Below are 144,179 nucleotides of genomic sequence, written 5' to 3' on the forward strand. Positions count from 1 at the left end.
AAAAAAACTCAGATTTTTAGCACTTTAGTTGGTATGTGCCGTACTTTCTAATCATTCTCATGAAGAAAAAATCTATGGAGTAGGGTTGGGAGAAAGAAACCATGCATATCTTATACAAACTAAAGTTTGAAATGGGAAAAGCTAGCTAGCAAGTTGCAGAGAAATGAAGTAGCTTTAACATATATCTCTAGCTAGCTAGTAAGAACTCAGAGATCATTTATAAAATTCTATGCATCATGGGTTTCTAACATCAGATAGTCATGATTAGCTTGGGGGGATAAACATGGAGTTCCATGCTACGTTGTAAGCTAGCTATACCCCCACCTTTTTCTCATAGGAAAAAATCATAAGCCATGCTTAAAGGTGACCTGCCAACTGCATAGAGGAAACATAAAATTCCAACTTTTAGCAAATTGTAATGATGGTTTTGTGATAACGATATATATATTAAGCCATGGCTAACTGCATAAGCATGGGTCTGTACGTGTTTGTCGATCGAGTTGGTTTGCTAACTCATGTTTGTCTAAAAAATATAAGAATAAGACAAGGGTACGTACGTTGAAGGGCCGGGGGTTAGATGCAAGAAAATGACCCATAATCAACCTCATAACAAGGCATGACGAGGATGCATGTCCCATGGGGTCCCTTAAGGACAACTAGTACTAATAGTGCTAGCCTTTCTGTAAGACATAATTAAGCTGAATCATGTAGTAAATAAGAAAGGAATGCACAAGATTTTTGTCGAGTACGTAAGTCAGGTTTTTCAATTTAAGTGGCTCCAAAACACACACACACACACACTCTCTCTCTCTCTCTCTCTCTCTCTCTCTCTCTCTCTCTCTCTCTCTCTCTCTCTCTCTATATATATATATATAAAGAAGAGAACGGTATTCTAAATTTATTGATTACCCTCACTTATAGCGGAGGAAAATCGTGATTACAAATTAGACACTTAGAGGTTATAGAAAAACCCAAACACAGGCATCAAAAAATAAAGATCATTAAAATCACAGTACAATATAATCCTAAATAAATCAAAAGAAAAAACCAACAAAGCAACCTACAAAAACAAGGTTAGCCCATGCAAGAAAAAGAAACAAAACAGAACCAAGCACAAAACCATTAGCAACAGAAGAAAAAGAGCAACAAAAGCAATAAAAATTAGCGGCAGTGTAACGAAGGAAGACCTAGCTTGTCCAAGCGGATTAAACCTCTTAGCAACCTCGGCACTTCCCTAATATAATCACTTGTTGCTCCATGTGATGATCACCAAGCGCACCATACTTTGCAAGCCAATCAGCAGCTTTATTACCCTCTCTAAATACATGACAAACAGAACAGACCATCAAATCCAAACAACCAAGAATCTTCTCCCAAAAATCTTCAAGATACCAAACCCCACATCTCCGTTGCTTCCACCACATAACCAATCCTCAGAGCTTTGCAAGCTTTAAGGCCATACAACAGAGCTAATAACTCAGCTCTATTATTCGAACCAACGCCAAGAGGAGAGGCAAAAGTATAAATTAAATTACCTTGACCATCTCTGATAATACCACCCGCCCCAGATGGCCCAGAATTCCCAAAACTACTACTATAAGTATTTAACTTAAAACGACCTTGAGAGGGTTTGTGCCAGGCCACCAAACATTACTTTGGCGGAACTAGAGGCTGGATAAGCAAGGATTGTAAAATCTGAGAATTATGCCTAGAGCATTTTGAAACTTTGTGAATGTCCTGACAAATGGAGCGAATCCAATGAACAATCGACTACCAAATCAAACTAAAAGGCTCAAGGCGACCTTTCGTGTGAGCTACACAACGACGAGCTCATTAGCTATTAATATATATATATATATATATATATATATATATATATATATTAGGAGAAACAATTTACATAGATCATCATCATTCATTAATGTCGACTTAGCAATCATAAATTCCAAGAATTTTTTAAAAAAAAGCCAGCAGCAGAGGGTACGACGATACATCGATACATGACAACATATATAATTATATCTTCCATTGATCTCTTGATTGTTTGCTGACACTAGATATGAATTTGTAGGAAAAAGGAAATGCCTTCCCATATTTATATTTCTCGTTGCTGTCAAAACCAAGAAGAGTTTAACCTTAAGTAGGCATCTCAATTATTAGTGTGTCGGCAGAGGTATACTGTGACAGCCGAAGCATTAATGGAGAAATGTTAATTTGAGTACTAAACCAATCTGTATGAAGACAGATACTACTAATTTGCAATAGCAGTGAAGAAAGTAACTAAGGCTATGTCATGCTGTCCTCATGTTAGCATCATTGATCTACTTTTTTAGCTATCGTTTTTTTTATTTTTTTTATTTTACTCTGTCGTTTTTTTCTTGTCTGAAAACTTTTCCTTTGTCGTTGGGATAGAAATATTGCCCTCAACAGTGTTTCTCATGCATTATTGCTCACCATTCTGCCAAGAGAACAGCATTAAGAAAGTTTTGAATAAGCGCTTGTCTCATATATGTATACGTATATGTGTGTGTGTGTAAATAAATATCATAACTCAATCATGACGTGCACATAAAATGTATTTTCAAAAAATTCTTTTTCTTTTTAACCTGACATTGCTTCATGTGGAAGAATGATGTTAATCCCTATCCTTTTATGTTTAGTTAAAGGACCAGTTAATTTAGCTGATGATCACCATACATACAGTATGCGCCCGCCCTTATTCACCTAACTCAATTCAGTCAATTCAATTCTTGAACAGAAATCAAGCACTCTCTCTCTCTCTCTTCCCCAACGCTATATAATATACTTGACCAAGAATTTCGAATCTCAATTGCCAAGACATTATTCTCTTTGGACAGCTTGCTTGCTTTATACTTAGAAGATGGGAGATGACAGTGTCAACCTTCCTCCTGGTTTTCGATTCTGCCCAACCGATGAAGAACTTGTCCTTCACTTCCTCTATCACAAGGCCTCACTCTTACCTTTCCATCCCAACATAATTCCTGATCTTGATCTTTGTCTGCATGATCCTTGGGATTTCATCAATGGTATGTTTATATTCAAAATTTATCTCATGTTCGTATATATTTTCTGCTCAAAGTTTCAGGTATCGTGTATACTATTAACTTATTTCTACCGTTTATATATGCACAGGCAAGACATTATCAAGTGGAAGTACATTCTACTTCTTCAGCAAGGTGACAGAAAATCGATTCACAAAGAAAGGGTATTGGATGGATTTAGATATTGATGAACCTGTACTCACAAGTGCTGGAAAGAAAGTGGGAATCAAGAAACACCTTGTTTTTTACATTGGTCAAGCTCCAGGTCAAGGTTATGAAACTGCTTGGATAATGCAAGAATATCACCTTTGCAACTATGGGGTGAGTGGTGCATTCTACAACAGAAGAGTAAAACGAAAAGTACTACTGACTAAACTCTTTTAACTATTCCATTCTACTGTTATTTCTCATATATGATATTTCGCACCTTATTTTCATCCCTCTTTTTGGTCAACTTAGGACCGTACCAAATGGGTTTTATGCCGAGTTCATGAGAGAACGGGCAATTTTGCTGAATGTTTCTGCTGCAGCGACGATGAAGATAATGGAACAGAGCTCTCAAGCCTAGATGAAATGTATCTGTCAACTATAGATGATGATCTTGATGAAATCAATTTTTCATAAGGAGTTTTAGTAACAAGGTTCAGATTAGACATTCTAAATACAATTGAAGTCTTTTTCTTTCCTCTCTCTCGGACTAATCAGCCTGCTCAACTTGTTATATTTAAAGGGATTCGTGTAACTACTCCAATGATGCTATTGTTGATCTGTATCATTAGTATAAGTCGATTTACTTTATAAAAAGCAGATATCAATGAATTTAATTAATTATTATTGTTTTCTAAGCTTTAGATTGCTATAAATTGTTTGGCCTCATCCCTATCTGCATATACAGACACACACACACACACAAACTGTTTTCTCAGCACATGAACCATGTATATTGTCCTTATTTTTCTGGTTTTGACATGGGGGGGTTCTTTGTATTGGCAAGCTAGCTCTGGCAAAAACTTCTCACTGAATGGTCTCTGAATCTTAGCCTACCATGTTTGTTGAACAATCCCTTTCTCACATGGGATTGATTATCCACGCACCTAAAAGACAAGACAATGTTCGAGTTGCCATTGTTTTGACCTTTGAACGGCCAAATACCCATCCTCCTCCTATATATTATGGTCACTTGGCTCTCCTTTTGGCCATACTCCTTATTACATCATTGAATTTGATAGCGCTAAGCCGCAATGCTGAGTCATTCATCCTTCCATTAGTAGTAAAATTCTTGCCATGATTTATGTATATATTAAGTACAGTTCGAGGCTTCTCACAAGTTACCCATGAAACCACTTCAGTTTGTAAATTTATTTTTATATAATCTTTTTGTATCTGTAACAGATTTCAATAGATTGGCTCATCAACATAAAATCAGAAAAACCAAATGGAAAATTCTATATGTCGACTTACAATATTTTTTATAATCTTTTATATAATTATGCTTTAAATTGAGGATATTTCTGTAAACTAATATTACTTTTATAAGTTACTTTACAAAAATGCCCATACTTTAAAATAAGATTATGAAAATGGTTGTACTCATATCATTTTCCTTTTTCTAAACTAATAGAGGGTATGATCCAATTGGTTTAATACTTTTGGTTTTAATTATTTAGTTAAATAATTTTTATTTTTTATTTTTATTTTTACGGATAATGCATGCTTCATATACTTTGCTAAATAAATTGTTTGCTATGATAAATATGGAAATGAGTTATTTATGGAGGAATATAAATTATAACCCTTTTATAATTTCCAATCGTAGAGTCATCGAGGAATAAAAATGTAATTACCTATACGCACGTAAGCTCTTGGATGGCAATATGATTTTCATTTGCTGAATCCGAGACGTCATAGCAGAGCCTAGAGGTACCATTCAAGAAGTACTTGTGGACAATGGTAACCAAACAAAAAATTACTCATTTGAAAGGATATAGCACAATGAGTTCTGTTATATATATATATATATATATATATATATATATATAAGGAAGACCCCATTTATCGTACAAGGCCACAAAAACGTCTCCCCGCAAAATCTTCATCCTGAAAATCTATACTTATACCCTTAGCCCCTTCATTCGCCAAAAAATAAGCCACCATGTTAGCTTCTCTATAAATTAATATGATGAATTCATACATTTAACAAGCTAAATAAATAAAGAGGATCTTCCCAAAAATCTCATAAAGACCAAAACTTACAAGTTCCTCATCGAAACCATCCTACTATCACCGTTGAATCTGATTCCACCAGAAAATCCCTCAAACCAAGTTGATGACACAACTTTAATCCATCAAAAGAAACCATCACACTGTAAAACTTGAAGAACAATGGATGAGAATATGCTCTGTTTTTCATATATCAGATATGCACACAGATGTTGCTATATATAATACAATTGGAGAGTCATCGTAAACATTCAAATTTTGAAATACAAAAAACCGAATCCCAGATTTTAAGCATCCGATTCTCTTGTGCGTGATCTGTTGTGGCTGATAATTACTTTACGATTCCTCATTTCCGTTACGTGAGTTTCGGTTCGGCTTGTACTTCGGCGTCAGGTGCAGCAATAACAGCTTTATGATTCCTTATGTCTGTTACATGAGTTTCTGCTTGTACTTCGGCATCAGGTGCACCAATATCCCCCCGCAATCGAAATGGCAGATCTTGCAATTGAAGATTGGCTCGTAACAGAGTGAATCGGGGAGCATTTAATGCTTTGGTGAGCAAGTCAGCCAACTGATCTGTTGAAGAGATAAACGAAACTTGAAGCTTTTTTTTGTAGGACTTGATCTCGTACATAATGAAAATCGATTTCAATATGTTTAGTGTGGGCGTGAAACACCGGATTGGATGAGAGATATGTTGCACCAATATTGTCACACCATAACATTGGACAGTGAGGAAGAGAAATGTTTAAATCATGTAGAAGCGATTGAATCCATTGAAGTTCCGCAGCGGCGTTGGAAAGAGATTTATATTCAGACTCAGTGCTACTTCTTGCAACTGTTTGTTGTTGTTTACAACTCCATGAGATTAAGTTCTTGCCATGAAAAATACAGTAAGCACTTACACTTCTTCGATCATCGCTATCCCCTGCCCAATCAGCATCACTAAAGCTATGAAGAGCTTTATTAATTTGTCTGGAAAAGTGAAGGCCGAATGAAATGGTATGCTTAAGATATCGAAGGATGCGCTTCACTGCCTGCCAATGAGGTTCTTTTGGTTGATGCATGAATTTGCTTACACGATGAACACTGTAAGCGATATCTGGATGTGTAAAACCAAGGTAATGCAAGGCTCCAACTGTACTTCGATAAAGCTGGGGATCATTGAAGTCAACACCTTCAAATTTAGAGAGATGGCAGGTGGTTGCCATGGGAGTTGCACATGGTTTTACGTTGTCCATGTTTACTTTCCGTAATAATTCACCAATGTATTTGCGTTGGGTTAAAAACAAATTAGCACCCATACGCAATGTTTCAACACCAAGGAAGAAAGATAATTGCCCAAGATCTTTAACTGAAAAAAATTTTGATAAGGTGCCAATTAATTGATCAATAGCCTTGGTGTTTGAACCTGTAATAATTATATCATCCACATAGATGAGAATGATTAATTGGACCTTGCCTTGGTGAAAAGTGTAGAGAGAGGTGTCAGCTTTCGAGGCTATAAAGCCAAGTGTTTGCAATTGATCCGTGAGTCGAGATAACCATGCTCTTGGGGCTTGCCGAAGGCCATAGAGACTCTTTTTTAATTTGCAAATATGATGAGGATAATCCGGATGAATAAATCCTTGTGGTTGTTGCATATAAACATTTTCTTGAAGGAATCCATGAAGAAATGCATTTTGAATATCTAGTTGGCGTAGTGGCCAATTATTAGAGACTGCAAGAGAGATGACAAGTCGTATTGTGGTTGGTTTAACCACTGGGCTAAAAGTCTCAGTAAAATCAACACCTTCTTGTTGATGGAAGCCTTTGGGAACAAGGCGGGCTTTAAATCTTTCAATGCTACCGTCCACCTTTTTTTTGACACGGTACACCCATTTATTTCCAACAAGGTTGTACTCTTGTCGGGGTGGAACTAGTTCCCAAGTTCCATTTTGAATTAATGCATTGAATTCCGAAAGCATTGCATTTCTCCACTGCGAGTGTTTATTTGCTTCGGTGAAACAACTTGGCTCAACGTAAGAAGTATTTACCTCGGCAAGAAGTGCTTTTGGAAGAGGATATTTGATATATCCTACGTACGGCAATTTTGGCTTGAGGTGATTAGTTTGGGACCGGGTGACCATGTGCTGGGTGGTAGCAGTTGTGGACACTTGGCGTGGCAAGGTATTGGGATGTGGAAGTGCAGCAGGTGTCGAGCTAGAAGCAGCATGCGGGTCCAAAGCGTTGGCATCATCTGACTGGTGCAATACCGTTGGAGTGGTATGTGGCATTATATCAAATTCAAGTGGCATGGGATTAGGTGGAGATATTTGAGAACCTGTATGTGGAGTTAGCATGTGCGGACGTGTGGAATGTAAATCAAAAGGAAGGGATGCCGTGTCTGACTGCGATTGACCGAGAGAGGGAGAATCTGATTTTTGATATGGAAATAAAGATTCATCAAAGACCACGTGTCGAGAGACATAGATTTTTCCTGTTGATAAGTCTAGGCATTTGTACCCCTGATGTGAGAGACTATAGCCTACAAAAATACAAGTTTTGGAGCGAAAATCAATTTTGTGACGATTATAGGGTCGTAGGTTGGGCCAACACGCACAACCAAAGACACGCATAAAATCGTAGTTTGGCTTTTTGTGATAAGCTTTTTCAAACGGAGAGAGGTTATTCAAAATTTTAGTTGGCAAACGATTAATAATATAAGTAGCCGTTTAAAAAGCATCTTCCCAATAGGATTGAGGAAGTTTTGAATGGGCTAATAAAGCAAGTCCCATTTCAACAATTTGACGATGGCGTCTTTCAACCGAACCCATTTGTTCATGAGTATAAGGACAAGCAATACGATGTTCAATGCCACAATTTTTGAAATAAGTATTGAGGCGGCGAAATTCACCACCCCAATCGGTTTGAACCGCTTTAATTTTTGTATCAAAGTGACGTTCAACATATGTTTGAAATTGGAAGAAAATATTTTCAACTTCAGATTTATTTTTGAGAGGGAAAAACCAAATGAATTTTGTACAATCATCCAAGAAACAAACATAATAATGAGAGTTATAGCTCGAGGTAACAACACTTGGTCCCCATACATAAGAAAAAATTAATTCTAAAGGTTGACTTGCATGATTGACTGAGTTTGAAAATGACAAATTGTGACTCTTGGCCATCTCACAATCAGGGCAAATAGATAGCCTCTTATTAACTTCAACAGAAATATTATTGGAATTTAACACATGATTGACAGTTCGAAAATTAGCATGTCCTAGTCGACGATGCCAATTAGAGATGGAAATACGAACACCGACAAAGGCAGAAGAGGCAACGTGTTGAAGTGGTGGAGAAAAGCAGTACAATCCATCTTTGCTATGGCCTCTATGAAGGACGTTCCCCGAGTAGTCCTTGATGAGAAAAAAATCATTGTGAAACTCAAAATAAACATTGTTATCACGAGTAAATTTTCGGACAGAAATTAGATTTTTTGTGATTTGGGGAACAACAAGAATGGTATCAAGAACAAAAGATTTCGAAGGTGTGGATAAGGACGTGGTGCCAGTGTGTTATAGACAAACCTAAACCATCACCGACTTGGATTTGATCAGTGCCAACATAGTTTTCTCCACGTACATTGAGATTATTGAAATTGTTGGTCAGATGGTGCGTTGCTCCAGAGTCAACATGCCACTCTTGGTCAGACGGCTGCTGAGTTTGGTTGGTAGAGAGGTTGGCTTGTCCAGTTCGACGTGGTGGTGGGGGTAGAAAGTGAGGATCATAACGCTTATAGCATCGAGAGGCAGTATGACCTGATTTTTCACATAATTGACACCACAAATCAGAATTACGGGGTGAGAAATTACCTCTACCAGTGCCACGATTTGAGCTTCCAAAGCCACGCCCTCTATTGGAGCTGCCACGGCCACGATAGCCAGAAAAATTCTGCTGGCGTGCAGCGACATTGGCTGTCATATTCATTATTGGAGTGGACTGAGAATGGTGTGAAATGCGGGCTTCACAAACAAGCAGCATAGAGTATAGCTCCTCCATTGTCAATGGCTCAGTGCGAGCAGAGATAGTAGTGACAAGGGAGTCATATTCTGGTCCCAAACCAGCAAGCAGATAAGTAATGGTGTCATCAGTATTCAATGGTTGTCCAGCAATTGCAAGGTTGTCCGTAAGACGTTTAATTTGCATGAAATATTCAGTTGTCGTCTAATTGTTTTTGTGAGCTGTTGAGAGTTGAGTTCGTAGTTGAATGAGTTGAGCCCTAGACTGAGAAGCAAAAGAGGATGTGAGAGCAAGCCAGACTTCACGAGAAGTTGTGCAGTGAGCAACCTGCGCAAGAACTTCATCAGTGAGAGAAGCATTGAGACAACTAAGAATTAAATTGTCTTGAGTGTCCCAAATGTCAAAAAACGGATTTGGAGTCGTGTTGCCATTGTCGGCAACAATTTCCTTTGATGGTGGCTGGAGAGACCCATCGAGGTAGCAAAAAACCTTTTGCCCTTTCAGATATGGAAGCATGGTGGCCTTCCAAGTGGGGTAGTTGGCACGGCTGAGTTTTGTAATATTGAGAGAGGAGGTGGGATTGAAGAGGGGAAGTTGAGTAGGAGGCATGATGAAGAGACGGGGGGTGGGAATTGCAAAGAGATGACGTTGGTCTAATGGCTCTGATACCATGTAAAACTTGAAGAACAATGGATGAGAATATGCTCTGTTTTTCATATATCAGATATGCACACAGATGTTGCTATATATAATACAATTGGAGAGTCATCGTAAACATTCAAATTTTGAAATACAAAAAACTGAATCCCAGATTTTAAGCATCCGATTCTCTTGTGCGTGATTTGCTGTGGCTGATAATTACTTTACGATTCCTCATTTCCGTTACGTGAGTTTCGGTTCGGCTTGTACTTCGGCGTCATGTGCAGCAATAACAGCTTTATGATTCCTTATGTCTGTTACGTGAGTTTCTGCTTGTACTTCGGCATCAGGTGCACCAATACACACCTACACCCCTGCGCTTCTTAATAGTTTCCAGAACAAGCTCTCTCCTAGATGGCTCAACCACCTTCTCCTTGGAACCCTCCTCAAGATTTTCATCTATCATCCAAATACCCACAGGCTTCCAAACTTTTTTCAATTTTTTTTCCCGCCCTCGCCAAGTTCAAATTTTCTTGTTCTTCACACCGATCATGATGACCACATTTGTTTTCTGAGTGCCCTTGCCTCCGACACCGAGCGCACTACAAGGGAAGATTTTAAAAAACAACCTCTTGAAAATGACTCGACGCTAGACCCGGAGGACCAATCCAAAATGAATGTCTCAAAGGTTTGGAGACATCCATTTCAACACAAGTACGCGCCGCCTTCGGACGCGTTACGCACATCGTTGTATTGTCTCGCTTCAAAAACCTTCCAAATCCCCCATCAATACTCTTTAAAATAGAGACATGAAAATAATTAGGAGGCAAACCAAGAAATGATAACTAGACCGACACCAAAGGAGAATCATCTTCTTCATTAAAATCCGGCGTCCAATGGAAAACCTTATAGGGAACACCCACAACGTCCGCATTCCCTCTAGCCATTACATTGATAAAATCTTCCTCATTCACTAATCGCACCAATACGTTCCTTGGATTTCGGAGTTGACCCACCACAGGCATAGATTGAAGACCCCACTGATTTTTTATGAAACCTCTAATATGATCTAGCGAAGTCCTCCTTCTAAGAAATTTCAACGCCACCGAGAATTGAAACGACTCTGCTGACTGCTTGATCTCTGCCTTGGAGAACAAAAAGAACATCTCACCATCATTAAACCTTGGTTCACGCCAAGGCAGATCCACTTCTGGAAGAGGTTGTGGCCTAGAGACCACAATATCCACCAAAGAACATCCAGACGAATCAACTCCCAAGTAACCCACGTATTTGCCATTGTTATAGGGCTCCTGCATGGCTGCGAACCACTAGCCTCCATTGTCTACCCAAGGGTGTCGACGGCAGAAACCATACAAAAAGCCCTAGGTGATCACCAATCCTGAGAGAATTTTTGGGATACGCCACGTCAGCTAAAAAAGAATGCCTCGAGTACTGAGTTATATTATATACAGTCATTAATTTAGCGTACTCTTTAAGTACTTCATTGATGTGATTGGTCAAATCAATTATTTTATATTAAAAAAAAGTGGCGCAACCAATCACATTAGTAGAATACGTAAAAGAATACATAAAAATGACTGTATATAAAATTTTTGTAGCATAATTTATTAGGAATCAGAACTTATTAATAGGCGAAGTAAATATTGCATATAACTTTTTAAAAATTTTGGATAAAATGAATAAATTTTGGTAATTTAATTATTTAAAACATAAAACCTGTACAAAGGATATAATATATGTTTTTCCATAATTAATTACACATATGGAACATGCTTACTTCAATATTTCACAAAATCAAACTTACAAATTAGTGTATTTTGATGTAGCACATTAGATTATTAAATTATATATATTATAAAATAGATCTAATATACGTTAATTTATAAATTTAGATTTTTACTTCTCTTTGCCCATACGTTGTGTTTTTTATTTTTAAAAAAAAAAACATCACTTTTTTTATTTTAAAAAAAAAAACATCACTTTCATTGTTGAAGAAGGACTTATCCAGTCTTCAAGGAGTAAACTACTAAACGTTATTAAAAAGCTGACGTGTCACTTTGATCTACCTCTGCCCCTCAAGAAAAACCGAAGGGATATGCTAGGATTGGCATTAACTGACAAACAGAGCTCTCCCGTCTCTCCATATCCATTTCGGTTTCTTCTTCGTATTGTGGAGTCTTTCCTCTCATGGCTCTCTGCATGAGAAAATCACTGAACCTTATCAACCTTCTCAAATCCAAGATAGGTTTGTTGGGAACAATCAATCCGAGTCCTTGGGCTTCTACTTTATCCCATCATCATGAATTTCCAGTTCCATCACCAACTATTCAAAATCTGGGGAACTCGGATGCAGATTGGATTGTGAAAGCATCTTCTCGCCGTTTCAAATGGACAAAAGCCGAAAAACAATTGAGTTCTCGCAATGATGATGATGATAACAAGGTATATTAGTAAGCTTACAATGGAACGTGTAGTTAGAAAAAAAGAAACTTGGAACTTTTTTTCGTTGCATCGTTCTCGTGTTGTTTTTGTATGGATTTGGCAATTTAGTTGTGTCCCTTGCCTCTTGAAACTCATAACAAGCAGACTAATTATTGATCCTTAATAATGCTTTTTATTATTGAATTAGCGTAATTTGAACTCTCATGATGTGATATTGTAAATTGAATAAATTCGATGTTTCTAGTTGAGTAGATAAGGCCTGAGTTTTAGATGTTTATCAGGCATGCATTTTGGTGGCTGAAGAGATCGCTGGCTAACAAAATGTTAAATTGAACTCACAAACCAGCAACGAATCTTGCTGTCCCATTAAGGTCCTGGGGGCTCAGCTTCTATAGTGGATCTACATTCATTTAATGGGCTATTGTATAAACATTCTCAAACAGATTTAATTTAAAAAAATTTAGTGTAGAATTATGTGTAATTAGGTGTATTAGGTACGTACTTGAATTGACGACTACTTGAAGGAAGCACTCTAGTGATAGTGAAGTTTAGATGTTTTCAAGAGCTAGGGGCGGGCTACCAGGAAGATGAACACTTTAAAATATTACATGTGTTTTGGGAAAAAAAGTTAATTTATCTGATGATGATGTCCCGGGATGTGATATAAGTTCTTCAAGTCGTGTTCTTGTGTGCATAATAAATATGACTTTTGAGTGTTCCGGGAAGGATGGGAGGGGAAGATGACTTATCACTCTACTGTTTATATGAAAGATTAATCTATTCAAATTGTTGTGTAATCGTAAATGGATATATCTTAATTGCTCCCAAATGAGCCCTTGAACGTTTAAACAGGATATCAAATCATATTGTTATGCAGGTGTGCTTTTATTTGTACTCACTGAAGCTATCTTGAATAACAGGTCTTGGATTTTCCAGGAGGAAAGGTCGGTTTCACTCCTGAAATGAGATTTATATCTGAATCCCCAGAGGAGCGGACACGCTGTTATCGTGTCCTTGATGAAGAAGGTCAGCTGATTATTGGCAGCAATTTTGTACAGGTACTTCGACTTGGACTCTCCCTTCCCTCTCTGAATTTCCAGAAGATGGAGTTTTCTTTTTGTTTTCCTGAATGTATATATCTGACACACAAGATCCTTATGACCTATGGTTAACCAATTTAATTAGGTCAGCAAGGAACTTGCTGTAAAAATGTACACTGACATGGTTACCCTTCAAACCATGGACACAATCTTTTATGAAGCACAAAGGCAAGGAAGAATTTCATTTTATCTGACGACAATTGGAGAAGAGGCCATCAATATTGCAACTGCTGCAGCACTTTCTATTGATGACCATGTCTTCCCTCAGGTTACAAGCACTCACATGCTGATATGTACTTCCCTTACAATTCCTCCTAGCAGTATGCACAAGCACATTCATTACCATCTCCATCCTTTTGAGTTCTCATAATGCTTGTAATTTGACATATGCAATTATTGAAAATGAGTTGAGAAGAACATTTTAATGATATACTATGCAGTACAGAGAGCCAGGAGTGCTACTATGGCGTGGCTTCACCCTACAAGAATTTGCAAACCAGTGTTTCGGAAACAAATTTGATTATGGGAAAGGCAGGCAGATGCCTATCCATTATGGATCTAACAAGCACAACTACTTTACTGTATCATCAACAATTGCGTAAGATATGATGAACCTTGTCTATGTAAGAGTTGTTGTGCAGAGATTTCACAGCAAAAATCATCATAGTCATGCCACAAACGTTGCCTACTTTTTTCCAGCACACAAATTCCACATGCTGTTGGTGCTGCATATTCTCTGAAGATGGATAGAAAAGAAGCATGTGCAGTCACTTATTTTGGTGACGGCGGCACAAGTGAGGTAAAAATCTGCTTACCGTTTGAATCACTAGGATAGCAAGATATTTGAAATCTTTTGATTCTGGTAAACAACATTTTTGGAATGACTCTTGGGGAGTTAGACAATAGACAAAAGCTTCCAGTGGCTATGGAAGACCTAAGGAAATCTTTTATTTCATTAGCATTTCAATAGCCTCCTCTATTTCAATGGGGTGTCACTTTTGGTTGTTTAGCTTCTAATACATCAAGTAATGTTAGGGAGATTTCCATGCTGCTTTGAATTTTGCGGCGGTCATGGAGGCCCCAGTTATATTTATCTGTCGGAACAACGGATGGGCTATCAGTACCCCTACTTCAGATCAGTTTCGAAGTATTCTTTTTTTCTTTTGAATTGTTCTATTTCGACAATTATCATTACCAAGAGTTTCATGTTATCTTTACAAATTTTCCACTTCTATTTACTACCAGGTGATGGTGCAGTTGTCAGAGGCCAGGCTTATGGAGTCCGAAGTATCCGAGTAGATGGTAATGATGCACTTGCCATTTATAGTGCAGTTCATGCTGCACGTGAGATGGCAATAAGTGAACTCAGACCAATCTTAATTGAGGTAAAGTAAGGATTAGTTTGTTACTCTCTGGCCTTTGAAAGGCATCATGTTAAGCCCCAGATGCTTTCACGGTAGATTTTTGGTCTGATATATATTTTTGGTTTAATCGTTTTCATTGATAGGCTCTAACATATAGAGTGGGACACCACTCCACATCTGATGATTCCACCAAGTATCGTCCAATCGATGAGATTGAATGGTGGAAATTGGCACGAGACCCTGTAACTAGATTTAGAAAATGGATTGAAAGCAAAGGTTGGTGGAGTGGCGAAGCCGAGTCTGAGTTTAGGAGCAGTGTGAGGACACAGGTAAAATTTGCATATCTTCCAAAGAAACATCAACATAACGTGTATAATAAAGTTCTGCACTATACAGTCCTTGATTCATGAGCATCCTGATCACAGCTTTTAAGAGTCGCATCCAAATGGTATTACATTTTGAAAGTTTTAGACAAAAGAATTTTGTTGATCAAAAAAGAAAGTTCTTGACTGATTATACTTTAGTACAGCTACTGCATGCAATTCAAGTTGCAGAGAAACTTGAGAAACCTCCAGTGGCAGACATTTTCACAGATGTATATGATGTTCCCCCATCCAATCTCCAGGAGCAGGAGAAATTGCTGAAAGAGACGATCAAGAGACACCTACAGGACTACCCTTCAGATGTTCCTTCCTAGACTTGGATGATTATGCATTTATATGGCATGGGATCTTGTATTAACGATTATTTCAGCCCCATGAATTGAAAGCAGATCCCACGCATACAGTTCCCCAACCTAAATGTAATATGCAATTGACCCTCTCCAAGCTATATTTTCTCTATGGTGATTCCTTGCTTCTCCAAAGATGGGAAATCATGCACGCATTGTCTTCAATCTATTTAATAGAGTTCTACTACTTATTTTTTTACAAGTAATAAGAGATTTTATTAGAGACGAATGTATAAGCAAAGCCCATATACACATGAAGTATACAAAAGAAAACACCTACATACATTCTAGGATACTGAAAACGATATCAGAAAATCATGAATGGATGATCAGCTATTCACTAATGCTGAAAACCAAAACAACAAAGTGTACAAAAAAATTCCAGATTTGTTCGAGAGACTGCTCTGTCATTGAAACACCGATGATTCATTTCCATCCAAATGCACCACATAAGATACAAAGGAGTAATCTTCCAAGCCACACCAACTTGAGAACAATAGTGAAGCCTGTTTTAGCACCCGAGAAGGTCAACCACTCTCAACAGCATCACCCAAGCCAAGCCGATTCTACGAAAGATGCCATTCCACAAAGCACTTGCCACCTCACAATACAAGAGAAGATGATCCATGGATTTTTCACTTTTTTTTGCACAAAGCACCACTCCATAACTATAATGCCTCGCTTTTTCAGATTATCCAGCGTCAAGATTTTAACAAGTGATGCAGTCCATATGAACAAAGCCACTTTGGAAGGCACATGAGACCTCCAAATACGCTTCCAAAGAAAAGGAAGACTATCCGGAAAAGACAATAGTTTATGGTACGAACGAATAGTGACTTTTTTGCACCCCTTCGACCTCCATAACATCATATCCACAGCATTACTATTAAATCTCAATGAGTATAAAAAGCTGAAGAAAGTTGAAACTTCATCAATCTCCCAATCTTGTACAAATTGAGTTAAACAAATATTCCACTGAATCGCACCATTAGAACGATAAAGCAAATATGAAACAACAGCAAACTGATGCCAATCGAAAAATAGCCAGGAACATACTATTGAGGGCCCAATCACCACTCTAAATGTCAAATCAAAAACGGATCCTAAATCCCTCACCCATAGTATACCTCACATAACTAACAAAGCTCTCACAACCCTTTCTGATGAACTTCTAAAGCCCCATACCATAAGTCCCCCGAACTAAATTAGAGTACCAATCCCCCAAGCACTACCATACTTCGATCAATGACCTCCCTCCAAAGCAACTCTCCTTTCAATTGATATCTCTATAACCATTTTCTCAGTAATGCCTTATTGAAAATCCTCAGATTACGAACTCCCAACCCTCCAACCAAAAGAGGAAACCAAACTTTGTTCCAACTAACACCTTTATGAAAATCCTCAGCTTATGAACTCCAAGCCAACCAACCGAAATAGGAGAACAAACTCTGTATCAACTAATAGACTTCTACTATTTACAAACCGGTTTGTAACACAATACTTATTATGGAGTTCATTACAATTATAAGAAAAGATGGAAGCTTTTTACTAAGAAAAATGATAAACACATAACACTTTATACAACAATGTTTTAAAAAGAGGGGTATTTTTATAAAATATCTTATAAAACTAACATCATTTTACAAATAAGTTTATGATCATTCAAATGACATAAAATCTAGTGCGTCCCAATTAAAAATACCTCACACCAAGCTTTGCGTCTCAGTTAAAGGTTGTTCTGAAGGATTTGGCAAAGAAAACACTTCAAGCTAAATGAGTACTCACTCCATCTGCTACTGATTAGAGAGATTATGCTTGAATATTAAACTACATTTTTTCAAAAATTAATGACAGTTTTTTTCTTTTCCAGTTTCGAATCTCTTTATCACAGGTCCAGAATATTAAGTTCTCCATCATTATATTAGAAAAATCCTTGAGAAGTTCATGTCACCACTAATGTTGCTTGTTCGGACCTCATTATATTATTTCGGAAAGGAAATTTTCAGTCTACTGTTCCTACATCTTTAACCTGCAAAATGCTGCATATCCAGGGAAGAGAATGCAGGGTAATCATTTTAGAACTAATTAATGATTTATCACAAAGGGTTACGAGCATCACACCTTTATTGGCAAAAGTATGAAAAACATATGATATAGAAGTCTTATTCTTGTGGCTGGATCTAAGCATTCTCGAACTCATCGAGGATCTGATCAAATACTCGATTACATCATATCGGAGAATTTTTACATTTTTGATAGGATAAAGGCATAGATTATTGCAATAGTTAAAAAAATCAGCATAGGAGATAACCGAATCATGCGGCCAAAAGTAATCACAAGGCTGAAGGTATCTCCTCCAGGGATTCTCTAACTGCCTTCAAGAGTAATGGCATCAATTTCTCATTGGTAGCAAGTATGCCTGTGTCAAGATCAAGGTATTTCCCTTTGGAAAAATCCAGAGGGTTCCCTGCAGCATCTGCCACCACACCCCCAGCTTCTGCAAAATTCACTTGAAGATATATCAGAAAAACAGGTACTAAATGCGAAATTTAATCAACTAGCATCACCACAACTATCAAGGAGACACTCATCTTATTCAGGGAATCCTATAATGCCTAATGCTTTCTTGTCAGAAAAAAAAAAGTTTTTTTTGGAAATTTTCCTCAAAACGCAAGTACTTAGAAAGTTCATCCACGCACTTTAGTTTTGCAAGCTACCCCAACACATAACTATGTTTCTTTCTTCTTCTTCTTTTGGATCAGCATATAAGTATGTTCTTTCTAGAACCTAAACACGTGATGAAACTAATGGGATTTACCATCATATAAGCATATTGGCGATTTGATCTTACATCCATTAACTATGCTTAATCCTCCAATCCAACATTTGTACTATAGCTAGCCTGCCCATGCAAGTCAAAATACACGATCATTGAGCATGTAATGATCTCATAATGCACTCTACTGTCACTATTTTGGTTTAGTAGTGATCAATAATTATAAAAAATTATAATCATTATGCCTCCGTAGATAGGGCATAATGACTTCTGTAATTGGCAGTTGTTGCCCATTCTTGAATTAATAATACTTGTTTCCTTATTAAAAAAAAAAATTATAAAAAAAAGGTGCTTCATGTAGCATTGCAAAGCACTTACAATGTATTGTATAGCACTCACAAGAAGTCCAGTAGATATATGCCCTAGAATAGGAGCATATTCTGCAATCATTTTAGAACATCCTAATAAAATAAGAATTTCATAATTTAGTCATGTATTTGATGCATGGAAGGACTACACTTCAGAGGCTTTTCTTGTCTCCAAATTGGTGAGGAAACAAAAAGGGAATAGGATCTCCAAATTTCAAGATCCCATTTAAGTGGGATCTTGAAAGGAATGGCTAAGGTACAGTGCTCAGCATGAAAAACCACTCCTAAGACTTCAACCCGTGCGCTGGCACTAGACAACCCAAGACCTGGACCTAGGAGGCTATTTGTAATATCCCCTGAACTACCGAATGTTTTACAATCAACACGTTAATTTTCAGTATGCACTACGTACACCCATCAATCCACAATGACAATACCAAATGCAACCTGATCCCCGTTAATACCCAACCATACCCATCCCAACAAGGGCAGGTTATCCATATCCAGAGAGAGAGACCTGCACTTTATTTTAACTTATCGAGAAGAGAGAGAGAGCGAGAGACCAGCACCAGGACAGAAAAAAAATAACAAAGAGAAAGGCCTGTTGCCATACCTAGCCTGCTTTAAGTGGAGAGAAGAAGAAGAAGAAGAAGAAGAAGAATAGAAAGATTTATCATTACCAGTCACAACAATGCACCCAGCAGCATGATCCCAGATTTTCTCACGGTATCCTTTACGAGGAAATCTCAGATATATGGCTCCATCTCCTCTGGACAGTGCCCCATACTTAGCCTGGCTATCAATTCTAACTGGTGGTGCTTTGACACCGAGTTTCTGTTCATGAATCAATATTAGGACAGGAAATTTGAAGGAACAGTAGAGAAAATATTATTGATAGAGGAAAAAATAACACAGTACTTTTGCAATGGAGCTAGACAAGTCATGCGAGGAGTGTGCTGCTTCAAAGGATTCAAAGAACGAAGCTTCCTCTGAATTGTCAGTAGTACTGACATTCACCTAAAGGGCAATAAAACAAAAATGATTTTAAGAGCAGAATACCTATAGAAATAAAGCATACTCTGATATTAATTTCCTATAACTGCGAACCTTTATTGGTGAAGAACCATCCAGTGACTGCATATATGTTCCTGCACCAACTTTGGCAAAGAAAAGGCAACCAACTTCATCATGCGAGGAGTGCAGTCTATTACCACCAATGGATGCTAAAGGAAGATTTGGACAAGCCAGAACGCCCAATACTACTTTCCCTTCATCTAGCAACGCCAGCGCAATAGCATATTGGTCTCCCCTTACAAATCTATTATGCCATCTCGCAAAGTATAAGCTATTTCATCATGGTTCACTCATAAGTGCATCAAAATTTAAGGAGCACTCAATTAGTAAGTGAATCAATGATAAAAAATTTTAATTTGGGAAATAGGAGGTAGAAAGTAAGCAATGAAAATTTCTATCATTTTCTTTTCAGCAAATTTGTAACCACCTTCAACAGAAGTGGAAAAGGGAGGTTTCATCAAAAGAGATTTACCATGACGTCACCATGGTTAAATTTATCATAATATTTGATGGGAACCAAGGTGGGCCTAATCTTAAAGATATGTTGCAAGTTCCAGATGAGCCAAATACAAGTTCAAGGGCTTAAACGATAAAGACTATGCTTTGATTCATTTCATAAGCTATGGAAAGGGCAACAACATGACTTATAGGCTTTGGACACTTGAAGGCTTTCAACTTATTTAATTAATTTCAATGACCTATTTTATTTGCTTAGAATAATTGGGTTTATGCCTATGTAAGGGTATGTTAGGAAAATTATTATTTAATTGAACTAGGGTTAGGGTTACTGTAGCCGAGTTACTGTAGCGCCGTACTGTAGCCGCGGTACTGTTCACTCAGGGGTATTTTTGGAAGATGGGGTTTTATTTTATCTAGAGTTTCATTAGGTTTTGCTTTAAATATTCTATGTAACCTCATTCTAATCAGATTATGAAGTTTATGAAATTTGATGAATTTATTCATTGTGAGTTGAGTTTTACTCCTCTTGTTCTTAATTGAACTTTTGAACTTATCAAAGGTAAATCACAACTTTTGTGGCGTTCCTCCTTTGTAATCTGGGTTCTTGAGACGGGTTCTTCAACGGGTCTAGATTTTAATATAATCTAGGTTCTTGAAACGAGTTCTCATCGGGTCTAGGTTCTCCATCCATTGACTTGATTTTGGCTTTCTTGGGGAGTTTTCAAATTGATTGTGGGTTCAAGGGAATTCATTCCCACGGGTTCATATCATAGTGAGACGGGTCCTTGAAATTAATTAAATAAGTTGAAAGCCTTCAAGTGTCCAAAGCCTATAAGTCATGTTGTTGCCCTTTCCATAGCTTATGAAATGAATCAAAGCATAATCTTTATCGTTTAAGCCCTTGAACTTGTATTTGGCTCATCTGGAACTTGCAACATATCTTTAAGATTAGGCCCACCTTGGTTCCCATCAATATTACTCATATCAAGCATTTCCATACATCAACTTAAGTTCCAAGTAACACCAAAAGTTACAGACAATTGGGATCACTATGAAGGGTGATGCAAATAAGAAGGGTATGTCAGCTTGAGGAATTAGAACACCGACTCACCATCTTCGGTAGCCTTCTTATTCCAATGGGCCAAATGAGAATGGATAGAAACGAATTTGACAGAATTTGGTAGCATCTATAAAGGATTTATTAGTTTAAGTGAATGCATGTCATATTAGTTTCTGTGACATGTCATCAAGCAGAAAATCAAAAAAGTCCTAAAGCAGAAAATCAAAAAAGTCCTAAAGCAGAAAATAAGATGCAACAAATCATGGGTTTCCCATTCTAGTATCGGCTTTATACGCATATAGTAATAGTTTCATGTCAAGATGCATGTAGACAAGAAACATCAAACTCAAGAGCTATCAACATATTAATCTATGAGTGCAAAGACTCTTTTTAAAATGAAGTTTTGACATAATTTTTGCAAACTTTAAACCATGAAACTCAACTATTTTGCTAGTTATTGTCTCCACGCTGTTACTGTCACAAGAATCCAGAAAGATTTATATACACATTTAACTAAATGCATATGGCGACTACAAGATATTTGAGAGACCTGATTCTTTAAGCCCAGGTACTAGGCAAATTCTAAGTTATGAAGCTTACCCTTTAGTACCATCAATTGGATCCAAAACCCAGTGCCGACCATGAGAACCACCATCAGATTTGCCACTGTCGATGGCCCTGAGCATGTCTTCCATGGTTAATGTAGGAACACTAAATGATCCATCATTGACAATAGTATCGTTCACAAGTTTTGTAATGCGCTGTAGAGTTTCCTGGCCGCTTTCCTTGCGAAGATCTCCCGAATCCTAGAAATATTAAAAAACTTGTTTAACTTGATTTACAGTTCAAGGAAAGAAAAGAAGACATCATATGCATGTCTCTGGGAATTAAGCAAAAGCATACACACTCGCCTCCTCAGCTACTAAGGAGAATGAATCAGATGGAAGTTCCCTCTCCAGCACAAAACTAACCAGAGCTTGTGAACCTGGGAATCACAGTTAAGCGATAAAAATAGAATGGCAGTCAGTTCCAGTAAATGTCAATTCTAAATGCTGAAATTGGTATAACAAGCACTGGAATAATCTATAATATGAATTCCTTTTAACATAGCCTTTAATCAAAAAATGCTCGAAACTGGAACCACAAGTGCATGCCACGTCCACACAAAAAAAGAAAATTACGTAGACAGTCTACTAATTTAGAAACATGACCTGGACAACATTGTACTCAAACAGGGAAGAATCAGATGGAGTTAATGTGAATCCACCAGAAGAACTAGTGCTTTAGGTACAGATATAACTTTTTCAGTTCATAGGCAATTCATGGGTGGTATAGATTCAACAAAACACAAACTGCCCCGTGGATATCTTTGCTTTGGAACAAAAGAATTAGAATTTAATTAATTTGCAGGGTAAGCAGATAGATCCAGTCAAAACCTCGGGCAAAGAAAAGGGAACTTGCTTATAAGATAACCCCTGAAAATATATAGCAATATCAAAACATAATCACCACTAAGCTCATGCACAAGCTTACCTCACAAATATTAAGTCAACACGGTCATCTGAATTAGGAGTACATGATCAATGACATGAAGAAATGTTCAGAAAATTAAAGCAATTATGATAAGGGATCACTCTACTGTTTGTCACTATTATGCCCATGAGATAAGCCAATTTGCAGGCAAAAGTATGTGACTGAAAAAAAAATGTGTGCAGCCATTTTCAATTAAGATTCATCTATAAGGAATCCAAAAAAGAAAACATCAGATAAATGCAATGCACGAACAGGAGAGTTCGGTAACAAACCATAATCGGCCACTGTGACAGGACTTTTATCTGATTTTGCTTGGACATCTGATTGCAAAAGTGCCTTTTGTACCTTCTGGAGGAAATAAAATCACCCAAAGGAATCACCCTACTGTAACAAATATATTGTATTTGCAAACTTTTAAAATAAAACAGCAGAAAACTTCCATTTGTGGCGTCAACTGACAAGGCATATACTAAAAAGGTAAAGAATTGCCACCAAACCAGACCAAAATAGGCAAGCATGACAGGGATATGTCCCAATGTGCTCCTCATTTAATTCTAAGAAACCCACAGTTCTATCCCACATTCCCATATTTTTGTATCCCACATTCCTATATAACCCAGGGAAGAACTTTACACCTGATACAAAGAGAAAGCAAGCAACAAACCCGTAACATTAAGCTGCAGTGTCAAATAAAGTTCATAGCGTCAAATTAAAGATCTATTTTCTCTTCTCTTTGTTGTGCATTTAAAAGTTTCTTGCCGACAAACCACATGCGTGATGCGTCTGGCAAATTTAGGGAGTGAAATATAACTTTGTTTAAAAAAAGGAGTTACTTGCCCAAATAAGCATAGGCCATGTAGTCATGCATGAACAATTTTTATATAAAGATTGAGTGTATATTTCCGTACCTCAAGAAATACACAAGTAATATGCCATTACGAAAGGGAGAAAATAAATAAAAGAGTTGTAAAACTCGCAGCTGAGAAAACTATAGGAGTTGTAAGACTCGATGCAATGTCTGGGCGAAGTACCAATTTTAGTTTCAGCGTTAACCAGATAAATTATTTCCAGCGGTCAAATTACAACATACACATAAGTACAAAAAATATAGTTAGCAACCCCCACAACCCCCCAAATCAGAGTTACATATTTACTGAATTCAGTGTATATTTTCATTACATTGCTAAGGATATTTATACACAGTTTTGTACAATATTCTGAGGTATCAAAAGAGAATAAAATCTGTTATACAACTTGAGAAAAAAACTGACTAAGAAATGCCTACGGTTCCTCTGCAGTAGCCTTTGTTTGGGCATCAATATTGTCTATGTTAATACGCCCCCTCTAGTCCAAGGGTGTGTCAAAAACATTGAGACTCGTTCTTAGCTTGAAAAATCTGTCAGCTACTAATGGCTTGGTAAATATATCAGCTAGCTGATCTTTGGAACTGATGAAGGAGATATTTAACATCTTGGAAGCAACTCAGTCTCTAATGATATGGAAGTCAATATCCATATGTTTTGTCCTTGAGTGATAAATAGGATTGGCAGCCAAGTAAGTTGTTCCATGTTGCACCACAATGTTGGAGCTTGACTGAGAGGTAAGCCAAGTTCAGAAATGAGTGTTTGAAGCCAAATAAGTTCAGCTGCTGATGAAGCCACAGACTTGTACTCAGCTTCCGTACTTGACTTGCAACAGTTCTTTGCTTCTTTGAACTCCAAGAAATGAGATGTTTACCCAAGTAGATGCAAAATCCACCCGTAGATCGCCGATTATCAGGGCATCCAACCTAGTCCGCATCCAAATAGGCTTGTAATTTAAAAGAGGATTGAGAGGAGAAAAAGAGACCCTTGTTGATTGTGGCTTTCATATAACGCAGTATGCGCTTTACTGCAACCTAGTCATGTGGCAATTTAGGTGTGTGCATGAATTGGCACACCTAGGATTACCCTGATAAAGAGCACATTATCTAATCTACCGACCTATTTCATGTCCTTGTTTCCCATTACAGCGGGACTTCTTGTGGGGTGGAATAGGCGAGGAATTTAAATTCCACCTAGTCAGGTGGGAGAAAGTTTGTTGTCCTCTCCCTAATGGAGGTTTAGGCATTCAAAATCTCAGAATTTTTAATCGGGTGCTACTTGGTAAATGGTTGTGGAGATACCATAAAGAACTAGAAGCCCTATGGAAATTGGTGATTGAGAGCAAATATGGTGGTTTATGGGGGGGATGGTGTACCAGCGAAGTGAGAGGGGCATATAGAGTGGGTTTGTAGAAACATATAAGAAGAGGAAGGGGGGGGGAGGGGGGGGGGGGCTTCTCTCATCACTCACGATTATGCGTAGGAGATGGGGCTAAGATCAAATTCTGGTATGATTCTTGGTGTGGTAATGTTGCTCTAAGAGCATTCTCATTGGATTAGCTAAAAGCTAAATCCAATGAGAATTTAGCTATTAGGTGGATAAATTGCTCACATTAAATTAGCTATATTCTAAATATTTGGAATATAGCTACAGTAATATCCAAACTAATTTTCAAATTTGGAACACACTATTCATTCATCAAATTATTTTTATATTATTTCTTTCTCTCTCTTTTTAATATTAATTATTTCTCTCTCCATTTTAAATGACAATTGAAATAATATAATTAGAATACAATTACAAATTAATATATAATATTATAAATAGTAAAATATGATAAAATAAAATAAATTCATAATTAAAAAAATTAAAAAATTTTCAAAATTATTAATTACTCATTACTATATAATGAATAAATGGATAATTCAATTTGGAGATTTAATGTAAATAGTCAAAATTAAATTCATCTTATATTATTTTATTATCATATAATGAAAAAATGGTTATTCCAATGTAGAGATTTATATAAATGAAATAGCTAAAAGTTAAATTCATTTTACATTCATCAAAAATGTACTTTAATTTAGCTATTCCAATGAGAGTGCTCTAAAGGATCTATTTCCTGATCTCTTCAGGGTTGCAAATGATATAGATGTTTCAGTGTCAGATGTCATGGTGATAGTAGGGGAACAAATCCAATGGAACATCAATTTTAGCCCGGCAGCAAATGATTGGGAAATGGACAGTTTTGCAGCCTGTATATGTAAAAGTTTGGCTAGGACTAGGTGATTAAGTTGATAAGTTTTGATAGGATTAGATGACTAAAATAATAAAGTTTATCCTATCATTAAGTTGGTAATTTTATATGAATGTAAATTATTTATTGACTTTATCTATAACAATATTAAGTTTATCTAAGATGTATTAGAGGTTGTTTAGATAAGTCATAAGTGAAAAAATCGAGTCCCAAGGAATCTGCACTTATCCAGAGAAGAGGTTGATCTGAAATTTGTTACTGCAGTGAAGAATTATCGCAAAATATCAGCATTCCATTAGGAGACGACTTCGCGACCGTCAGCATAGTCCTACTGCAGATCAAATTCTTACCAAACTCATTCCATCAGCAGAGTCCTACTGCAGATCAAACTCCTATCAGATTTGTTCCATCAGCAAAATTCTACTGCAATTGGAATTGATTTTCATATTGTTTATTTAAGGGATCCTATTGGTTAGGATCAATAGAGATTCAAATTTGCATATTTTCTAAAACACTTTCTAGTGCATATTTTGGTGAGAAAATTCATTGGAGAATTTTCATACTGTTTCTCTTAGAGAGTGGTACTTGAGTATGAGAAAATTCTTCTAGTGTTTTATCTCTCTTTTTTAGTGCGTGCATACTCCGTGTTGGAGTTGAAGTGATCGAATTCAGCCACTAGAGTTCCAGGAAAAAAATCAATATTTGAAAATCGTCAGAGGTTCTGATTGCTACTGCAGTAGAAAACAAATGGGTCATTTGTCTGGTCAAGTAAGAGTGTCAATTGACAAATATTTTGTAATTGAGTTTTACTACTAATTGATTTTCAAATAATAAAATTGATTTTTCTTGGTTTGGCTGCCCTATAGGGTTTTACCTTTGAAGAGTTCTTTAAAGGGTTTCCCTTCGATACCAATCTTAGTGTTACACACTTTGTTTATTTTATGTATTTGATTGTTTATCAAATTAATTGCATGTTTGACGACTAACCAATTTGTTGAGTGAATTGGTAGATATTCCCGCTGCGTTACAAGGATACTTGGGCAATTTCACAGCCTTTTTCAAACTTTTGTACTCTCTCAAACCGAATAACCAGCATGCCGACTCATTGTGGTGGATACCTTCAGGTGCTGTGTTTTCGGTTCGCTCGTTCTATAAATCACTTTCACATGAGCTCCCTATTTAGTTTCCTTGGAAAAGTATTTGGAGACATAAGGCGCCTCTCAAAGCAGCATTTTTCGTGTGGACCGCTTTCTTGGATAAGATCCTCACAATGGATAATTTGAGGAAACGAAGGGTGATCATCGCAGATTGGTGTTGTATGTGTAGGAATGGGGGTGAATCTGTGGACCATCTTCTATTACACTGTGAAGTAGCTCGAGGGTTATGGAACAAGGTATTTAGTAGACTAGACTTGGGTTGGGTAATGCTCGAGACAATAGTGGCGGTTTTTGCTAGCTGGACAGATCTAAGAGGAAATCAACAGATCAAGACTGTATGGAAGATGATTCCTATATGCATCATGTGGTGCATATAGCAGGAGTGCAATGAACGGACGTTCAAGGACAAAGAGAGATCGATGGAGGAACTTATTGCTTTCTTTTTTAGAACCCTTTGTACTTGGGCCTCTACCATTAATTTTAATGGCCAAGATTTCCATGATTTCCTTGTATCTATTGTCCTTACGTAGTTAGGGCATTCTTTGTACTACACATGGGTTTGCCTATTCTTTTATTAATACACTTTGATTACTTATCAAAAATGAATTGGCACACCTTATTAACTGCATAAGATATGTCGGGTCGTGTGAGGGACAAATATTGTAACCTCCAACAATACTTCGAAAGAGAGTAACATCATCAAAACTAGGTGAATCAAATTTGGACAGCTTTAAGGAGGTTGCCATAGGTGAGGTTATTGGCTTTGCATGCAACATTTTACTCCTAGTGAGTAAATCTTTAATATACTTCCTTTGAGAAAGTAATAAGCCATTGCTCAATTTTGTTATTTCCAACCCAAGGAAGTAGGATAGAGAACCTAAGTCTTTAACAGGGAAGGCCAAACTCAAGTAACTAATAAAGGTGGCAGAAGCTTGAGAAGCAGTTATTATCAAATCTTCAAATTAAGAACAAATAGAGATGCATCAGCTTGAGAGGCCAGAAAGCCATAATCGAGCAACCAAGAGCTCAACTGAGCAAACCACGCCCTCGGGGCCTATTTTAGGCCGTAGATTGATTTTTGCAATTTACAAACATAATTAGGATGCTGAGGATTGATGAATCCTTGAGGTTGATGCATATATACCTGATCAGTGAGTGTTCCATGGAGGAATGCATTCTGGATGTCAATCTGGCATAGGGGCCACCCACGAGCAACAGCAAGTGATAAAATCAGCCGGATTGTAAGAGCCTTGACCACTGGACTAAAGGTCTCGTGCAAATCTAGGTCAGGCTGCTGATGATAACCCTTGGCTACAAGCCACACCTTCCTTCTTTTGATAGACCCATCGGCATGGAGCTTTGTTCGGTATACCCACCTACAACCAAGGACATTAGAGGAAGGATTAGGAGGGACTACGGTCCAGGTATGATTTTGAAGTAAGGCTTGGTACTCTTGGTTCATGGCGTCACGCCATTCTGAGTGTTTGGAGGCTGCAGAATAGCTGGTAGGTGTTTCAGAAGGTGTCACCGTGGTAGCGAGACATTTCCGAGAGGGATAGGGAACTGTACCGTCCATTCGAATACAAGGCCTAGAGGAGTTTGTGTGTGCTCGTGTGATGATTGGGGAATGAAGTGGAGTGAGGATAGGAGGAGCAGATGTAGCTGGAGAAGGGGAATTAGGGATTTGGGATCGGGGAGAAGAAAGGGGAATTGGGAAAGATGCAGATGATGGGGTTTTGAGATGAGAAGGGTAATGGGTTGGGGCCTGAGTTGAGAATGGAGGGTAATGGGTTCAAAATGGGCAATTGGACGTGTGATGTGTTTTGAGTATGCTCCAAATTAGAGTGAGCAACTGTAACGGGCCAATGGGTTGAATATGGAAATGTTTCTTCATGAAAGATAACATCATGGGAGAAATAGAGCCTATTGGTGTTTAAGTCCAAGCACTTGTACCCTTTGTGGACTGAACTATAACCCAGAAAAAGACATGAGGTGGATCGGTAATTTAATTTTTGTTGATTATAAAGACGCAAATTTGGAAAATATTCACAATCAAACACCTTTAAAAAGTGATAATCCAGATCACGATGATGTGTAATTGGAGGGTAATGGGTTCAAAATGGGCAATTGGACGTGTGATGTGTTTTGAGTATGCTCCAAATTAGAGTGAGCAACTGTAACGGGCCAATGGGTTGAATATGGAAATGTTTCTTCATGAAAGATAACATCATGGGAGAAATAGAGCCTATTGGTGTTTAAGTCCAAGCACTTGTACCCTTTGTGGACTGAACTATAACCCAGAAAAAGACATGAGGTGGATCGGTAATTTAATTTTTGTTGATTATAAAGACGCAAATTTGGAAAATATTCACAATCAAACACCTTTAAAAAGTGATAATCCAGATCACGATGATGTGTAATTGGAGGGGAATGGGTTCAAAATGGGCAATTGGACGTGTGATGTGTTTTGAGTATGCTCCAAATTAGAGTGAGCAACTGTAACGGGCCAATGGGTTGAATATGGAAATGTTTCTTCATGAAAGATAACATCATGGGAGAAATAGAGCCTATTGGTGTTTAAGTCCAAGCACTTGTACCCTTTGTGGACTGAACTATAACCCAGAAAAAGACATGAGGTGGATCGGTAATTTAATTTTTGTTGATTATAAAGACGCAAATTTGGAAAATATTCACAATCAAACACCTTTAAAAAGTGATAATCCAGATCACGATGATGTGTAATTGGAGGGGAATGGGTTCAAAATGGGCAATTGGACGTGTGATGTGTTTTGAGTATGCTCCAAATTAGAGTGAGCAACTGTAACGGGCCAATGGGTTGAATATGGAAATGTTTCTTCATGAAAGATAACATCATGGGAGAAATAGAGCCTATTGGTGTTTAAGTCCAAGCACTTGTCCCCTTTGTGGACTGAACTATAACCCAGAAAAAGACATGAGGTGGATCGGTAATTTAATTTTTGTTGATTATAAAGACGCAAATTTGGAAAATATTCACAATCAAACACCTTTAAAAAGTGATAATCCAGATCACGATGATGTGTAATTGGAGGGTAATGGGTTCAAAATGGGCAATTGGACGTGTGATGTGTTTTGAGTATGCTCCAAATTAGAGTGAGCAACTGTAACGGGCCAATGGGTTGAATATGGAAATGTTTCTTCATGAAAGATAACATCATGGGAGAAATAGAGTCCATTGGTGTTTAAGTCCAAGCACTTGTACCCTTTGTGGACTGAACTATAACCAAGAAAAATACATGAGGTGGATCGGTAATTTAATTTTTGTTGATTATAAGGACGCAAATTTGGAAAATATTCACAATCAAACACCTTTAAAAAGTGATAATCCAGATCACGATGATAGACATGATAAAATGGTGTGTTATTTTGGAGAGTTGGTGAGGGTAAAAGATTTATGAGATGCACAGCCGTATCAAAAGCGTCGGCCCAAAAGGTAAAACGGAGAGAGGCTTGGGCCAGAAGGGCATGCCTAGTTTCGACTATATGCCTATGTTTTCTTTCAACAAGCCCATTTTGTTGATAGATATGTGGACAAGAAAAATGATTATGATGAATCCCAAGTTTGTGGCATATCGGCATAAGTGATTTGAATTCACCACCCTCATCCGTTTGGAGGGTGATGAGTTTAGTATTAAAGAGTCATTCAACATAAGGTAAAAAACTGGAAAATATATTTCGAACATCATATTTTAATTTTAAAGGATACAACCAAGTGAACCGAGTGAATTGATCTACAAATAAGACATAATACTTGTAACCTTGTCTAGAAACAGAATGGGCTGGTCCCCAAACATCAGCACAGACCAATTCCAAAGGTTTATGGGAATGGGCCTGGTTGGAAACAAAGGGGAGTTGGTGGATTTTAGCTAGAGGACACTCAGTGCACTTGAAACTGGAGACAATGGGAGAAACCTTCAAACATGTGGTATGCAGAATGATGGAGAGTGTTGTGTGATGAGGATGGCCCAACCAACTGTGCCACTGAACCACAGATGTTTTCTCGCCTAAGTTAGCAAATGGAGAGGAGAAGGAGGTGGAAGAAGAGTCCGACTCAGAGGGAAAGACATAAAGTATGTCACGGATTGGCCCTGTGAGGAGGGTCTTCCCCGTCGAGATGTCCTTCATAGAAAAGAAAGAAGCATGAAATTCGAAATAGCAAGCGTTATCGCTACAAAATTTGGAAACAGAAATGATATTCTTAGTAATGCTAGGAACATGAAGAAGATTTTGAAGTAAGAAGGAAGAAGAGGGAGAAGATAGAGAGGAGTCACCCGTGTTCTAAATGGGGAGGCTCGAATCATCCCCCACTTGAATTTGTTCACTACCACAGTACGGCTCAAAGGAGAGGATGACATTGTTGAAATCATGGGTTATGTGGTGGGTTGCACTACCGAGTTTGGGTACCAGGTGGAATCAGAGAAACTACTTGGCCATGTGAAGTTTGTAGAGGAGGTAGGAGCTCCATACTGATAGTTGTGGTCAAAGCGATGTCTGCACTGTAAGGCTACATGTCCAGCCTTGGGACACACTTGGCAGGTTAGGCGTTGATGGTAGGATGGGTTCGGTTGCGCAGCAAGGGAGAAACTTCGGCCACTACGATTTGGGTAGCTGGACCTGCCTCGCCCATTACGGCCATTTCGACCACCACGATATTGGTTGCAACCACAACCACCAGTGTTCATGAAATTAACAGAAAGCTTAAGGGAGATAGAACTCCGTGCATTATGAGCAAGCCTACTTTCATGAACAAGAAGCAACTGATACAGCTGATTAGAGGAAGTGGGCTCAGCCCATGTAGTCACAGAGGTAATAAAGGAGTCGAATGTGGAACCAAGTCCAATGAGAAGATATGTGACGAATTCTGGGTCAGGTAAGGGATTACCAGTGGCAGCAAGTATATCAGCAAGAGATCGAACTTTGCCAAATTAGTCGGTGATGCTTTGGTCACCCCGAGTCAGATTAGCTAGTTGAAATCGGACTTGAAACTGTTTGGCTTAAGAGTGAGATGCAAACAGAGAAGAGAAGGAAAGCCAAAGCTCACGGGAGGTGTTGGATGAAAGAACATGGCCGATGATTGATTCAGAGAGGGACGAAAACAAGATGCTAAGAACTAGTTGATCATTGCGTTTCCAGGAGGAATAATCTGGGTTAGGCCGGGATGAATTTGTTAGTGATTCAGCAGGACATAAAAGAGTTCCATCAACATATTGATAGAGGTCTTGACCTCGCAGGTAGGCAGAAATCTGCACTTTCCACAGTGGGTAGTTGTCTGTGGTCAGCTTGGTTGTGACTATGTGAGAAAAGGAGGACATGACCGAAGGATTTGGAGAGGGAAAGGACAAAGAAAAAGCCATGGATCAGAGGGGCTGTGAGTCGAAAGCTCTGATACCATATCAGAGTGACATATTTACTTAATTCAGTGTATATTTTCATTACATTGCTAAGGATATTTATACACAGTTTTGTACAATATTCTGAGGTATAAAAAGAGAATAAAATCTGTTATACAACTTGAGAGAAAAACTGACTAAGAAATGCCAACGGTTCCTCTGCAGTAGCCTTTGGGCACAATATTGTCTATGTTAATACCCCCCCCCCCCCCCCCCAAAAAAAAAAAAAAAAAAAAAGGGAAATGCATAGTAGGAATAACCATTTTCAGTTCTCTTTCTGCTCCAAAAACAACATACCACAGTAATAGCGGTATCCTAATATTGCCAAAACAGTCATATCCTGTACTCATCTAATATAATAACCATTGTAGGTTCTGGGAATCACTCAAGTTATATACCATACTCAGAATGTTGCTGAAATTCAGATCAGGGCTTTAACTCCTCTCCCGTAACGATTCTTAGGCTATCACCAAATAACACCCCTAGGCACCGAGTTTTGCTCAAATAATGATTTTTAGCTTCTGGGTTCCTTTCGAATAACAATTTCATATCTTCAAGTGAACTGTTTTCCGAACGCAGACAAACACATCAACCAGGCTAGATAACATGAAACATTGTATGCCTATCACCAAATTTAAGAAAAGCGAGAGAGTGTGGGGGAAGAGATGCCTGGCAGAGTCGAGCAGCGAGAGAGGCAGCTTTCTTGGCAGCCGCGAGCTCCCTGTCGTAAGACATCGAGGAAAATGCAGATACTGCAACTGCCGCGACTATTACTGCTCGAGAGGCCCTTCTGGAGACTGGAGAAACAAGGGGTTGGGTGTTTGTGAATTTGGGTCTTGATAAAGAGGTGATTTTGGGAACCACTCTAGAGCAATTTAATATGACCATCTGTCTGTCTCTCTCTGTAATAACTTCCCTCTACTCTATGTTAAGCTCACCCAAAAATACTTGGGATTTTCATGGTGTGGCTAACACAGGTGCGTGGGATCCTATTGGTAAGAACAGTAGTATTAGATTCATTAAATTCATCTTTAAATTTTGTTGAAAAGTATATATTTTTCATATCTATAAAATTTCGTTATTCATAATTTTACATTAGATTAACTATTGAATTCATCAAAATAATAATATAATTTTTTTTTAATAATAATTTTTTTTTCATATTTTATAATTACATTAATTATATGTTAATTAATAATTTAATTTGATTTTTATATTATTATTACAAGACGGTTGTAGATTAAACGTAAATAAAAAAGATTATTTGAGATTAAAAATAAATAAAAAATAAATTTGATGAATGAACAGTAACCCTCCAAATTTGAAGTAATATATGTATTTATTGTAGTTCAAAGTTTCATACTTATCTCTTTAACTAATCCAATGCAATTGTCTTATAATAAAATTTATTATATTTAATATTTAACTAGACTTTTAATGAAACCAATACAAATGCTCAACCCTAGAGCAACAATTAAAAAAAACAAAAAAAAAACAAAACAAATCTAGTGCAATTTAATGTGACCATTTGTCACTCTCTGTCTCTAATAACTTCCCTCTACTTTTGTGCGATTCTAAGCTCACACATAAATACTTGGGATTTTCATGGTGTGGCTAACGGTAACAAGTGCGTGGGAAAGGATTTTTTTTTTTTTTTAATAATATTATATACTACACTCTCATTCTATTTTAATCATATTAAATAGTATGTAACATATTTATTATCATTAGATGATAAAAAAATATGTAATAAATAATCATTTAATGATTATAAATATATCGCATCTTATTTAATATGATAAAAATGAAATAATAATATAGTTTATAGAATTTTTTTATTTTAGCGCTTCACAGCCAACACTTGACTCATTTTTATAGTATTTTCTTTTGTTGTCTCTCTCTAAGACTCATATTTATTGAAAAAATGTTTTAAAAAAATGTGAATTTATTAGCCATAGTTGAATACTTGTAAATCATTTTATTTTTGGATAAGTTTCCAGTGAGGTAATAAATATAGTTTTTGTGCCAAACACTTGAAAACATGTTAGGTCCAAACACAGTCTCCTAAAAACGTCGAACTTAGGTATTGGACATTTTGGCATCACTTAGAATCATTCTAATTTTCATCATTCAATTTCTTTGAAAATCGTTTGGATGTTGAAGTGAGTTGAATTGAGTTGAGTTGAGATAATAAAATATTGTTAGAATATTATTTATTATTATTATTATTATTTTGAGATTTGAAAAAGTTGAATTGTTTATTATATTTTGTGTTGGGATTTGAAAAAGTTGTAATGATGAGTTGAGAGAAGTTGTGATTCCAAACGAAGCCTTCATCGTATTTCCTTCTACAGATCAATATCATAAAACAGTTTGATCCTTCTCAAGAAGCATTTACAAATAGCAGTACTAACTAGTAGTTATACAATCCAAGCATTACCGATAAATCAAAGACAATTGCTTCTGATATCCTCTATAGGCAGAGAGACAATATCACAAGTTAATTATTTTCCACAGAGTATTCCCTATAAGTATGATTGTGCTCCAGACAACGGTAGAGGTGTCTTGTTCACCCTGTTCCTTGTTGAGCTAAAGATAGACAATAAAGTTATCCCTCACCATACAAAGGTCATGGTCGTAGCTTCTGCTCATACATTCTTCCGCTGCACTTCAACTTGGACACTCGTTTCTCTCATTTTGCATGGGAAAGAACAAACATGACAATAGTAACTTATCCTCTTGGCATTGCCCTCCCTGTCATACCCACCCAAAAGTTTGCATGTACACTTGAAAAGCTCAAAGTCATCAACACCGGGCTTGGCAGGATTGCCTTGTTCTCGCTTGTGCTTTGTTAGCCCTTCCCAAATAGATAATGGAGCAAAAATGTGTGCCATCTGCTCTGAAACTTGATGACAAAAGAAGTGGTAGTGAGGAGTCATAAGAACAGGTGCGTATGCAATTGATGGGTTTCATTTGCTTTGCATTGCCAATATGTTAACATGCCTATAAAATTTTTAGCCATGCAAAGAATATTATATTTCGCATTATATGCAAATCTTCAAAACTGAGAATAACAGGAAATCATTAATGCTCAAAATTCTAAACAAAGCTCTTACTGGAAACTACTTAAAAAAAAAAGATCTTACCAGAAACCATATCATTTTTTATGCTTCTAAGAGTATATGATCCAAATAGTTACCTGAGAAGGTGACTTAGATTTGGATGTTTTCCACATTTTCTTCGGGTAGCATATCAAACATTTGATCTTCCCCTGCCGATAATTGGAAACTGGCACACCAACAGAGTCCTTGGCACCTCGAATCCTCTTTTATGGTTTCTACATCAATGAATGGTCAACAGTCCATATATACTGCAGCCGCACAATTCTCTGAATTCACTGAGTTTTCAGTTCCAGGCACCAAAATCGATGGACTGAAGTGATATATTACCGAGATATAAGTCTTTTAAATGCTGCTTACACAGCCCAATCCGCCTTCTATTCAAGCTAGGATGAATACAACTTGAGAACCCCGTCTTCCAGCCGGGGAACTTCTGCCTCTCCATCACATGAAGAGTATAAACACTTGGTGCTGGAGAAGGGCACCCCATAACAAAACAATTGCAGGGCCGTGACTCAGTCACCATTCTTGCTAGAGAAAGTAAACACAAGCCACTATAAGATATCCCATACATTAAAGCCTCGTCATTATCAAAAACTTGGTTATTTGATTTCTCATATGCCATCTCCTGCTCTATTTCTTGGGTAGATGGAATCCTGCTCAATTCTGAATCAAACCGTTTTTCTATCTCATTTTCATGTATCCGGTACTTGGCTGCTAAAGTACGAATGCAAGATTTCCTAAGTTGATCAGAAATTAAGAGCTTTACTTCATTAACATTATCACACTCACTCCACCATCTAAGCCAGCGGCGGACAACACCAGAAAACCAGTCAATTATTTGGATGTTATCTTGTAAGATAAGCAGAGTAGTTGTACGGGGGTACCCATCATTTGTGGCTAGTCCATATCGTAAAAGCCTCTTCTTTATGGCATTAACAGGAGCAATAATTTCAGTGGTTGTTTCAGAGTCACATGACGAGCTATAATTCGGCATAAGAGCAAGAGTAGAAGCTGTCTCAGCAGAAACATATTCTTCTGCACACCTCTGAAATTCATAAAAGGAGTCCTTCAGTTCTTGTGGAAGGGATGGTTCTGCAACATACTTGGAAAGGATAATTTCTTCACTCTTTGCAGCTTTGGCTTTAGCATCTTGCATCCATATCTTTAGTAGGTGCTTGTACCAATGATCAGTTTCCATCCCAGCCTTACGGAGATGGGAAATTTGGCCCAAAACAGAATTACTATCAGCCAAATGCTTGATTTCAGACTCTTTAACCTTCTTCAAACCATGGCCCAGCCATTTCTTCCCAATTCTTATGGTCCCAGCATCCCACGCCTCTTGTTTTTGTAGAGCAAACAACTCAACCTTTTCTTTTAACTTGTGAACTGCTTTTACAGCGGGACTTTCTTTTATACTTCTTCGAACCAAATATCCCAGAAACCGTATCTCCTGAGGTCCCTCACATGGCAATAACTCTGTTTGATTGTCAATGTCCAAGTGCAAAGAATTCCGCAAGTAGTTTAGAATCTCAGACTTAAAACTAAGAGCAACTTCTTCAGAACCAGAGATTGCAAAAAATATCTCGTCCATGAAGCGACAAGAATGAACTCTTATACCAATGTTATTTTCACTTTGGCAGTTAAGATCATTGTCTTTCAGCTGTCGCCTAAACCAACTACGCAGCATGGAATAGGACCCATCACGATTGCTATGAATAGAGGGATCCAAAGCTTCATATTTCATTGACAATCTGTAAAATTCACGGTCAAAAAGGTCAAGATATATATTTATTAGTATAGCAGACAACACTCCCTCTTGCGGCAATCCATGGCCTTTTGGAAAACCCCCAAATTCCAAATTGAGTACTTGGGCATCAAACATGCTATGAATGATAGCATACAAGCTGGGATCTTCTATCTTGCCCTCCATTATAGATATGAGTTTAGCAAGGACGCAAGCATCCAGCTTTTTATTTATGTGTACTGTAAACCACCAATCAGGATTAGAGATCTCTTTACTGATGTACTTCAGTGCTGATGAGTGTCCCCTCCCGCTTCGACAGCCATGAGAAATCTTAGAAAAGTAGGGCTTGTAAATAACTTCGAGAATAATTCTGATGGCTTCCTGGACAATCTTCAACCTTAGAGTGGGAAGGACAAGGGTTTCTTTATTTGCACCCTTCGTAGAGATAGAGAATGTATTGACCTTGACATCAAAACTCCCACTACAAAGCTCTTCAGCCATGGATGAAAAATCGAATCTATCATTATTAATTGATATATCTACATTTGAATTTAGCCTTATACAATTATAAGCATCCTGAAGAGTGTCTGGATTGGCAATCACTTTTGTCATTAGGTCTTGAAATTTCCCATCCATATATTGCTCCTTCACCCTCTTCTTTATGCGGAGTTCACAATACCGCTTAAGCTCCATTCGACTCTTGGGTTTTCTCTCATCAACACAAGAAGATTCTTCAACAACACATGCCAGGTTCATTGCCAATGTCATCTTTCCAGCACCCTTATTAGAGTCATCATTAACTGCTGTAGCAGAAGAATAATCTCTGAAAGATTGTGATGTTTTAGAAGATTCACCTGTTACAAGTTATGAATGTCCTAATTTGGTCATGACAGTCTACATTCTCATGCAATAAGCTCAATAACTTAAACTTAAGGAAGCCCTTTTTTTTTTTTTACAATTATTATTGTTTTTTTTTTTTCTCTTTTTTTTTATGTTGGGGAACCTCTCCAAGGCAGGGCCCTTTAGACCCACCCCTGCAGAGTAAACCCTGGTCCCGTGCACTACACCCTGGAAGTTTCCCTACACAGAACTGGTTAAATCGTTGGTTTTTCACCAAGGGGTGTGACCCTTAGAGATTGTTTGCACCCAAGGGGATTTGAACCTTGGACCTGGGGGGAGCATACCCCCAAGCCCAAGGCCTTTAGTGTCAACTGAAATTTAGTGTATTAGTTCATGAAATTTAGTTGTATAGTTTTAATTGTATTAGTTCATAAAATTTAGTGTCAACTGCAAAATATCTAAATACTAGAATCCCATAGGTTTGTGTGGCTTGTGTTGTAGCCCATTCAACAAGAACGCCATCTGCAATCGTGGCCTGGATTATAGCCACATCAAACGATTCAACTCAACTTAACTATTCATGTTGGCATAAAGAGGGAGGGGTGACAGAAATATATAGAAAGCATACCTGCATCTTGTTCCCACAACATTTACTGGCATGATAGCCAGAACATTTGTCAGAATGAGGAGTAAATTTGAAATGAGAGCATGGGAGCTAACATAACATAACAAACCAGTTCAACTTAAAAGAGTATTGTCCCAATAACCTGAGGAGACTAATTTCAAGATTCGTATGCATACATGTATAATAAGCCCAAGGGTCAGCTTTGCAAAGGATAAAACTCCAAATATGCAACAAGAGGAGTTCGTATAGATGAAACAGTTTTACGTCTCAAATCTTAAAAAGTGTTCCTTGCGTGCAAAAATATCATTTTCAACTAAATTTTCTGCGACACAGACAATACACAAGCTGAACTTTAAGCAACTATATGAAGCACTATGGTATCAGTATGCAATGGCTTTTGAACACCTTGAAGATAGCTGTGAGGCCAAAAATAAGAAGTTACCTATATTTATAAAAAACGACGAAATAATCTGAGTAAGGTTCGCACTTGGTCGTATGGCACATTTCAGCAAGTTTGCTTTGTAAACACTTGGCAACCCCACAAGCCGCATTGTTCTTTCAACTGGCAGAGTACGTCAATTCTCATAGAGTAGAATTTGCATAGCTTGACAAAAGAAAAACATCAAGACTCAATACTTCAAAGCATGATCTAAGCACATACCAATGAAGGGAAAAGCAGATCTGCATGCACATAATGATATAGCAGTGTTTCTGCGCACATCAAGAACGTGGCAGGGGAAACTGCTTAAAGAGGCACTTCAACAAACAGGTGATGTGCAGTAAAAATGTAAAATACCTATATAACTATTATGTTTATAAACAGAAACTTAGGGAACAAAGACATAAGGTGGAAATTAAGTGCCTGTTTGGGATAACTGCGAGTAATAGAGTTTTTGTCTGTAGAGCTTTGCAAAAAAGCTCCACTACAGAAAACAGTATTTGGAACTATTGAAAAGTCTATGATTGAATACACAGACAGCGATGATTTATGCAAAGTGCTGGACTTGAAGGTGGCAACCATAGACCCAGATATAGACGAGTATGGAACGCAAAAGAGAAAAATGACAAACATACAAACTAAATCGAATTCTTTCCCCTCAACTTAAAAATAAATAAAAAGATATGAACTTGTTTGGAACTTTCACGTGCAAAAGGTGGAATTTATTGCACGCGTAAATCCACTGAAACCAGCCCGAAATGAATGTGGTTATGGACTTCCAAATATCCTGCATAAATAGGTTTCATTGGACTCTCCATCCATCACCGTCGGCTTCAAGTTGGGCTTCCCAGCTTGTCGACTTCCCGGACTGCATAAACCGAACTAAAAGAAATTAAATACAAATGTTGATAAATTGCTTTAAAATTATTCAAAAATAATAGGAAGAAAAAAAAAAAGAACATAAAAAGTCTAGCTAATAAGTAAATGCTGATGATTAGTGTTTTACAATTTTTTGAAAATTTGTAAGTACTATCTATGTTGTTTAGGTTATATATAAGTTAAATTACATAGATCTCGCACATTTTTTTAAAAAATATTAAATTTTTTTTGTAAAATAATTGATTTTTTTAAGTCGATCTTTATTTTTTTAAAAACAAATGTAAATATCCATTTTTATGAAAGCAAAAATTGGCATAACAACCTAAGAAAAACTTGAGCTAAATTATTCAATTGAAAGTTTGAATATTTATTTAAGTTTGGACAAACTCGTTGGAAAAATAGATAAAACTATAGTGATGAAAAAGAAGGAAGAAAATAATGACAGAGAGAACACTGTGATGGAGGTTTGAGAAAATGTTCTCATTTCTATGTCTGTTCATTACAGGTTTCATTTGCTTTATATAGAGAGAAAATAACCAAAAGAAAAAAAAAAAATTGATACTTCTATACAAAGGAACGTAAACCTTTATTTACAACAAAAGAATATTTCCTATATAATTTTGCGAAAGGACAGGAGCAGCCTGTAGATTACTGTCATATGCTCATTCCACTCAATTTCCATCTCTTTGTGTAAGCTGTATGTTTGTCTGGTACAATAGTAGCTGCATTCGATTCCTGCTCAATGGACTCCAATTTATGCAATTGTTGTGACTCCCCCTCAAGATGGACATAGATATTCAAAGTGCCCATTTTGGATAGTAGGAAATGAAAGGTGGCAGTGGACAATGCCTTAGTAAAAATATCTGCAAGTTGGAACTTCGAAGATATATGTATTGGTGTGAGGGCCTTGGCTAATACCTTCTCTTTAACAAAATGACAGTTTAATTCGATGTATTTGGTCCTCTCATGGAACACTAGATTTTTAGTAAGGTGCAAACTGCTTGGCTGTCACAATATAGAAGTCCAAGCTTAGGATGTTCAGTGTTGAAGTCTTTTAGCAAAGAAATGAGCCATACAATTTCGCAACTAGTGTGAGCCAAGGCTCGATATTCTGCCTTTGCAAATGAACGTGAAACAATGGCTTGCTTTTTAGATTTCCAGCTTACTAGAGAATCACCAATGAAAGTGCAAAAATCAATGATTGATCTTCTTGTTTCTGGCCATGCTGTCCAATCTGAATCACTAAAGGCTTTGATGTGTGGATGAGACTGAGATGAGAAGAATATGCCATGCCCTATAGAACCTTTCAGATATTTCAAGACTCGGTGAGCAGCATGCATATGTGTTTCTACTGGTTTGTCCATTTGGTTAAGGATATTGACTGCATAGGTGATGTCAGGTCTGGTTAGTAAAAGATAAATGAATCTCTCAATCAGTCTTCTATAACTCGTGGAATCAACCAATAAACTTGAGGAAGAGTGGGTGAGTTTATGGTTAATTTCCATTGGGGTACTAACTGATTTACATCCAAGAAGCCCTGCATCCTCAAGGATCTCGAGCTTCTACCTCTTTGACACAAGCGGATGCCAGCAGCTGATCTAGCAATTTCCAAACCCAAAAAATACTTCAAATACCCAAATCTTTGATCTTAAACTGAGAGTGCAAGTAAGCTTTCATGTTATCAACAACTTCAAGATTGGAACTCCTTATGACTATGTCATCAACATAAACCAAGAGGGCCATAAATCCATTCTCATCATTTCTTGTGTAAACAAAGAGTAATCGGATTTAGATTGTTGGAAACCAATATGAGTAAGAGAAGCAGAAAATCTGGAGTACCATTGACTAGATGCATGTTTAAAGCCATAAAGGGACTTATGGAGTTTACAAACCAACTTCTTATTTGCACAAGATGACTCCCCCTTATCGTAAAAACTAGGAGGCAAGTCCATGTAAATTTTCTCATCCAAATCACCATGAAGGAAAGCATTGTGTACATCCAACTGATAGAGGTGCCAGTTATGGATGGCAGCCAACGCAACAAAAAACCTTAACAGCGGTGAGCTTTGCTACGGGGCTAAAGGTTTCTTGATGATCAAATCCTTCCTTCTGAGTGTATCATTTTGCCACCAACCTTGCTTTATGTCTCTCTACTGTCCCATCAGATTTTAATTTGGCTTTATAGACATACTTGCAACCAGTAGCTATTTTTCTTGGAGGTAGAGTAGTAATTGTCCATGTCCCACTTGCCTCCAAAGCTTCCAACTCAAATTTCATTGCATCTTGCCAATGTTTAGAATTCACAGCTTCATGGTAGGTCTTGGGCTCATGAAGCAAGGAGAGAGAAAGGGCATAGGACTTATGATGAGGAGACAAGTGATCAAATGATAGGTATTGATGTTAAGGATGTGCAGTAGAAGTGGAGAGGGCACAGGGATTGGTAGTGACATGAATAGCTTGGCAATGGTCATTGTGTAAGTATGTTGGTGGCTAGTGAGTTTTATGTGATCTTAAAGATTGATGGGAGGTGTGATATCAGCAGGAGAAGTAGCAGGATTTTCATGAGTTGGTGAAGATGGAGCATGATTTTCATGGAGAATAGAAGAACTGGACAGAAGGTCGTGAGCTTGATCTTGTGAGGTGTGTTGTTCATTGGGACATGGAGGCATGACATGAGAGGGATAATAAGAATGGGATGATGATGAATCTGGTAGGATAGGAGAAAGAACCAGGCCGTTTGTATTATCAGGATGAAAGATATTTGGACTTGAGCTATGGAACAGGAAGATAGATTCATAGAAAATAACATCCCTTGAAATGAAACAAGAATGATCTTCGAGATCATAGAGTTTATAGCCTTTCACACCAGCTGGATAGCCTATAAAGATGCATTTCTTTGCCTGAGGACTCAGTTTAGTTCTAGTGTGTTTGAGAGTGGAGGCAAATCACAAACATCCAAAGACTCTTAGATGTGCATAGGAGGGAATGGAAGAGAAGAGGACCTCGTAAGGGGACTTGTTGTTCAAAATTGGGGTTGGAACTCTGTTGATAAGGTGAATTGCAGTTAAAACTGCATCTCCCCAAAATTTGAGTGGAAGTAAGGCTTGGTAAAGAAGAGCTCGAGCAACTAAAAGAAGGTGTTCGTGCTTCCTCTCCACCACCCCATTCTGTTGTGGGGGTATAAACACAAAATTTTTGAAGCAAAATACCATGAGAATTGTAAAAATCATGCATCTGAAATTCCAGTCCATTATTAGATCATATTTGCATGATTTTTGCATTGAATTGAGTCTTAACCATATGGATAAAATTTTGCAAAAGAGTTATAACTTCATATTTGAATTTCATTAGATATAACCAAGTGACCCAACTATGATCATCCACAATAGTTAATAAATAATGGTGATCTTAAATGGTTGGATTAGAGTATGGATCCCAAATGTCACAATGCATTAATTCAAAGGGAGAACAAGCTAAAGATATACTCAAATGAAGCGATTTTCTCTTTTGTTTAGCCAAATGACATATAATGCATTGAATATCTTTATTATACTTTACATTAGGAACATTGGACTGGATTACATCCATTCTTTGATGAGATACATGTCCTAGTCTAAAGTGCCAAAGATCAAAATTCTGTATTTTATTTGCATTGAAGACTTGACTAATGGCAATTTGACTGGAGGAGAGAAAACTCTTGACTGCATTGCAGGAAATGGAGTGATGATTGAGAAAATAAAGACCATTGCAGATCTTAGCAAGACCAATCGTCATCCATGAAGACAGGTCCTATATGAAACATAATTTTTCCAAGAAAACAAAACAAAGAGAAGATTTGTGAGTGAGTTTACTAACAGAAATAAGGTTGAAGGTGAAAGTAGGCACGCAAAGAACATTGGTGAGGGTGAGGGAATCTGAAATTCTTATGGCACCAATGTGACTAACTTTAACTTGTGTTTTATTAGGCAAATGAACATAAGCTTAAGTTTCACAAATGATGGTGGTGAGAAGGTAAATTGAGCATACAATATGGTCTGTAGCCCCAGTGTTAAGAATCCAAGGAGTGAGTTGTGGTTCATCAAATTTGTGATGCATCAGAGAAAGACATTGTTGATTATGACTAGCAAAAAAATGGAACTAACTGGTGTATCAGAGGCAGTCGACATGCAGAATCTTATACCTGCCATGTTCTAGGAATGATAGGTGCCAGCTGCAACATTGGTTGGCATGGTGGAGTGTGTCTTAGGCTAATTTACTGAGGGGATGGATTCATTGAGGTTGACTTGAGAAGACTGGGCATTGACAAGAGCAACAAGCTACTGAATTTGAACTTCAGTTAAAGACAACTGTGAACCACTTGGAGACCATTTTTCCTGGCCTTGAGAAGTCACTTAGTTGGCTGAGTGCACAGCTGAGGATGTGCCAAAGAAGTGTCCTAGTTTAGTCTTGGTGAATTTGAAATTAGGAGGAAAACCAATCAATCGATAACATTTTTCTTTGGTGTGGTCAATTTTGCCTCAGTGGTAGAAGGTGATTTTAGCTCTCTCCTTCTTCTTAACTTGATTGTGAAATGTAGCCAGAGCTGAAGATTCAAGACTAGCATTACCAAAGTCCTAGCTTGTCTTTGTCTTTCCTCTTGCAAAACCAGAGAAAAAATCCTATCCAATGTAGGCATAGGACTCATAAGAATAATTTGTCCTCTGATACTATCGTAAGTGTCGTTTAGGCCCATTAAAAACTTGTATACATAGTCTGTTTGCTGAGTCTCACCAAAGGGATTTTAAGGTTTTATAGGTGTAAAGTCCATAAGAGCAATAAGGGAGAGGCCTATAGTTGTGAAACTCTTCCAAAACATCATTAAGTTGGATAAAATAATCACTTACAAACTGAGTTCCCTGCACTATTGATTCTAGTTGTTGTTGAAGCTTATAGATGCGAACATTATCAGGTTGTGAGAAACGTGCCTTAAGCTTTTCCCAGACTACTTTGGCTGAACTGATATACAAGACATTAGATGCAATTTCTTTTGATATAGAGTTGAGAATCCAAGAGATGATTAGATTGTTGCATCGTAGCCAAGGAACATAAAGAGGACTAACAAGGCCAGGTGTCCCAATGGTTCTATCAAGGAACCCAAGTTTGTTCTTGATTGAAATGGCTAGAGTAAAAGATTGATGCCAAGAGAGGTAATCAAAACCTGTCAGGTGTGGTGTGACCACTGCAGTGTTGGCATTGTCACTGTAGTGCAGATAAAATGGGTTGTTAGGATTCTCAGAAGGAGAGGAGTTTTGAGGAGAATAACTAGTGGACTTAGCCATTGAGGGTTGGTATTATTCTAAATGATATTGAAAAAAGGAAGTAGAAAGCATAGGTTTTTGGGGAAAAAAAAAAAAAAAAAAAAGATGGTCGGCAGCAAGAAAAGACATCACAAGTCACAAAACCTATCTCAGATACCATGTTGGAAAAATGGATAAAACTGTATTGATGAAAAAGAAGGAAGAAAATAAGGACAGAGAGAACACTGTGATGGAGGTTTGAGAAAATGTTCTCATTTCTATGTCTGTTCATTACAGGTTTCCTAAGCTTTATACAAAGAGAAAACAGCCAAAAGAAAGGAAAAAAACAAAACAAAATTGCTACTTCTGTGCAAAGGAACATAAACCTTTACGGGTAGTGATAGGGTTACTATCCTGTTACTACCCATCTACTACTCAAGGGCATTTTAAATTTTTTTATTTTTTTTATCATTTTCTTTTAAGTATTTTTTTAACATCCTTAATCACTAAGAAAAAATTAAAAAATATATATAACTTTATTAATACTCACTTCCTTAATCATTAAGTAAAAATAAAAAATACAAAAAAATCAAATACAAAAAGAGTAGTAGATGGGTAGTAGTAGGGTAGTAACCCTATCATTATTCAACATTTATTTACAACAAAAGAATATTTCCTATATAATTTTGCTAAAGGACAAGAGCAACCTGCAGATTACTGTCGTGTGCTCATTCCACTCAATTTCCATTTCGCTATGTGTAAGCTGTATGTTTGTCTGGTGCAATAGTAGCTACATTCGATTCCTGCTCAATGGACTCCTATTTATGCAGTTTTTATGAAAACCAAATGAAATACTTTCATTTAAGAAAACATTAAAAATCCCAAATATTTATAATTATTGGCAAAGAAACATAAATGTTGGAGATTGGTTTGGTATTATCCATTTGGTGATTATCCTAATTGGGTCAAGATTTTGCAAATGTTGGTCGTCGGTCTAAAGTTTTGACCATTTCCTATAAATGTGCACATGGACACTTGTGTGTACATAAATGTATAATCTTATCTGATAACTAGAAGAAAATCCATTTTGGATTGAAAATAAGACAAAGTTCAGGTATATATAGTTAAATCCTATTTTTAGGGCTACAAACGTATAGTGTCGAGTCAAATTCGAACAAAGGTACTCGAACTCAATTAATATCTTTGCTTATTTGAACTCGACTCGGACTCGAATAAAACTCGAATATCCTTATTCGAACTTGGCTCGTTAACTATTAATGTTGCTCGAATTCGGCTCGAGCTCGAATAAAAATAAACAAATGACTCGAACTCGAACTTGATTTTTTATTTTGAAATTTTTGAATCTTATCTTTTGATTAATAATTTTTTAAAAAACTTTTACCAAAAAAAAAAAAAAAAACCTTAAACCATTTAACTATTCAACCAAATAGTTTTGATTCAAAATTCTTATGATATAACTTTTTATAAATTAATACATAAGATGAATGTAATAAACTAAATTATTTAATACATATAGATAATATAATAAATCAATAGTTGTAGTTGTATGATATATTATTATACAAATTATCTTATACGCATTTTGGGAGCGTAACATATATATATATATATATATCAAATAAGGTAAACTATAAATAAAATAATAACATATAATTAAATATATAAAATATAACTAACATGTAATAAATATAACACATATATATAAATAAAACATATTACGAGCTTCAAAACGAGTTCAAACGAGTCAAGTCGAATTTATACGAGTTTTGTTCAAGAGCTTCAAACGAGTCGAGCCAAATTTATATGAGTTTTGTTTGTTTAATATTCGAACCTATATTAGAGTTTACGAACATTTCATTTATTAAATTAACCGAATTCGAACTGAGTATACATGAGCCGAGTTTGAGCTATTCATGAGCTGCTCTATTCATTTGCAACTCAATATATTTAACTAATGTTAAGTACTATCTATCGTTCTTTTAACTATTCTTTTTTCATTATTATATTTTACTTATTTGCCAATCAATTGATGTTACAACGAAGATGACAGAATAATAATAATTAAAATGATGATGGATGGTGTTTTCCTCTTTAAATTACCAACTTAAAAAAAAGATTATTTGTCATGTGTATTATTAAAGGACCGAGAAATAACTTATTATCAATGGTCTCAATCACAACAAATTTATCATTGGTGGATTGTTCAAAAGCCGTCCTTGTAAATTACCTTCTCTTGGACTCATGCTAATGATATGGGATAAACCCAACTTAGCTGGAGATAATTTCCCAATTGGTGCATTTTAATAGTTTTACTCTCAAGTAACTATATTAGGATGCTTATATATATAATGGTGATTATTATAAGGGTCCCTTTTCCCACCTTTTATATAGCTTTTAATCATGTTAATTAATATATCTACACCACATGATTTGCCCTAAAAAAAGGTGTATATATATAAAGTATCTATATATATATATATATATAAAAATATATATGTACCATCGCGGACATCAAGGGATTCTTCCACATTTTGAGGGTTCTTTTTCATTCATCTTTGTCTCAAAGTTGTGGTAAGAGGTCGTCGTTGTTCCTTTTAAAAAGTACCTCTTTTAAATAATCCATCTTTCTTTTTAATTAAGTCTATAACAAAGAAACAAAAAATAATAATATATAAACAAATGATATTTGCAATATTATAACGTCGGTGGATTATCATTTTTCAATTGAAATATACGAAATTTGTATATCTTAAAATTATATCTAGTATTATCCTAATATATATTACTTTACACGTATATCATGTGTGTATCAAGGTACGTAGATTACAGACAGGATGTCTATTTCATTCATATTATATATATAAGTTAAGCAAACAAAAAGATCATTAATTTTTTTTCTCCTAAAATGCTTCCATGGTGAAAAGTATTATGCAAATTTGGACAAATAATTGATAGTGAAAACATGGCCGGTAAACAATCTAAATTTATTTTTTAAGCAATATTTCAATAGAATTAAATACACAAGATTAATACAAAGAGAAGTGAGTAAAAGATCCTAATAAACATCTCATTACAAAAAGAGAAATAATATTTACAGTCATAGATTACACAAGTGGCGTACACTTCTTTTTAAAAAAGTGAATAAATATAGAATCTATATAAATTAAATTAAATTTTTAATGATAGACTTTGTTTTTTTTTTTTAAAAAAAAAAGTGCGTCATGCTTATACGTAATTTATAACTGTATCTAACATTATTTTAAAAAATAAATACAATATAAAAAGACAATAAATAAACAGATAATGAGCAAATTATTACCCGATTTGCTCATTATCATTACTTAACACCTGAATCATTAATGTTGCCTACTTTTCTCTCTAATGATAAATTGCACCTCGCCATAGCCATGGATTAGATTTTTGGTAAGCACATAACATCCACATTTTTATATATAAGTGTCATTATTTCTTTGGCATGTACAAACACATGGTTTGAGATTACAGTGGGAACCCACCCATAAATAGATCATGATGGACCATTTACGAAGAAATTAACTCAAAAGTTTCATCATAATTGGTGTAGAGGGTAAAAGTTCACTTTCGATAAATCACGTAGAAGACTTATCATCAATTGATTGATGAGATTTTTGAAAATTAATTAATGGAAGGGAGAAAATAGAGATCCTCATGATCAGATCAATGACCACGTAACTAGACCCATCTAGGAAAAGGGAAATATAAAAACCCTCCTACTCAAGTTTGATCTATAATTTATTAATGAGTAAGGTTAGATTATACAGTTTTAAGGCATAAGTTTCACGCCCTTCTCTTAAAAAATGGAGGGATCTATTATTAAAAAAGTAATTATTTCATGAGACTCTCATATTTACCTATTTTTCTCAAAAGGAATCTGAAAACTTACACACTTTAAGACTGCAAATATCAATATTTCTTTTTGAGCTTTGCTATTCATAAGTCTCACACATCATACACCATACTTTTTTTTTATCTTTTTATTTTCTATTTTTTAATTTTTTTTGTTTTATTCTTCTTAAAATAATTGAATTATTCTACTCATTATCCATATACCACACATTTAATAAGAGAAAAAAATTAAAAAATAACAAAAAAAATACTGGTGTATAGTATATGAGACTTATGAATAAAATTTTTCTTTCTTTTTACCGATTTACTGATCAAACCAAAGAGAAATAGAATAGAGAAATTTTACTAGTATCATAATATTCGACGTACGTAATACAGTATAATTCGCATCATTAATTTTTTATTGCATGATTTACGTACGTATAATTTTCATATTACTAGTATTAAATATTGCGGAATTTCCGGTCTAGAATATTATGAATGGTTGGACTCAATAGAATAATTTACATTAATTATCTGAGCGTGCACGAATAGCATATATATATTATATATATAATTTCTTATTATAATATATATATATATATATATATATATATATATATATATTGGTATGGTTGTGAGTATCAAAATTCAATAGATTGCGTATGCTCCTCATCAATTACATTGCCGATCGATGATTTTAAGATGGTTATGATCGATATTTGACCACCATATCTTACTGTGATAATTACCAACGAATTAAACTCTATTATTTAATGGATGAAGTTGAAATGTTCGAATGGCAGACAAGATAGTGTTCAAAGGCCATAATTTCTTCATATCAATGTATGGCCGGTTTTAAAATTTCATTTTTGGCCTTTGTTTTGTCTTCTCTCTCTCTCTCTCTCTCTCTCTCTCTCTCTCTCTCTCATTTGCATCATATTAGTGAAGGAACGCTACTCAAATTTGTTCCTTGACTACTTATTTGACATATATATATATATATATATATATAGATTTATATATAATGGGTTATGATGTAATGAAGAGAGAGAAAGTTTGGCAGTCATTTTCTTCCACATTAGCATTTGTGTTTGTATATATCATGTAGATATTCAATAAACTATATTAAATTGTAATTTCAGTACTTCTGTTAGGTTTGGAATTAGGTGACTCAAACCACCTATATATAATGGCAATAATAAAATGAGACTTAATTATATATTTATTTATTTATTTTAAGAAAAAAAATAAAAATTTCAACCTACATATATATATATATATATGCTCATCATGATTGAAGTTAAAAGAAAATCTAAATATCAATGGCCTCCATTGAAATTAAATAAAAAAAAGTACTTCTACATGATGTGTATATATATATATATATATATATATATATATATATATATATATATGTGATAGGGTTACAGCACCCATTATAACTATCTATTTATCATTTATTATTTATAGTGTATTTGAAGTTTTCTATTTTTTATTATTTTTTATTAAATATTTTTTTAAAATTTTTAATCATTAAGAAAAATTTAAAAAAATATATAATTTTATTAATAATCACTTTTTTAACTATTAAATAAAATAAAATATAAAAATATAAAAAAATATTAAATAAATAATAAGAAAATAAATAACATATATATTTATATATGTAGCTCATCACATGCATTGTGGGTGGGCCCTACGATCATTATATTGGATGTAGGAGGACTTTTGACCCCACAAGCTAGCTAGCTGCTATAAATTGACCAATTGGGATGGTAATATGAAAGTTTGGCACTAGCTAGCTAGCAACAGTACGTAGTCAAAAGTCAAAGAAATTTTAGCAACTAGATGGAGGCCTGACTCTATATATGCTTGCCTTGGTTGGGAAGGAATCCCTCCTCAAATGATTTGGATTCATGCACATATTAATTCCCTTGTGCGTGCATGCATTCAATCACACGCCAAATTAGAAAGATGAAAAAAGAAAAGAAAAGAAAAGAAAAGAGTAGTACTACTTCTGCATGATCAAGTCAAATATATATTAAAGTGCCAGATTCGATCAAAAGGGTGAATTAATTTAGTGAAAAATTCTATATAAAAAAAAAAAGATTAGGAGAGAAAGTGGACCAAACTTTACCAGAAATTCGGCTAGCTAGCCGTTTATTCTAGAAAACTAGTATGCACACGACTTTAGAATTATATATTGAGTATTTAATTAGCAAAATATATATTTGAAACGTATCCTAATTAGTCTCATGTTCAACTGATGATGCAGCCAAACTTTGGATCGAATACCTTATAAAAAAAAATCATAGCTATTATTTTTAAAAGATATTATGGGGCTTGATTCAATATCAGAGATGCATGCATGATGCCTTAGATTATTGTCATTGATTTAGAAGACAAAATTAATGGTGGAATTGCTTTGATCACAGATATTGAATAATAATATATGGAAAAGATGATCGATCATGATCATACTCCAATTAGAAATAGTTCGAAATCAAAGTATTCTTACATAAAATATAATAAATAATTTAATTTTTTTAAATTTTAAAATAAAAATAATATTTTATTTAATTTTTAATAAAATATCTTATTATCTCATCTGATTTTATCTTTAATTACGTAACCAAACGAGACTCTTGACTCTTAAAAAACCATGAAGAAGTGTCTTACGTACTTTGTTTCTGTACGTTGTACTTGTACATGATTTTATGGAGGAGAGATCAGAAAATCAAAGAATTTCACGTATATATCTTTAAATTATAAAGTTGATCAGAAAACATAGCCAAGACGCAAACAATCTTCTATCTTTGTGAGGATGATGGAGACTGACTTTTCAAAAGTACTGTACCTAAACATATTTATTTTGTGCTCTTCCTAGCTGTGTTCAAAGTGGTTTGTGATGTAATAGTACTATAAACTGTAGTTGTATATAATGACTTCATATCAAGACCAGGTAAAAGGAACTATGAATAGAGTACTCTAGTTAAGTTATAATATTATATTATGAAAAATTCTATTTTATGTAATCTTGAACAAGAGATTACGTGTGCAGTCTCATTAATGAATAGATATAAAAATAAAAAAAATATCATTTTAAAAAATGATATTATTGTAATTTTAATTTTTTTTTCAACATAATTGTATGGACTTGCATTAACACTCTTATATTATTATTATTTAAAAAAATTATATTATTTATTATTGTTTAATCATTATTTTACGTAATATTTATTGATTAAAAAGCTATATATTAATTATTAAGAGAAACACGAAAAAATAAAACTAATTAGGAGTGATTTCAATGGGTGGTTCTGATCTTTCAATTTCATATTAATTTCATGAGCCTTGTGAGAATCGATCATTACTCCCCACTTCTAGATAGTAGTTTTATTTTTTTCTCTCTTTCAAACTAGTGTTGATGGATTCAAAGTTCAAAGACAACAACAATTATATTTTTCTCATGGTGGGTCAGTTTTGACTGAATTGATATGAACGAGAAGAGAGAGAGAGAGGTGGGGGGACCATTCTATATTATCTATCAGCTGCAACCTTTTACTATCTTTCACTAAGAATAGGATAAGGCCTATTCTTTGGCCATTTCCAGTGTTTGTATGTAGTTGTTCTCTTCTGCTTCTTCCCAACTAAGATTGCCTGCTTTGCTTTGCTATGCTATTTCCCCTTAATTTCTTTCTGATCATGTGCTGTCCGTCAGTCTGGACTGAGTACTACAAGCAAGTTGACACGACTCCCTTGCTCTCCTACTTCTCCCATTCTCTGTCAGTATTATATGGACTGTAAATCCTGCGCTTTCTGCTCATCCTTTTCATCACTTCCTTTCTCTGCTTGCATTTCTTTAACTACGTACTCCTCTCTCTTTCTCAATCTCATGCTATAATTCATATTCGAAACTTTTCTCTTAAGGACTTCCAAATTAAGGTTTGTCCTTTAAAACCCACATTTCCATTGCAGTCTATATCAATATTCTTGCTAATTTCTAAGAAGTACTATTTGTTGTGTATCCGTAGCACCCACTTGTTAGATTCTATATTTAGTCGATTATTCATTGCATTTCACAAGCCGGGTTCGTTTATGTGTTCTTCAACTATTACTCTTCGTTCATGAAAGAAGCTGCTGACATGGCCATTCCCCACTTGTTCAGATGTCCAATTAGTCTAGACTTGTTCAAAGATCCAGTCACTTTATGTACAGGCCAAACATATGACAGATCAAGCATAGAGAAATGGCTGGCTGCTGGTAATCTCACCTGTCCTGTCACAATGCAGAAGCTCCATGATCCATCCATTGTTCCCAATCACACTCTACGCCATTTGATTGATCAGTGGCTTCATATGGGTGACCAGTTTGATCCCGATTACTTGGCAACGATTGATTCTTTAGCTTCTCTCAAATACAGCCTTGAATCTCATGAAGGCACCTTGGAAGACAAGCTCCAAACACTCAAAAAGATTCGAGAATTATCCGAAGAATCACCATCTGGGAATTCTTGTTTGCTCCAATTGGGTTTCTTACCTTTATTTCTAGAACTAGTTTTTGGAAGAGTAAAAGCCAAACTCTCCCAAGATTGTATTAAGTTTGTTGACCTTGCACTTTCTTGTGCTGTAAGATTGTTGCATCTGAGTGGATTGGAGTCTCTGAATATGCTAAAAGAAGAGTCTAAGTTAGCATCATTCCTAGATTTATTAGAGCACGGCACTGACGTGGTCAAGATAAGCTTGTGCCATCTTTTAGAGTTAATATCATCATCATCATCATCATCATCATCATCATCATCTTTGGAGACAAAAGAGCTTTGTGAAATGCTTGGAAGAACCCGCGAACTCTTGCATGGATTGGTTCTTCTCGTTAGACATGGTTCTGAGGCTTCTGAGGCTGGAATCAAAGCCTTAACAGCATTATCTTCCTTGCAGTCTAATCAACAGAACTTGGTTAGAGAAGGTGCCATAGACGGACTCATAACATATATCTTGCGTGCTGAAAGACGTGAAAATAACTTGGCACCAATGGCCATGGCAACACTAGAGAAGCTTGCAGGAATAGAGAGTACAAAAGAAGCATTGATTAACAACCCAGATGGGGTGAATGCTCTTGTTAGGATGGTTTTCAGGGTTTCAGACCACGAAGGCAGTGAGAGTGCAGTTAGCTTGCTTATGATCATATGTTATGATTCCTTGCGAGCACGGGAAGAAGCAATTGGTGCTGGAGTTTTGACTCAGCTGCTGTTACTTTTGCAAAGCCAGTGCAGTTGTAGTACCAAAACAAAGGCGAGAATGCTGCTCAAGCTGCTTAGATCCAAGTGGGCTGAAGACTCACATCGGGTCTAGATTACATGATAAAATTATATATGGGTACTCGACGTTTGTCGCCTATCATGTGGGGTCTTAATTATATTCTATGTGGTCATGTATTGGATTCTCTGGAATTTACATGTGTATGTATAGAAGAATCAAATTCCTGTTATATCATCAATAATTGAAAATTCATAAACTTTAAAAGCATCCACTTAAATTGGATATTCATGCGAGCCAACTCAAAGGGACTGTACGTTTTATTGAAATTTTTATTGCTTTTCCTCGGGAAACAAAGAAAAACACATTCCATAATAACTTAATTAAACTAAACAAGAAGTGTCAGGGTGCGTTTGGATGTTGAATTGAGTTGAGTTGAGTTGAGTTGAGATAATAAAATATTGATAGAATATTATTATTATAATTTAAAAAAGTTATAATGATGAGTTGAGATGAGTTGAGCTTTCAAACGAAGCCTAGTGATCTCATCGAATTAAATTAAATGGATTCTAGAAGGCAATTGAGGAGTACTTTCGTGATGTTATTAGAGGCCTAGCCTCCGATTATTTATGGAAGTAACTGTCTGAATATCTTGCATATATTCATTCCTAGGAATCATGTATTTGTGCCTTTAAAACAGTAAAAAGAACAATATTTCATCTTCGTACTGCGGAGTGAAAACTGAATAGTGCCAACTTTACCCGAGAAATGACCTAAACATGCAGGTTATGAATCATGATAGACATTGCATGACTGAACAGGGCTGCTGCTGGTGCTCAATGCTCATCCCATTATTACATGTCTGGTCAAGAAAGCAAAGCACATGCTCCTGACCCACCCATATTGCTGGAAAGAAGTTTCTTCTTGCCTATTAGGGATGGCATTTTCTCTAAACAGAACCAAATTGGCAACAGCACCATTGTCCGGATCCTTCGGTAGTTGATGGGACTTTTGGGTCTTTTGGATATTCCAATTGTCAGTTGATATTTAGAAGGATTACAGTCACACGCACACAGAGAGGGAGGTTGGTAATTGGTATGCTTTTCTTTCCTAATTACCATAACCAAGCTATCACAGGCTGATTCCTGCGCACATTGTTTCGCATAAAAAATCCATCTGGATTTTGGAACATAGTTCATGCATGCCAAACTAACTGAAGAAAATAGTTGATATGCATTTGGAAGGACCCCACAAACGGCTATACAAGTCAAGGACCAATTGTGGGTGTTCTAGCTTTAAGAATAAATTAAAGGCTACAGGCATGCACTCGAGTGGGACAATGGTCCATGTTTTCGGCAAGATGACACCTCCTTTGGCCCAAGAATAAGGTGAAAGGTGAAGACTGAAGAAATTTGCACCACCACACTGGACTGTGTTAGTACATCACCAAATGGATGTTCCGTCGTACCTTTTGATGAGGGTCAAAAGTAAACTGCTGCTGTTTTCAGTCAATTCTAAAGTTCTAACAGCAACATTAGTTGATTGGTGGGATTGATCACTAGCTTAGACTAAGCTACTTACAGACATGCACAAAGGTCTTCCACGTGAAAAGTACTGCTAGAACTTAAGAGGAAAGACACGGCCAGCTTGAGGTAATTTTGGCACGTGATCAACCAAATGAAATTGCTACAACATATTAAGTATGGTCATTGACTCATTTTATAACAAAAGCAGCGATTTATTTTACTCAAAAGCAGACGTAAAGATTTGTTTTGATACACACTGATTGGTTAAGCCGCGCTAGGATTGGTGACAAAAGACAAAACTCTCACACCCAACACGACACAAGCTATGGCCTTCCAGACCAGTGAAGCTGCATACTCCCTAATTGATATAGACAACAGGGCAACCGACCTGTCCCCACCTCCCGCACCCCACTAAAAGAGAGGGAAAAAATAAGAAGAAGAAAAAATGGGGAAGAAAGAGGAGGTTGGGGGCGGGTGGGGGCAGAGATTATGAACAGAGTGGAACCATAAGTTGGTAAAGATGGAGAATGATTAACCAGGGACCAGGGTCGCGAAAATTCTAAGTAAATTTCTTCTATCATAATTAATATTGTTGGTACTATTGGTCCCGGAGGAAAAACTTTCAACTAGTATTTTACTTGGGTGGTTCCATCATTGAGTTCACCCGTAAGTCTGTAACCGTGCTATTGGCAAACATAGGTACACACCTGTGGGCCAAAAGAAAGGAGAAAAGAGAAACAGAAAGAAGCAAAATGTCTTTGGTTATCATTGATATGGAGAGGCTAAGGACCTTGTCCTTCGACCACCCACAACCCCACAAGAAAAGAAAAAGAAGATACAGAACAATAGAGGAAGAGCAGAGTTTCGAGGTGAAAGAGAAGGAAGAAGATGAGACATGGGTGCGTGTTTGCAGGGTTTTGGAGGCAAAATTTGGACTTGTTGCAATTTAATTTGATTATTTCGTTCTCTTACTTTCTCTATAATTTTCTGTGGCAAGGCAGAGCTGCAACTTGTTATTTGACTTGACGAATTTGGCTGGAGATGGTGAAATAAGGTACCATAATACAGCGCTCTACATATATTGCTTTGCTGACTTTTACATTCCTAGTATTAATCCAAATGTTGGAGAAGCATCTGCAGCAAGAATGATTATAGAGGAGGCCATCTCGATGGGTTTGAAGAAAATTCTAGTAGCAGGTGACTCTAGCTTGGTAGCACAGACCATCAACAATCCGACTGAGTCACTGAACTGAAAAATGCAGCCTATTATAAGAGATATCAAACATCAACTTTGCAACTTCGAAGATTAGAAAGTCATAAAAATTCATCAATCTGAAAATCAATATGCGCACAATGGACAGCTTCAACACAAGCCCTTGAAAATATCCCTCTAATCTTTATCCCTCCTAGTTTATTGAACTTCCATAGTGGGAAAGACCCTCCCATGATCTTGTAATATATAAACGGGATCTATTGTACCGCTTTTGCTATATTATATGAATGCTTGCTTACAAAAAAATATATATATATTCATTGTACAGATAATGGTGAATATGGTAATGAGTAGGCCAACATTCCGTACAAATGAGGTGTTTAAGATTCTACATTATTAAATAGCCATCGCCCTTGAAACTAACCTCTCACCTGGAACCAATGTCACCAACCGAAATCACAACCCTTCGGTACAAATAGTATAGAATCACATCGACATCATATGCTCAATATACTTCAATATTGAAATATAGTCTCCAACGCTAGCTTCGCTACTTTACAAGTAATTTGAAAGCAATACAAATTATCGAACATAATTATAACAACAAAACAATTTCTTTAAATAGTTGAAAAAGGAAACAAGTAGGTTAGAGATCCAGAATTTAGAGAAATTAGGGGCATAATCAGTCTCAACAACAACTGCTCGTGGATGCATCGGACTGTGGCAGCTTCTCTTTAAAGATGTTCTTTTTCATCCCTTTAGAACCCTCAGCTAGGAGGCTAGGTGTATCCAATATCTACATATGATTGCATCATTCATGCTGTCAATCATCATGTTAACGAGATAAATCATAAAAATGCCCCCCCAAAAAAAAAAAAAGGAAATGTGTCTATCGTATGTAGGTCCTATATATAGGGTTGAGCAAAAATCCGAAAATCTGACTCTGAATCTGGCTCCTCTCCGACTCCGGAGTCGGATTTCTTTTTAAATTTTTAGTCGGAGGTGTCGTTGGACCAACTCCGACTTTATCCTCCGACTCTGACTTCAACTTTGCCCTCTAACTCCAACTTCAACTCTTTCCTCTAAATCCGACTCTGATATTGTACATATGTTATAAAAACATGGATTTATCTATATATCTATCATATATACTAGTATAGTTATATAGTTATATAACTAGAACTTATATAATTAAATTCAATAACATACTACTATGAGCTAACTATTATAAAATAATATACTTATACTATAATATAAATAGACTAATGATAGTTTAGTATATGTAAACATCATAGTATTACTACCATATATAATCAAGTATAGAAATAAGTTATAAATAAGTTAGACACTAGTATAATATAATAACATGTAATTAGACACTAAAAATAATATGTAATATTATAGTATGATAATATGTAATTAGACACTATAGTATAAATCTAGTATAAAAATAAATTAGATTTTAGTATAGAGGTAAATTAGCAGTGAATGATTTAGTTTTAGTTTTTGATCTTTTCGAAAAATTGATATTTGAAAGCCCACAAAAAATTCTTTTTTAAATGGGCTAAATATGAAGCTAAAAAAGAAGAAGCCCAAAGTTAAAAGCTTAAATCCAACTCCTTCCGACAAGTTGGAGTCGAAATCGGAGTCAGAGTCGGAATCAGGTTGGAGCCAACACAAGTTGGAGTCAGAGTCAGAGTCAGATTTACAGGAATCCAACTCCGACTAAGTCGGTGCTCACCCCTACCTATATATTTGGACATAAAATGCAACTAACCAACCATAAAATAAAGCTAAACAACAAACAAGCTCGTCAACTTTCAATTTCTTTTCAAGAATAAGGTAAAACAAGTTTATCACCATACATACCTTTAAAACAAGCTCTTCAAAGCACTGCTGTACATTCGCTCGAGTTTTAGCACTGCATTCAATAAATAGACACCCGCATTCCCTTGCAAAGCTTATTCCTTCTTTCTTCGTTACAACCCTGTCGCTTTCCTGTAGAAGGAAAATGAGCCACATATGCATGATATCCTCAATTGTTGCAAAAATTTAACTTGAAAGTTTACTAGCTACTTTTCCTGCCATATCTAATTTTGGATATACCAATACACTCAGGTAGAGAAAAAATAATGGCAAAATGAAAGAAAATTATCAAGAACAATTAAATCTGTAGATCTTCCTATGAATACCTTATCAACCTTGTTTCCAACAAGCATCTTGATGCAGTCTTGATTTGTTGAGTATAGGTCTACTTCCTTGGCCCATACCTCAGAGAGGTTTGTAAAGGTGTCTCGCCTTGTAACATCATAAACTGTTGCATTTACGAAAACAGATCAACAGTTAAAAAACAGCTGTTATAAGAGAGTAAGAAGGAAAGGAATGAGAGGTGCTGCAACGACAAGGAGTAAACTGTTGAGGATATCTGGAAATTGTTTGTCTTCTTTGCTGCAGTGGTTTTCGGCTATTGTTTCTCAAGGAAGGGAATGCTCATGAGTTTTTGTTTTCTTTTCAGGTTTCTAGAATGTAATTAGGTGCTTCTTTTGTATACTTCATGTGTGCATGGGCTTCGCCTAGCTTCGTTCAATAAAGTTTCCTACTTATAAAAAAAAAAATATATATATATATATATATATATATATATATATATAAGAGAGTAATGCCATAATAGCCATTGTGACAGGCCAAGAAACCATGTGACTTTAAACTTTCTGAGCTTACATATTAACATCTTCTAAATACTTACGGAAAAAAAAAAAAAAAAACATATTAACATCTTCTCTAACTAGCTATTGTCACCACTTACATAGGCTTTTTTTTTTTTTATTATTGGCACCGGGTGTCTGGAACAGCATCCCAACTAATCCGGGGGGTGCATAGGCCCTCAGCAAGGAATTTCCCGCAAGTGCAACTCAGGTTATTCAAGGAAAAAATCACCCAGTCCGATAGCCCCTAGAGATTGTTTGCAACAAAAGGGATTTGAACCTTAGACTTAGGGGGAGCCAACCCCAAGCCCAAGGCCTTTACACATGCTTCTTTTTTATTATTATCATTAGCACGAACACATATATTCCTTTTGACAATTGAATTATTTCCGCCCCTTAATCATGAGATACCATTCGTTAGTTTGGCAAGGCACCATGGGCTTGCGAAACAACCAAGTCGCCCTTCGTTTCAATAAGGTCGGCTATTCCTTATCTCAAAGTCCTTGTTGTGTATTTTATATTTTTGTACAATGAAAAAGGGATGGGAAGTCAGTTATGTGTCAAAATCAGGTAAGAAAAGGCTATGTACAAGTATATATTACCAAATGCCTGGTTCAAAAACCAAGCATATACCTGTCAACCATATATTGAGAGGACATTAAGCAAAAGTAAAAGCATGAATCCAAAGTTGACGGTAGGGTGATTCGAGCCAAGCATACTCTTAGCTGCTTGTCAATGAACAATGTATAGAGGATATATTCTACTATCTACGATCAGATCCCAGATAAGGAGATATAAATCCCATTAACAGGGTCATCTTTCACATGTTCTCCAGCCAAAATGGTGACCTCTTAACACTACAAGAAAAATAAGTATTTGAAGATTTATTGGACGAAATTGCCCTTTACGTGCTCTGCTAGGGTTTCCTGGTTTCCAAGGTTTCCCTGGGCCTCTGCTTCGCTGTGGATGCATGGCAACCGTGGATGGCCACTCTTCTGGCCGTCCAACCTTCGCCGAAATGGCTGTTGCGGCTCAGCAACCTCTCCCTGAAATCACTGTAGCCCCTCGTGCTCCCAAAGTTATGGAAGGTGAGATTTTTTTCCAGTTCTCCAAAGAAGAAATCAACCGATCTACGGAGCCATTCCGCTTTTCTATAGTGATCAAGTTCCTTCGACAACGTCCCTCGTTAGACGCTATTCGTGCCTTCATCACTAGTCGGTGGGGTCTGTCATCTACCCCGGTGGTCTCCTCCATGAAATTGCCTCGCAACGTCTTCGTCAGAATGGCTACGGAAGCAAATTTTGTGAAAGCATTGTCCCGTGAATCCTGTGAAGTGAATGGAGTGGCTTACCATGCTTTCCACTGGTCTCCTGATTTCAACAAGGAACATGAACCTTCTAATGTTCCTGTGTAGATTTTACTTCCCGGATTACCTCCTAACTTTTATCAAGAATCCTTCCTTCGGATTTTTACTACACCGATTGGTCGATTTATACGCAGGGATAACTCCACGCGTTGTTTGGAGATGGATGCTGTTAAGGAGCCGATCTCGTATTTCTGGATTGGTACTCCTGGTCTGGCTACGAGTAGGAAACAAGAAGTTATATATGAGACGTTGCCGGCGTATTATGGAAAATGCAGAGTGCAGGGTCATAACCCTAAGACCTGTCGTGCAGGAAAACCTAAGCATGAGGAACAAAACCGGGGCCATAAGAAAGGAGATCATCGACCGGGTGGAACCAGTTCTGATAAGAAAGAGGGTGGCGCGATAAACAACCCTCTGTTTATCCTTCCCGAAACAGAGTCCGATGAACCCGTTGTGCCAAGTGAGGATGCAGGAAAAGCTAAGCATGGGGAGCAAGACCGTGAACGTATAGAAGGGGATCATGAACCTGGTGGATCTAGGTCTGATAATAAACAGGGTGGTGCGATAATTCCCGTGCCTATTCCTCCTGAGACTGAGTCCGAAAAAATAGTTGGTGAGTTACCGAAACCAGTTGGTCCTATTCTGGAACCGCTTGTTAACAATTTGGAACCATACTCTGGCCTGGGGACTTCTATGGAGATCAATGCTCATGATGATGGAGGAGTGCTAGCGCCAAGTAAGGATGCAGGTACTCTTTTGAACCAAAATAACATCTTTTCTTTTAATGTTGAAGCGCCCTCTCCTCTGATAGTGGAGAACTCTACTATCATTGATATGGAGGACAATGAACACTGTTTAGCTACCGAGATTCTCAAGGAAAATCTTGGCAACTATCCTGACGATATTACTTCTGAGCCGGACCCTGATATCCCTCCAGAAGTGCTCCCTCAGTTTAAGGATTACCATTCGGAATCTGAAGGCAAACAGGTAAAGAAACAATATCAAAAAAAAAAAAATTTGAAAAAGTTAGAATCTCCACTTGGGTCATTACCCGTCCCTCTACCTTATCTTTATGAATAATTCGATTATTGTGTGGAATGTCCGTGGCATTGGTACCTCTTGTCAAAGACTAAAGAATTTAGTTTGCAAGTTTAAGCCTCAAATGGTTGTGATTCTGGAACCTTTTCAAAACGTGGACAAAGCTATCCGGTTGCAACATTATCTACATTTTGATTCCTTTACTTCAAATGTGGATGTTGGCGGTAAAATCTGGATTTTTTGGGCCAATTCTCTTGATATTCAAGTGGTGAGGTCTAACTTGCAGTTTGTCTCTCTTCGGGTTAACACAGGGTCTTTTCAGTTTTTATGTACTATCATCTATGCTAAGTGCAATATGTATGATAGGAAAATTATGTGGGAGGATCTTAGCTCTCAAGCTATGGGGTCGGCGCCTCGTCTCTTTGCTAGGGATTTTGATATTATTCAGAATAATTCGGAGAGAAGGGGTGGATCTCCTAGATCAAATGCGGCGATGGCGGACTTCAATGATTGGATCCACCAAGGTGGATTGGTTGAGATGAAGTCTAAAGGCAGAAACTTTTCTTGGTGTAATGGGCGTTCGGGTCTTGCTCGGTTTTGGGCGAAGCTAGATTGTGTTCTTATGGATTTCTCGTTGCTCTCTTATTTTCCGAATGCTGTTTGTTCTTACTTGCCACGCACCACTTCTGATCATTCTCCCATGGTTATTGAGTTCAAGATGGACCCTTCTTCTTATGGCCCTTCGCCTTTTCGCTTTCAACAAATGTGGATGGATCATCCTCAATTCTTGTTATGTGTTCGGCAGGCTTGGTCTGCTACTTTTGATGGCCATGGGCTCACAAAATTGGCTTTTAAATTGAAGAACACTAAGGTCGCCTTGCGTGAATGGAATAAACAGATTTTCAGTCATACTAAGATGCATATTAATTCTCTTGAGCAGCAAATTGAGGAGTTTGAAAAGAAACTTCAGCAAAATTGGGATGAATCTACGGAGCGGGATCTTATGGTTGCCTCCGCAGAATTGGATAATTGGCTCCGTCATGAAGATACTAGATTGGCTCAAATGTCTAAGTTAAAATGGCATATGGAGGGTGACCGTAACACAAAATTTTTTCATGCCTGCCTTGCTAATAAACGGCGTAAAAAAGTGGTGTACATGAGATCATCGAATGGCATGGTTTTTAATTCGCCGGAGAGTATTCATCAGGGAGCTGTGGATTTCTTTTCTTCTTTTTTGCAGGGCACGCAGACCAAATTGTTACCTAATTTATCGACTCTTATCTCTCCTATTATTTCTGATTCTGACAACTCGATGTTGTGTGCGGTGCCTTCTATGAATGAAGTGTTTTCTGCTCTGTCTTCTATTCCTTCTAACAGCTCCCCGGGGCATGATGGTTTTAGCTCCGATTTTTTCAAAAGTTGTTGGGATATTGTGAAAGAGGATGTCTTGGAAGCCGTTTCTCATTTTTTTAATTCTAAACATCTCCCAAGATTTTTCACTGCATCCTTTCTGGTCTTAATTCCAAAGGTTGATACTCCTTCTGGTTTTGATAAATTTAGGCCTATCAGCCTCTGTTCGGTGCTCTATAAAATATGCTCCAAAATCATTGTTAATCGTCTGACAGGGCTCCTCTCAAGAATGATTTCGTGGGAACAAGGCGCTTTCATTCCAGGGAGAAGTATCTTTGAAAATATTAGTATTACGCAAGAAATGATTCACTCCATTAATAAAAAGGCCCATTTTGGTAATATCATGATTAAATTGGACATGACTAAAGCCTATGATCGTGTGGATTGGTTGTTTCTTCTGGAGGTTCTTCGTTGTTTTGGTTTTTCCTCTAATTTTTGTGATCTTATCAGAACATGCATCTCGACCCATTGGTATTCTATTATGATGAATGGCACTATTAAAGGTTTCTTTCAAGCTGGCCGAGGTTTACGTCAGGATGATCCCCTTTCCCCTTACCTCTTTATTATTCTTCAAGAAATTCTCTCTAGATTGATCAAGCAAAGTGTGGAAGCTCAAAAATTTGGTCAATTCTCCCAGGCCCGAGGTACTCCCATAATTTCTCATCTTATGTACACTGATGATGTAGTGATTTTTTCTAATGGTAGCTCTCAAGCCATAAGGGAGATTTTATCTGTGCTTCATAAATATGAGAGTTGGTCGGGTCAGTGTATCAATCACTCTAAATCTGCCATTTTCTCTCAAAAAAACTAACTTGTAAAAGCTTATTATTACGGAAGACTGGATTTTCAGAAGGATCTTTCCCTTTAAAAATACCTTGGAGTGCCTATTATTTTGGGTCGTCTCAAACAGGTGCATCTAGAAGATATGCTTGCTAATATTCAAAAGAAAATTTCGGGGTGGAAGATGAGATTTCTTTCGACGGGTGGCCGTCTTATCTTACTTCGTCACGTTCTTTCTAGTATGGCTCTTCACCTTTTTGCTGTCCTTCAGGTCCCTCAATCTGCTATTAAAACCATTCACCGTATGATGAGTACTTTCTTTTGGGGGGAGGAGAATGGCAAAGGTAAGAAAAAATGGGTGGCCTGGAATTCTATCTGCCGTCCCGTGGAGGAAGGCGGTTTGGCTCTTAGAAACCTTGATGATATGCAGAAAGCCCTTCATGCCAGATTTGCTTGGAATCTTAGTCAAGGTAATTCTTTATGGGCTAATTTTTTTAAGAGTAAGTATGTGGGTATTAAACCTTGGGCCCTGGTTGATCCAAATAAGGGTACTAGGTTCTGGAAGATGATTGTTAAATCCCTCCCTTTGGTCTCGGAAAATTCTAAATGGCGTCTTAAGGATGGTAAGGTTTTTTTCTGGTATGATAAATGGAGAGACAGAGGTCCTTTAAGTAATGATATGAATATAGTGGGGCATCCCAACCTTCAAGTGAAGGACTGCAAATTAAATAATGATTGGGATGTGGATTTTATTCGTCAGTTAGTGGGGCCGGATCAATTTGATGGTATTTTAGAGGATATTTGCAAGGCTAAACCAGGTTTGGATGTTCTGATTTGGACCAAAAATGATAATGGTTTGTTTTCCACTAAGTCGGCTTGGGATTGTGTCCGTATTAGAGGTGATACTATTGAGGGGCACTCTTGGATTTGGCATAAGAGTCTCTCTCTTAAAATGTCTTATCTTATGTGGAAAGCTTGGTATATGGCCCTTAGTGTCGATCATCATCTTCGACGTATTGGCATCTCTATTACCTCTCGTTGTGATTGTTGTGCTAATGGTCACTTTAAGGACCAAAATTATGTTCTTTTTGCAGGTGATATTGCTAATAATACTTGGCGCTATTTTGGGGCTTATCTTGGGATCCAGGTAGGCCGTAATTGGAAAGACACAATGAAGATGTGGTTTCGCCACGCGACTCTAGCGTCTCAAGTTGGCATTATTGTGGGAATTCTCCCGGTGATTATCACTTGGAAAATTTGGCGGAGGCGTTGTTTGGCGCGTATGGAGGGTCGCTTTGAACCTGTCTCTGACATTATCCACTCTGTTCGTTGGTGGATTAGCCTTATTTGTCGTGATATGCATGCTAGTTCTCACATTTCTAGTTTTGATTTGCAGGTATTGGAAAGTTTGCATGTCCAACCAGTTTTTACCCCAATTCGGCGTTGCAAAATTATTACTTGGCAACGTCCTTCGGCGGGATGGGTCAAGCTTAACACAGATGGCAGTAGTTTGGGTAACCCAGGTGCCTCAGGTATAGGTGGGATCATTAGAAATAATCATAGAAAGCTAAGTCATGCTTTTTCCTCCTTCATTGGTACAAATTCTAATAATCGGGCAGAACTTTTAGCTCTTCTTCATGGACTCCAGGTTTGTAAATCCTTATCTCTAAATTATGTGCATATCGAACTTGACTCTATGACTGTTATTTCCTGGTGGAGGAACAATAGATGTAGGATGTGGTACCTAGAGGATTTCTGGGAGGAAATTATGGACATTATGACCTCCATGACATGCTCGCTCCATCATGTTTTTCGTGAGGGAAATAAAGTTGCAAATTGGTTAGCCAAACATGGGGCTTCTGGTAAAGATTTAGCTGTCTCTCAACTACTGGAGACCCCCCGTGAGTTGCGTGGTCTTATCCGCATGGACTACTCCGGGTTACTGTCTTTGCGTTTTAGTTAGTTTCGGGTGTCTTTTGTTATCTTTTTTGTTTGTTTCCTTGGTTTTGTTAGTTTTTTCTGGCTTGATTTTTTTCCCGTATTCTGGGTTTTGTTTGTACCACGGATGCTTGTTTTGTAACCACGGTTTTCCTCCGCCATAAGTGAGGGTTATTAATAAAATTGGGGAGGAGTCACTAGTGGACAGGTGGCCCTAACTCTTTAATAATAAAAAAAAAAAATTCCTAATCCATTCCCCAATATGGCCATCAGTATAAAATAAGGGTGCAGAACTAGAGATAGCCATTATTCGTGAAATGATCAGCCAGTATGATTCATAAATATAACTTAAAGCTCAATTTGAATAACCACCCTTGCTTCAGCATAAATTTTAAATAGATTGGATGAAATCCACTATATTCCCCTGCACAAACACCACAGTGATGTTTACGTAGCTGGCAATGCCTTTACACTATAGACTATATAAAAAAAGGTAAGCGAGAACTATCACATCGATTACAACTTTCTGCCTATGTGACAAACACTGGTTGTCAATGCAGTTAATCCAATACCAATGCAACCTTGTTCTTTGAGACATGGAAAGGTGAGTATATATCTAAAAAAATGAGTAGCTTTTTTTTTTTCAATAAGTAATAAGAAGTTTTATTAGGACAAGTAAATAGGCATAGCCCAAGTACACAAGAAGTATACAAGTGGAAACGCCTAAATACAAGCTAGGAACTAGGAGCTAGAAAAAGCTATAAGAAAATCGTGAAGATTATTCCCATTCAATACAAGAACATTCGCCCAAAGACATAAAGTATGGAAGAAAAACTTTTTTTGATCAATAAGAAACAATGAAAGTAACAAATGTGGACGAGCAACAATCGAATCGCCAATGAAAAAAGATGACAACCCAAACGATATCTCGGCCATTGATTTTTGATGGAAGAAAAACTCTCTGAATTCTCCCAACAAACGTTCTCTATCATCAAAACACCGCCTATTCCTTTCCAGCCATAGGCTCCACATCAAACTCCCCCAAGCCCTTCCATGTTTAACACAATAATATTCCTCCACAATGCATCCCTCTCTAAATGATACCTAAAAAGTCATTTCCCAAGAAGAGCTTTCTTGAAAAGCCTCAAATTGTGAATCCCCAAACCTCCACAAGAAACCGATGAACAAACTTTATCCCAACTTACCAAATGGAACTTTCTTTCTTCCCCAATACCGCCCCCACAAAAAATAAAGGAAGATTCTCTCAATTCTACTAGCCACCCCAACGAACAAAGGAAAAGGGGATAGAAATATGTTGGAAGATTAAACAGCATACTTTTGATCAGAGTAATTCTTCCCCCTTTAGATAAATAAATCATTTTCCATCCAGCCAACCTCCTCTCAATTTTGTCGATCGCTCCATCCCAAATCGACAAAGATTTATAAGGAGCTCCCAAGGGAATGCCTAGATATCTCAGAGGAATGAGATCTTGCAACCCACAAAAGGGCTCTCAAAGATAGAATATGATCTTGATTAGGCTCACTGAAAATTAGGGAATCATCAGCAAAAAGGAGATGTGAGACCTTTAGGCTACCAAGAGAGTCATCATTCACCAAAAAACCCAACAAGAAACTCCCATTCACAGCTGCTTCAATCATTCTACTCAAAGCATCCATGACACGAATAAAGAGTTTCTAGGCCATTGCATTGGAACACATCTTACAATTATAATATGTTGTTGCTGCTTTAAATTTTTGGTCCCTAGGGCTAGACTTTCTTTGAGTCCATTGCATTGGAACACAAGGACGCATCAAACAAGTATTGGCATTTTTTTATGGGAAATAACTTTATTAATGAGAATGTAATAGGCGTTGCCCAAGTGCATTGGGAGTATACAAAAGAAAACACCTACTACATTCTAACAAGTATTGGCATTTTAGTTTCTAGTATTCTTTCACATACACATTTTATAGGAAGACACTACAATGCAACTTTCGAGCTTTAGAAGCAATATCCTGTTAACAAACTTGTGAAGAGGCACTAGCCAGAAAGTTCTCCATATAAAGCCAACACAAAACATTTTTAGGAAAGAAAATAACATAGAACTTATGGGGAAAATGATACTTACCCATAATGACCCCTTGTGCACCTCGGTAGTATGAACTTGTCAACGTTCTGAATCTCTCCTGCCCAGCTGGGTAATTAAACAATTACATCAGTTACATTTGGTCAAACCCATTCTTCTCCCCTTATGAGAAAGTGATAAACCAAATTCTTTCCCGAAGGTCTAGTATAAGGAAAAACAAGAACAAAAGATAAGAATAATGCATCCTACCTAATTGATCAGATAAGTTGTCTTATTAGAAACTATAAGATTAGTTCTAATAACAGTGATGTAAACAATGCAATTATATAATTCTGATACTCAAGGCCAGGCATCAATACTCTGATCAGAAGCACAAGCAAAATGATGCAAGAGGGGGATGTAATAATAACCCACAACTTCTTTCATCTTCTGTAGCTCTATAAAACTTTATGTCAGGCTCAATGGACTTGTGCATGCATATGCTAATTCCAGTCTACAAATATTTGGATATATAAATGTGAAGGAATCTAAAATTATACCATCAGATGAGCTCCCTCCGCCAACTTCATTATAATACATTTTTTGATCAGCAACTTCAATGTCAAAAATAAAGAAAGAGCCTACCATTTATTTTTATTTCATTCTGGATTCACATAATAGCAAATTAGCCATTTGGTGAATGCATTTTAAAACATTCTTAATATAGCTATACTAGTAGTGACTTCCAGAATAGAGCTTGACACAATTTGTCTAAAATGAAAACACAAGTGCTCAACCATATGCACATTTGAATGGATAAAGACCTGTATCTGTGTATCAAAACCATAGATTTTGGACAATAAATAGATAAATGGCCATTCGCATGAACACATTTTGAAGTTACCTGTATCCCAGATGGCAAGCTTCAGCTTTTTGCCACCAACATCAACGTATTTCACCTTGAAATCAACACCTGAATAAGAAAATAAAGAAGAGATGTATATAGAGACATAAAGGAAAAGTGACCAGCAAAATAAGTGGATTTTATATTAATGAGTTTGGGGTCATTATAAAACGTGATGTAATAATTATGTTATTGTTCTCCACAAGCAGAGAATATTAGCCATGACCTGAGAAACAAAATAAAATGGGCAACGATGACTGAATCTTTTTCCATCAACCATCGTATGTACATTTGATTTCCAATAGATAAGAAAAGCAAATTTTCTATCACGCATTCACATTTCACTGAGCAAAATAAAATCATGCCAAATAAAGTAAAAATTATCACTTTGGTGGCACCTTATTCCAGCTAAGCTATCATTTCCTTACACTGAGCCAAAACAAAATTATACTATTTCCAGTTTCTCCGCATCAATATTGAAGCAAAAAAGCAATGCTGACCCATTGTTCCATTACACTTCAAATACACATTTCCTTATTCCATAAATAAGCTTTAATGTCAAAAATATCAAAATCCAACACCTAATATGAAGTTTTGACTGAAACGACTCACCAATTGTGGGAGACATATCTTCAAAGGTATCGGATGTAAAACTCAAAAGCAGACTACTCTTTCCAACCCCAGAGTCCCCAATCATCAACAACTTGAACAAGTAATCAAACTCAGGCTGATTCAAAGATGAACCCATGGAAGTTTACTCTTAAACAATGCCCAACCCAATAGATAGAACCGGATTTCCACCAAAACCACAACCAGCAATCGTGTACCTAATCGAAATCTGGGAACAAAAATAGCATCAAAACCATATCTATCCCCGCTAGAGATGAAACACAAAAGACACAAAATTTAAACCGGAAAAGGGAAGAGAGAAAGAGACCGAGTCGAGAAAAATTCAAATAAAAAAAATATTGAACTCACAACACAGGAAAATCATGGCTGAGTTAAGACATTAAATGGGATTCAAATACGTCTTTCAACTCAAGAAGGCAGAGATATTGCTCAAAAGAGAGATAAAACGAAATTCAGATTTCACATACACACGTCAAAGCATGAGACCTAAAATCAAATATAAGAATTTGCATCAATCAATTGAAAGGATGGGTTGCAAACTTGTATATAAAATCTTCAATAATTCAACGTAGCAGTACACCTTTTTGGAAAAGGAAGATCGCATGCACAAATGCCTATATCCACATATGCAGGTAACTCTAATACCTGAAATGTGAGGAAATCGTAAGGGGGTGTTGGTTCGAAGAAAAGAGTGATTGATCGAGAGAGCAGATATCAAAAAAAAATATTGCGAGAGATGAAACGGCCGGTAGAAAACCAAGAAAAGCGGGGGTAGAAGCGGAATTAAATAAGAATTTCCGGGTCTTCTCTCAACTCCGAAGTCAAGTCGGAACTTTTTTTTTTTTTTGCCTATTTTTCCTTTATTGACTGCTATTTTCTTTTTTTTTTAATCTTTTTATCAAAATAAATATACAATTTTTTACAACTATACTACAAAACTACAATTCATTTTAAATTAATCAATATAAATATGCTACTTCATTAAAAAAAAATAGTTTTTAATTTTACATAACTATCCTTTATTCTAAATAAAATTATAAAATAATTATAAACTAATAAGAAATTTATCATTTTTGTTTATAGAAACTCTACATGCAACCGGGCTGGGAAACCTTCACGCAACCGGGCACTACTATTGATGAATTTTGTTTTTTCTATATTTCTTTCCTTCATTTCGTCCCCTCTCTCTCTTTTTTTCTACTGTCTTCTCTCTTCTTCCTCTCATTCTCCCTCTACATTTCTCTCCTCTGGTAATACAACTGAGGTTCTTGGAAATGGTAATACAACTCATTGTTTTACTCCCACTATGTTATGGACACCCCTTATAGAAGATTCCAAACAAGAGGAATAGAAGACCTGTGGTGAGGAAGATAACGCTGTAGGTAGCAGATCGGGCAAATATGCTTGCAGGTGAGGAAGATAACGTTGGATCCTTCTTAAACGGAACTAAAGCGTAGAGAATGAGTTTCTCGTTTTAATATTTCGGGTGACGATGGAGATACCCTGTAGAGCGTAGAGATGGAGAAAATTAGTAGAAATTTAATAAAAATAGACAAAAAGTGTGGGAATTGAAGATATAGTACATAACAAGCTACAATTCACTCATTTTCTTGTATTTGGCATATTAAAAACTTCTTGTTGGTTTGGTTGCATCAAGGAAGAAACGGTATAAATGCAGAAGAGCTGCTGCAATGGAGGCTAAGAATGCTAGCAAAGTGTTTGATACATTGTTGAAGAGAAAATCACAACTGCTTTAGCCATGGAAGACTCACCGAGAACACTCAACCTCACAGTTTGCATTAACTGGGCTACTTGCTCTTCTCTATGTTTCGTCCAGGTTTTTTTTTTTTTAAATCATCCGACGTGGTAAAATACCACTTCAGTCGATTACACCGCAGTTTCCCACCGCGGTTGTATGTAGCAATTCTAGTTTCTTTATCAAAATCGGATTTTGCGGGTATAGGGGAAGCTACATTGAATCTTGTAATTGCACCAAATCAACAAACAAACAAAGGACAAATAAACGAGGTAGCTCTGAAATTTGAGTAACCAAAGATAGCAAGTAAATCGAATATGTTTGGCCAAACATTGACATTCCATAACCATCAACGTCCATGTAACATATATGTAACATTTTTCAACCTCCTCCATAATTTTTCGATCTTAAGTTGTGACATGAGTTTCTGCTCATAAGCCCCTTCATACTCATCATATAGAACCTTGATCTTCGATTTTGCACAAAATAAAAGGATGCATTCAGAAATCTTTAATTTGGCACGAAACTTGCATACTTCGAAGTGAACAAAATTGCAAATAAATGGTTTTGGCTTGCACACCAAATCAATATATTGTGTATTCATTATGTAGATGATATAAGCCAATGAAAAATCGAAAAATACAATCTCAAGTGATATACATTATCTTCTATATATACAAGGTAATATTATCGAAAAATTGATATGATTCTAAGTAAGATTGAGAGCAACTTACCAAAATCATTTCATGGTACCATTAAATATCCCAAAACAACTTCATTATTTAAACATCCAAAATACAAGAGGGCAAAAAAATCTATAGCCCTTTTCCTTCTTAAGAAATTTCCATGTTTCTTCTAAAAAAAAAATTATATAAGGCCTTCTCTATTTTGCCTTGTCCTGATTGATAATTTTCTGCAGGTCCTCAAACAACTTAAGCACTTCACAGATGAATTGGTCAGCCGCTTCTAGCCTTTCTTCCAAAGATGGCTCCGCTAAGCGCTCAGGACTCTTCGGGACCTCTTTGACCATTGGGGGATCCGGCTTCTTGCGTTTCACCATGGTCAGCCTTTTGACTTGTCATAACTTCTACAATTTCGAATGAGGAATGATAGTGAAAACTACATCAGTAAGATTTTAGAATTAAAATAAAATAACAAGTGAAGGTTTTTTCGAAAAATTAAAAAAGGGTCTTCTTCCTTTTCTCGGATCTAAAATTAAACAGTCCATGGATCTAGAGTCCAAATAAATAAATTCATCTATGGCTCGTTTAAAAAGTCAACATATAATAGATCCACTAATCACACACCACTCACCAAGATCTAAGATCAAAGTGCACTGACAAGAAGATTTTGGAAATAAAAAGACTAACAATGACGAGAATTTGTAGAGAAAATCAAAACACAAATAGCATATGCATCCACGAATTTGGCATCTTCTTGCAGCATATCCAGTTTCACTTCATGTTTGCCCTGCGTGCGCTGAGCTAACCCCTTGGCAATGGCGGCCTGTTTACAACAAGTTGAAATTTGCCTAACAGATCACTACAAGAACTTGTACCGAGTGCAGTGGGAGGTGGAGCGAAGGGGAGAGTTTAGGTTTTAGGATGCACATAGGCATAGATGGTGTAGAAGGTCTGCAAAAACGTGAGCACTAGGAGCACAAAGCCAGCCATTGCTGAGATGAACGTCCATGGCGTGTTAAAATACGTACTCTTGAAGCTCGCCCACTGCCAATTGAAGTCCTTCCTATAATAGTCCTCCACGCCATTGAACAAATTGGACAGATAAAACTGATCAAAACCAAACAACAAGGCCCTGCCCAAGTGGCTGACGTATTTCTCAAGATCGCCGTCGGACCCAACGTAATTGTCGAGTACTCTGCGTTCGCTAAGGTACTCGACGTCCTTGTCACTGTTCACAAGGCAATTCAAGAAATGAGCGTACGACATGAAGTGCTTGGTGGTGTTGTTGCGTTCCTCCTCGAAAACGACGCAGTTAATCAACAAACTGATCATGAAATCGTCGACGCTTATGTCGGGCATCTCAATCACTCCGCGCTTGAATCTCACCGATAAGAAGCTGTCCTCTTTGACCGGATTGACCTTAATTCCCGAACGGACGAGCTTCGAGATGCAGGGAATAATACGGAGGTCCCGTCCGCTGCCCTTCTTCCGTGGCTGCTCTTGTTCGGGTGGGATAAAACTTGACCGAACCAAGTCCAGCAAATGCAAACAGCTATCTTTGAAATTGCGATATCTATCTATAACCTTCTGAGGCCGGCGCAACACCTTGTTGAAGAATCGCATAGCGAGAAAGGGCAACGGCTCGCGGTACTTGCTGTAAACGGAAGTGTCGTACAACTTCTCCAGAACGAAGAAGGGGATCTGATTGTGGAGCAGAAGAAGATCCCCGTAGAGATCTGGAGATGTCCATAACATCCTGGAAAGAGGGTCGTCGGCTTCGAACTGTTTCAAAGAATTAACCCTGAGAAACAATTCTATTATAAAACAACCGTCAAGAACCAAACCTTGGAGGAAATCAACGGATTCCATGTCGTGTTCCCAGTCATCAGATTCATAACACTTTCTGGCTTTCGTTTCAAGTGGGCGTATGCTGGTGACAATGTCCTCTAAGGCTATATATTTATTATCGCTCAACGAGGAAGTGAGGTACCTCCATTTTTGCTCCTCCGTCTTGATTAGGCAGTCACTCAAGGGCCCGATGGAGACAATCCGAGGACAGGGCCACAGGCCCTTCGCGACGCGATCACTCCGGAAGATGCAAGCCTCTCCCCTGCTGGGTTGGCTTTGTAACCGTAGCTCAATCACCGACCGCTCATCCATCCGGCTGACGAGTCCCTCGACGACCCTCCGAGTCTCAACGAGGTGACTGTCAGAAGTGCTTTCCATGGCGGATTTTGGTTTCAAAGAGTTTGAAGCTGGGAGCTGGGGGCGTGGTCACTTGCAACGAAACTCTTAACAGGGCGTCGAGGGGGAATATCAAGCAATCCTAAAATCCTCAATCATCGACAACTTGAACAAGTAATGGATTGAAGATGAACCCTCCAGGTTCACTCTCAAGAAAAGCCTAACCCAACAGAGAGAACAGGATTTCCACCGATACCACACCAGAAACAGTGTACCCTATCCAAACCCAGAAAAGGAAACACAAAAGATACAAAACTTAAACCCAGAAAAAGAAAAAGGAAGATATTCCAGTCGAGGCTTCAAGTTAAAGGTCTCTCGAGTGGTAAAGAGTCAAGACACTTGAGACTGCTCAAAAGAGCGACGGTGAAGTGAAAGTGAAAGTGAACGCCTATAGAACTAGAGTAGCAGCACGTCTGTTTCACTTTCTCGGCTAGAAAAATTCTGTTATCATATGTAGATGTAGATGAAGAGTAAAATAATTTAATAAATTTAAAAAAATAAAAAAATGTGTAATTTGTTATATGTGAGAATGAAAACTTGGTTGGCTTACCCCGTTTTCCGTGCATCTGAACGTTTTTGAAATTGTGTAATATTTAAAATGATCACGGACACCAGTTCAAGTTCTCATATTAAAAGGAACATATTAAAAGGTTACTTGAATGGTCTAATATGAGAACTTTGATGTTCATTTTTAAAAGGAATTTGTTAAATACAAGTAGTTTGGCGTATCAAATTGTATATTAATATTCACATAATTTTTTTTTATTATAAAAAAATAAAAGAAAATTTTTTTTGAAAAAAGAACAAAGTCTTCTATCTCACGAAAATTATTTTTATCTTTAATTTATATTATTTCATTAAATGAATGTCTTATATTTAATATTGGTGCAGAATTTGATGCATGAAATCAATTGCAAGAAGACTTTTCCTTTTTAAAATGAAAACGTTTCAACTTGAAGTGGTCTAATATTAAAAGGTTCATTTTTAATATTGATGTTCTTCGTTCTCATTCTGGCCATTATACTCATCCCAATAAATGAACAACACTTCAAGTTCTAAAGTACCAAACTAGGCCTGTGAGCTCTAACCAGTAACCATTCTTTTCAAATTCAATTAATCATTCAAAATCTCAAATTTCAAATCTCAAATGTTTCAGCAGTAGTAAACTCATTTATTCCTATTTATTTTGACTTTTTAAAAAATGCCGTTTCAATGGCTCGAGGAGATTGAAACGTGTATTTGCACCCATATCTACACACGAAAGAACCATAGATGAGCCATCTCTGAAGACTGAAATCGACCCAATAACACAGGCAGCATTCCATTCAATCAATTAGCTAAGCCTTGCCATCCACATTTACCACACACATGTTAGATAGGCAAAACCAGCATTCAAACAAGTGTGCTAGGGGTTCTTTACTTGTAGCAGATGCACAACATGTTTAAAGTGGTGATAGGATTTTTAAGGTTGGAAAGGGTTGGTTTTGCCTACCTAAGATGTAAATGAGCTTTGTATAGGGGTAGATTTTCTTTTTCCTTTGTTACTAAAACAAATAATTACATATTACAAATTCTTCAAGCTCGTTCAATCATCCATTATTGGCTATTGCCAGTCATGTTGTGGCATTGTGGCAAGAATTTCAGCTCATGTTTAACGACATGAAGCTGATGCTATCACCAAGATAAGCCCTTAAGCTAGAAAATTAATATTCAGAATATAAATAAAGTAACAGAACGTCATCATATGTAACAATATCTTCCCAATAAAAAACTTGGTACAGCTTCATGTATTCATTACAATTTAAGCCAGAAACATATATATGAGAGCAAGTGAGGAACTCATACAGTTCGAAAGTACAATACTAGAACAGGTTTAGCTAAACTTGAACCTCCCCAAGTTGGAAATTATCCTTGGGTGCCCTTAGACGAACATACTCCCCTAGATAACCCTCAAGATGATCCGCTAAGGAGGACTTGTCGATGTCTTCATGGTGATACGATTTGCAGACCAAGTAGACAACAGTTTGGACAACGAAACCAAAGAGACTCACCATGACCAGAAAAATGAAGCTAAGAATCCCAACCATAATGCTAATTGCTATATTGGGTACCATTTCCAGCACAACAAAAAACTCAAATATCAGTTCAATTGCAGCAAGGCAAACAGAAATCAGGATAAAGAAGGCAACTGCAATTCCCATCTTTCCCTTTATTAAGGCTTTGCTCTTAATCATGGCTTTAAGTCCATACACATCCTCCAACACGGATACCACGCTCGCCAAATCCCAAACGATGCTTATATACACGAACCCAATCAAGTAAAAGATCAAAAGAACTATTACGATCACAATTCCAACTGCAGAAGCTCCAATAAAAGCCACCCACAAGATGAAGAATACTGCTGCAACAATGTGGTACACTATAAAAAAAAGAAAACACCATATGAAAGTGACCAGAAGCCTTTTCCAAACCTTTGGGACAATACGCATGACCTTCTTGAAGGTAGTTTCTTTGCCTGTGAATATGCATGCGATGGTATAGACGATTGCGGCGGTTGAAAGGAGGGAGAGGATAACAAGGAAGATGAAGCAGGCTGCTCTGAAGAGCCAGAAATAAGTCCAATCAGAGGAGATGATACGAGAGCGCTTATCATGCTCGTAAGAATTCTCTGGGGTGTTTTCCAAGCTGTACCTCTCGTCTACAATATCGGAAAAGAGGAGGTATGAGATTTTGATTTGAGCAAGGAAGATAAAGGAGAGTGGGACGATCAGAACTAGGGTGATTTTGCTGAAGATCTTTCTCCATGAAAATATGATTTTGAAGGATTCTTTGAAGATGCCAAAGAACCCCAGAAATTGAAGCTCGTGCTGTTCTCTGTCCATGATCTTGTTTTTCTTCTACACCAAGAATGAGTGGTCAGAGTCTGTGGATCGATGCTCATCTTATAGCAGGGATGAATTGACGCGAAATTATCAGACTACCCTTTGTCTTTGCTTGAATTACCAATGGTCCAAAAGTATTCATTCGTTCTAACTTCTTTCCAGGAAAGCGCGGAGCAAAAGTTTATGACCCCAATTACCAAACTACCCTAGTACTCTGTAATTCTCTTGTTTTTGGAACCAATGGTCCAATAAAGTTATAAACCTCAATTAGTTAGTTTTAGCGTTTTAATTTTATTACAAAATGTATTATTAGAAAAATAAAAAAATAAAAATCTTGGTGAATATTTTATGTGAAATTGAGTATCATTAATAGACACACAACGTCACTTAAATTATATTAAAAATTCAAATTCAATCTCAACACACATGTATTACATATAAATATATACACACATCAATATTAATTAATGTGTCAATTATCAACCTGAAAATAAATTTTATATTGATATTTTGGTGACAATTACGAAGATATTATTAATTTAAAAAAAAAACTATATAATAAGAGGATAAATTAGTAATGAAACCCATGTTCTTCCTGGGGTCCAACAATGAAAGATGGAGGGACCCCTTCTCCTTTACACCGGTCAAGATTGCTACAAAGTCGTGCCAGGTCGTCCGGGTAAGTCTCCAGAGACGACTTCGAGTGTGTTTGGAAGATGGGATGATTTTATTTTAAATTAAGAAATAATTAGATTAAAAAATTAAATATTTAAGATTAAAAAATATTTGTATGCTAGTTGATGTTTAAGAAAAAATCTCTTTAGATTCTACTTTTTCAGTCTCCTTTCCTATGTTATTATATATTAATGAGATTTTAAAAAATATAAAACTTTACAGAAAAAAAAAAAAAAAAAAAATCGCAACGCCTGAAAAATCCTCCGTGAGATTGGTTATATAAAAATTTTTTTATTCAAAGTTTAAGATTTAAAATAAGAGATGATGGATATACAGAGGATGATTGAGAAGAGACCAAAAGAAAATTTTAAACCTTTCGGCACGCAAACGCCAGCAGAAACTATTGACATATTTGGAAAAGGGGATTTGTTCTCATCTATATATGCATGTAGTTTTCCTATGAAGTGGACATTGTTGAGCAGAAGTCACGTTTTGGCTACTTTGAATAAGACTTTGATATGTATGTACATATAGCAACGTGATGAAGTTAGCGATGCTTTATTACTTAGATAAAGCGATGGAACAAAATGACACTTCCTCCTAGATATGAAAAAGTACTCAATACTATTTATTATTTTCTTATAGATATGGAGGATATATGATATTAAATGAGTATATAAATTTAGAAAATAATAATATATGAATCAAAGGGATACATAAATATGAGAAATAGGGATACATGAATATGAGAGAATTCTAATGATCATCCATCAAATACATTTCATGTATTTACAACACTTTCTATTGAATGACCATACACAAAAAATATGTCTCGTTAAAATCTTGCCAAAGAAAATCTAGTGGAAAAAACTTGTGGCGAAAGAAAAAAGAATACAAAATTTTAATGTGTCTTTGAATGTTTTAAGATTGTCTCATTAAAACCTTATAAGAAAAACCTTAGCAAAGGAAAAATAGTATAATCCAAATCATAATTGACTTCCCCTCGTAGGTATACAAATTTTCAATTGTTCATGATGAAATATCCTTGCGCCGTCACATTCCAATATTGTGTACCAACTTTTTGAATGTTGCAGTTGGTAAAGTTTTAGTGAATAAGTCTGTCAAATTATCACTTGACTGTATTTTCTTGACATTAATGTCACCACCTTTTGAAACTCGTGTATATAAAAAAATTTTGGTGAAATATGGTTGGTCCTATTACCTTTGACGTAGCCGCTTCTTATTTGCATAATACATGTCACATTATGTTCGTATAATATTGTTGGGCCGCCTTTGATTGTGGGTAAACCATACTTTTCTTGAATATGTTGAATTACTGATCTTAGCCAAATGTATTCACGGCTTGCTTCATGTATTGCAATAATTGTTTAGTAACGGTAGAGTGTCACCTTGACATGGTGGAAGTCATCAATTCGAGCCTGATTATCTCTAACCCCAATGTCAATTTTTCTATTTTGACTTGCTTTCCCGATTGGAAGAAGTACATTCTATTGTTTGTTTAACAGACTTCCATGAAATAGTTGTACCTCCATATATAAATAGGTATTCTGTTTGAGAAAACCCTTTATGCAGATCAAATAGATAACCTGCATGTGTATATCCAATTAATTGTGTGCTTGATTCTTTTGGATAAAATAATCTCTTGTCGATCGTATCACGAAGGTAATGTAGAACATGTTTGAATCCATTCCAATGTATTCGAGTTGATACAAAACTATATATTGCTAGTAAGTTGACTAAAAATGCAATATCATGTCTTGTAGAATTTGTAAGATACATTAAAGCACCAATTGTACTAAGATATGGTACTCTAAGACCAAAAATTTCTTCATTTTTTCCTAGAGAATGAAAATGGTCATTCTCAACATCAAGTGATCGAACAATTATCGGAGTGCTCAAAGTGTGAGCTTTATCCATATAAAAGTATTTTATGACTTTTTCTGTATATGTAGACTGATGAACTAAAATTTCATTTGAAAAATATTCAATTCGTAAACTAAGAAAAAATCTGGTTTTTCTAAAATCTTTCATTTCAAATTCATTTTTTAAATAAGTTGTAGTTTTCGTGAGCTCTTCTGGAGTCCCCATGAGATTTAAATCATCTATATATACTGCAATAATTGTGAATTCAGACTGACTTCTTAATAAAAATACAAGGACAAATTAGATTATTTTCAAATCCTTTTTTCAATAGATATTCACTAAGATGATTGGACCACATGCGTCCGGATTGTTTTAAACTATATAATGATTTTTGTAACTTAATAGAATATATACTTCTGAATTTTGAATTATATACTTTGGTCAGTTTATATCCTTCAGGGATCTTCATGTATATATCATTATATAGTGATCCATATAAATATGTAGTAACTATATCCATTAAACGCATATCCAAACTTTATATTACTATCAAGGTAATAAAAAATCTAAATGTAATTAAATCCATTACAGAAGAATATGTTTCTTAAAAATCAATACCAGGTTTCTATGAGAAACCTTGTGCAACAAGTCTTGTTTTATATCTCACGATTTCATTTTTCTCATTACGTTTTCTTACAAATACCCACTTATATCCAACATGTGTAACACCTTTAGGCATTTGGATTACAGGTCCAAGTACTTCACGTTTTGTAAGTGAATTCAATTATGCATTAATTGCATTTTTTCATTTTAGTCAATCATTTCTACGTCGACATTCTGTGACGATTGTGGTTCAATTTCATCATTACTTCTGGTAATGTCAATTGTAACTTTAAATAAAAATATATTATCGATAATAATTTTATTTATATCCCATAATTCTCCAGTACTTACATAATTTAATGAAATCTCATTATTTTCAGGTACCGAGGACACTAATACTGTGAATCTTCTTTCTAACAAGTATTTCATCTTCAACTTACTAACTACAAGTTCATCCCTAAATTTGAAGGCTCAAATGTGAGAGATAGATATATGAGACGGGTTTTGCAATATTCGTTGTTGTCATTTTAAATTTTTTGGACAATAATAAATGTTTAATAATTGTTGTACGACTCATTTTATATTTCTCTCTCTCTTTTGAGAGGCACTCGGATTTTTTATTTTTTAATAATGGAGATGCATTAAAAATAAATGAGAATATATGAGGAGTGGGTGGGGATGAATAGTGTCTAGCCAAATTTTGTCTAAGTAGCTTAAAAATGGTCTGCATTAGAGTAGTCAAAAGTCCAACTCTCCATTTTTGAGCTATAATAAATTTATCAATTTCTCCAATTTTTGTCAGCCACTATTCATCTCTAAAATAATATTTTATTCTAAAATTATTTCCAATAGCTACTATTAGATAATTAAGTTGAGGAAGAAAATAGTTGGAAAACAATAATTTTCAGTAAAAATTAAATTATTAATTAATATATGGAGTGTATTTTTAAAATATAAAAAAAATTAAAATATATTATTAAATATATAATATTATATTATTATTTTAACTTTTGGATGGATAGTCCAATGTGGATTAACATCTCAAATGGTTTTAGTTAAAGTCAAAACCTCAACTTTTAGTCAAATTTTGGACTTAGCTATACCATTGCAAATGCTCTTAAAGTACTCTTATTGGATTATGCAAATTCAAATAAAGTGAGAAATTTAGCTAATAGAACATAAAAATGTGATGCATTAGATTATGCAAATGTAAACAAAAATGAATTTTAGTTATAGTAAAACATAGGGGTGCTACCCGCCCCCGCATGGGCGGGGGTGGGGTACCTCGTCCGTTCGACGGGGGGCGGGGGTAAACCCCCATCCATCCGCCCCTACCCCTTACTTGGCCTTCGGCCCAGCTCATTTTTCTGGGTCCTAAATGGCCCAAAAATAGATTTTGGGCCCAAAATTTATTTTTGGACACAAAATTTGTTTTTGGACACAAAATTTAACTAAAAAAATTAAATATATTTAAAAATTGAAAAAATATATATTATATACATATATATAGATAGAATTATTAATTACTAAACTATTACAAATTACAATTTACAATTATACAAATTAAGACTCTAAGAGAACTAATAAACTTAAACTATTACAATATTACAAACTCCTCTAAAAATATTAAATATTACAAATTGTATTATTAACTATTGTAACAACATTACACTTAATTGTAAATTAACAATTATAACTCATAACTTTTCAATTTGATCAATTTGGGATGGTGGTGTGGCGTTGTATAAGGGTGAATTCACTGAGTGGTGAGTTGTGTCGACTGCTGCGAGACTGGAAATCAAAATCATAAATGTTAATAAGTTATAAAACCTCAAAGGCTAAAATATTAATAAGTTAAAAATAAAACAAATTAGAATTATAAAGTTATAAAATGAAACAAAAATTAAAAAAATTAAAATACAAAATATTAAAAGTATTAACCAAGATGAGATTGAGATTGTGTAATTAGAATTTGAGATGAAGATGAGATAGATGAGCATAGATCGGTCATTAGGATTGAGCATATGTATAATTGTATATTGAGAATATAAAAGCTAAAATAAAAACAAGCAAAATAATTAGATACTAAAATATGATATAAAATTATAAATGCAAAAAACAAATAAATGACAAATTATACAAATCATGACAATGGTGGGTCCAATACAAAGTCTTACTGCATCGGAGGTAGCCGTAACATGAATTGGAGTTCCCTTGATCCAATTCTGTGTGCAAATCAAAGCCTCCACAGTGGTAGGAGCTAATGAACTCCAAAATGAATCCAATACACACTCTCCAGTGCTAAAGGCCAACTCGAGGATATGGTGCTAACAGGGATGACCAAAAGACTGCAGGCTATCTCTCAAAGGATGAGATACTTCACGGTATTTATCTTCCACTAACTTAATATATCGAAGTCTCGTCAAAATGGTATTACCTCTGCTGCTAAGTATCCGTCTATTTCTGACTAAGCCTCTACATAACTCCGCATCAAGGGGGTCTGCTCAAACCTCTAACCCAGTCCAATCTACGTCTTTTCCCACTATCGACTTCTTGAACTGGTGTGGGGTAGGTATAGGTGCACAATATTACCACCTCGTAGGACAGTAAACTCATCAAATAATCTACAAAGGGTTTCCTGAATCATTGCTGCAATAATCTCCGCCCATGTTTGCTTGTACGCAAGGCCCAATCTAAATACCATGCCATTCACCTTAAGTATCGGGTCAAGGACGACAGCTACATATAACAGCCCTAGTAAAATCCCCCCAATACTTGTCGTACTTTGACCTCATAAGCAATGCCATCTCTCATAGCCTATAGTGACCACCTGCGACTATGTCATCTAATTCTTCTTTTACCTTACATATTTGTTGACAGAATTGATGGAATGTAATGTACAAAGTTCCAGATATTGTCGTGGTGACCTCATAAAAAAGTCTACAAAAGTCTACAAAAATATATACAATTTCTCAATTATCATCTATGGGTTTCCCCAATCCCCTGTGATCATAAAAATATTTAACATATTGGATGTCTTCATCACCCAATAGTGCAAATGCCAACCTATATTCTTGGGCCACCTCCAACATCAAATATGTTAAGTTCCATCGTTTAAACATATCAGTACAAAGACCCTTCTTAGATGTTAAACCTGCAAACCTTGAAACAAACTTGAATTTCTCCAACCTTGAATGAGAAGATCTCACCCATCTCACAGCAGTCTTGACTCGAGCAATCGAGTCATGAACATCCTTCAAATCATCAGTAACAATAAGATTCTGTAACAATAAGATTCAGAATATATGCCGCACATCTCACATGCAGACACTCACCACCCAAGATTGTCTTATTTACCTCTCTAAGATAAGTCTTCAAATGTCTCAATGCGATATCATTAGACAAGGAATTATCAACTGTGACTGTAAGAACTCGGGTCAACCCCCACTCCTTTATTGTTGCCTCTAAGGCCTTTCTAATTGTCTCACCCTTATGATCGATGATTTAACAAAATTTTATAATTTTCTTATGCAATTTCTAATTACAATCAATAAAATGCACAGTTAAGGACATATAATTAAAATTTTGGATTAATGTCCAAGTATCAGTGGTAAGACAAACAAATTGACCGGCCAATTCACCCCTCAACTTCTCTTTTTCAGACCAAAAATGTTTTTTTATATCCTTTGCCACCGTGTGACTAGAAAGAATATTAAACATTGGTTCCAAGTAACGTGCAAACGCTTGGAACCCTTTCTCATCAACAATTTGAAAAAGTAGCTCGTCCATGATGACCATACGAGCTAAGTGTCTTCTACACTCATCGGGATCATATTTAGTATACCCCTTCAAAGTTGCACCCCCACTAGTCCCATCCATCATTTTTTGAAGTCCAATTTTTAGCCTAGATTGGTTTTTCTCTTGTAATGATCGTAATATTGAACTTTTTTTACATTGGTCTTCTAAGTGCACCTTTAATTGTAAGGTGCCATGTTTCCTATAGTGGCATCCATAGATTTTTCCACAATAGTTATACTTGGCTTGGGGTTATTGGGGTCATCACCCTCTAATTTGGTGAAAAGAACCCAAACTATAGAAGCAGGTTTCTTGTTGGGTTTAGGGGCAGGGCAATGTGCCGTAGGGGTAGGTGTTGGGCCAGGGATAGGGGTATGAGTAGAAGTAAGAGTAGGGGTATGGGTACCCTGGACATGGAAATGAGAGCTTGCACTAGAATTTGCTAGTATATCCATGAACAACCAAACAAGAAATCTGAAATTAAAGTAAATATAGCAACATGCCAAACAATTGCATCCAAGCATTAACATATATATTGGAAATTGGAAGATGAAACATCAATGATCAAATATCAAACATAAAAATTAAAAAAAAAAAAAAACCCAATGAAATACCCAATTAAAATGGGTAATACAAGGCTACAAGTTGTAAAAAAAATGAAATACCCATTACCCAATTAAAATGGGTTATACAAGTTGTAAAAAAAAAGAAATAGAAATACTCAATTAAGATAGTTTATACAAGTTGTAAAAAATCTGAAATACCCAATTACAAATTAAAATGGGTTATAAAAGTTGTAAAAAAAATTGAAATACCCATTACCCAATTAAAATGGGTTATACAAGTTGTAAAAAAAAATGAAATAGAAATACCCAATTAAAATGAGTTATACAAGTTGTAAAAAAAATGAAATAGAAATACCCAATTAAAATGGGTTACCTCCCTCATGCATCTTTTACTTATTAATTAGGATTTTTACCGTTTATATCTACCAATTATATGTTAATTATAATTAAGATTTTTACAAGTTGTCTCTATCTTCTTTTGTCTCTATCTTCTTTTGGTATAATTGTAAATATTAAAAAAAATAAATTAGAAAAAGTATTATTAAATTATTAATATTTTATTATTATTTTGACTAATAGATAGATAATACAATGTGGAAATAGATTTTGAATGGAATAGTCAAATGCAAAATCATGAGATATTATGGAAATTATGATTTTGCATTTGCATAATCCAATGAGGATACTCTTAGCATTGGTTTTTCTAAATGCAAATGCAAAATCACATGTTTGGGAGATTGTCTTTGCCATTCAAGAAAAACTCTAACATTGGATTATGCTCTTTGAGTCAAAATAATAATAAAATATTATTATTCTTTTTTTATATATTGTTTTACAATTAGCACTCACTACATACATTTGGCATTAATAATACAAATATAATAATAAAAAAATATAATTTTTTTTATATATTATATTAAAAATATGATGAAATGATAAAAAAAAATATAATATATTATAATAATAAAATGAAGATGAAGTTGAAGGTGAAGGTTCCAAGTTGTTGAGGGAGGGAGAAGATGAAAGGGTTGTAAGAGAGAAAGAGAGAGAGAAAGAGTGGGAGGAGAGAGAAAAAAATCAATAAAATAGCATTTGAGGAGTGAATGGTGCATCTCCAAAGATGTATTGACACTGTTTATAGCTATGGAAATATTTCTATATGCATAATCTAATATAGGTAATTTAATGGTCTAGTTATGCAAATATGTATTTGCATTTACAAATAGATAAACCAATGCCAATGTTACAGCAACTATATAATATATATATATATATAGTAAGTTGGAAGATTAATGAATAAGATATAAAGAAAATAGCATTGAACCACCCTGGGGTCTGGCAGTGCAGAGATGGTGACAGACAGTGGCAGGCAAGTGTCTCCACGAATGTGCAACGTGCGTGCATTCACTATGTTCTAAATTTACTGAAACAGGGCCTCGTTGATGGCGGTTTGCGATGTAGGGTGGCAGTGATGTTTGTGGTTTTCAACCTACCGTGGCTTGAGGAAAATAACACTCGCCGGAGCGAAACCATGGAACTACTGGTTTGCCGTGGGCCGTGGGAAGAAATTGAGTAGCTGAGTGGGTTTTCTATGGGTTTTGGCAGGGTTGTGGTGTGTTGTCATGTTTGTTGGGTGGTTGCTGGATGTGGAGACGTCCGTGCATGGGCTAAGGGTTAGCTGACGTGGGATATAGCCTTGGTGTGTAAACATGGGATGCAGCTAGTTGTTGACTTGGTTCACACTGGCTTGTGAAAGAAAAGGCTATTCTCTATGGGATTAGTCTGAGAGATATAGAGGGAAAGAAAAAGAAAGCTTAAATTTTGACTCCAAAATGAAGTGGTTTCTTCAAGTGGGCTGGGCTTTTCCACGAGCTTGGGTTGACTGTTACATTCCCCCCCCCCCTTTAAAAAAATCTCGTCTTTGAAATTTGTTCCATCCAAAACAAAGTCTAAAAATATTTATCCATCTCATGCATTCCATGCTTATTTTAATCATTGATCATTATATCTAACCTAGTATTCTAACTTTCCAACTTTATGATATTTTCGCTCGATGCCTCACATAGCTCTTAATCTCCTGGGTATTCACATTTGTGCATATAGTATTGGTCGTCATATGCTCTAGGTCCAGTTCATGTCGTAAACCTCAATGCCGACTTGATTAGAAGTCTAATTATAACTTCATCCAAATTCTTAACTTAACTTCATGTGGCTCATTCCATTATGATGCAAATATGATTTTTATACTTATTTCCTTTGGTTTGAGAAGTATGTTGAGTCACAATTTGGCAAGAAAATAAAGCTTTTCCAATCGAATGGTGGGGGAGAATTTATTAGTAATGCCTTTAAAAACCATCTTCATCAAAATGACATACTACATCACATCTCTTGCCCACACATACTAGAGAAAAATAGCCTCGTTGAGCATCATCATTGAATTATTCGTGAGCTTTAACAATGTTGTATCACAGGGGGAACACCCAAGCAATTTTGGGTGGAGGCCTTTGCCATGACTTCCTTTCTCATCAACCGATTACCGTCAAGACCACTTGACAATATTTCTCCATATTTTGCATTACATGGAAAACATCTAGATTATCATTCCTTATGTTGTTTGGCTCTAGGTGCTTTCCTTACACTTTGGGATGTCAAGATGAATAAGTTTGATCCAAAGTCATTGCCTTGTATTTTCTTCGAATACAGTGAACACTATTAAGGATACAAATGTTATCATCCTCCCACACAACGTACTTTTCTCTCACATCATGTTGTGTTTGATTAACCGGTTTTTCCATTCAAGAATCCAACAAGTCTTTACTCCAAATCCAACTCAACTACACTGGAAACTTTTAATGACTAGTTGGATCCATCTCCTGTTGTTTCCTCTACTCTCCTATCTGGTCTCCCACTTGTACAAGATGGTGATGCATCTGCTAATAATTATTATTTGCCTAAAACCGATCATGCATGCTTACCTTCTCCTACTCCGGATATGCCATCTATAATGCCTAACTCTGCTCCAACTTGCACCTACAACTTGTTGTCTTTCTTGGATTATGCCTCGTTTCTATCACAATCAGATCATGATATGAACCTTCCAAATGGCTCCTGTGATTTGGTTTCGAGCACCTCTATCAAATATAATGACACAAGTGCTCCCATTGAATTGTCTCCATCTCTCGATCATGTGGTTGCCCCTGACCCCAATAATAGCTCTTCATTGTCACATCCTATGATCACTCATAGTGGTGTTGAGATTCATAAACCAAAACCCAACTATACCAACCTTCATCAATCCATTTCTATTCCTCAAGAACCCAAGATAACATGCATTGTCATACGACATGAAAGGTGGTGCAAAGCTATGCGTGAGGAGTTAAGTGCCCTCCATGCTAACCATACTTGAGATTTGGTACCTTGAACTCCTAAGATTCATGTTATTGGGTGCAAATGGGTCTTTAGACCAAACTCAAAGCTAATGGCTCGGTTGAATGCCTCAAGGCCTGCTTAGTCGCCAAGAGCTATCTACAAGTGGATGGAATTGGTTTTTCATAGACTTTCTCCCTAGTCATTAAACCTGGTTCCATTCGGATTGTTCTATATTTTGCATTAGTAAAGAAATGGAGCATTCGATAGCTTGATGTAAAAAATGCCTTCTTGCATGGGCATTTGTCTAAAATTGTCTTCATGGAACAACCTCTTGTTTTCATTGACCAATCTTGACCAGATCATGTCTATAAGCTTCATAAGGCCTTGTATGGCTTTAAGCAAGCTCCATGAGCTTGGTTTGATCGTTTCAGCTCGTTCTTATTTAACTATGGATTCTTTTGTAGCATTTCTAATCCCTCATTATTTATTTGTCATCAATCTCATGGCTCAATGGTGCTTCTCTATGTGGACATCATCCTCACGTGGTCTAGTGATCCTCTACTCAACAACTTCATTGCCGTTTTACACTCTGAGTTTTCTATGAAGGACTTGGGGCATTACATTATTTTTTGGGCATTGTGGTGACTTCTACTAATCAGGGTTTATTTTTATCACAATCAAAATATGCAATGGAAATTCTTGCTCAGGCACATATGACTAATTACAAACCTTTATCTACCCCTTTATCTCCCAAAATGAGCAAGTCAGTCTCCACTACTCCTGATTCTGATCCAGCTCACTACCGCAGCCTCGTGTGAGTCCTCCATTACCTTACACTTACTAGTCTCGATCTTGCTTTCAAGGTAAGTATGTTTCTCAGCTCATGCAACAACCCATTGATGAATAGTTCAAACAGAGCTTCTTTGGGCAGGTGGCACCGATAATCGGTAATCAACGGAGACGAATCACGAGCTACCACGTATACAGTCAATAAGTAAAGCACGGTACACGCATAGCAGGGGATCACTCCCTCTCCCCTTCCCACTTGACGAAATCGATCAGTCTCGCTCTCGCACTCTCTGTGCTCTCGCACTCTCTGTGCTCTCTCGGTCTCTGTCACTCTCACTCTCCTTCCCTCTCCGAACCGAGCTTCATAATCTCTCTCCTTCGATCTGTCTTCTCCCTCACGAAAACCCTAAACCGAGCTTCTTTGGGCTCTCTCCTTCCCTCTCTCCCCTTCGATCTCTCTCACGGAAACCCTAGAAGAAGTTCAGAATCTCTCTCTCTCTCATCTATCTCATTCCCTCTCTCTACCTTCGTTCAAGAACCTGGAACTAAGACCCCGAAACTGTACACCAACTTCACCGTCGGAGGACCTCACTCAGGTACCAATTTCCCCTGCTATGTTCTCTGATTCTTAATTTTTTGGCACATGTCTAATTTTTTGTAATCCCTAATTCTAATGGTCTGTGTTTTGTGTGAATTTGTTGTAGGGTTTTTGGCTTTGATTTATCACCATCTGCTCAACGACAAACCAGTCAACCAGTTTTCCATATGGTGTGTGTTTTGTTGTTTTTCTCTAGTTTTCTCTAGTTTCCAATTGTAATCTAGAATGAAATGAAAAATCTGTGTTATGCCTATACACTTTGTCACCATCTGCGCATGCTCCTTTGCCTTGCGCCAATGTATGATGCATGAATTTCGAGCATTACCCATACCCAAAAGCTGCCATTATTGGGCAAAGATAAATATTGGCCGAAATTAAAATCTCATTTGCTAAACATTTAGGTTGATAAATTTGACCATTTTGAACGTTAAAGTTTGTGATTTTAAAGGTAGTGCTTGAAAGAAATGGGAATAGATCACACATGAGTTTCTCAATGATAATCATGAGTCTAAGATAATGTAACTACATGATACGTTAGCTTGGACCCATTATTATTAAGTAATGTGAAAATTGAAGGAAAAAAATATGCATGGGATTCGTGATTTTTTTAAAGGTAATGTAAGACTTATTTTTTCGAAATGCATCCCAAGAAACTATCAGATTATCCATGTTAGAGGTCCAATTATAAAAAAATAAGTTGCAAAACTACTTCCAGTAACACTCTCGGCCACTAGTTGATTGATTACATTGTTTTAGGGATTGATTTAATATTGATTACATTGTTTTATACTCTCTAATTTTTTAGGGATTAATTTAATATTGATTACATTGTTTTATGTTGGGATGAAGGATTTTGGGTGGAGTTCGGATAGTGATGATGTTCAGATGGTAACGACTAGAAACTGTCCACAAGTTGTAAATGAAACTGTTGAGGATGAAACTGTGGATAATCAATGTGATGTGAATTTGGGAGATGGATTGAATATGGGAGATGGCGTGAATTTGGGAGATGGTGATGGAGATGGAGTGAATATGGGAGATGGAGATGGAGTCAATGCCATTTCCACTTCTAGTAGTGGACTTTTTGAACCGTTCATTGGGAAGGAATTTGATGAAGTTGAGGATGCCCAAGCATTTTATAAGGCTTATGCAAGACGAAAAGGTTTTGCAATTAGGACCAACCATACACAATTATCGAGAGGAGACAAAAAATTAATTAGTGTGCACTATGTTTGTACAAGGGAAGGATTTAGGCGTGAAAGTCTCAAACAAAAAGAAAGACAAATTCCCGAACCAGCTGAAACAAAAATTGGGTGTAAAGCTACCATGTGTATAAAAAAAGATGGTGAAAGGTGGGTAGTTTGCAAGTTTTACCCTCAACACAATCATGAGCTACTCACACCAAGAAGTACCAGTATGCTACGTGGACATAGAGGAGTTACACGCGTGCAAAAAAATCTCATTCAGACATTGAATGAGTCTGGTGTACCGACAAGGAAGATAATGTCGGTGTTAAGTAAAGAAGCAGGTGGTGATTTTAATATTGGTTGTATTGGAAAGGACGTCGAAAATTATTTGGGAAATAAAAGAAAAAAATTGTTTGAAGAGGGAGATGCACAAAGGTTGTATGCATACTTTCTTGAACGACAGTGTAAAGAACCTGGGTTTGTGTACTCAATGCAGGTCGATGAGAATGGGTGTATGGGAAGCTGTTTTTGGGCAGATGCTAGATCTAGATCTGCATATCAATATTTCGGAGATGTCGTCACATTTGATGCGACATACCTCACAAATGTTTATAAGATGCCATTTGTGCCGTTCTCAGGAGTTAATCATCATCACCAAACCATAATGTTTGGTTGTGTGTTGTTAGTAAATGAGACAGCTGAATCCTATATATGGTTACTGAGAACATGGCAGGAAGCAATGCTTGGGCGTGCCCCTGCAACCATTATTACTGATGATGACAAAGCAATGGCCAAAGCCATTTCAGAGGTACTCCCAAATACAACTCACCGGTTATGCTTGTGGCATATTTTACAAAAATTTCCAGAACATTTGGCACATGTCTATCACAAATTTCCAGACTTGCAAAAAGAGTTTCATCATTGTATCCATGATACTATAACGGCTGATGAGTTCGAGGAGGAATGGGTTTCAATACTAGTGAAGTATGATCTAGTAGGTAATGATTGGCTCCAAAATCTTTACAACCGAAGGGAGAAGTGGGTCCCGGCTTACTTGTGCATGACATTTTGTGCCGGGATGTCAACCACACAAAGGAGCGAGAGCATGAATAAATTCTTCAAGGATTATGTGCGATCAAGCACGATGGTGAGTGACTTTGTGCATCAGTACGAGAAAGCCTTAGATGCACGTTATTTTAAGGAAAAAGAGAAGGATGTGAGAACAAAGTCGAGTAGGCCGGTTTTGAAAACATGTTGGGAAATTGAAGAAGAGGTAGCCAAAGTGTATACAAGGAAGTCCTTCGATATCTTTCAAGACGAGCTATTCAATTGCCAACGATACAAAGCAACAAAGATTCAGCAAGAGGGTGAGAGTAAAATGTATGAGGTGGCACCTAAGGGCAAGGACAAACGTATCTATTATGTGACTTTCAACTGTAAAGAAGCGAAGGCAATATGTATATGTCATATGTTTGAGTTTGTGGGTATTCTCTGTAGGCATATTCTATGTGTATTTATGAAGAAATCAAATTTAGATACTTTGTCACATCAATATGTTCTAGATCGATGGACCATCAATGCTAAGAGTCGAGCTATCCTTGAAATACCAAATCCCCGAGGGGCATGTTTCAACACAAGAAGATCCGATAATGCGAAAAAGTCATTTGATGATGAAGTTTTACGATATTGCTGAACTTGGGTCACAATCAAGGTTTAAAATGGACCATCTTTCTCTTGCCTTGGACAAGGTACACAAGGAGTTGCTTCTCATGGATAGTATTGAAGAACAAAATTTGGAAGGCGGAGATATGTCACGTAACGATCCCCCTGTGTTAAATTCACAAGTAATATCAAATTTTTCGCAAACTATACAAGATCCTCAACGGGTATCAACGAAAGGAAGACCAAAATCTTTGAGAGCAAAGAACCCAAGAGAGACTCAATCAGTGAAGAAAAGGCGTTGTAGCATTTGTAAGATTGAGGGTCATACCAAGAACAGCTGTCCTTTATTGGGGTATGGTACAAATATTCAAATTTTTGTTTGTATTTTAATCTAATAACTTCACTTCATTTTTACGCTTATTTTGTCTTTCATGTAGGGATGTTGGACATGTAAATGACAACATGTCACAAAGGGTGAATCTTGATGAAGAAGTATGAGGTTGGTGTTCTTTTGCTTGTTTGGCAGTTCTGTGTAAACCTCATGATGGTAGTCTTATTGTGGGAAGTTAATTTAGTTTTTATTTTTGTTAATGTTACAGGAAATGGCTGGTTCCGATAAATGCATTGTTTCCATGGGCATAATGTTGGAGATGTTGAATTTATGGGCTTAATGTATTTGGAGCCCGAGTAGCATGAATGAGTCGATCTCAAACCTGATCAATATTTATAAATTGATTGTATGCATGAACGAGTTTGATATGCAGTTTCTCTTATTGATTCGGTCGAAAACTTTTGTAATGGTTTTACTTCTAGATATATTTTGGAAAGATTTTACTGCGGTTATGGATTTGGATTTTACTGCGGTTACTGAGTTTGTAGCTTTCAATTTGTTTCTGTTTATGTCATGGCAACTTGCGTTATACACGGAGATTTTGATGTTGGGCATACCTTATCAAAGTAATTGATGCGTGCCATGGGAAATGCTATATCGCGGGTGTCCTGTGTAATGCTAATCGCCAGCAGTGTTTTCTGTATCTATTTAACGTGAAATGCATGAAAACGGGAATATCTTGAGTACTTATTTAAGTCATTTCATATAGATATTCGTGTTGAAGGTAACCAATAGCATTTCAATAGCATTTCATATATCAGCATGCAACCAGCTGCTTATAAATTTATTATCCTGATCAATATTTATCATTATGGTTTGCTTACAGCATGCAACCAGCTGCATGATTTCAAACGCGCTCAGATCATTGACCAGAAATCATTAAACAAAAATCATTAAACAGAAATCATCACATTGAAAAAATCCATTAAACTGCATAATCATAACTAGATTAAACTGCATAATCCATTACATATACATGACTATTGTTCAAACCATCACAAAAATTACAGCACAAAGCAAAACAATACAAAACCATGACAACAATAGAACTTGTAATATTTCCTTGTACTTCTTTTCCATAGCTTTGAATTTTGCTTATTCAGCCATTACACGTGCTTGATTGATCCTGTTGTTCCTTCTTTGAGCTAACTCCAATGTAATTTTGCAACAACTGTTTTGTTCCATTTCAAAATCAATCCATTGAAAAAACCCGCATTGTTTGTCCATCTTATACTTTGAACAATTGAAAAACCGTCTGCTAAAACTAGTATCTTTGGCAGAAATCCTTAGCTTTGATGGGATCCCACAGTGGCAAAGTGATATATCCAACTCAGCTTCATCTTTTGATCTTGAACTCAAAGAACTTGAACTAGAACTAGCTGGGTTGTTATACTGCATTTTACACATCAGTTATGGTGGCAAATACCGAATAAAAGCAACATTTAGATGAATAATTCTGGGGTTGGACCCCTGACCGTGGCAAAGTGGTTTGGAGGTGAGAGACAACAAAACATCCATGAAATATGAGTTATTCTACAAGGAAGCCTTAACATAACTAATCTCACCTCCAAGAATTTTGTAAACAACCAATCTCACCTCACTAATTCGGCAAACAACCAATCTCACCTCCAAGAAATGCATAACTAATTGTTTAACATAAAACTTACACTAATCTCACCTCACTAATTCGGCAAACAACCAATCTCACCTCCAAGAAATGCATAACTAATTGCTAAACATAAAACTTACACTAATTGCATAACTAATTCGGCAAACAACCAATCTCACCTCCAAGAAATGCATAACTAATTGCTTAACATAAAACTTACACTAATCTCAACTCACTAATTCGGCAAACAACCAATCTCACCTCCAAGAAATGCATAACTAATTGCTTAACATAAAACTTACACTAATTGATTTATAATAATATTAAGTATACTGAAAATTACCTTCATTCCCAGGTTTGCTTGAGGGAGGGTTACGGGTTTTCTGGGAAATATATTGTAAAACAAAACCTACAAAAATAATCAAACGAAAATTAGGGATACGAAAAAATAAAACCCTAATCTACTGTGACGAGAAGAAGAATTTCAATCCAAATCCAAAATCAACCGAAAATTAGGGATACGGAAAAATAAAACCCTAATCTACTGTGAGGAGAAGAAAAATATCAATCCAAATCCAAATGGCACTACCTCAACGTCTTTCTTGCAGGTTTCGTGGCGGCACTACCACTTGGGTCATTCCTGGGTCACGAGAGGGAAGGAGAGTGACAGAGATGGAGTAAACTTCGAAATCACAGATTCGGAGAGAGTGAGGTTCCGTCGAGCGAGAGAGCACAGAGAGAGGGAGTGTTTTCGTCTATTATGAAGGTTTTCGGGATCGACAGAGCGAGAGACAAGAGAGAGGGAGATCTTCGTTTTCGTTTTCGTTCGAGAGAGCAGAGAGAGGTTTTCATTCGGGCTTTCGTTCGAGAGAGCAGAGAGAGGGTTTCGGGTTTCATTTGGGTTAGGGAGTGTTTTCCCTGTAACACGCGTGTCTTCGCGTCTTGATGTGCCGCATACGTGGCAACTGGCCATTGGTTTCCGATAAACGCATGTTATAGGAGACACCTGCGATAAGGATTTCTCTAGTTCAAATGGTCAAATGCATTCTTCATTATGTTCATGATACTCTCACTTTAGGCATACATCTTTATTCCTCGAGCATTATGGATTTGTATGCCTTTTCTGATGCAGATTGGGCAAGTTGCCCTATGCTACGTCGCTCTTTGATGGGTTATTGCACTTTTCGGGGCAACAATTTTATTTCTTGGTATGCCAAGAAGCAACTAAGTGTGTCTAGGTCTAGCATTGAGGCTGAATAATGTGTCATGGCTCACATTGCTGTTGAGTTTACCTGGGCTCACTTTCGTACTTTAGGATCTTGGAGTTCCCTTGCACTCTCTACCAACCCTCTATTGTGACAATTTAAGTGCACTCTACAAGACCATTAATCCTATTTTTCATTCTCGGAGCAAGCATATTGAGCTTGGTTACAATTATATTCGGAAGTGTGTTGCTCTTGATCTCTTGCACACTCAACACATTTCTTCTTCTTCCCAACTTGTGTATATTTTCACTAAGGCATTACACACTCAACACGTTTCTTCTTCAACTAAGGGACAAACTTAGACTTGTCTCACGGAGAAATGATACTTGCAGTCGTGAGCATGCAGTCGCCGTGCAGTCGCTTTGAAAAAAGTGAATAAATAAGGGATCCACCTGAAAAGAAATTAATTTTTTAATAGTAGACCCCACTCTTTTTCAAAGCGACTGCACGGCGTTTGCGCATTCCACGACTGTATGTAGCATTGCTCTGTCTCACGACTTACGCCTTGTTTGGGTACTGTTTCAATACATCTTTATTATTTTCTGCTTTAAAGAACAAGAGAAGAATTTCCGGAGGCATTGATCACAAGAAAGATTCTAAATTACAACCTTATGAGCTGACCTATTTAGTTAAATTAAATTAACTTAATAAACATAATATTTAATTGAGCATTTTCTTGGAGGATGAAGTCTGCACTACGATGATCTAAAGTGATCCAAACATTCTTTTACTATGTGATCTCTGTTTCTCTTTTTTCTTTAGTGAACTCAACTCAAGCCAAACTCTAACATCTACCAATTTCAATTCTCTCCCCATTCTTGCATGGTCGGAAATGGCAAAGTCTTTGTTTTAATCCACCATTAGAAGTGAGATATAGCGATAATCCATTGCAACTTGCAACTCTCGTCTAATTTTCAGGTAATAGTAAGGTGTTATTCTAATAGGATTTCCATTTTGCGGTGTTCAAGACTCTGTTCTTTGTCTTTCGAGTTTTTTAGCTTCAAAAACTCTTCACTTTGTTTATCAACATGTTTTTGAGCAACATAATAGAACCCAGAAAATAATCAAGGTGGGTACCTAACTAAAATATTCAAGGGCTACGGGAAAGTCACCCTTAGCCTGTAAACTCCCTCACTTAGTGCAACAACTTCACGATTTCATATACTCTACAACAAATGGCAGCACTTTCTTCTCTCTTAACGGAATTCACCGGATTCAAGCTGTTATGAGCGTAATATTCGCTGGGTTGAATTTTCTTTGTAATAGGAATGTCATTACCTGGACGAAAAAAGGAGAAGGGTCGGCACTCGGTAGAGCGAGAGAGAAAGAGGAACAAGTGTTTGCTGGCTTGTGGGTTTTTAAATAGCTTAAGGAAAGAAAACATGATATTAATGTTTTTTTTTTCAATAGACACATGGATGTTTGAGAAGTGAGATGAGATATAATTTTGCTCATAATATTGAAATGATTTGTGAATAATAGTGAAATAGTTTGAGCTAAGGAGTTTTATTGGGTTTTGGGAAATTATAGAGAATCTTTTGAATAAAAATATTATAAAATTAAAAAAATTATTTTAATATAATTTTTATTTTGAAATTTGAAAAGGTTGTACATTTTTTATTTTTTGTTTGGAAGTTTGGAAAAGTTATAATGATTAGATAATAATTAGATGAAAAAGTTAAAAATTTAAAATTGAAAAGTGTTTGTATTTGAGTGATATTTGAGAAGGAAATTATGATAATTTTTAAGATGAGATTAATCATTTCACTTCCCAAACAATCCTAAGGTATGTTTGATAAATGAGATGAGATTAGAAATTTTCAAAACCTCTCCCAATTTCCTTCCCAAACATTACTCTAATATAAAATATTTTTTAATTTCAAATCTTTAACTTTTTCATCTAATTATGACTTAATCATTACAACTTTAATAAACTTCAAAACAAAACACAAAAATCAAAACAACATTATCAAAATTCAAAACAGAAATTAGATTCAAGTAGTTTTGAAACTTCATAATATTTTTCTTTGACTTTTTCTCTCTCATTTCTTAATACTTAATAAAATATCTTAACTCAAATTATTTCACTACTATTCAAAACATTCTTAGATATTTCAAGTGTACAAACAAGTCCTTAAGGAAAGAAAAAGGGAAAAATAAGAAGAAAAGAGAAAAAGAAAACCAGATCCCAGACCTAGCCTGGCTTCATAGTGTCAGGTTGGGTCAGTTTGGTGCAGTACTAAGAGTATATGGTTTGGGCTGGGTCGAGCCCAAGTTGGCTTGGACTAGTTGGGTTGCAGACCTAATTTATTCATCTTAATTGATTTTATTCATTTCATTTATATAATAAAATATGTTCAATAATTCATTTTTCAACAAATTTAATCTGAAGACTATTAATTGCAGACCTATTAAAGAAACTACCAATTGTTTTTAGAGAAAAAGCGTGATAATTGTCTATTAATTTTTTTTATTCAGAATCCAGATTATGATATATTAAGTAAATTATAAAAAAATTTGTTACAAAAACTTTGTTTTTCCCATAAACCGAAAAAATACAAAGAGTTGGAGAATGGGCACAAGGCCCTCTACAAGTTTAATCTCAAAGCCCATAACATAGCGAATGTCGGCCCAAAAGGCAGGGCTTTGTATCGTAGTGTTAAATCTACGATGGCATCCTATTTATTGAGCAGTTTGATCAGGTGGCCGGGATCTATCGTCTCGAGTAGAAGAAGCTCGAGCCTTAAGAATACGTTTGTCTCTCCGTTCGATCACACACCTCAGCATCTTGTAACTCATCGCCACCGTCTGTCAAGTCATCCTCTATCCACCAATAAATCATGCATGTTTCTCTCTAATTAACAAATATGGATTCTACCTTTTAAGGTATTGGACTTAAAATTATACCTTGAGTAGAGGTAAAAAAAAAAACTGGTAAATCGGATTGGATTGAATCGGTGGATTTGGTCCGGTATCCATTTCATTTTTTTCAAAACCGGTCAAAATCGGTCCGATTCCAGTTTTCTTTTTTCTAATATCGGACTAGACCGGTTCATATATATATTTTAATTTTTTATATGATTTTTTATATTATATTTAATTTCTATATATAATGTATATAATTATATATAAACTAATTTTGTATTATATGATAAATTACTAATTAATATAATATTAAATTTTAAATTTTTATATAAATAATTATATATTATCACTATAGTATAATACAATTATAATATATATTATAATATACTACAATATAGTATCACTATATTATTATATACTATAATATATATATTATATTATATATACTACATAATATATCGGAGAAACCGGACCGAACAGAAAGTACGGTCCGGTTTTGAGGCATAACCGGTGTGATATCGGATATTCAAATCATAAAACTGGTATATACTGGTTCAGTTCTAAAATATGTCTAAAATCAGATCGAACCGGATCGGTTATACCCCTAACCTTGAGTTTAGAAGTAATGAATGGATGAATTCATCAAAAATTAACTGATATTATTACAGCTCTTTTTATAAATATTTGTTTTGAGTAGAAGACATTTTTGTAAAATAATGATATTTCTATAATTCTTACATAATTTATTTAATAAAATACTTGTAATTTAAAATAAAATTAAAAAAAATGATAGAAAAAAAGATTGTTTATTTATCCTTACTCTTGATGAAAACCACTATACGTACCCGTTGTCTAGAAATTTCAGCCCAAGTGATATCCAACATATTATTGTGCAACCTCAATGCCATGAGGTTAACCCTTTGGAATTAATGACATCACCAACTAACAAATTATATATAAAAGTCTCTTTTATAATTGACAACTCCTAGTTAATTGCTTTTGCTTCTTCAGTCATCCATTATTTTCTTGTTCATTAGACTGATAGAAACTCAAATGATGGAAACAACCAAAACAAATGAATCTTCGACTGTTACATATAAGAATAATGCATACTAGTATGTCTTCTCATTTTGCCTCCTTATTTTAACAGCTCATATATTTAATTTTTTTTTAATTACTGATTAAGAAAGTGAGTATTAGTATATTGATATTTTGTAATTATTTTTTTAAGAAAATATTTAAAGATATTAAAAAATTAATGTGAAAAGGAAAAATAAAAAAAAAAATAAAAAAGATGAATTTTACCTAGACAGCATGCTTAGCAATCACTGCTGGGCGGCAATCTAGCATCACTCTATATATAATATATGATAGAAATCCCAAGTTTGACATTATAAACTACTTGATGAAACGTCATTTATTTATTATGATTTGAGCAAGAAATATACAGACGATTGAAGACAAAGATAGTCACAATCTGCATAAAGCTCCAAAGAACAATATGGATTGATGTTCTTCACCAAAACAAGTTTAGCTACACATAAAGCTCCCCTAGTTGGATATCCTTGGCCTTCAGAGGAACAGGCATTTCAAGATCCACCACAAGATGACCTGCTAAATAGGACATATCAATGTCTTCCTGGTGAAATGATTTGCAAACGAAATAGATCACAGTTTGCACAACAAGACCAAACAGAATCACCATGAGCAGAAACAAAAAGCAAAGAGTTCCAACCCCAAGTCTAATTGCCATACAGGGTGCCATCTTCAGCACGAAAAAGTCCTCAAAAACCACTACAATTGTTGTGAGGCAAATGGAAAGAAAGATGAAGAACGCAATAGCAACACCCATCTTTCCCCTTATCAAGGCCTTGCTCTTAATCATGGCTTGAAATCCATATACATCCTCCAACACTGTTAGCACGTTCGCCAAAACCCAAATGATGCTTATATACACGAACCCAATCACGTATAAGACCATAAGAACAACTTCGATCGCATATCCAATGGTATTATCTACAAAAATATATACGCACATGAAGAGTACTGCTGCAACAATGCAGTAAAGCAACATAATGGCATAGCCAGAGAAAAAAGTGGCAAGTCTTCTCCCAATCTTTGGGACAACGATCGTAACCTTCGTAATGGTGCTTTCTTTGGCTGTGTATATGCATGCTATGGTATAGGCAATTTCATGGATTGAAAGGGAGTAGGGCGAAAAGGCAAAACTGAAGTAGGTTACTTTGAGGAGCAAAATAGCAGTCCATGCAAGGGAGGTGACACTAAAAACCTCTCGATGCTTGGAATTATTCTTTGAGGTCTGAGACAAGCGGGCTTCCTCGTTTAGAACCCCGAAAATTTGGCGATCGAAGAATTGAATGTAAGCAAGGATGGTAAAAGAAAATACGATGATGCTCGTTACAGCAATTTTGCTATATATCTTTCTCCCTAAAAGTATGAGCTTAATGGATTCTTTGAATATGCCAAAGAAACCCAGAAACTGAAGGTCAAACTGTTCTTTTCCCATGATCTTTTTTATTTTCTTCACCACGAATGAGTGTGAGTGCCGAGTGGTACATGCAGCTTGTGGAACGCTGCTGATTAAATAGTAAAAATGAGTGACTTTGGAATCATCAAGCTACCCTTTTTCATTTCTTCCTGAGGCAAAGAACAAAGAAACTTTTCTGGAGACATTGATCACGAGAAAGATTCTAAACTACAACGAGCCGACCTATGCATTTTAAATTAAATTAATAAATATAATATTTAACTAAGCATTTCCTAGAAGGATGAAGTCTGCACTACGATGATTTCAAGTACTGATCAAACAAAAAGAAGGAAAAGAAAGGGGCAAGCAGAAGAAGAGAGAGAAAAAGGAACTTGACCCACTTTCATAGTGTCAGGTCGGATCAGTTTGGTGCATTAAGAGTATACGGTTCGGATTGGGTCGAGCCCAAAACCGGCTTGGATTGGTCGGGTTTCACGCCCAATATATTGAACTTACATAATAAAATATATCCAATAATTCATTTTTCAACAAATCTAAACTCTAGACGAAAAGAAAATACCATCTTTTTTATAGAGAAAAAGCATGATAATTGTCTATTAAATTTTTTGATTCAGATTATGATATATTAAGTAAAGAGTTCTGCTATACAACATCCTCTCTCTCGCAACCTCCACACACTGCTTATGTGGAATTTTTTTTTATTTTTTTATTTTTAATGAAACAAAAAGTAGATTTTTAATTCTTGCATTTCCCCATCGTCCCCCCCCCCCTCCAGCTTCTCCCCACCATTGTCCCACCCCTCCCACCATCATCAACCCCCCAGCATTCCACACCCCGCAACTTCCCTCCCCACCATCGTCCCCAATCCCCTAGCATTCTCTTCTTTAAGGCTTCGTCACACTGGCCACAGTATTGCTTCTCACCGCTCATCTTTCAAACAACATCGTATGAGGTTGCCGATATTGGTCTATTCCCACCAAAGGGTTTGTATTTTTCTCTCCATTCCGTTTCTGTTTTCCACCATCCTGTATATTGTGTTTTTGTGTTTTTTGAATCTGCAGCTTTGTGTTTGTTGGATCTTTTGTTTTTTTGTCTTTTAATGGTTGTTGATTTTGGGTGAGATTCATGCTTTCTTCAACAATGAGGAATGAAGAAAATGAAGTTATTGAACAATTTGAACCTAGTGTTTATGTTACAGTCATTCTACTTTGAGATGATATTAAAAATTTTAAGTGAGTGAGATTTAGGTACTCAAGTAAATACTTGACCCAACAAAAAATATCAATAATTCACTTTTTGTGCAGGGTAATCTCCCACATGCCTAGCTCATTTTATCATATATCTATACATTTTGGTTCTCAAGTGTTTCATTACTTTCATTTTAGCCCATCATTGTATGTATGTATGCCTCCACCATGTAAGCTAGAAACCCAAAACTACAAATTATCTTCAACATTTTTTTTTACTGCATATGGACGTGTTTGGCATGTATTATGCTTCTATCTAAACTTGTATAAAGTGTTGGTGTTTGCTATATATGTCCAATACATATATAGCTCCTTTGAGTTACTTATTGCTCATATTTATTGTCTATGTTTCCATCATCTCAAGAAATTTCATCTTTTAATGGTTGCTGATTTTGTCTTTTAAGTAAATAAAAAACATGAATTCTTATACAATTATCGCCAAGCTGGAACATGATTATTTTCATTTTCATTTCGCTTGAAATTGCGGATATGATTCAACGCTTAGCAGGTGAGATGAATTATATCGTGTAGTGTAAAATAGATAGCACTGTATAATTCTATAACTAAAATTCATGGATATACTTTTATATTTTGTGAAAGTGAGCAGATGAGAATGAAATTTTTTTTTTAGATAAAACTTTGTTAGATATGTTTGGTAGTAGATTCTTGGAACTGATAAAGGATTCTAAGGAACTAATGATGCACTTTCCAGATTTGCATGTTCAACATGTTTGTAGGGAAGGTAATAGGGTAGCACATAGTTTGGCACGTTTTGCTTGGAATGTTGATGATATTCTTCTGTGGTGGGAACATGTCCCAGCTTTTGTGGATCATGCACTTTGGTTTGATCAAGTTGTTATGTACTGATTTCTTATTAATGAAAGTTTGTTTATAATTAAAAAAAAAAAAAAAAAAAAAGATTCTTGGAAAGTTATTTTGGTTTTTTGTCACAAAATTAAAGACCAAATCAGCATTGATACAAAAGGTATTAGAAATTATAACAATGATCACAAATATGGAACAAAGAAAAATATAGCATGAGAAGAGGTAAATTGATATATTTAACAAATTAATGAAGTAGAATTTCATGGTAGTCGAAATAAGGAAAATTCTGTATATCTGAATTTTATCTTCTAATTCTTCTTTCATTCACCACTCCCTCTTTTTCTCATCTTCTAGCATGAATAGGAATGAATTGAACCCTCATTCTTAATCATTCTTGCTACATGCTGCTTGTTAGTATATGCTATGGAATCTAACATTTTAGAAATAAGTTGCAACAATTTTAAAGTCTCTTATCGAGGGAGGGTGATGAATCATTATGAAAACTGAAGTAATTTCATTGCAAAACACCCCCCTTCTTCACAGATCAAACTTACTAATAGGAATGCAATGAAAAGAATATAAACGAAAAATGTAAAGTTTTAAAGTCACAACTCGGAGTTTTAAAGTCCATTTACAAGATACCAAAACACATGCGCACTCTTGAAAAATGTAGAGATCTTATTATACCAAACACTTTAAAGCAGTCACTAAATTTAAATTACAAAATTGAGGAAATATATTATCACTTCCAAAGCATCCAAACAAAACACCCAAAGATTAGTTTAGCTCTTCAGACCAAACAATTACACCAACTTCTAAAATGTGAACTTTTCATCAACTTCTACATCTATTAAACATATAATTTAAGCTCCAAGTCTCTGGTCACCAAGATTTTCCTCATTTCTCACCTAATAAATAAACCAACAAAAGGATGAGAGACATCTAGGCCACCTTAAAATTAAATATTTTCCATTCACGACATGCAAATGATAATGATATTGAAGATGGTGATAATTTAAACAACCCTCTTTCGATCGTTAATAAGGCTTAACTTATTAAAAAATTAATATACTCCATCCTACACGAATCCAAGTTCCAACAATACCCATCGCCAAATTTCACCCTTTTCCTCCTCAACAACCATAAGAACCCAAAAAAAAAAAAAATGAAAGGAAAAGAAGCGATACTCAACCTACATAGTCATATAAAAGTAAGCTCTCTCCAATTCGTGTAATTTATTTTGAGAAAAATGGCTAACGAGTGTTATTGTGATGTGAGGAGGCAGATACGGACGGAGTGAGTGTTGGTGTTCAACGTCTAGAGTTTGCAACAAAAGCTCAACAAACCGTATGGAGTTTGAGAGCGAGATCGATGGTTTCAGGGGTGAGAGACATGAAGAAGGGGTTGGGGTGAGAGGTGAAGACGAGATATTCTAGGGTTTCGTAGTTGAGAGACATGAAGGGGCTAGGTTGAGGAGGAGTGATATGTTGCTGGTGTGCTGGTTGGGGTGGGCGTCGGCATGCAGGAGATTTAGGAGATCTTGGTTATGAGAAGAGGGAGAAGTAGGGAGCTGAGTGAGAGAAGTCTGAGAGAAGTGGGGGATTGAACCATGACATGGGTGAAGAATCGGGTTTGCCACATCAGGTGTGTAGTGTGCGATCCGCGGACCAAAGGCTGGGTAGACTCTTTGTTAAGTAAATTATAAAAAAATTTGTTACAAAAACTTTGTTTTCCCATGAACCAAAAAATTACAAAAATTCGGAGAGTGGGCACAAGGCCCTGTACAAGTTTAATCTCAAAACCCATAATATAGTGAATGTCAGCCCAAAAGGCAAGGCTTTATGTCGTAGTATTAAATCTATGATGTCATCTTATTTATTGAGCAGTTTGATTAGGTGACTTAGATATATTGTCTCGAGTAGAAGAAGCTCGAGCCTCAATCATACGTTTGTCTCTCTACTTGATCACACACCTCAGCATCTTGTAACTCATCACCACCGTCCGTCAAGTCATCCTTTATCCACCAATAAATCATACATGTTTCTCTCTAATTAACAAGAAATAATCTACCCATAAATCGGTTTACCACCCCACATGCACCTTACGTGGCAAACCGAGTTCACTAACAGGTGAACCGGTTCTGCCCTAACCCCTTCATCTCCCCCCTTAGTGCCTTGTGTGTAAAAAATTTGATAAAAAAATAAAGTGAAAATCAAACCAATCAAAAATTTTGTGTGTGTGTATGTGTGTGTGTGAGAGAGAGAGAGAGAGAGATTGAGGAAAGAGAGTACTTGGTGTGAGAGAGCTTGATGAGAGAGAGAGAGAGAGAGAGAGAGAGAGAGAGAGAGAGAGGGGTGGGGGTTCGGTGAGAGAGAACTTGAGAAGAGAGAGCTTGATGAGAGAGAGGTCGATGAGAGAGATGGGTTCAGTGAAAGAGTTTGAGGAGAGATTGAAATCAGATAGTGATAGGTCTAACATAAAAAATATAAAAAATAAAAAATAAAAAAGGCCACATCAGGTATGAAGTGTGAGGTAAATAGTGGTTGATGTATAGTATATCTCAATTAACAAATATGGATTCTACATTTTTAGTATATTGGGTTTAAAATTGTACATTGAGTTTAAAAGCAATGAATGGATGGATTTATTAAAAGTTCACTTATATTATTACATCGATCCTTTTATAAATTTGTTTTGAATAGATGACATGCATTTTTGTAAAATAATGATATTTCTATAATTATTTCATAATTTATTTTATAAAAATACTTGTAATTTAAAGTAAAATTATGTAATGATAGTAAAAATATTGTTTCTTTATCCTTAATCTTGATGAAAACCACTATACATAGATAAACACTCTCAATTCATGTCATCTTATATCATCTCATCATTACAACTTTTATAAATTCTCACACAAAATGTAATAAATAATTTCACTTTTTCAAATTTAAAAAAAATATATTAAAAAAATATTTTATTTAATTTTTAGTTCAACTCATTCATCTCATTTCAACTCACTATATAAACCTAACCTAAGCTAGTTCTATAGAAATTTGAGCCAAGAGATATCCAACCAATCGTGCAACCTCAGTGCCATGGGGGCAAGGCTTTGGAATTGACACCACCAACTAACAAATTATATATAAAAGTCTCTTTTATAATTGACAACTCCTGGTTAATTGATTTTGCTTCTTCAGTCATCCATTGATTTATTGTTGATTAGGGTGTGACAGGAAGTCAGATGATGCATGGTCAAGCTGGAAAGAACCAAAACAAATAAAATAGAGAGATTTGGAGTGCGCAACTAGCCATCATGTATATTGTGAACAATATCGAGTATGTAATCTTCCTCGGATTAATCATGCAGACACTTTTTATGTATTGATTGGAGTATGAACTCCAAAATAAAAATTGTATCTCAAGCACTTCCGATATCATCCCCCCAAGCTTACTCGAAAGCCATTTTTTTGCTTTATTCTATAAATGTTTTCATCTTGAATAAATGTGTATTGAATTACACTTTAAGAAATATGACTTTTTCCCCCAAAATTCTTTCCTAAGGCCAACCATGGTGGTAGGACCATGGTTGGCCTTTTCATCCGAGTTCTAGCCCAAGAACCCGGATATACCCGGACCGGAACCTGGGTTTCAAACCTGAGCCGGAACCTGGACCGGGTTAGTTCGAGTCAGACTTGGGCCGAAACTCGAATGAAAAATCCAGAACCCTGATTTACAACCCTGTTCTCTTTTTTTTTTTTCACAACGTGGGAATTCAATATCTATGTATTTGCTTTTAATTACTTTGTTGCTGTGGAGAGGGGTAATGATCTACCAATTTGAGAGGCAATATTCTACCTATACAAGTGTGTTTGAAGTAAGCTTGTCGAGCTTGCCTTTTCTGCTATTTTCTCTCCATTTATAGAAGCATAATGTCTTCCGACTTAGGGGATCAATATCTGCAAGCCCTATTTCTCTATAAGAGTACTAGTCTTTCTCAAGTCTACGAGAAAGCAGATGGTAAGTTCCAAAGTTGTCATGGAATATTTGTTGAAAATGTGTGCTTGTTTCAAGCTTTTGTCGCTCCTTGGCATTGCAGATGGAGGCTAGCGATAGATTAATGCTTGAAAAAGAGTTGACATTGCATATGGCAGATTCTGGGTTCTTGTAGGAATTAAACATTCAAACGAATATATATATATATATATGTAAAAGGGTACCGGGTGTACCTGGGTTCTAGACCGGGTTGGAAAAAAATCCGGCCCGGTTGAACAGTCCTACATGGTGGGAACTACTTGGCTTATGACACCAAGTCTATCTGTAGGAAAAGATAGAACTTGTTGCCATGACAATGCGACCGACAACTTAATTTTGGTGGAAAATTAGTCCTATTACGGTGAGAATAAGTCGCCACAATTTTTTTTTTTCACTAAATTCCCATTTAGTAAAACTCGATAATGAATTGGGATGAAATTTCTCGGTGGGAATTAGGGCTTTTGCTAAGATTGGTTATTTCACACAAACCATTCCCACGAGCTGTCTAAAACATCTGGGCGTTGATGGGGAATTCATTAGATCGACTACATATCCAAAATAATGTGGTTAATTTCATCCCTGCGCATAGCTCCATCTTGTTCTCATCAACGCTTCCGTGGGTATGCAAAAATTAGGGCTTCTATTTTTTAAGAGATAATTGTCACATGCCCAAATGTAGTCCAATACGCAATAATATTCTCACTTAGAGGGTAAAGTCCTCTAGAAAGGGGAAGAAGACAAAAGAGAGATATGAGAAAATATTCTTGTAATTTCTGAGATGAATTACAGAAAATGGTCCAATTCCTATTTAGGGAACTTGCTACTGGCGCATGTCCGCCACTAACAGACTTGTAACAAACTGGACTAACAAATAAAAGGGCATAATTGTAATTTAAGCTACTAACAGACTTAAAAGACATAAATGTAAATGCAACTAGCAATAAACCTGAATTGGCCCATTAGCCTTACATGATAACTAATACATGAGTCCATTACTAAATCATACTACTGGCGGTAAGCCCATTACAGGCCCAACTCTGATATCCAGCCCACGGCCCTTATCTAGCCTCAATCTTCCCCTCTTACTCGTGCCCTAGCTCTTGGTCGATGACAGAACCCCTCCCCTTAGAACACCTTGTCCTCAAGGTGGGGGTATGATTCCTTCAATTGGTTGTACGGTTCCCATGTTGCCTCCTCAGGATTTTGCCCTTGCCACTTCATGAGAACTTCCACCACAGGTTTGTTATGCCATTTCCTGATTCTTCTAGATAGTATTTCCTCGGGTTCGGGCTTCATTACGCCTTCTGAATCAACATGAGGGAAGGTTGGGATGACTGCTACCTTCTGACTCACTCTCATTTTCAGCTGTGAGATGTGGAATATTGGATGAATAGACAATGATGGAGGTAGCTGAAGGTGGTACGCCACGACCCTAATGCGGCTAGTGATTTGAAACGGTCCAAAGAACCGTGGTGCTAGCTTTAACTCCTTTCGGTGAGTCACTAATAGCTGGCTGTATGGTTGCAACCTCAGGTAAATCCACTCCCCTATCTCAAAAGTTTGTTCCTTTCTCTTCAAATCTGTGTACTTATTCATGCGTTCTTAGGCCCGTGATAAATTGTGTTTTAATAACTGTAAAATCTAATCTCGAGCCTTCAAATTTTCTTCTACTGCTTCCACTTGAGTTGTTCCTAGAGAATAGGGTGTTAGTAGTGGTGGGGGGTAGCCATGTAAGGCCTCAAATGGGGTGAGTCGAGTAAAGGCTTGTTGGGTGATGTTATACCACCATTCAGCCCATAGAACCCACTGAGCCCAACTTTTAGGTTTATCACCAACAAAAGACCTTAGGTAGTTCTCAACACACTTGTTCACGGCCTCTGACTGGCTATATGTTTGGGGATGGTACGATGTGCTAAGGTCCAATTGGGTCCCTTGAGACCTTAAAAGTTCCTACAAGAAGGAGCTTGTGAAAATACTTCCTCTATCTGAAACTATGGAGTGGGAAATTCCATGCAATTTCAAAATATTTCTGACAAATAATTGAGTCATTGACTTGGCTGTAAAAGGGTGAGTGAGAGGTATAAAGTGGACATATTTTGTTAGTCTATCCACTATCACCCACAGACTATTGTACCCATGGGATGTGGGTAAACCCTCCACAAAATCCATAGTGATATGGGTCAATGGAAGATAAGGTATGGGAAGAGGTTGTAGGAGCCCACTTGGCTTCATTTGGTCAAATTTCACACATTGACAAATGTCACACTCCCTTATAAATCCTTTAATGTTTGCCTTCAGCCTTGGCCAGAAAAATTCGCTCTTCACCCTGTGTAGAGTTTTGTCATACCTTGAGTGTCCCCCTTCAGCACTGCTGCGTAACTACTGTAAAATTTTCACCTTGAGATTTCTAGAGTTAGGCATTACTATCCTTTTTTATATAGAATAGTAGTCCCTCTTATTCGAGAAATGCTGAGGTAGGGTCCACTCATCCTGCTGGGTCATTAGTTTAGAGGTATAGGGGTCTTCGCTATAATCTACCTTAATTCTCTCCCACCACCCAGTAGTTGCAATGGAGATGGCTGAAAGTTTAACCTCACCCTCTGGACTACTCCCTTCATCTCTTATGGACAAGGCATCAACCACCTTGTTCTCTTGTCCCTTCTTAAACTCCACAACCAAATCATACCCAAAAGTTTTGAAACTCACTTTTGTTGTAAAGTTGTTCCACTTTTTGATGGTCAGTCATCACAGCAAATGGTTGACCCAAGAGATAAAGTCTCCACTTCGGTACAGTAGCCACCATATCATAAACCTCTTTCTCATAGGTTGACCAAGTTAAGACCCTGCCCTTAAGAGCCTGATTGTGCTACTGGCATGTTTTTCTGCATTAATACTGCTCCTATGGCTGTCCTCGAGGCATCACATTTTATTGTAAATGGTAGGGAAAAATCAGGTAGTATTAGGACAGGTGGGTTTATAACAGCCTTCTTTAATTCACAAAAATCCTCCATTGCCTCTTAGGTCCATATAAATTTTTTTAGCATAGCAACAAGAGGTCCAGCAATACCTCCATAACCCTTAAGAAAAATTCTAAACATAAGTTCTATACTCCTGCACACCACTTAAAAACATATGATTTTACCATTTTACTCTCATATTTTATGAATATAAAATATAAAATATGAGGATAAAAAGTAAAATCACATATTTTTAAGTAGTATATAGAGTGTGAGGCTTCTGTGTATCATGACTCAACACTTAATAAATCTTCTGTAAGACCCAATTAAGCCTAAGAACCTTCTCAAAGCCTTAAGGGTTGTTAGGAAGGGCCAACCCTCCATGGCCGTCAACTTTTCAGGGTCTACCCTAACTCCCTTAGTTGAGATAAGATGCCCCAAGTAGGTCACTTCTCTACAAGCAAACCTACACATAGAAGGTTTTGCTAGAAGTTGGTGCTGTCTCAGCACCTCCAAGGCTGTTTGTAGATGCTAAAAATGATATTCTATTATACGACTGTAGATAAGTATATCATCGAAAAATACTAGGATGAACCTCCTCAAATAGGGCTTGAAAATCTCATTTATGAAACTTTGAAAAGTAGATGGGGCATTGGTTAGCCAAAATGTCATAACCAAAAATTCAGAGTGACCCTCATGGGTCCTAAAGACTGTTTTGGGGATGTCTTCAACCTTGACTTTGATTTGATGATAACCAGAGCATAAGTCAAGCTTAGATAATCATTTAGCCTCATTTAACTCATCAACTAGCTCATTCACAATAGGGATGTGGTATTTGTCTTTTACTATCACTTTATTTAATGCCCTATAGTCCACACATGTTCTCCAATATCTACTAGCCTTTCTTACTAACAACGTGGGGGATGAATATGGGTTTTAGGTGGGCTAAATCACTCCAGTATTCAGGAGCTTTCTGACAATATTTTCTATCTCATCTTTTTGAAAATAGGGGTATCTGTATGGTCTGACAGAATTTTTTTTTTTTTTTGTGGGGGGGGGGGGGGGGGGTGTGGTGTTTAGGAGTAGGTTAATTGCATGGTCTGGGTCTCTATTTAGGGGTAAGCCTTTAGGTTCTTCGAATACATCATTATATTGGTTTAGAAGGTCTAGTAGGGGTTGTGGCAGGTCATTAGGCCAGGTGTTTCTTTCCTCCTCAACTAACTGCTAATGGTATTCTCACTTAGAGGGTGAGGTCCTCCAGAATGGGGAAGAAGACAAAAGAGAGATGAAATAATATTTTTGTGATTTCTGATATGAGTTACAGAAAATGGTCTCATTCCTATTTAGGAAACCTGCTACTGATGCATGCCTGCCACTAACAAACTTGTACAAACTGGACTAGCAAATAAAAGGGCATAATCGTAATTTAAACTACTAACAGACTTAAAGGACATAAATGTAAATGCAACAACAATAAACCTGACTTGGCTCACGGGCCTTACATGATAACTAATGCATGAGTCCATTACTAAATCATACTAGTGGTGTTAAGCCCATTATTGGCCCAACTCTAATATCCGGCCCATGATCCTCATCCAACCCCAATCTTCTCCACTTACTCGTGCTTGGTCGATAACAATAATTGAGATAGAGAGCAACTTGTCGGCATCCATTGGCCACCGGATCTTGTCCCATAGCTATCGTCCGCCCTCAATCAACCCTAGAAGACTCGGCCTGAGATTCCAAAATGCTGATTGAGCATAGTTGGTGTGAATTTGTGCATAGGATGAAGAAGATGAAGATACAAGAGAGTGCAAAAAACTCATCGCTTAGAATCTGAATTTCTTCTTCAGTCGTGAGGTGGGATCCGTTTTTTGTTATTTACCTTGATATGGGTGGGGCTGGGGAGTTTACATTACTAATTAGTTTACATTTATAAATGATGTAAAAAAGAAATCAATCCTTTGTAATAAATTAACATAAACCATGCAACGAAAATATAGAAGCTGGCCAACAAAGTAGCAAGTTTCCAGGTAGAATGTCAACTTCTTAAAACCTTATTAATCAGTGACTTTCTCTCTGAGAAGAAATAATCATCTTCTAAATTAACCGTGATGGGAGTCAATGAAGTTTTGAATGGCCATCAGTTTCTGCATTAGTTCTGAAGTGTACCTTGTTCCATGTCCATTGTCCAGACCATGTGAATGCTTTGCACTAACCATCACAGCTTCAGAAGCTGAACCCTGTCATTGTATCGTCTAATATTATCCTGAATTCTAAATTTTATGCTGGTTTCTTGGTGAATCTTCATAATTTTTTTTCTGGAGATTTTTGTTCCCCATACTCTTAACTAGGGCATAGATTTACGTAATATCTGATTATATATATTATTGTGCTAACTCTTTTGGTAAGCAAAGCTTGGAATGTGATACCTACTCCTACTTATTCAGGACATATATAGTGTTTGCTAATAACCAGGGCATAGAAGTCCATGCATTGATAAGTCAAATCCAGTTGTGTGATACGATTGGCATCAGTCTTCTTGGACTTAAAAATTGATGGGGCTGGCTATCGAAGGGGAATGCATTGGGGTTGGGGTCTCTATTTTGAGAACTTCTTAATTATATGCTATTAGCCTTTTGACTCTCAGAAATTGTCTTATTATTGAATAGATATTTATTTGGATAACTTATAATAAGGTAGAAATCTTACGTAAAAAAGTCCAAATTATCAAAAAATTAAAATTTGAAATAGTGTCTGTTGCATGCGCCCGAGATCATAAGAAGCTGCAAAATAACATTAGCAAACAACTGATGCTCTTTACATACCTTAAAAAATAATGCTCTTTGCATAGGTTTGATTAATACCAACAATTTGAGTTTTCTTTTCATAATTCAGAGATGGTGTGACTTTTTCTTCAAATTGAGTTTTTCTATCAAATTAACATGTGTCTCCTGAACACGTGAGAGATGTTTTTCATCTTTCTAGTTCATGACCTTAGAAAGGAAAAAAAAAATTATAGAAATTGAGATTGTATGAGAAAAGAAAGCCATAGAATTTGACTTTGGGTGGCACTACGATAATAATTTTTGAATAGTAAAACACATTTTTATTAAGAAGCAACCAAGACATTTTCCTCTTTCTTTGGCTTAAAGGAAGATGGACTTGTCATCATCTTTGTTGACTTTAACAAAGTAATGGAATCTTAGATCTTCCATCTTGATGAGTTAAGGAGGCCGGAGGACTCTCATGGCCTCTCATCTTGAAAATTCCTTTGGCTTGTGGTAGGTTTTACTGTTGTCTGCCATTTATTTGTGGCTGCTTGAAAAAAGGGAAAAAAAAAAAAAAAAAAAAAAACTATGAAGGAATGAATTCCAAGCCTTTGATACAACCCTAGCATTTTGGGTACAATGCATTATATTTTGTGGGAATTACATAGAAATTACAAAAAATAAGTTGTAAACGAATGATCCACAGAATTCATTAGTGACATTATTAATAAATCATCTTCGAAAGACGTTTCTTCCCAATTTTTTTTAATCATAATTAGAGATGCTCTATACTTGCAAATAATAAGCATGCAAGTTTCTTTCTGCATAAACATGAGAGAATATAACTTGGTATCTGTAAACTAGATTAATTTTATAAGCCAATTCAATTCATCTTAAAACAGCTTCTTTCCAGAAAAGTAGGTCAGAAATATTTGGTCATTCACACAAAATATTAAAGGTGCCTTATTCTTATAATTTTCATATGATTGAGAGCTAGTACTATAATGTGCATTATCACTCAACATGGACATAAAATAAAGGCAACGAAATTCCTGGGAGGTAGAGAGTACTTTACTAGGAAATTTCAGAACAATGCACAATGTCCATATATATTATAATGCAACTATCAGAGATGCCATGAAGTGGATGTGGAGTTCTTGATAACTCTAAATCTGTAATGTGCATTATCATGTCTTAGACATTACACGTGCCTATAACATTTAAAACTTAGTGTTTATAAATGTGGATATGAGTAAACCAGCTTTGGACGTCATTACACATGTGCCTGTAACATTTATAACTCAGTGTTTATAAATGTGGCAGTGCTTATAAGTGTGGCAGTAACTTGGTAGTGATGTTCCTGTGATAAAATTAGCTAGTGACTGACTCATCAGCTTTTACTATTGTATGCAGATGAAGTGGTTTCCATCAGCCCTCAATCAACCCCTTGACTGTCGAAGGTTGAAGCAGAATTATTGATGAGTAATTCTACATACAATCGTGAAATGTGTAAATGTCGTGCAATCGCTTAGAAAAAAAATATGGTTTACTATTAAAAATTTAATTTTTTTTTTATGTAATTCATATGTTTTATTCATTTTTTTAAAACGATTACGCAACGGTTGTACAATTCAAAGTTGCAAATATATTTTCTCCCCATTAATTATGGATGACATGTTAGTTGAGATTAATGCACGCACGATTTATGGATGGAACTAAATCGATGGAACTTAGAAAACATTGAGTAACATAGTTGGATCCTTGCTTAAAACATGACGTGACAACCTCCACCCCGTTAGATGATCAATTCGGCAGATTTTAACATGATGGCAATGTTAGATTCAACGACCTATAATCTATGCTTGTGACCTTAGCGTTGGCGAGAATGTCTACAGGTTCAATGATGTACTCAACCAAAACCGATAGTGTAATTTTATACTTTTTTATATATTAAATCACGCTGACGGTAATTGATTCATGTAAATTACGTGGAGTTATTCATCGACTGGTTGTTGACTTGGTTAAATGCATTTTGATAAGAGCAATGCTACACAACCTTCCATCTTCCACACATTATATTTTTTTAAAATTTTAAAATTTTTTAAATTTTTTTTTAATTTTATTTTTAGTTTATTCTTTTTAAACTAATTTAATTTTTCTATTTATTATTCATATATTAAAAATTTGATAAAATAAAAAAATAATAAAAAATTAAAAAAAAATATGATGTGTAAAGGTTGTGTGAATAATAAGAAGTTGCGTAGATTTTTTGTTTTGATAAATTGTGGCCAACTATATATTTCTACACCAAATATATGAGGAAGATATAATTATTAAAATGAGGCACTAAGTAAAGCAGTAGATTCACTTTGAGAAGTGGAAAAGTATATTCTTTAGAAGGGTAATTCAGACTTTTCCATATTTTTTATATATAAAAGAATGCTTGATTTATTTAACAAAAAGGTGATCATTTGGTGCAGACTAGTCAAGAAAATTATTTGTAAAAAAAGAAAATTAAAATTTCGTTTGTTTTTATAATTCTTTTCAATTCATCTCATCTAATTTAATTATTATAATTATTTCAAATTATTACATAAAATAAAATAAATAATTTAATTTTTTCAAATCTAAAAAATAAAAATAATATTAAAAAAATATATTCTAACAATATTTTATTCAACTTTTAATTTTAATCTCAACTCAACTCATTTCATCTCACTTCATCTACAAAAACAAACGAGGTTAACAGGTGCAACAACATGGGTGGTATATTTATATATATATATATATATATATATATATTTATAGAAGAAGATGATACTTCAATTTTATTGATTGCCTTCACCTATATCGGAAGAAAACCGTAGTTACAATCACAACACCTTAGAGGTACATATAAGATATAAAAATCAAAACCCAGATATCAAAACCATTATATTCATATAGTCTAAATACACGGCCAAAAGAAAGACACTTATTCTAAATCGGAACAAACCAAAGGGATGGAAACCTGTAAGAAAAACAAGCACATGAGAAAAAACAAGCAAATGAAGCGAAACTTACCAGGCAAAAACCTTATGAGACCCTCAAGTAGGGCATACCTAATTTATCCATGCAGAGAAGATACCTTAACAGACTAGGCAACATATGGTTTTCAGACTAGTCGAAGTTCAAACTCTTAGCCCCACATTTAGCTAGGAAATTAGTCACAACATTTCCTTTACGAAAAATATAATTCATAGTATACTCCAGGCTATTAAGATATTCATGTAATTCATCACATAAATCTTTTAAATACCAGATAGGACAATTATCTTTAGTAATCCAATTAACCACCAATTAAGAATCAATTTCTATTTGAACATGATAAAACCCAAGAGCATAACACCTTTGAACGCCTTCCAATAAGTTACTGATTTCGGCAAAATTATTAGTACCCAGACCTAGGGGAACAAAGTAAGCCAGAAGTAACCTATCATTATCATCCCGAATAACACCTCAGGCACCAAAACTGCTAGGGTTCTCGAAGCTACTACTATCAGTATTGAGTTTAATTCAGCCTTGTTGAGACTAATGCCATCTAACCACTCGAACCCTCTTAGGCTTAGGAAACAAAATCGGGATATTTAGTATGTTCAGAATATCAATATATTTGATAGAAACAGAAAACACTTTCATAATCTAGTTCATGATGCGATGGAGCCATAATTTAATAGCGTGCCAAACCGACTCTACCGCATGAACCTTATCCTCATACCGGACTTTACAGCACCTCTCCCAAAGTTTCTAGGTTAAAATAGAATGGAGAAGGTAAAAAATGATTCTAACCTAAGAAGCCTTATCTGCACAACGAAATCAAAAATTAGTTTGTTCCTTCCAAGTGTAGAAAGAGACCATATGAACTCCTAATTGTGTGTTTGTTAGGCCCCAAATGTGTCTAGCAAAATCCCCCGTACAGAGCACATGATTCAAGTCCTTAATATGATCATTTTGACAACAATTACATTTGTAAGCCATTATAACATCCACCATCTTAATATTCTCATCAACATTGAGGTAATTATTAGTAGCATTCCACATCATTATAATAATTATCTTCTCATGGAGATTAATATGCCATATCCACTAAGTCCAACGTAAAGGAACTGTCTAAATTCTAATACAATCTCAAGGGCTTTTAATGATAAAATTGCCTCTTTGTCTTTCAACCAAACATGGGTGGGATATGGAATAAGAAGGGCATGAGATTGTTTTGTGGGAATATGTGAGGTGGAATATGTGAGATGGCGCTAAGGGCAGGGTGATGGACAACTGAAAGTACATTGCATGGTTGGAGATGGGACATTAGACAACGCCAGCACTTAGGGCTGCAAACGGTCTGGTCCGGTCCGATCTGGCGATGGACCGAATATTTTTCGGTCCATCATTTTTCCGGACCGGACTGGACCGAACACTCGAAGGGACTGGGCAGGACCGATAGCTCCGATAGCTATTGGTCCGGTCCGGTCTAGTCGGTCCGGCCTTCTTTTTTTTTTTAAATAATTAATAAAAAAAATTTATTTAAAATACTAAATTAAATTAAGTGACTTATTAATGTAGATTATGTAACAAACTCAATAAAAAAATATTTTATATGGTCAATGATAATAAATTAGATGAAAATTATATTATTAATTTATATAATTACTATATAATTAACTAATTGATATTATATATTTATTAATTCATAGAATATTAATAAGTGTTAATAGTATATTTAAAATTTTATATTATTAATAGTGATAGGTTAGATGAAGATATATATAAAATATTGTTAATTTATAGAATATTAACAAGTATTAATAATATATGTAAAAATTTATATTGTTAATTGTACAATTATTATATATAAAATATTTATTTTATTTTATTTTTCATTCGATCCGGTCTGGTCTGAAAAAACCATGGACCGTGGACCGGACCGAATGTTTTCGGTCCTCTAAAATGAAGACCAGACCGGACTGGTCTAAGTCTCGATCCGGTCCGATCCAGACCGAAACGGTCGGTCCGGTCAGACGGTCCGACCGGACCGTTTATCACCCCTACCGGCACTCCTACCCCAGTTACTAAATGGATGGAACTTGGTTAATTTTATTTGCTGAAATAGAGTTATAGTACCCACTTGGCAAGAGGAAAGTCTTTCCTTGAGTCATTCTTCAGCATTTGTCTGATTCCACATAGTGGAACCTGTAGAGTTTTCGAACCTGGGCTTCCCTCCACAGCCGAGAATAGAGACACACGAGAACTGGGTTGCAAGCTGTAAACTTTGGGGTTGCAAGCTGCAAACTTTGGGGTTGCAAGCTGCAAACTTTGACCTCTCTCACCCAACCCAAGACATCCAGGTAATTTCTACACCACGGGTAAGATTGTTCAGATGACATGCAGCTTGGTTTTTTGCTTCATTTCAGTATGCTTTTACTGACGATGAGCTCTCCCTTCCTACTTTCCTTCATTTTGAAAAGCTAGGATGATTTTCTTGTAATTAGCTTGGGAATTCCTGGTACATGCAGCGGGCTTCAACAATATTTTTTTTAAGGTTTCTTGAGACTTATAAAAAAAAAAAAAAAAGACACAAATGTGCCAGGAATGGAAAGTAGGGGTTTAAAAAAAAACTATCGGTGGTATAAATGGAAAAAGAATTTTCTAATGAGGCTTGATTAGCCCAGGGACATGAAATTTTAGAGTCTCATAAGTTTTTCAGCCAGGTCGTGGTTGGTGGGAATTTTCTTTCTAGCTTGCTTAACCCAGGGACTTGAAAGTTTAGAGTTCTAAGAGGGTTTTTCAGCCGCTTCTTGTTGTGGGAATTTTCTTTCTAGCTTGCTTCACCCAAGGAGGTGAAATTTTAGCATCGCATGAGGGTTTTTCAGCCACTTTATGTTGTAAGGATTAGTTGGTGATCTAAAATGTAGAGGTGCCAGAGTTTTTGTAAAGTGATTTTATACATTAAATGTGATTAGCCTTGTGCTGTGATAGAAAACCAGAGAGCAAGTTTCTGGTTTGAAGTGGAAAAAGTTAGAGGTCTCTCATGCAAATAAACAAAAAAAGTTCTCAAAGCAGATTAGTATATGCTCCAAATGTCTTGGCAAGTCTGGTTAACCCTGGGCAACACTCTGTGATAGCTATAGCAGATTCTAGGCGTTGTAGGTTTTTGTTTGTGATTTGGCAAGTCTGTGATATGCATACGTATCTGGTCTGGAATATTTGTATTTTATACAACCAATGTGATAACTCTTATGCTGTTAGCCCAAACCAATTGTATGCATTAGCCTTGGTAAAAAAACTTTCAGATCTCTTACGCAAACCAGTGGCATGACCATGTTAGTAAATCCCATATTAAAGGCCTGTTAGTTAACTATTGTCATACAAATTCAGTATGCTATTTTGTATAAACTAGTTTTACACATATATGTCCAGTTTGCTATTGTTTTATTAACTTCTATTTGCACTGCCTGATAGCACACAGTTATCATGGAGAATGTTATAAATCTTGTAAATATTATGTTGTGGGTTGCACTTTCCTTCAGAAGTATAGTGAATATTACAAAAAAACAAGGATGTGGCAATCTGTAAAGGGAGGAAGGAGGGGACGAGCTGGACACAGTAGAGCAGGATCAAGCTTGGCACATAGAGGCCCAGATGCAGAACAACCACTGACAAGGAATTTACGAGATGAGGATGCAGATTCTAATGATTCGACTCAAGCAATATGAGATGTGGGCCTGCCAGAAAACTTGGATGTAGAGCAAGCTGCCGAGGGGAATATAAGTATGGGTATGAAAGCTATTAGAATAAATATCTAGGTTAATTTCCAAATTTTTAGAATTGATTATGGTTGAAACATATTGTGTTATTATTGTGAGCAATATAATGGTTTGTGTAGATATTTTTTCAATATAGTTGCACCCACTAAGAAACAGGGTTGAGAGCTAGGAAAGGGCACACAATTTGAACGGCTCCAAAAGTTGGGTAAGATTGTTTTGCATATCAAGGATGGGCATAAAGGTCCAACATGCGAGAATGCCTCCATCTTTAGTAGTCGAGTGACGTGGATCATCAAAGTTTATGTCGAAATAAGGCATGCAAGTTGGAGTGCCATAATCGAGGAGGAGAAATAAGAGCTCATTGACCATGTTAGAGTAGGGATTTATTATATATGAGGGAAGTTATCATTTTATGACTTTCTCTTAATGTTTAATCAATGAAAATTAACATGGACAATATTTTGAATTTTCAGGTGGACTTTGTGTTGGATTAGACAAAAGACAATCATCGTGAAATGCTTGTCACGTTTCTGGGTGATAAGTACAATGCATATCATTACAAACTACACAAGGTGTATTTAAAATATGCATCAAATGAAATAACTTTATATCAATGAAGTTATTACTTATATCAAAGATAGGACTCCCAATTGGTTACATATATAATCAGCACTAAAAACAATCCATAATATTAGAGATAATCACCCCATCATAACAACCACAAATTTCATGGAAAGTAACAGGTTCCATCACCCTACCTTGTAGCATCTAGTACATACCATCTCAATCTTGCAACTTCCCAAAAAATGATGACCTATATAACATATAGTCCCTAACCACTGCCGATTGTTCTAGTTTAACACCCCTAACACTTCCCACACTGCACACAAAAAAAAGTGAGTCATTTCAAACTTCACACCCCAATGGCAACAAGATTAATACAATCCACCAAAATATGCTCAAAAAGTCCAAAATAAGTGTAAGAAAGATGCCTTAGCATCCTGCTGAGTCTCTCTATGAGACTCACTATTTGACTCCAACTCAGACACTCGGATGTTCATTGCTTTCTCATATTTAGAAAAGCCCCTTCTCATTGCATCCATATCACTCAGAATCAGGTCTAGCTTAGTCTTGTAAATTTCTGCATAGGTCTTGTTCCTTTCATTCTCCTCAGCTAGGCGAAGAAATGTGTTGCTCTTTTGCATCGAAGGAGAGGGATCGAGAATGACTAAGGAGACGTTTGGATTCAAAGATGACTTGAGATGGATTGTGAATAGTAATGAGATGAGTTGTGAATAGTAGTGAGATTTGTGAGTTAAAGTTGCTGAATAGTAATGAATAGTAGTGAGATAAGTTGAGATGAGCTGAGATGAGCTGCGAATCCAAACGTCTCCTAAGTGTCCCAACCCTTGTGCATACCCAGATCTAAATCCTAAAACTTATTTAAAAACAATCACAGCTGCATCATCACCTTCCTCTTCGGGGTCTTTCTCATTTAATTTTTCCACCATAAGATTCTGAAAATCATAATAAATCATTTCAGCCATGCTTAAGATGTTTATAGATAGTCCAAAAGAAATGAAATTCATACCAAGCTCACATAATTGTGTTCCGTTGTTGCATTTATAAATCTGTCCTTCACCCTTGACCAATGTGTTTCTTTATAGAAAGCGATGAGGTTTGGTGCCGTCTCACGCTTCAACAAAACCATGAATCACATAAGTCTCAAACTCAAAGAAGAATTCATAAAACATATATCATACAGAATCTGAAATTTCATTCTGACTTTCTCTTCCAATAGCCTATCTTAAAGTGTACCTGGGCTATGCCTATATATTAATGAAATAACTTATTACTTATCAAAAATAAAAATATGCATCAAATGAGGAGGCCTTATCTGTTGGAGCGTCCATGGTGGAAAATGAGTTTGGGAGTGGATGTGTGAAAGGTGGGCAAGTGGCACATTCAAGGTAATGACTGTTATTAGTTAATTTTCTGTTTCTGTTATATTCTATGTGATTCATGATATTTTGCTGCCTTTGTACAATAGAGCATTAAGTGTATCTATGGAAGTTGATATTTTCTGAAATATTTCAGGAGCAGTCTCTAAGAAACACTACTAATAGAAAAAAAACAAAAAGTGAAACATACAGGTGAGAGGAAATCCTTTGTTAGGCTATTGGAAGAAAATGTAAGAATGAAATTTTAGATTCTGTATGATATATGTTTTTTATGAATTCTTCTTTGAGTTTGAGACTTATGTGATTCATGGTTTTGTTGAAGCGTGAGACGGCACCAAACCTCATCGCTCTCTATGAAGAAACGCATTGGTCAAGGGTGAAGGGCATATTTATAAATGCAACAACGGAACACAATTATGTGAGTTTGGTATGAATTTCATTTCTTTTGGACTATCTATAAACATCTTAAGCATGGTTGAAATGATTTATTATGATTTTCAGAACCTTACGATGGAGAAATTAAATGAGAAAGACCCCAAAGTGGAAGGTGATGATGCAGTTGTGATTGTTTTCAAAGAAGTTTAAGGATTCAGATCTGGGTATATGCACAAGGGCTGGGACATTAGGCATTCTCGATCCCTCTCCTTCGATGCAAAAGAACAATACATTTCTTTGTCTAGCCAAGGAGAATGAAAGGAACAAGACCTGTGTAGAAATTTACAAGACTAAGCTAGACCTGATTATGGGTGATATGGATGCAATGAGGGGCTTTTCTGATTATGAGAAAGCAATGAACATTCGGGTGTCTAAGTTGGAGTCGAATAATGAGTATCATAGAGAGACTCAACAGGATGCTAAGGCATCTTTCTTACACTGATTTTGGACTTTTTGTGGATATTTTGGTGGATTGTATCAATCTTGTGGCCATTGGGGTGTGAAGTTTGAAATGCCTCACTTTTTTTATGTGCAGTGTGGGAAGTGTTAGGGATGTTAAACTAGAACAATAGTCAGTGGTTAGTTGTCGTTAGGGACTGTGTATTGTATAGGTCATCATATTTTGGGAAGTTGCAAGATTGAGATGGTATCTGCTGGGTGCTACAAGGCAGGGTGATGGAACCTGTTACTTTCCATGAAGTTTGTGGTTGTTATGATGGGGTAATTATCTCTTATATTATGGATGGTTTTTAGTGCTGATTATATATGTAACCAATTGGATGCCTAAAGACAATTGGTGATTTGTATGCAGGTTCCACACCAACAGGCAGCATATAAGAATAGCTGATACTCAGCCATGTTTAGCAAAGTTGGTCTAGATGGGATTTCGTGGAAGGCAGTGGTGAAGAGAAAGTACTTTTTGAAGTATTCACAACCATCAACCATTACAAAAGTATATTTGGACAAGGGTAAGGTACCAACATTTTACAACTCTGAAGTAGCAATTGATTGATATTTTTCAGATTTGATATGTTTTGATATGGAAGTGTTCTTAGAGCATCAATAGTTTGGTCATCATGTGTAAATAGCTTGATATGCTAGGGTGTGGAATGAATATGTTTGGATTAAAAACACCTGGTGCATATATGAATATGTTGGAAAGACATATATAAAGGCAGACTTAGCATTAATCCCTATCAAGTCTACCATTTCCATAAAACCTCACTTGATTTTATAATGCTGAGGCAGATAGTGAACTTGTATGTTATAGTGGGCTGTTATAGATTGTTTGTTTTGGGGGGAGGGGGCTGCAGAGGATGTTATGAATAGGTTGACTAAGGTGTATGAAATCACCATGTATTTGTTGAGGCAGATTTATAAAGCCATGAGAACATTCCAGATTTACTAACTGAATCTTATGATGCTCCTTGTTTTAGTGTCCTAGTACAGAAGGAAATCCTAATTAATGCCTAATATGCTTTGACTGGTATTTTTCCAAGTACTTCAACCCTTAAGAGTAAGTTTGGATGAAGAGTGCAAGTGGTGAGTTCCTGCATGAGTGCGATTCGACCTTTTCTCAGCAGCTTGAAATCGTAATTTGTTGCTATGTGTCTCAGTGGGCAAATACATGTAGATAGGCGTATATATAGGGACCTTATGAATAGTACTGTGTATTTATTGGCATTCCTAGCCTCCTGTAGTACTTCCCAAACATGCAAACTCTTGATGTAATTCCATGGCCTTCATTGACTGTATATTGGATTAATGAAGTAATTAAATCTATGTTTCCTCAATAGTAATTTGGTATATTATGGATGAGCTGAAAATTTTAATCTTGATTTTGAGATGCAGTCTATTTTCCAGTTTATTAGTATTATTTGATATATGTGAATGACAGGAAAAATTTACATTATTACTGTCCCAATATCATCGTGGGATAAACAACTTGGAAAGATTATTATTTTTTTCCTACGGTGACACCTCGTGGCAAAAACAGGATAACACAGGTATTTGCAATGGTAGCTTTTTGTGAGAAAAAACTTTATTTTGAGAAACATGTTAGGGTTCCAACATGAAGATGAGATCAAAGAGGAATTCCTCATGAGAAGACTGTTGAAGTAAAGAAGTACAAGGAGTTTGAAGAAGGAACAACGATGTCGTACGAAGGAAAATAAAGTAATCTGTTGTTATGAAGTAATAGAGGTAGTAAATGTCTGGGTGCTGTGCACCATTTCTTATTGTTTAAGTTGGGTGCAACGCACCGTTTTGTAGTAGAGTCTTTTCAATAGTCTGTAAACGCATCGTTTGGTATTTAATCCAAAGGATGCGTGTTTGTCACATGGGTTTTATACTGTTAGGATCAACTTAGTTATTCTCAATTCTGTTAGGAAAAGAGAGCATCTTAAAGTACAAAAGGGGTGAGTGGGAGAGGAGGAAGGATCTGTAGAAGGAATTACTCTGTAGTGGTTATTTCATCTTGGAGGTTAGGGAGCTCTCGAAGTTACTCCCGTAGCAATTCCTTGTCATTTTCCTTTCTAGCATTTCTTCATACACCTTGCATGCACTCTGCTTTATCCTTACAGAAACCACATTCCATTTCCACCATCTAACCAATGCACAACAGCACGCAACAAGCCTAATATCCACCACTATTCAGCACACAAACAAGCCTAATATCCATAACTATCCAGAGTCTTAACAAAACAATTATTTCACAGGAAATGATGTTGGTGGGGAATTCTTAATTTCACAACTTCATACTCTATTTCCCACAAGTTTTGGTCATGGATATGAACATTACCTAAGAAGTGATTTTTGTAGAAAAAAGGTGCACCCCGTTACTGCTGGATGGGTATCCCTGGGAAAGTAGCAATTCCCACCAAAACATTCTGGTGGATTAAACTTTACCCACAGAAACCTTTGGTGGCAAATAAAAGTATTACCCACGAGATTGGCAGAAATCTTGATTTATTTCCGATGAGCTCAAACTTCTTTCCCTACAAATTCCTCATCAAAACTCGTCTTTTCTCACGAGTTGGAGTTTTGGTGAGAAAAAATACTTGTATTTTACTGCCACGAACTCCCCACCAAAGGATTTTGTGGGAAAAAACTTACCCACGAAGGACCCACTTTTTGCCATAGCAATATTGCTTAAGAACAATTATCAATTATAAGACGCAAGTCTTTTTTTTTTTTTTTTTTTCTTTATGTATCCCAACTCCCTAAGCATCTCGATCGTAAGCATAATAAAACCCTGGAGAAGTCGAATTATCTAGTTTTAGGCATTAAACTTTGTAATCTAATTATTTTTATTTTTTACGAGAGTTTGGTAAATTAGCATTTTTGTAACTCTCAAACTCTTTCTTTATAAAATATTTTCTTACTCACTACAACTCGTGGATTTTTCAATTAAATTGGGGTGTGATAATCTCCTATATATAAAAAACAAGTTTAGACACACATGAAGCTCCCCTACTTGGATATCCTTGGCCTTCATAGGAACAGGCTTTTCAAGATCAACCACAAGATCACCTGCTAAAGATCAGGCCGAACACATCAATGTCTTCCTGATGAAATGATTTGCAAACGAAGTAGATCACAGTTTGGACAACAAGACCAAACAGAATCACCATGAGCAGAAATAGAAAGCAAAGAATTGCAGCCCCAGTTCTAATTGCTATAGAGGATACCATCTTCAGCACGAAAAAATCCTTAAAAACCACTACAATTGTTGTGAGACAAATAGAAAGAAAGATGAAGAAAGAAACAGCAACTCCCATCTTTGCCCTTATCAAGGTCTTGCTCTTAATCATGGCTTGAAATCCATTATATACATCCTCCAACGACGTTACCACATTTGCCAAAAGCCACATGATGCTTATATACACGAACCCGATCACGTATAAGACCATAAGAACTATTGCAACCGCATATCCAATGGTACTATGTATAAAAATATATGTGCACAGGAAGCGTACCACTGCAACAATGCAGTGAAGCAACACAATAGCATAGCCAGCGAAAAAAGTGGCTAGTCTTCTCCCAGTCTTTGGGACAACGATTGTAATTAACCTTCGTAATGGTGCTTTCTTTGGCTGTGTATATGCATGCTATGGTATAGGCAATTGCAGAGGTTGACAGGAGGGAGTAATGGAAAAAGGCGAAACTAAAGCAGGTTGCTTTGAGGAGCATAATAGCAATCCATTTAAGGCAGATGACATCAGAAACCCCTCGATACATGGAATTATTCTTTTAAGTTCTGAGACAATTATCTGGCTTCCTCCTTTAGAATACCTAAAATTTGGCGACGGGAGATTTGGATATAAGCAAGGACGATGAAAGAGATCGAATATATATGACAATGGTCATTAGAGCCATTTTGTTAAAGATCTTTCTCCCTGAAAGTTTGAGTTTGATGGATTCTTTGAAGATACCAAAGAACCCCATAAATTGAAGGTCATGCTGTCCTTTTTCCATGATCTTTTTTATTTTCTTCACCACGAATGAGGGTGAGTGATGCATGCAGCTTTTGGGATGCTGGCATTTAAATAAATGAAGGGACTTGGAATCATCAAGCTACCCTTTCTCATTTCTTTTTAGGCAAAGAACAAGAGAAAATTTAAGAAAGATTCTAATTTATAACCTTATGAGCCGACCTATGAAGACTAAGGATAGGTTTGAGAGATGAGATGAGAATTTTGTGTTTTATTTTGAAGTTTAAAATATTATGTTTTAATATTATTATTATTTTGGGATTTGAAAAAAGTGTATTGGGATTTGAAAAAGTTGAATTTTTTTATTATATTTTATATGGAAATTTGAAAAAAGTATAATGATGAGATGAGATGAGAATTTTGTATTTTGTTTTGGTTACCAAACCTGCCCTAAGCCTTTGTTTGGATTTAGAATTCACATCAACTCATATCATCTTATCATTATAATTTTTTTAAATTTTCACATAAAATATAATAAACGTTTCAATTTTTTCAAATCTCAAAATAAAAATAATATTAAAAATAATATTTTATTCAACTCATCTAAAATCATCTCAACTCATTTCAAATCAAATTAAATTAATAAACATAATATTTAACTGAGAATTTCTTTAAAGGATGAAGTCTGTACTACGATGATTTCAAGTGATCCAAATTGTAAAGTCTTGGTTCCAGATGGGTCGGAAAGTTACTTTTTGTTACTTAAAATCATATCTCATCATATAGATATAAATCCTCAATTCTCAATTACACATAGATCTCAATGTTTTAAACCAACTATTCCAAAATAATTAACTAGAAACACCACAAAGTCTTAATATAAATGCCAACCTCTCAACATAGCACGTCATCAGAACAAGACAAAATTACTTAATAAAATTCGCCAATACTCATAGAAACTTTTTTATGCTTAATCCATTATGCTTAAATCATCTCACCCATGCTCTATAATTTTGATCATCAACTGAAACATTCAAATCATCTAAAAATATTGTGCAGGTAAAGGGTAAGTTATCAACAATTCAGTAAGTAAAGAACATATACTAGTATGTAAATATGAGCATTTACAAAATTCAAAATGCAGAACAAACATTTATTTTCAAAATGCAAAATCAAAACATTTGCTTTCAAAATGCAAAATCAAAACATGTTATCAAAATATCAGAGCAAAACTTTCAAAAAACATTCTCATTCAAAAATCCTTTGGTATAGTATAATTTGAGACATCATCTTCATATCATATTAGAGCATCACATTGTGATGGAGACCATGTTTAACATCTGTGGTAGAGTTATAAATTACCACCATTATACCCGTGGTGGGGTTGTATACCACTATTATTCTCGTGGCAGGGTTGCATACCAATACTATCACCGGTGGCAGGACCGTATACCACTATTATACCTGTGGCTAGGCCGTATACCACTATTATCACCCGTGCCAGGGTTGTATACCACTATTTTACCCGTATTAGGGCCTTAACGGAATATATTAGAAACAATACATAATCAAATACAAATACAGAATCAGAAAGTCATACCAAAGGTTTTCAGATGCAACATCATATCAAACAGAGTACTTAACAGATTCAGATCATTTCACATATTCAAAAATAGATTTAGAATATCTTCACATCACATGCACAAATTTTCATATTCGCTCTTTTTCACATTGTTCAGAAACAGAATGCCAAAACTTTGCTCATGTCTACACCAGTCACGACAAAAATATTTTTCTCTTTCATACAGATTTCATGAGTAATGCAGAACAAATAACTGAGGTTGTTTCAAATTTCTTTTCATAACAAAACATGCATATTTTTCAAAACTAATATCAGTTCATTTCTTTTATGCAAAGTCTAGCATAAGAACCTCGCTTACCTGGACTTTTTAATTTCTCTAAATTTTCTCACAACAGTCATCACCTATAAAATAGTCACGTAACTTTCGTAAATTTTCAATTGAATACCTATTTTGACATTAAATCTTGAAATACTAAAATAACTTATTTTTCCTAACAATCTAAAATTCTCATAACCCCTAAGATACCATCACTTTTTAAATTCATCGATATCAACTTAATTTCTCCAAGTAATACGATAATTCTAAATTATTTTTTGTAAAAATAAAGTTTCTAGCTAACGTACTTATTCGATTAATTCATAAGATAATAAAATGGTCATGTAAATAAAATATAACCCAATCTTTTAACAAAACCCCACTCCAATTAAAATCAAGCCCAATCAAACAAAGCCCATGTGAGTCCAAACCCACCTTAAAAATTAGGGGTACCAACGTAATGCCACCCAAAGTTAATGCTAACATGCTTTACGGGAGACTACAAATTATACTTCCCATTTTGAACAAAACTCCACTAGGAAGGGAGGGGGCGTATGACAAATCCTTACCGAGAGAGCTCCAAGTGGTGGCCTGGGTGAATATCGATGGCGACACAACTAGGAGTAGCGGTAGCGCACTATGGGAGTGAGAGAGAGTGAGAGAGAGAGAGAGAGAGAGAGAGAGAGAGAGAGAGAGAGAGAGAGAGTGGAGAGGAGACCGTGGGGGAAGGATCGGCATGGGCTTCAAATCAGCATGAGATGACTAGAGGTGGCACGTACAACTGTTTTCATGGCTCTACTTGGTGTTTTACATCTGATTCATTGTGGGTCTTGAGCTTGAACTGACTGGGCGGCAGCGAAGGAGTTTTCTCTATTTCGGTGGTGTAAATACAGAGGTTGTTTTCGTGGTTTTCTGTCAGTTGTTCCCATGGTGGTTCACGATGGAATTTATGTGAATGAGCACACGATTGGAATGGGTGCGTGGTGGTGCAAGGTAGTGACTGGGTGACTTGGTTGGTATAAGCAATATAAATTTTGTTGCCTCCACCTCAGCTCCAGAGACCAAAGAATCACGCTCAGCTTACACCTCAGCTACTACAGAATAAATTCAAGCTTTCGTCTCAATGAATCTTCTAGATCTTCTTCTGATTAATTCTGTTATTATTGCTTTTGTAGTGAGGAATCTTTTCTGTTATAACCATGTCATTGGTGGCCTAGAAATGCTAGTGCACACCACCTACTTGCCTTAATAACCGACTCAGTGTAGTCCTTTGTTTTTGGCTATAAATAGCACTCTGTAATCAATATTTTTCAGGACTTTCAATATACAAATATACAAGTCTTCCTTCCTTCATGGCATCAGAGCCATTGCAAGACTAACGTCAAAACCATGGCGGAAGAGTTTTCTTTGCCAAAAACTTCAAATCAAACCCCATTCCCCAACCCCCCCCCCCTCCTCCCCTTCTTCCTCATTTTTCTCATCTCGTTACTGTCAAACTCACAAATGAAAAATTCCTTTTATGGCGTATCCAAATGGTCCCATATCTCAAGGGCCAACAACTTTTTCACTTTGTTGATGGCACGGGTATTCCTCCTTTCCCTTTCCTTCCAGATAAAACCCCTGACCCAACTTTTCTATCTTGGACACAGACTGATCAGCTCATTTTGAGCACCTTAATTTCAACTCTCTCTGATAATCTTATTGCTCAAATGATTGGCTATTCCACTGCTCGTGAGGTCTGGAAAGCCATTGATAAGCTCTTCACCTCTCAGTCTCATGCCCGTATTATCCAACTAAGATACCAACTAGCCACCATATCCAAAGGATCTAGCTCAGTTTCTGACTATTTTCAGAAAGTAAAACATCTTTATGATACTATGAGTGCTGCTGGCTCTCCTTTAACCCCTGTCGAATTTCTCTCTTATTTGCTTGCAGGTCTTAATAGTGAATATGATGCCTTTGTAACATCTGTTACAGCTCGACTGGAACCTTTTTCTACTGAAGAGCTCTACAGTCTCTTGCTCACTTATGAAAGTCATCTCAGTCATAACAACCATCTTCCCTCTTCCTTTAATCCCTTAGCCAACTATCGTGGTAATGGGCGTGGGCGTGAGCGTGAGCGTGGGCGTGGACGAGGTCGTCACAACCCACCCTCTCCTATGCCCTCCACAAATTCCCCTTCACAGATGTCTTTCAACCTTCCTCATTCTAAACCAACTTGCCAACTCTGTGCCAAAGTGGGTCATGTTGTCCTAAACTGTTATCATCGCTTTAACCAAGCGTATCAAAGTGACCCACCTCGCTCCCTTACAGCCCACTATACCACATCTACTTTAGCACTAGATACAGCTTGGTACCCAGACACTGCAGCCACCAACCACCTTACATCTGACCTCTCCCATCTCAACCTCTCCTCGGCTCCTTATGGTGGTACTCATAAGATACGCGTTGGTGATGGTTCAGCTCTTCCAATTTCCAATATTGGTGACTCTATCTTATCCACTTCTTCTCATTCTTTTCTTCTCAAGAAATTACTTCATGTTCCTAATATCACCAAAAATTTAATTTCCGTTAGACAATTTTGTTTCGACAACTCTGTATTTTTTGAGTTTCATAGTTCCTTTTTTGTTGTGAACGACTCCAAGATGAGGACTCCTCTTCTTCATGGTCCCACGCATGACGGTCTCTATTCCTTTCCATCGTCTAAGACTTCTTCTTCCCCTCAAGCTCTGGTTGGTGAGCGTGCTTCTTCTTCTCAATAGCATGCAAGATTTGGGCATCCCTCTTTACAGCTTGTGCAACGCATCATTAAGTCAAATTCACTTCCAGTTTTCAGCAATAAAATTTCTTCTGTCTATCTAGCATGCTGTCAAGCCAAGAGCACTCAACTTCCTTTTTGGCACTCTCATTAGCTCTCTATTAAACCACTACAGCTTATTTACATCGATGTATGCGGCTCTACCCCTGTTCTTTCTAGAGAAGGTTTTCGATATTATGTCTCCTTCCTAGATGATTTCACATGTTATACATGGTGGTTTCCTTTAGTTCAAAAATCTGATGTTCTCTCAGTTTTTATTCATTTTCATAAGCATGTTGAACTTTTCTTTAATGCTAAAATAATCTATGTTCAGAGTGGTTGGGGTGGTGAATATCACTCACTCCACACTCTACTTGAAAAACAAGGTATTTCCCATTGTGTATCTTGTCCTCATACCCATCAATAAAATGGGGCTGTCGAACGTAAACATCGACACATTGTCGAAACAGGCCTTGCTCTCATGGCCCAAGCTTCCTTACCTCAATTATTTTGAGCCGATGCTTTCCACAACCATATATTTAATTAATAGACTTCCTACCCCTGTTCTTCAAAATAAATCTCCCTATGAAAAATTATTTCTCAAAATACCTGATTATGCATTTCTCAAAATTTTTGGTACTACATGTTGGCCACATCTGAGGCCTTACAACCGTCACAAAATGGATCTTCGTTCTCTTCCATGTCTATTTTTAGGATATAGTGATTCTCACAAAGGTTACAAATGTCTCCATCTTCCTACAGGTCGCATTTATTTTTTCCGAGATGTAATTTTTGATGAACAAACTTTTCCTTTCTCTAAATCAGTTCCAGCTCACAAAACTCCTCAAACTACACTTTCGTCAATTCTGGGACCTTCTCCTCACTCCCACAAATCTCCCATCCAGCCCAATATCACACGGCCCACTCATTCTTCATCCCCACCTATTTCTCCTCCTTCTAATTTACCTCCCTCTTCACCAACCCAGTCCATTACACCCAATATTCCATCACGTTCCTTATCCTCTTCCGTAAATCTCGAAACAGCCGAAATCTCATCTGCTTCTCCGAATATTTCCCCTTTGCTTTTCACAAATCCTTCCAGTGACTCCTCTTCGTCCTCTCCGATTGTCACCAAGTCCAAAACAAATTCTCTTCGTCCAAGACAGTACACTGATGGAACGGTACTCTGGCCACCACCACGTAGTTATCTCACCACTACCACCTCTATCCCAGAGGAACCAAACTCTTATACAGAGGCTGCTAAATTTGAAGAGTGGCGCGCTGCCATGTCTCAGGAATTCGAAGCTCTACTACAAACAAACACTTGGTCTCTTGTTCCTTGTTCTAACATCACTAATTTGGTGGGTTGTCGTTGGGTTTTCAGGACCAAGAGGCTATCTGATGGTTCGGTGGAACGCCGTAAAGCCCGTTTGGTGGCCAAGGGCTATCACCAACAGGCTGGAGTCGACTAATCTGAGACTTTCAGTCCAGTTGTCAAACCAACAACCATACGAACAATTTTATCTATTGCTGTTACAGAGAAATGGGACCTTCGGCAACTTGATATTTCTAATTCCTTTTTGCATGGTGATCTTCATGAGCAAGTATACATGACTCAGCCTGTTGGATTCATCAACCCAGATTTTCCCACTCATGTATGTCGGCTGAATAAGGCCATCTATGGTCTTAAGCAAGCTCCAAGGGCATGGTTCTCCAAGGGCATGGTTCTCCAAGCTAAGTACTCGTCTTCTTGAACTTGGTTTTACATCATCAATAGCCGACCCCTCACTCTTTGTTTACAAGCATGACTCTGTTACATTGTTCTTCCTTGTTTATGTCGATGGCATAATACTCACTGGTTCACACCCACATGCTATTTCCTCTGTGCTTCACTCACTGAGTTTGTCTTTTCCCGTGAAGGATCTGGGTCCATTACGTTTCTTTCTTGGCCTTGAAATCAATTCACTCCCTACTGGCCTTCATTTGTCCCAGCAGAAATACATTTGTGATTTATTGAAACGCACCCATATGGATTTGGCCAAGCCCATTACATCGTCTATGTCTACTTCTGCTCAGTTATCTCTCACTGATGGAAATACCTTCACTGATCCTACACTCTATTGAAGCACAGTTGGGAGTCTTCAGTACTTGTCCCTTACCCGTCCGAATATTGCATTTGCTGTAAACAAAGTGTGCCAATTTATGCATGCACCAAAGCTCCCTCACTGGCAAGTTGTAAAACAAATTCTCAGGTACCTTAAGCACACTTTCAATCTTGGTCTTAGCATTCGGCCATGTTCTAGTTACTCTTTGAATGCCTTTTCAGATGCCGATTGGGCAGGATACCCAGATGATCGGCTTTCAACAGGAGGTTTCTGTGTTTTTATTGGTCCTAACATTATCTCATGGGGTTCCAAGAAGCAGAAAACTGTTGTTCGTTCAAGCACGAAAGCTGAATATAAAACGCTTGCAAACACCACGGCTGAGCTCCTATGGATTCAATCACTTCTTAAAGATCTTGGGATGTTTCTCTCCAAGCCTCCTACATTATGATGTGACAACCTTGGTGCAACATACCTGTCCTCTAATCCTGTATTGCACTCTCACACCAAACACATGGAAATTAATTTCCATTTTGTGCGTGATCGTGTCTCAGCCAAAACTCTGGATGTTGCTTTCATTTCCTCTCGTGATCAACTTGTCGATGCTCTTACCAAGCCTCTTGCAACCTCTCGATTTCTACACATTCGATCGAGCCTCACCATGGCGCCCATGTTGGACTCGCAGGAGGGTATAAGCAATATAAATTCTGTTGCCTCCACCTCAGCTCCAGGGACCAAAGAATCACGCTCAGCTTTCACCTCAGCTACTACAGAATAAATTCAAGCTTTCGTCACAATGAATCTTCTAGATCTTCTTTTTATTAATTTTGTTATTATTGCTTTTGTAATGAGGAATCTTTTCTGTTATAACCGTGTCATTGGTGGCCTAGAAATGCTAGTGCACACCACCTGCTTGCCTCAATAACCGACTCAGTGTAGTCCTCTGTATTTGGCTATAAATAGCACTCTGTAATCAATATTCTTCAGGACTTTCAATATACAAGTCTTCCTTACTTCAGGTGGAACCACCGTGCATGGTGAGGAAGAGAAACCGTGCACTATTTTAGGTGCTTGAAACAGGGACGTGGAGGCTTGCTGGGTGGTTGGGACACGGGTGCTGGGCTATTTTCATGGTGGTTCAAGGTTGACTACGGAGGTTAGACATAAGGCTTCATGGTGCACTTTCCTTGCGGTGTCTTGGGGTGCTCGGTTATCTCATGGTGCAACAATTTTTTGTGGGAAGGGGTGGTGGCGCACAACGGGGCTTTGGGCTTTGATGGTGGTGCACTGGTGGTTGTTGTTGGGGTTGGTTAACGGAGGCTAAGCGTCGTGCATAGGTCTCTCTCTATATGTATGTGTGTGTGCAGTGGCTTGCAGTTTCGGGATTGACGTGGAGAGGAGCACTTGTGGGTTCTATCATGGAGGATGAAGCTCACAGCGGTAGAGAATGGCAGCAGAGGAGTAGGGATTGAGGGCTGGAAATGGTGTGAGCGACATGGTGGTTGGCGGCAACGACGAAAGACAAACCACCGAAAGAGAAAATAGAAGCGAAATCGGCGAGAGTGAGGGAAACCAGAGAATCTGGGTGGGACTGTGTGAGTTTGATCACAGAAATCAGAGAGAGAGAGAGAGAGAGAGAGAGAGAGAGAGAGAGAATATGTGAGAGTGGGGAAAATGGGCAAAGAAAGTAACGGAGAGGGAGAGGGAATCAGGAGAGAGAGTGACGGGGAGGAGAGGGAAACTAAGGGAGGAATGACTCTTACCAAAATAGTGTCATTTACTTCAACGGGCTGGATTTTCTGTCACCTGGGCCTGGGTGTTACATAAAATACTCTTTGTGTTTTTTTCTTTTTCTTAACTCAACTCAAGCCAAACTCTAACATCTAGTGATTTCAATGGAGAAAAAAAATGTTATTTTGTCGATTACATAATAGGATATATTTGATAGTTTTTTTCCACCAAATAAGGCGGCATTAATAGTTTTTTTTCACTAAAAATTTCATAAAAATAAATTCATAAATTCACGTAATTTGATATGATATGTTAGATTATAAAACTACTTTTATTATAAAATAAATCTAATGAATTATATGAAATCATGTCAATTTGTTGATTTACAATTACTTTTATAGAATTTCTTTATAACCGTATAAATGAGCAGTTTGATTGGGTGGGATGTATTGAATTGGGTTGAAAAGGCTCCAGCATACGTTTGTCCATGTGTAATCCCTTCTTCACCAATAAATCAGAAATGTCACTCTAATTAAAAAAAACATGGACTAACGTGATCCTCTTTGTTGATCTTAAGGTATTCGATGTAAATTTATATTATTTTAAGAAAGCAATTCTGGGCGGGGTGATATTCAACAAATTTTGCAACCTCATCGTCAACGATGCCGTCGGGGCAAACGTCCTTTGGAATTGACACACCACCAACTAACAAGTAAGTCTCTTTAATAATTAATACAATTCTCTCATCATCATGTCCAATATGCATTAAAATCTACCATTCAATTGCTTTTGCTTGTTCAGTCATCCATTGATTTATTGTCAATTAAGCTGTTGTACAAAGTATAAGATGATGGTCAAGGAAACGATATAAACAACCAAAATAGAGAGAGATTTGCAAGCAAAACTAGCTAGCTATTTATTTCATGTATGTGAATAGTTAAGGAACATCGTGTATGCAATCTTCCTCAGACTGCAAACAGCAAACACACTTTTCTAGGTTTATTGATTGAAATTTAATCTCCAAAATTACAATTGTATCTCATTAAAGCACTTCCAATATCATCAGAACAACTATGTATATTTATTGCTAGACTTGGAATTCACCTAGTTGCACATCCTTGGCTGTTAGAGGAACATACTCCCCAAGATAAACCTCGAGATGATCTGCTAGAGAAGACTTGTCTATATTCTCATGGTGATATGATTTGCAGACGAAGTATATCACTGTTTGGATGACAAGACCAAAGAGAAACACCAGGACTAGCAACAGCACACTCAGAATCCCGATTCCGATTCTAATTCCTATGTTTCGTGCCAAATTAAGCACAACCAAATTCTCAAATAATAACTCAACTCCTATGAAAAGCACAACAAGCATGAAAAAGATGGCGACTGCAACACCCATGTTACCCTTTATCAAGCTCTTGCTCTTGATCATGGCTTTGATCCCATACAAATCCTCCAACACCGACACCACGCTTGCCAAGTGCCAAACGATGCTTATATACACGAGACCCACCAAGTATAAGATGAAGAGGAAAACAAAGATGGCAATTCCAATCCCGTACAATTCAAAATTGATTGCCCATAAGAAGAACAGCACTCCGGAAGCGATGTTGTAGACCAAAACGATGGCGAAGCTCCATAAGAAAGTGACCATAAGTCTCTTCCAGACCTTTGGGACAACGCTCATGACCTTTCTAAAGGTGATTTCCTTTGCTGTGTATATGGAGGCGATTGTGTAGACAACTGCGGCGGTGGAGAGCAGGGAGAGGATGAGCAGGAAGGTGAAGTAGACGAATTTGAAGAGCCAAAAGGCTACCCATTCGGAGGAGATGATATCGGAGAGCTGGGCATATCTTGGGCTATTTTTTCTGGTGTAGTTCCGGGCTTCTTGGTTGTACAAGATTTTGAAGAAAAGGATGTGGGAGATTTGGAGGTGAGCTAGGAAGATGATGGATAGAGGGAGTACGAGGGAGAGTGTGATTCGGCTGAAGATTCTTCTCCATGAGAAGATGATCTTGAAGGACTCCTTGAATATCCCAAAGAAGCCCAAAAACTGTAGATCTTCTTGTTCTCTGTCCATGATTTTCTTTTCCCCCCCTTTCTCTGCAAACAAACAATGAGAGACATAACATTAAGGTCAGGAGCTTCTTAAGTTGTTGAGAACTTGAGATGGGAATGGAGAGTGGACTTTGAATTCTCAAAGTACCCTTGGTCTTCATGTGAATTACTAAAAACTATTTAATTATTTATTGATTATACAAAAGCACAAAAAAAAAAAAAAAACTGTATAAGACAACTATTATCATTTTTTTTATTCTATTGTTATTATTATTATTATTATAGATTAATTAAAGACCTTTTTATTAATAATTTCTGGTTGAAATTAGGAACGGGGTAAAATGGACAATTAACAATTGTCCTTTGAAGCAAGAACAGAAACTCGGAATTTCATGGTCTTCGAGGAAGTAAAAAATCAACGCCCTCTAAGTTTGACCATTCTGACCTTTGATATTTCCATGTTTCCATGTCTTTACGCATCCTCTTCTATTTTCCACGAACCGAAATGCTAAACCCACGTGGAGCTCTCTACACGTTTTTTTTTTTTTAATAATTAAAAAAAGTATTTTTTAATAATATTATATTTTTTAAAAAGAAATATTAAAAAAAAAAAGGCAAAAACAAAAATTATTAAAGCTGCATCACTTATGGATGTCCAAAGAATCTGTTGCAGGACTTTGCTTCTATGTCCATAAAACTTTTTAAGGTGTTCCAGGTGCTATTCTGAAAAGTTGTGTTTGGTTGGCAAATAAAATTTAACTCATCTTAATTTATTTTAAAATTAATTATTAATATAATCTTTTATTTTTTTAACTTTTTACATAAAAAAAATTAAATCTATATCAATTTACTTCATATTTTTTAATTTAAAAAATTAAATACATCTCAACTTAAAAAAATTAAACTCATTTTAATTAAATTTATAAAATATTATTATTCATAACTAAATTCAATTTAACTCATTTCAACATTCAAATAAATAATAAATCTTCTAGCCAAAGTTAAATTGCTCTGATCATGTTGGGAAAAGTTAGAGGGAGTACTTGCTTGCTTCTTTGAGTCATATTTCTATAGCTCATGACCATGCAGCAGAATGCTTGGATATTCTATTTAGGCCATACAATTTTTATAGAGAAATTTTTTAATTATAAAATAGTTTTACAAAAATAATTTTATAAAATGGCATGATTTAATATAGTATGTCAATTTATAAAATTATTTTTAATATAAAATATATGTAACATATCATAATAAATTATATCAATTTATAAATTTAATTTTATTATAAAATAAATCTAATAAATTTTATAAAATCACATTAATTTATAAATTTATTTTTATATAATTTTTTTATATACGTAGTAATTATCTTGAACGAAATTATAGAAGATAAATGACAATTTTATCTTAAAAAAAAAGGGTTTTAACTGTAAAAGTTTTATAAAAATAAGTATATATAAATTCACGTCACATTGAACAAAATTAAGGAAGAAAAATGACAACTTTATCTATAAAAAAATGTTTTAAGTATAAAATGTTTTTATAAGAATACGTAATTTGGTGAAAATAGCATAAAAATGACAGTTCAAATGTAGGCAGTCTTGGACTGCTGTCCTTGCCGGAATACTTAGCTCCCACGTGTCAGCGATGCAGTAAACTCAGCCATTCAGCAGCGCACACATCCTGTCAAAACCCCATTAATTTGTTTTGTTTTTTCTTTTTCAAGAGGAGTTTGCAGAAGTCTCCCGTGAAGAGCGGCTCCCCTTCCTCCACCGCATTTCCATCTAATTCAATCCTCTGCTTTCACCACCACGTTCTTAACTCCCTTTACCCAATAGACTTCCGCCACGGTGTAAATAAAATAATCAACATACTTACTTTTCAATATAGAATAATTCTATAACCGTGGTCTCTTCCTCACTCGATCTCTCCGCACCGGACAAACCGGATCGAGGCTTTGTTGGACTTTCCGAACTGTGCCCCACACATTTTCGAGTTCGCAAAAATCCCATGTCCCCACCGCTAGAATACGTCGGCACGAGCGATGCGCACCACCCACCCTAACCCCACCCTACCCCCTAGGGCCTTTGACCACCCCTCCCTTTGCTAAATTCTCCACCTTGACGTCCGCGTATTCTCCATATAATATCGCCACGCCACGCCACGCCGCCACCTTCTAACATCACCTCCGGTGCGCGTCCAATCACTATTCTGTCCATCTCCAATACACCCACGTCATCTTCCTTCTTCTTTGTTTATATTTCGTTTTTTTTTTGGATTAGGGAAAAAAAAATGAACTCTGAAAAGCCGTTATTCGGCGTGTTCACGGGTACCTTTATCAGGCCCCCATGGACGCTGTTGCTTATGTTGTTCGGTCTCCTCGCGATCCTGACCCTTCAAATATTCTCGACCGACGCCGTTTTTTCGGTACGGTGGATAACCGGATTGCCAGGAGCCGACGACGGATCGTCCGGCCCCCGTGACGTTTTGGGTGACGAGAGGAGCTGCGTGGGGTTTTTTGGAGCCGTGCCGAGGAGAAAGGTAGTCATGTCGATAGCGGATTTCGGGGGAGTTGGCGACGGGAGAACGTCCAACACCGAATCGTTTCGGAGGGCGGTACGGTGCATGCAGGGTTTCGGAGACAAAGGTGGGTCCCAGCTGAACGTGCCGAAGGGGAGGTGGCTTACGGGGAGCTTCAACCTCACGAGCAATTTCACGCTGTTTCTCGAAGAGGGCGCTGTAATTCTTGGTTCCCAGGCACGTATATAGTACTACAACTAAAGCTTCCAGTTATTCTTTATAATTACCAAATAGGTTTATTCTTCTAATTATTAATTTTAGATGAAAAATGGAATACTCTGTGACCTGTGTGGTAACTTAGTGATTAAGAATGACCAGGACCAAAAAAAGGTAGTCTACTAATGGCTGTTTTTCCATGAAAAAAAGGACACTATTTTCCTTGAGAAAGTTGAAATGGGCAACCAAAGGGAGCTGCCCATAATTTTTTATATGATACCGTATACCCATTTTTTTATAGTTTTGAGTCTTGTTCTCATGTTCTTAATGCGTGTAATTATTACCCAAAGAGTACTAATACCAAAAATTAGGAGGAAGTATAATCTTAAACACGGAAGTTGGTGGGTGGGACAGGGTGCCAATCTAGAATACATAGCGGAATATTTTCTATGGAGGGACAATAATTAATCAAGCTCAAGCATCCCAATAATGATTTTAGTAAGTTGGTAATCAGCTTAAGCATCCCAATTGGATTATGCAAATGCAAATCCAATGAGTAGTTTGGCTAATAGACCTAAAAAATAGTCTACATTGGATTATGCAACTTCGGATATTTGATGGTCACTGTAGCTAGACCAAATTGATTAAAAAATATTTTCAGGTTCTTGTTATTTCCTTTACTTTTCTTCTGCACTATTTCTCCATTTCTTATTTCGTTCCTTTGCTTTTCTTCTGCACCATTTATTTTGTTTCAAAGTTTTTTTATTTTATTTTTCCTGTTATTGTTGGGTTCAATCTCTCAGATTTATGTTTTTTTTTTTTTTGTTTGTGGGGATTTGTGTTTTGTTTTAGTGCTCCTAGGGCTGTGATTAATGCTGGAAACAAAAAGAAAATTAATGGATGTTTTTTTAGGTAAAAATGTAATAGATAGATGTGTTTTTTTCAATGGTGTTGTATTAAATATTTAGAATGTATTTGCTGCTCTCCATAAATATTGCTCTGCACTTGTATTATTGTATTTCCATATAGGTCTAATTTTAGAAAAAACAATTAATAGAAAAAAAATATTATTGAATTTATATTATTTTATTATTATCTTGACTAATAGATGGATAATTCAATGTGGGAATAAGTTTGAGTGGAATAGCCAAATGTAAAATCATGTGATATTATGCAAATTTTGTATTTGTATTTGTATTTGCGTAATCCAATGCTAATGCTCTTTTCTCATTTATATAGGACCCAAAAGAATGGCCTATAATAGCACCATTGCCTTCTTATGGAAGAGGGAGAGAGCGACTAGGAGGAAGACATATAAGCCTCGTACATGGAGATGGTCTCACTAATGTTGTCATTACAGGTAACAGACAATTTTCTTCTTTTCCCTGTTGTGATGAAATTCTTATTATTCTGGTGCCATCAGTAATATTTGAAGTATGTATTAAATTAAATCCCGTCTTTTTTCTTGCAAAGAATTTATCTTAATTTTATTTGGTACATGCAAAAAACAAGTAGGACTTATTTTGTGTTTTGAGTAAAAAACGAGTCATTTTGAATATCTACTATTTATGAAGCCGAATAAGATTTATGTAATTGACTAACACTTGAAACCGTCGTGGGGGACAATGTAATTATTTTCATGTCGTTTTGTTTCCATGTCTCTGTGATAGTAGACGGCAAAATGCCTATATGTCTAATGAACAGCAGAACTTGCCAACAAATGATATCACTCTTGAATAAATTATTTGTTTAAATAACTACAGAGTGTTTTATTTTCCATTTATATATAATTTCGGTGGTGATGGAGGATCTAAAGAACCATTATCCTTTCTTATTTTATCTTTTTTATTTTTTTTTTTGAAAATACGATTTACTATATAATGTTGGTAGGTGTTATGTCAGTTTTTTTAAAGTTGTCATTGTAGCAACCAAACTCCTCGTTTCTATGCTTTGTTTCCTTCAAAATTGCTTCTGTTCCATCAAGGGGCTATTGACATTTACAGGTTAGAAATAGTGTGTGTGCACAATTTGCAGCATCATTGATTCAATCGCAAGTTATAAAATATATTAGAATTTTCCTCATATATTCATTATTTATTTTTGAGTGCATGCTATCTCGTGTCTCCAACAAACAGATTGTTTGTATCCGACCACTTGATTATTTTTTCTTGCAGGAGCAAATGGAACAATTGATGGCCAAGGGAAGATGTGGTGGGACCTATGGTGGAATAAAACATTAGAGCACACAAGAGGCCACCTCATTGAGCTATTGAACTCTAACAACGTTCTCATTTCAAATCTCACCCTCCTCAATTCTCCATTTTGGACCATTCATCCCGTTTACTGCAGGTTCAATGTCACCATATGTTTTCTTATTATCATGTTGTTTCTATTTTTCTCTATATAAGAAATATAGTTATATAAGACTCATATCAAATCTCATCAAGTGTCCCAGATGGTTCATCCCCTCCGGCTTTATTTACTATGAGCTTGATATATGGACACTTGGATATTGGATGCAATTTGAAACACTGATGTAATCTCATATAAAATAGAGAGTATTGATTTGTTTTCTGACCTGCTACTTTGATATGTTATACTTCAGATGTGCTAACTATTTATTCTATTTGTTTCAGTAATGTTGTTATCAAAGGCATGACAATCTTGGCTCCTCTCAACGCCCCAAATACTGATGGTATCGATCCAGGTATCTTACTTGTTTGCTTATTCTCTTATATTCCTGATGCAGTGGACTGCCGATCCTTTTAGAGCAAAAGGGCATAAGAAATTTATCTTGAGCTTTAACATCCAATTTGCAGACTCGAGCAACAATGTGTGCATTGAAGACTGTTACATTGAGAGTGGGGATGATCTTGTTGCAGTGAAGAGTGGTTGGGACCAATATGGAATCGCAATTGCCCGTCCAAGCGCAAACATCATTGTCAGGAGAGTTTCTGGCACCACACCAACCTGCTCTGGGGTTGGAATAGGTAGTGAGATGTCTGGTGGAATTTCAAATGTAACTGTTGAGGATTTGCATGTTTGGGATTCAGCTGCTGGAGTGCGTATAAAGTCAGACAAAGGTAGAGGGGGATATATAGTAAATGTCAGTTTTAGTAACATAATCCTGGAAAGAGTCAAGATACCCATAAGATTTAGCAGAGGCTCTAATGACCACCCTGATGAAGGATGGGATCCCAAAGCTGTTCCTAAAGTAAAGGGCATTTTCATAAGTAACATGGTTAGTTTAAATTCAACAAAAGCCCCCGTACTGGAGGGCATTGAGGATGCATCATTTGAAGATATATGCTTAACAAATGTTACGCTTCTTGGTATCTCTCAGTCCACAGCATGGAAGTGTGAATTTGTTTCAGGGTTTGCCAGTGAGGTGTTCCCAGTGCCATGTGCCCAGTTGCAGCACAAGGGATCTTCATCTTAGTGTTCATACTCATAGCTTTTTTTGGATACTTCCTGATTCGTATATTCAGAAAAATTAGGTTTATTTGAAGGGGTTTCACTTGAACTACTCAGCAATCCTGCGTTGAGAGATTTAAATCAACGGTCTCATTTTGGGCATGACTGCATTTGCATCGTGCAGTTCATATGAATTTGTTTTCCTGATATGGGTAAAGTGAGATATCATGCTGGTGTACTGAAGAGTTTGATAGAGCACTGAAGATTCAATGTCAGCCTTCGAAGGTTTTATCTGATGATATCTGGGTTTTTTATGGTGAGTTCCAATTGCAATTTCTTCTTGGATTCTATTGTTGTTTTGCTGTTACCCACATACTACAACACATTCAACATTTAGAGAGACAGATAGAGCGAGCTAGGCTGAACTTGTACAGAAAT

At 36.4% G+C, this 144,179-nt stretch overlaps 12 protein-coding genes, 1 long non-coding RNA gene and 1 pseudogene across 22 annotated transcripts in view; 6 read left to right on the forward strand and 8 right to left on the reverse strand.

The window, feature by feature from the left end:
- The first annotated feature begins 2,842 nt into the window (after positions 1-2,842).
- On the forward strand, positions 2,843-3,851 carry LOC108996203 (NAC domain-containing protein 104-like). Of its 2 annotated transcripts, none has more exons than XM_018971974.2 (3): positions 2,843-3,047; positions 3,154-3,422; positions 3,522-3,851. In XM_018971974.2, the coding sequence occupies exons 1-3, from the start codon at positions 2,882-2,884 to the stop codon at positions 3,684-3,686; spliced, it is 600 nt and encodes a 199-aa protein (XP_018827519.1). In that variant the 5' UTR covers positions 2,843-2,881; the 3' UTR covers positions 3,687-3,851. The 2 variants fall into 2 exon arrangements, with proteins under 2 accessions (XP_018827519.1, XP_018827520.1); XM_018971975.2 differs by having other exon boundaries at positions 3,154-3,383.
- Positions 3,852-12,043: 8,192 nt separating this feature from the next.
- On the forward strand, positions 12,044-15,770 carry LOC108996257 (2-oxoisovalerate dehydrogenase subunit alpha 2, mitochondrial-like). The gene is made up of 9 exons (XM_018972030.2): positions 12,044-12,389; positions 13,310-13,447; positions 13,575-13,757; positions 13,930-14,087; positions 14,189-14,288; positions 14,525-14,636; positions 14,735-14,874; positions 14,997-15,182; positions 15,383-15,770. Exons 1-9 carry the CDS (start codon positions 12,135-12,137, stop codon positions 15,548-15,550), a joined length of 1,440 nt encoding a protein of 479 aa, XP_018827575.1. The 5' UTR covers positions 12,044-12,134; the 3' UTR covers positions 15,551-15,770.
- A 1,904-nt stretch (positions 15,771-17,674) lies between these two features.
- On the reverse strand, positions 17,675-33,536 carry LOC108996258 (SAL1 phosphatase-like). 4 transcript variants are annotated; one of them, XM_018972032.2, is made up of 8 exons: positions 33,229-33,536; positions 23,126-23,201; positions 22,232-22,305; positions 21,921-22,126; positions 19,835-20,045; positions 19,646-19,744; positions 19,408-19,561; positions 17,675-18,080 (listed from the first exon to the last, which is right to left on the reverse strand). In XM_018972032.2, exons 1-8 carry the CDS (start codon positions 33,445-33,447, stop codon positions 17,917-17,919), a joined length of 1,203 nt encoding a protein of 400 aa, XP_018827577.1. In that variant the 5' UTR covers positions 33,448-33,536; the 3' UTR covers positions 17,675-17,916. The 4 variants fall into 4 exon arrangements, with proteins under 4 accessions (XP_018827577.1, XP_035548102.1, XP_035548096.1 ...); XM_035692209.1 differs by having other exon boundaries at positions 19,835-20,072; positions 33,229-33,488; XM_035692203.1 differs by lacking the exon at positions 33,229-33,536 and adding an exon at positions 28,275-29,495 and having other exon boundaries at positions 19,835-20,072.
- Positions 33,537-34,891: 1,355 nt separating this feature from the next.
- Positions 34,892-40,145, reverse strand: LOC108996256 (nuclear intron maturase 4, mitochondrial). Of its 3 annotated transcripts, XM_018972024.2 has the most exons (4): positions 39,552-40,145; positions 39,333-39,452; positions 35,759-38,279; positions 34,892-35,464 (listed from the first exon to the last, which is right to left on the reverse strand). In XM_018972024.2, the coding sequence occupies exons 2-3, from the start codon at positions 39,439-39,441 to the stop codon at positions 35,965-35,967; spliced, it is 2,424 nt and encodes an 807-aa protein (XP_018827569.1). In that variant the 5' UTR covers positions 39,442-39,452; positions 39,552-40,145; the 3' UTR covers positions 34,892-35,464; positions 35,759-35,964. The 3 variants fall into 3 exon arrangements, with proteins under 3 accessions (XP_018827569.1, XP_018827574.1, XP_018827568.1); XM_018972029.2 differs by having other exon boundaries at positions 34,892-35,458; positions 39,333-40,145; XM_018972023.2 differs by having other exon boundaries at positions 39,333-40,145.
- Positions 40,146-52,918: 12,773 nt separating this feature from the next.
- Positions 52,919-54,897, forward strand: LOC108996082 (U-box domain-containing protein 26-like). The gene has a single exon (XM_018971845.2). It carries the CDS (start codon positions 53,500-53,502, stop codon positions 54,721-54,723), a length of 1,224 nt encoding a protein of 407 aa, XP_018827390.1. The 5' UTR covers positions 52,919-53,499; the 3' UTR covers positions 54,724-54,897.
- A 2,806-nt stretch (positions 54,898-57,703) lies between these two features.
- Positions 57,704-70,945, reverse strand: LOC108996407 (ras-related protein RABC1). 4 transcript variants are annotated; one of them, XM_035684517.1, is made up of 7 exons: positions 70,849-70,945; positions 70,186-70,400; positions 69,574-69,642; positions 68,733-68,798; positions 59,559-59,680; positions 59,236-59,364; positions 57,704-58,162 (listed from the first exon to the last, which is right to left on the reverse strand). In XM_035684517.1, exons 2-7 carry the CDS (start codon positions 70,319-70,321, stop codon positions 58,055-58,057), a joined length of 630 nt encoding a protein of 209 aa, XP_035540410.1. In that variant the 5' UTR covers positions 70,322-70,400; positions 70,849-70,945; the 3' UTR covers positions 57,704-58,054. The 4 variants fall into 4 exon arrangements, with proteins under 4 accessions (XP_035540410.1, XP_018827840.1, XP_018827839.1 ...); XM_018972295.2 differs by having other exon boundaries at positions 70,186-70,411; XM_018972294.2 differs by having other exon boundaries at positions 70,186-70,411; positions 70,784-70,945.
- Positions 67,474-67,585, reverse strand: LOC118344367 (annotated as a pseudogene).
- Positions 70,946-72,686: 1,741 nt separating the features above from the next.
- LOC108996409 (UPF0481 protein At3g47200-like) lies at positions 72,687-75,305 on the reverse strand. The gene is made up of 2 exons (XM_018972300.2): positions 73,330-75,305; positions 72,687-73,046 (listed from the first exon to the last, which is right to left on the reverse strand). Exon 1 carries the CDS (start codon positions 74,866-74,868, stop codon positions 73,552-73,554), a length of 1,317 nt encoding a protein of 438 aa, XP_018827845.1. The 5' UTR covers positions 74,869-75,305; the 3' UTR covers positions 72,687-73,046; positions 73,330-73,551.
- Positions 75,306-76,763: 1,458 nt separating this feature from the next.
- Positions 76,764-77,768, reverse strand: LOC108996395. Its single transcript, XM_018972278.2, has one exon. It carries the CDS (start codon positions 77,766-77,768, stop codon positions 76,764-76,766), a length of 1,005 nt encoding a protein of 334 aa, XP_018827823.1.
- A 12,256-nt stretch (positions 77,769-90,024) lies between these two features.
- On the forward strand, positions 90,025-93,567 carry LOC108996136 (protein FAR1-RELATED SEQUENCE 5-like). The gene is made up of 6 exons (XM_018971901.2): positions 90,025-90,045; positions 90,154-90,217; positions 90,897-92,684; positions 92,797-93,248; positions 93,334-93,388; positions 93,496-93,567. Exons 2-6 carry the CDS (start codon positions 90,215-90,217, stop codon positions 93,565-93,567), a joined length of 2,370 nt encoding a protein of 789 aa, XP_018827446.2. The 5' UTR covers positions 90,025-90,045; positions 90,154-90,214.
- A 6,993-nt stretch (positions 93,568-100,560) lies between these two features.
- LOC108996137 lies at positions 100,561-101,553 on the reverse strand. The gene has a single exon (XM_018971902.1). It carries the CDS (start codon positions 101,551-101,553, stop codon positions 100,561-100,563), a length of 993 nt encoding a protein of 330 aa, XP_018827447.1.
- A 20,308-nt stretch (positions 101,554-121,861) lies between these two features.
- Positions 121,862-125,340, forward strand: LOC108996084. The gene is made up of 4 exons (XR_001996953.2): positions 121,862-122,140; positions 122,268-122,361; positions 122,454-122,549; positions 122,633-125,340. It is a non-coding gene; the product is annotated as an uncharacterized LOC108996084 (long non-coding RNA).
- An 11,274-nt stretch (positions 125,341-136,614) lies between these two features.
- On the reverse strand, positions 136,615-137,613 carry LOC108996141. The gene has a single exon (XM_018971905.1). It carries the CDS (start codon positions 137,611-137,613, stop codon positions 136,615-136,617), a length of 999 nt encoding a protein of 332 aa, XP_018827450.1.
- A 2,049-nt stretch (positions 137,614-139,662) lies between these two features.
- Positions 139,663-144,179, forward strand: part of LOC108996354 (probable polygalacturonase) — a 4,651-nt gene continuing 134 nt past the window's right edge. Inside the window, exons 1-5 of the mRNA XM_018972211.2 lie at positions 139,663-140,348; positions 141,567-141,687; positions 142,502-142,676; positions 142,964-143,034; positions 143,147-144,179. The exon at positions 143,147-144,179 is cut by the window's right edge and continues 134 nt beyond it. Coding sequence (XP_018827756.1) covers positions 139,884-140,348; positions 141,567-141,687; positions 142,502-142,676; positions 142,964-143,034; positions 143,147-143,766 — 1,452 coding nt within the window. The 5' untranslated portion in view covers positions 139,663-139,883 and the 3' untranslated portion in view covers positions 143,767-144,179. The remainder of the gene's footprint in view (positions 140,349-141,566; positions 141,688-142,501; positions 142,677-142,963; positions 143,035-143,146) is intronic.

This window comes from Juglans regia, chromosome 1 (assembly GCF_001411555.2).
Source record: "Juglans regia cultivar Chandler chromosome 1, Walnut 2.0, whole genome shotgun sequence".
Lineage (NCBI taxonomy): Eukaryota > Viridiplantae > Streptophyta > Magnoliopsida > Fagales > Juglandaceae > Juglans > Juglans regia.

What these genes read in the sequence shown, in the direction of transcription:
- LOC108996203 (XM_018971974.2), top strand. Translation starts at nt 2,882, where the DNA reads ATGGGAGATGACAGTGTCAACCTTCCTCCTGGTTTTCGATTCTGCCCA. An exon ending in TCCTTGGGATTTCATCAATG is followed by an intron (nt 3,048 to 3,153) that starts GTATGTTTATAT and finishes ATATATGCACAG; the next exon opens with GCAAGACATTATCAAGTGGA. An exon ending in ACAGAAGAGTAAAACGAAAA is followed by an intron (nt 3,423 to 3,521) that starts GTACTACTGACT and finishes TGGTCAACTTAG; the next exon opens with GACCGTACCAAATGGGTTTT.
- LOC108996257 (XM_018972030.2), top strand. Translation starts at nt 12,135, where the DNA reads ATGGCTCTCTGCATGAGAAAATCACTGAACCTTATCAACCTTCTCAAA. An exon ending in TTGGCAGCAATTTTGTACAG is followed by an intron (nt 13,448 to 13,574) that starts GTACTTCGACTT and finishes CAATTTAATTAG; the next exon opens with GTCAGCAAGGAACTTGCTGT. An exon ending in TACTTCAGATCAGTTTCGAA is followed by an intron (nt 14,637 to 14,734) that starts GTATTCTTTTTT and finishes ATTTACTACCAG; the next exon opens with GTGATGGTGCAGTTGTCAGA.
- LOC108996258 (XM_035692203.1), bottom strand. Translation starts at nt 28,706, where the DNA reads ATGGACGGTACAGTTCCCTATCCCTCTCGGAAATGTCTCGCTACCACG. An exon ending in ATGGAACACTCACTGATCAG is followed by an intron (nt 23,202 to 28,274) that starts GTATATATGCAT and finishes TATTTCCTCCAG; the next exon opens with AAGGTACAAAAGGCACTTTT. An exon ending in CCAATTGATGGTACTAAAGG is followed by an intron (nt 20,073 to 21,920) that starts GTAAGCTTCATA and finishes ATGATGAAATAG; the next exon opens with CTTATACTTTGCGAGATGGC.
- LOC108996256 (XM_018972024.2), bottom strand. Translation starts at nt 39,441, where the DNA reads ATGCGGCTTGTGGGGTTGCCAAGTGTTTACAAAGCAAACTTGCTGAAA. An exon ending in GTCGTTTTTTATAAATATAG is followed by an intron (nt 38,280 to 39,332) that starts GTAACTTCTTAT and finishes AACTTGTAACAG; the next exon opens with GTGAATCTTCTAAAACATCA.
- LOC108996082 (XM_018971845.2), top strand. Translation starts at nt 53,500, where the DNA reads ATGAAAGAAGCTGCTGACATGGCCATTCCCCACTTGTTCAGATGTCCA.
- LOC108996407 (XM_035684517.1), bottom strand. Translation starts at nt 70,321, where the DNA reads ATGGGTTCATCTTTGAATCAGCCTGAGTTTGATTACTTGTTCAAGTTG. An exon ending in AGATATGTCTCCCACAATTG is followed by an intron (nt 69,643 to 70,185) that starts GTGAGTCGTTTC and finishes TTTCTTATTCAG; the next exon opens with GTGTTGATTTCAAGGTGAAA. An exon ending in TTGGAAACAAGGTTGATAAG is followed by an intron (nt 59,365 to 59,558) that starts GTATTCATAGGA and finishes TTCCTTCTACAG; the next exon opens with GAAAGCGACAGGGTTGTAAC.
- LOC108996409 (XM_018972300.2), bottom strand. Translation starts at nt 74,868, where the DNA reads ATGGAAAGCACTTCTGACAGTCACCTCGTTGAGACTCGGAGGGTCGTC.
- LOC108996395 (XM_018972278.2), bottom strand. Translation starts at nt 77,768, where the DNA reads ATGGACAGAGAACAGCACGAGCTTCAATTTCTGGGGTTCTTTGGCATC.
- LOC108996136 (XM_018971901.2), top strand. An exon ending in AACAGCTGTCCTTTATTGGG is followed by an intron (nt 93,249 to 93,333) that starts GTATGGTACAAA and finishes TCTTTCATGTAG; the next exon opens with GGATGTTGGACATGTAAATG. An exon ending in GGGTGAATCTTGATGAAGAA is followed by an intron (nt 93,389 to 93,495) that starts GTATGAGGTTGG and finishes TTAATGTTACAG; the next exon opens with GAAATGGCTGGTTCCGATAA.
- LOC108996137 (XM_018971902.1), bottom strand. Translation starts at nt 101,553, where the DNA reads ATGGGAAAAGAACAGTTTGACCTTCAGTTTCTGGGTTTCTTTGGCATA.
- LOC108996141 (XM_018971905.1), bottom strand. Translation starts at nt 137,613, where the DNA reads ATGGACAGAGAACAAGAAGATCTACAGTTTTTGGGCTTCTTTGGGATA.